Raw genomic sequence first — 144,179 nt, forward strand, 5'->3', positions numbered from 1 at the left:
ATTTAATTGACTGTGAATTTGATTTAATGAATTTAATTAAAATAAATTGAATAATTTATTTAATTAATAGAAGAATGTTTGGAGATGAATTAATTAAATATTAATTTAATTAATTGATGGCTAGTGGATTTTTAATCAAATAAATAGCGAATATTCATTTAATTAAAATGGACAGATTTATGTGACTACATTTGCCCCTCTTTGAGACGGTGCGGTTTATCGCATTGTTTCAAAGAAAGAAAAACTGGTGTGAAGAAATGCCCCATAAAATGTAAATTTAATGGGTGGTATGCCCCCTCGAGAGATGGGCCGAGAAATTTTGAAAAATCGGGCGATCTCTCGAAAAATAATGAAAATTGGTAGGGTTTTTAGAAGAGAAGAAGTTAGAACTAATGATGAAAGAATGGGAGAAAATGGAGTGAATATGAAGAAACAACAAGCCAGCGAGTACCCTGAGGTCATGCAAGAGATACATAGTAGATGTAGTGTGGGGTTTGGATTGATGCTATACAATTGATCAAAATTGGTTGGACAATCTGGTGCAATCGGTTTAATTGCCCCGGTCAAGTCAAAGCGTGATAGTTGATGTCAGTTGGTCGCTTGGACATGATAAAGTCTGAGTAAGTGAATCAAAGTGACCTGATGTGACTTAGACAATTGATGTAATTGCCCGATGAAGTCAAGGTATATGAAGCAAAATACTCGTTGAGACGTAGACAATTAATGTAATTGTCCATTGGATTGTGTTTGATTGGTTGATCAATTGATAGTGTGTGCATGTGATGGATGGTTGTGGGGAATCATGGCAGCCTCGTTGAGACTAGGTCATTATGATAAATGCCTGATGTAGTCTAGGATTACCATGATCGATTACCTGTTGAGACCCGAAGATACTTGATCAGAGTATTTGTTGATAGTCTAGGTGTGTGGGAGTCGATGTATCTGTGTAGACAGAGTAACTTTCTTGACTTATTGGATGACTTAGGATAGGAAACACAATCCCTCCTATTTAGAGATGGATGGTGATGCACGTGGCTTGATTGGGTTGATTGAGAAATGATGTAGGGTATGTGATGCTGATTATCGAGATGGGGAGGGTGAGGGGGGGTTCAATGTTAGATATAAGAAATGGAGGACCTATTACATTCCTAGGGAAGAAGAGGAAAATAGAGTATGCATTATTATGACTATGTATGCATGATATGTAGCTATTATGAATGTATTGATGGGTGGAATGCAACGAAATGCAATATATACAGATGAGATGAGATGACGATCCATAGTGCTCTATTTTCATCATTGAGCTTTTAAAATGTTGGAAGAGAATACAAGCATATTGACATAATGATTCAAGATGACCTGAGTATTCCCTACATGGATTTTATATAGCAAGTTAATACAAACGACTTGATATAAGGGATCAAGTCGACCAAAGTATTGCTTGCGGAACAGACAAGGATTATCTCCTTTCATGCATGACTTGGATCGTCCTCCTTGATCTTAGGCTGATCATATCTTGAGACAAGTGCATACCATACTAAGAGATAAAAACCTTTATCCAGTTTGGATGAGGTAGGAGGAACCAAAGGAAGAGCTTTGTACCTGCAAACAAACAGTATATACATAAAGAATAAAGAATATGGATCCTTGGTAATGGTTCACGCTCATATGGTCGAGGTATACGCTGTAGTCAGCAAGCCGTAGTGATCTATGACTGTATTTTTGCCTGTGATCACATAACTTAGTGAACTTCCCTTGTAGACACCATTAGTACATGCCCTAGAACTTCATCGGAATAATGTGTCGAAGATACACAAACAATGTCGTAGGAACCTGATATAAATTACTAGACCATAAATCAACCAAGTATTTGATAGCGTAAACAGAATTTTCTTGTCAAAGAAAATGTCATCTTGTCTTTGTTTTGGTAAGGAAGGATGCATCCTTGTTGAAGACAGTTTTGAGTGTTGATGTTGATTGTGTGGTTGATTGGTAAGTGGTCATTGTGTGAGTAGTTTGTCAATGTTTATTTTGGTATCTGCATGGATGAGTATGTACAATGTGTTGCCATGTTTTGGTTTTGATTTTCGATGGTTTTTCGATGTTTTTTTGGATTTTGTGAGACATTTTTTCAATGTTTTTGGATTTTGTGAGTCATTTTCCAATGTTTTTGGATTTTGTGAGACGTTTTTGAATGTTTTTGGATTTTGTTGAGACATTTTTCAATGTTTTTTGGTATTTTGATGATTGCTTGAATGAAGAACTGAATGAATCATAAGACAATGTAGAATCCACTTCCATCAACAGTTTAAAGGCATTGCCCCCAGTTTTAGACATGACTTATGAAGAAGCGGGACGCAAGATGCATGAAGTATTTATCATAATTGCAGAGAAATAACAAGCCATGGGTTTTTCGGATGGATTGATGTATGTATGAAGTAGATGTGATCGCAACAAGTCTGAAAGACAATGGAGCCATAGCCTTTACGAGTGGCGCCTGTTTGCCAAGTTTTCACCACCGTACTTACCCAAGGTGCCACCGGAGTGGTTGTTCACCGTTTGGATGCATGATTTTTCTTTGAATGTTTTTGTATTTTCTTCAGGACATTTTCTGAATGTTTTTGGTATTTTCTGATATGTAGGGGAGCCTGATGCTCTGTACACCTTAGGTATAAAACCGTTTGAGGTGCATGCTATTGATTAGATCTGCAAGCGGTTCTCCTTCTGATGTAGCCAATTGATATGCCCCAGACCCGAACACAGCAGTGACAACATATGGGCCCAGCCAGTTTGATTCAAACTTGCCCTGATGTTCTCGGTTTGGTTGGTTGCGAGGATTCTCTCGTAGAACAAGATCACCTACCTCAAATGTACGAGGTCTAACTCGGTGATTGTAGCTTCTGCTCATGTGCTGCTGATAGGCTTTGAGGTGATTATATGCAGCTTGTCATTTCTCATCAAGTAACTCTAAGTCCTGAAGACGTGAGACTCTGTATGCTTCATCATCGATGAGATTGTGCAAGGAAACCCGTAAGGATGGTATCTCGACCTCAATAGGTAAGATAGCTTCAGCACCATAGAGCAATGACTAAGGAGTTGCACCTGTAGGGGTTCGAATGCTAGTTCGATATGCCCATAGCGCTGGATTTAGTTGAACATGCCAATCACGATCGACATCATTGACTGTTTTCTTGAGGATCCTTAATATGTTTTTATTGGATGCTTCGGCCTGACCATTGCCTTGTGGGTAATAGGGGGTGGAAAAGCGGTGTTGGATATGAAATTTTTCACAAAGTTCACGGACATCCTGATTTTTGAAAGGGAGACCGTTATCTGTGACGATGGACATGGGCACACCATACCGGCAGATGATGTAGTTGAGGATGAATGAGGCGATCTGCTTGCTGGTGACTTGGGTAAGTGGAACAACTTCGATCCATTTTGTGAAATATTCGATGGCGGTAATAATGAATTTGTGGCCATTGGATGAAGATGGATGAATCTTACCCACAAGGTCAAGGCCCCATTAACAGAAAGGCCATGGTGTCGTGATTGGTTGCAGTTCCTGGGCTGGTGCATGTATCAGGTCACCGTGAACTTGACATTTCTTACATTTCCTGACAAAGTAGTAGGAATCCTTTTCCATAGATGGCCAATAGTATCCAGCTCGCATGATCTTCTTGGCTAGTGATGGACCACTTGAGTGAGTCCCGCAAATTCCTTCATGTACCTCTTCCAAAACCTTTGTTATCTCACCTTGTTCCAGACATCGAAGGAGAGTACCATCAAGACCGTGTCGGTATAGGGTTTCGGCAATAATGGTATATCGAGCAGTTTGGCGAATGAAGGTTTTTCGTTGGTTATTCGATTGGTTGGGAGGAAGGGTGTGATCGCGAAGATAGGTGTAGAACTCACTGTACCATAGGGATTCAGGACCGACAAGGCGACATATCATCTCGGATTCAGGGATATCATAAGCGGGGATCCAAAGCTGTTCTACCAAGAACTCGTAGCGTGTTGAATTTTGTGGAAGATCTAGGAGAGATGCGATCGTAGCCATAGCGTCAGCAGCTCGATTCTGATCTCTTGGTATCTGCTCAAAAGTGATAGTAGTAAATAATGTCTTTAGAGTGTCCACCATTTGCTTATATGGCATGAGTTTATCATCCTTTGTCTGATATTCATCTGTTGCTTGTCGAATGACCAGTTGTGAGTCACCATATACTTGTAGTTCTTGTAATTTCCATTGTTTTCTAGTTAGGATTCATCTTTTTTTTTGGTGCTTAAAATCAACAACACAAATTTGATTTCCTTGCATCAATTCGGACCTAAAATTTACAATCCACACTTCAATTTTGGGCAAGTAAAAAGAACAATCCACTTGTTTTGATTTTTGCAAGCGATTTTTTTACTTCATGCAAACATGTTTTCCATTAAGTTGACCAGGATTTCAAATTCTAGAATACAAAACACATTGCTTTTTGAAGTTAAAAAGAACACCATGACTGTTGGAGCAACATCTCCAAATAGTTAGATCACATTTGCAAAATGTTGGATTAAAAAGAACAAGTGTTTTACGTGTTTGGCACGCTTGTGCACAAAAGTCAGTCGAGTGGTCCTACCTCTAACACACACTATCCTCTCCCTTGGCTTTCATGGTCCTAGGTGCAAGAGAAAAGTGTTAGTAACGCTCACATTTTATCTTTTTAAGAGAGGCTTGCCAAGGGATCGATACTCTTGGGAACGACCTCGAGCGGTAAATCCTTCAAGCCGCTATAGAAATCAGGTGAGAGCGAAAGCTGTAGCCTTGGGTATAGCTGTTCCTATAGTGTAACTGGTCGAAAGGACAAAAGGGCCCCACCACCAGTTACAAGGCTCTTAAGTGAGTCACTGCAGAATGAACTTATGTCCAAAAACATCGAACATGACTAAACACCTTTAAGTAGTAGCCCACGTGTTCTATTGATTGAGGATATTTGAGATATAATTTAGTGCAAGAGCATAGATGGTTTTTCTCCCAAGATACTCACCATACATATTTCTTTGAGTAGAAACATAGCTTTTTGAAAAGTCACTTGTGGCTTGATAAAAGTGGTGACTCCCCCATCATAGGGATCATCTATTTGTTATGCTCGTGCAAGACTTAGTATATCACATCCTTACCTGCCACGGCGGGATTCATAAGGTATGTAGTACCAAAGTCGAAGAAATATCAAGATGTGGGCTAAATTTATCACAACTGGCCATTTGACCTTAGGGATAAAGAGTGTTTGAAGTGTGTTCGTTTTACAGACCTAGTGCAAATTGAGCCGACTTCAGGCTTTGGAAATACACCTTAAAATACATCTAAAGGAAGGGTCAAAAACAAGTCCAAGGATTGGGTTAATCTAGACCCATACTCATTTGTGCCTTTTTAGGCAACATTCTTGTGTTTGTGTGCTTGCTTTGTTTTCTTGTCAAAGAAAAATAAAAAAAATCAATCCCACAAATAAAGTATTCATCCAACATCTGTCAACACAACCAAAAATATCAAAAACAAAGTGCAAACAACACAGAGTCACAACTTTTATGACCATTCTTCACATCTTGCGAAAGAAGAAGTGTCATCAGAATATCAACTTGAAAAGAAGACCATTGAGCTCAAAGGCTTTAATCAAAAGGAGGAATTTCTTCTATATCAATCGACAAATCTTTGTCTCCCATAGAGTCTTTCTACATCGCATGCGTCTATACCTTCAAGGTAAAAAAACGAGTTTGATTCAGAATCATTGAACCGCAGAGCTTTTATGCAATATAGAGCTCTGAGTTATCACAAAAATCAAGGAGGAAAGATTAATCCCAACCTTTTCCCCAACATCTGCATCACCTACAACACAGCTCGAGAAATACCTACAACACCTGAAAGGGAAGAGGTAGAGTTTGTCCCATTTATAACACAAAGTTTTTATTGAAGTTGAAAACATTTTTCATCCATCATCTCACTCATACATCATCACTTCATCATCAATCCGTCCCAACTCTCAAAACATTAAGAGGTTCTTGTCCCAAGATTCCTTTTTAGATATTGCTTGAAATCAAACACATCACATCACTTTTTAGATTGTTTCTACATCTAGGATAAACTCATCCTAAGAGACACATCTACGCAGGTTAAAACTAGTTCATGAGTGAATCCTCTCATTACTAGGTAGTTAAATCTGTAACACATCTCAGATTTCTCTGCACCTTATCACATCAAATCTTATCAAAAAAAACAAGCAATTCAAAGAAAGAATTTCGGTTACATCTACCTTAAAAGTGCTAGAGATCCACGTGCAACACAATTCACCAAAGCATCAATCTTTCATTTCATCAACAAACTCATCATCATCTTTGATCAACTTCAACAAAAAAACTTGTAAACAAAATGGCTCAAACTCGATCACGGTCAAGGCAACGAGAAATAGAAATTGAGGAAGAAGAAGACGAAAATCTCAATGAATTTCAAGAAGCACTTGGAGGAAATATAAATGATGAAAACCCAAGTACTCCCACTCCTTCAACAATCGAAAGGGTTCAGCATAACCCTCATTTTAACATATTGTTTGATGAAATACTCAGGAGCAACGCAGATGCTCACTTTTTAAAAAACTCGCTCAAGAAGGAGCCAAACTCCCCTCTGACTTTGATCTTGCCCAATTAAGACAAGCATCAGAAAGACAAAGTCGCCATGAGGAGGAAAGAGGTAGAAATCACATCAAATATAACATTCCTCGAGGTAACCCACCACCTCCTCCTCCAAATGAAATGGAGATGTTGCGGCAACAAGTCGAGAATCTCGCCCAACAACTTCATAGTGGTGTCAAGATTAACCAATTTTCACTCAATGAAATCTGTCCCTATCCTTTTGATAGGAATCTTTATATGCCACCCTTTCCACGCGGGTTCGAGACACCAAAATTCAAAAAATATAGAGGAAAGGGGGATCCCCGTGATCATGTCCGAGAATGTCATTCCGCTTGTCTTGAAGTGGCATATGAAGACACATACCTAATGCGCCTTTTTCCCCAAAGCTTGGGAGGAACAACCACATCATGGTTTTCCCGACTACCAGGTGGCATTAGAACATTTGAGGAACTCATCCAGAAGTTCCTATCTCATTACTCTTATAACATTGAACGCGACATCACCATGGCTGATCTGTGCAACACTAAACAAAAACCAGGTGAACTATTCTCAGTATTCCTGCAACGATGGCGCCAAATGTCTAGCAGACGTTCTCTTCAGTTACCTGAACGAGAACTAGTGGATATTTTCATTTCCAACTTAAACAAAGAAATGGAATTTCACCTGGATATCAAAGACACAGACTCTTTTAACGATATGATCACCAAGGGTTTAAAATGTGAAAAGGCACTCATCAAGAAAGGACTCATCAAAATCTTTAATGAACCAAAAGATGGTCCTCGCCCGCGCTTCAATAGTGATAAACCGAACTTCTGGAACAAGAATAAGAATATCGTCAACGATGGGGTTGTGGATGCTCGAACTATCCAAAATGCACAACCTGTGGTTCGGTTTGCAGGACAAAACCCTCCGCCTCAAAACAACACAAATGTTCCTTCTAATCAAGGTTGCATCACATCTCACGATGAACCTAGACCTCGTCAGCAAAAACAGAAACACACATACACTCCCTTAGGGGAACCCATTGGAACAGTATTGCGACAACTCATTTCTCAAAATTTGGTCACTCTGCCTAAGCTATCAAACTATGAGCCTCAGGTCAAACCGGCATGATGGAGAGATACTGAACACTGTGAATTCCATCAAGGAAGAGGACACAAGACAAGTAATTGTCACCGATTGAAAGATCTCATTCAGGATCTTATTGATCGAGGAGAAATTGAAATTGAAGGACATGACCCAAAAACAACCAATAATGATCATCTAATGTTCAAGAATCCACTTCCATCACAAGATCAAAGGGGTCCTTCCACTTCCCGGCGAGGCACTGATACCACTGATTATACGCAGGCTGCGTATAACTACACTGTAAATTACCTGTATGATGCCAGTGAACAAATTGCAACTATCACCTTCAAAAATCCCACCTCAAATTGCAATGTTATTATGTGTCGTGGCAAGGTCACCATCAAGGCAGCTCCACAAGGCACCACCTCCGTCCCAAAGCAGTACAATCTTGTGGAACAATTAGACAAAACCCCTGCACTTATATCCATTTTGGAGCTTTTGCGTCTGTCACCCTCTCATAAAACTATCTTGGATCAAGCACTCCAAGAAGCGTCAGTCCCCGCAAATCTAAATACGGACCAATTTCAAGCCATGGTTGGAAATCTAAAGTCATCACCTTGTCTCACTTTTTCTGAAAGTGACAACTCTTCTTTCCAACAACCTCATAATGCTTCGCTACACATTGAAGGCTTTATCAACCAACACAGGATCAAGCGAGTCTTGATCGATAATGGAGCAGGCCTAAACATTTGCACACTACAGTTGGTCACAGCATTGGGATATGCAATAGAATCAGTGGATTCTCGCAAGAAGATCACCATCAAGGCCTATGATGATGCAGAGCGTTCATCCAAAGGAGCTGTGGTACTACCAATCTGAATCGGTCCTGTGGTAAAGCACATAATTTGTCAGGTTCTGGACCTTCCTCTGCCATATAATCTATTATTAGGGAGACCTCGGATACATGCCATGCAAGCTGTTCCATCTACCTACCATCAATGTATCAAGTTCCCACATAACGGTACCGAGATCACAATCCTGGGCGATGCAAATCCCTTTGCATTTTGCCATAATATCAACCATCAACCAGAGATTACTGTTCCTAATAATAGGGAAGCCATTTCCTCCACATCATATGTAAGTCCCGCCTCTCTTGCCAGTTCGAACACCACTATGCCCAAGCAAGAAAAGCTTAAAATGAAGGTAGCAGAGGAAGGTCCTGGAGAATATAACTTGAGTCAGCTCTTTTTTGTGGGACAAATGCCCACTTCTCCTAGAACACATGGTAAACCACAACAGTTACTCCAACAACCACTAATCACGCCCGCATGTGCCTTAACGCCTTTCATCCTTGGAAAGAGTCAAGAGGAAGAGACACAAGATGAGGACCTAGCGAAATGGATCTATAAAGATCCCATCACCACTGATGAACCGCAAGTTACACTTCCTACGGAACAGTATGGCAAAGGCCTTCTCATTATGCAAAGAATGGGATATGATGGTCAGAGTGCTTTGGGATACTGCAAACAAGGACGACACGAACCTTTGCTGCCAGAATTCAAGCCCAAAGGTAATACAGGCCTTGGCTTTGAAAAAGAGATCCTTCCTAAACTCAGATTCAAAGGAAAACCCAGCAAACCATTTTGCCCACCTACTGCAAAGAGGACACCTTTCATAATCAAAGCACCATCAAGCACTATCCCCACTGCCCCATCGAGGCTCACAACTCCACCATCACCAATGTCACTCATCCCATCAAATGAACTTGTAATTCCATCAGCGACACCATTAGCAGCAGCAACTGTATCAGAACCCGCAGCAACATCTATGGCATCAGTAGTTCCAGCAGAAGTCACTAAGTCAACACTGCCGATACTTCCAGTAACAAATCCTTTCATCCCCATCAAACTTCCTGTAGCACCGATCACTACAAAGATACATAAACCAATCACACCTACCGTGTTTAACTCTAAAGACATCCTAGTATGGTATAACAATCGGATGCTGGAAAGTGATTCAGAGACCGACTCGCATGAGTGGGAATTTGATTCTGTACAGCTTAATACTTCAAATGAGGAAGAAACATCACCACCTCCACCACGCAAAGACATACCTGTTTACGGAGAAGCACAAATATAGACCACTTGGGTTCCTGAGCTGGAAACGTCTTCCACAGACCCTACGTCTCATCCTATGCCTGATTCTGACAGGGAAAGTACCATCAACGACCTTCACCACACTGTCTTAACCCTCACTGATACCTCTAACGAACTTAACCTAATCGATGAAGTAATGCCCATTATCCACCCTGAACTCATCGAATGGAACCAATCAAATCCCCCATGTCTTGACCTCTTTCAGAACGATGAGGCTATCATTGACTTTTTGGAATTACGGGATAATCTACCAAGCGGGGATCACAAAACTGGATTCGCCATTGCACTTAATAGCGCAGCATACTTCGGGGCGGATGCCAAACCTTTCAGCTGTAAAAATATAACAATAAAACATGGATCTTCCAGTGAAAATCACATTGTGGCGCTGTTTGATCCGACAAAAGTAAAAAGAAAGAGCGTATCCAACGGTGAAAACCTCTCTGAGGCGCCTGAGGATGAAGGGTTTGACATTCTCCCTGATAGTACACAACAGGAACGATCAACGATTCTCATCGAGGAAACCAATGAATACAATGTGGGGACTCTTGAAAATCCTCATATCATACATCTGGCATCTCTTCTCACTCTAGAGGAATAGCCTAAATTTATAGAGTTCTTCCAGCAGCGTCATATCAACTTTGCATGGTCATATGCAGACATGCCTTGGCTTGATCCTGATTTAGTCATGCATCACCTCACCATCGCAGAAGGAGCCAAACCTGTGAAGCAGAAGCTTCGTAAGATGCATCCCCAGATTGCAGTGCTAGTCAAAACAGAACTCAAGAAACTCCTGGATGTTGGTTTCATTAGGCCAATTGATTATGCAGAATGGATCTCCAATATTGTGCCTGTCGGCAAACCAAAAGGGGGCATCCGCATTTGTACTAACTTTAGAGATCTGAATAAGGCATGTCCTAAGGATGACTTCCCCCTACCAAATATCGACATCATAGTGGATCTAACAGCGGGACATGCCATGCTTTCACTCATGGATGGCTTTTCAGGATACAATCAGATAAAGATCGCACCAGAAGATCAACATAAGACAGCCTTCACATGTCCATGGGGCACATATTGCTGGAATGTAATGCCTTTTGGTCTCAAGAATGTAGGAGCAACCTATCAAAGGGCAATGACCACCATCATCCATGACATGATGCATACTATGATGGAAGATTATGTGGATGACTTACTAGCAAAATCACTCACTAGAGAAGGGCATCTCCACATCTTAGATAAAATCTTTGATAGACTGGAACAATACCATGTTCGACTCAACCCAAAGAAATGTGTCTTTGGAGTAACCTCCGGGAAACTTCTAGGATACATTGTCTCAAGCAAAGGCATTGAGGTCGATCCAGCAAAGGTTAAGGCAATCATGGACATGCCACCTCCAAAGAATATCAGTCAGCTAAGGACATTACAAGGGCGACTTCAATCCATCCAAAGATTCATTGCACAATTAGCTGATAAGTGTCACCCATTCACACACCTGCTACACAAGAACATCCGCTTTCAGTGGGATGCCCGATGCCAACAAGCATTTCAGACGCTTAAAGACTATCTCATGAATCCACCATTGTTGATGCCACCAGATCCAAGTAGACCATTGTTACTCTATATCTCGGCAACAAGTACAACATTAGGTGTATTACTGGCACAACATAATGCAGGAGGCAAAGAGTGTGCTGTATACTACATCTCTCGCACACTGGTGGGCTATGAACTCAATTACACACCTATTGACCGAGCTTGCATAGCAGTAATCTTAGCAGCTACTAAACTGAGGCACTATCTGTTAACACACAAGGTACAACTCATTGCAAAGATTGATCCACTCAAGTATTTACTCAGCAAAGCAGCATTGACAGGTCGCTTGGCCAAATGGGTGATGATTCTAAGTGAATTTGACATTAAGTACGTGGACCGTAAAGCTATCAAAGGTCAAGTTATTGCAGATCAGTTGGCTGATGCACCCCTCATAGGTGCTCATCCTCTTATTTCCAATTTTCCAGATGAAGAGATATTCATGATCACAATAGCACAACCTTGGAAACTATATTTTGATGGCTCATACACTAGGCATGGCTCGGGGGCAGGCATTCTGTTTATCACACCTCAAGGTGATAGCATCCCGAAGTCTTACAGGCTCACATTTCCATGCACAAACAACATAGCAGAGTATGAGGCCTTGATCACAGGACTCAGGCTAGCCGTACAATGGAAATTACAAGAACTACAAGTATATGGTGACTCACAACTGGTCATTCGACAAGCAACAGATGAATATTAGACAAAGGATGATAAACTCATGCCATATAAGCAAATGGTGGACACTCTAAAGTTTTTTTGTTTTTTTTTTTGTGTTTTTCAAGTTTTTTTTAAAAGCACCAAAATGAAAAATTTATGATTTTTAGGGGTTAGTTTTAACCTGCAAAAACCACAATTTGTTAGTAAAATTTATGTCCAAGGGGGGGCTTCTACAAGCCTAAGATATTCAATTTTTCGGTTACAAGGCGACTTGGACAACACTCTGTTGCAATAGCGCTAGTCTGTGCTTTGACAGAAGCGCTATTTTACACAGTAGTGCTAGTCTGTGTTTAAACATGAGCGCTAATTTAGACAGTAGCGCTGAAAGAACAGAAGAGACAGAAAAACAAAAGCGCTAGAAGTGTTCCAATAGCGCCAGAACAATCACAGAAGCGCTAAAACAATTCCCAAAGCGCCGAAAATTTTACAATAGCGCTATTGTAAAAACAATAGCGCTAAAATAAAAATTGTCGGTAGCACTAGAACGTGTTCAATAGCGCTGAAGCGCGACCTGTGTGGCACTTTCAACAAGCAAATATGTTAGTTACAAAAAAAATAGTATGTTTTTGGTGGTTCGATTCACGTCGGGTTCACCAAATGATGCCCTGCAAAAATGGCACAAGGTTAGCAAATGATAAACAACACCAAAGACACAAAAACCGTTAGTGTTAGTCAATCAAAAACTAATCTATGAAGGCATACCAAGAGAGACACTAAAAGCATGCTAATGTATCTAATAAACGAAACAAAGATTATGAGGCATCTCCAACTGCCTCTTAGCATGGCCTTAGCTCCTTCTCCCTTGTTCCTCTCCTCTCCAAGTTCCAAAATAGTGTAGCTCTCAACAACTTTTTGCACTATGGATGCTTATGGAGGATTGAGATTTAATATTAAGCTTCAAATATGAAATGAAAAGCTAAATACTATGCTATTGATGCTAAAATGATTGATTTTACCAAAAAGACAAGATGTTAGATTGCTTATGCTAAATGCTCTCTAAAATGTCTATAGCCTAAATGCATACAAGTTTTCAGGATCTGGATTATGAAGGAATGAACTCTATTTATAGGGAAAATGGAGCAATGGATGGTTGAGATTGAAAGATTCAATCAAGGGTTGAGTTTGAAAGTTGGGGATCCATGTGCACAATTGGCACCAATGAAATGGTGACAAGTGTCAACACATGATTGGGTTGAGAGAAGAGGTTGGAGGCATTAAAGGCTTGAGAAGACCTCATGGTTATCTAAAGGCTAAGGGTCAAGTCCAAATTAAGATTACCCACTGGATTAAGAGTTAATCCAAGGATAAACCTTTGTGCAAATGTTTAAGAGATAATCATGGTCAAAGCATTAATGGCCTGATGAGACCTTTGGGTTGGATAGAGGTTGAGTCAAAACAAATGTTTTAACCATGTGGGAGGGTTTGAATTAACCATTAATGGTTATTGGAGACTTTGGGGATTAAGTGGTTGAAGGTTGAAAGCTTTCAAAGGTTATCCAAGACTTTGAGACATTTAGTGGTTGAAGATTTGAAGCCTTTAATGGTTATCAAAGACTTTGAGGATTTTGAGAAGTGACTTCCCTTTGCTTAGGAATGTGACAATATTTAGGGGATGGATTAGGCTAATTAGGAAGGGGTTAGAAGAATCTAGAAGGGGATTAGATTTTGCAAGTGGATTTGGTGGGTGAGGGAAAATAGGATTTTATTAAAATAAAATTCATTTATTCCAATAAATCAGTGCAAGTTGCATTTGTAGGAAAATGCAAGTGGGGTGGGGATAATGATTTAAATAAATGTTTTATTTAATTTATTTAAAAGAGGAAAAGGGGATTCTGATTAAATAAATAGATTTTATTTATTTAATTGATTGTGAATTTGATTTAATGAATTTAATTAAAATAAATTGAATAATTTATTTAATTAATAGAAGAATGTTTGGAGATGAATTAATTAAATATTAATTTAATTAATTGATGGCTAGTGGATTTTTAATCAAATAAATAGCGAATATTCATTTAATTAAAATGGATAGATTTATGTGACTACAGTTTGTATTTCTAGGACTTGCTGACAAGATTTTTCATTCCCTAGGATGATAATCTCCTCTTCTTTTTTTCATGTTCTTCTTGCTCTTTTTGTTTACTAGTTACTGTTTCGGCCGCTTGATGTAGCTTTTCTTGCCAATTGTCTCCTTTAGAAACTGATTTCTTTCTCCATTTTTGTTGTTGAGTATTGTGTTGCTTTTGATTAGACTTCAGATATCCTAACCCAGATTTATCTTATGTGGATTGTGAATGCGGACAAATAGGTTCTGAAATACCTTGATGTTGCTTACCAATTGGTCCTTTCCCTTCATATCCCATCTTTTGCATGATTTCATATCCTTTGCCATATTGTTTTATGGGAATATTGACTTCTATTGTTGTTGCTATAGTTTTATCTTCATCCTTGTATAGCCAGTCAAGAATACTTTTGTCTTCATTTTCTTCTTTAAGAGTTCCAGCACTAACAAATGTCCCTTTAAACATATGTTTTGATTTTCCTGATGATTTTGATTGAATATCTGTAGGTTTTCCATATGACTTAGGGGAAAGTGGAAAATTATTCAAAGAATACTTTCCCATTCCTTCATCATTTAACTTGAGCTTTTCTTCAAAAGTTTCCCATAACTTTGCTTGAATTTCCTTGGTAGGATATACTGATTCTCTGTTATGTGGAACTGTGGTATCTTGTGTTGGCTTCAAATTATTGCAATATTGACTGGAATCTGCAATTATAGTGATTTCTTTTCCTTCATGAGGAAATTTTACACATTGATGGTATGTAGAAGGAACTGCTTTCATCTTGTGAATCCATGGTCTTCCTAGAAGAATGTTGTAGGAGAGATTCAAATCTAAAACTTGACACAATGTATCCTTTACCACGGGTCCTATCTTTATTGCTAGCACAACAGTTCCTTTAGAAGAACGTTTTGCTTCATCGTAAGCCTTGATGGTTATTTTCTTTTTTGGGTCTACTGCATTCTCTGAATATCCCAAAGCTTTTATCAAGCTTAAAGCACAAATATTTAAACCAACTCCTCCATCTATGAGTACACGTTTGACACGAGTTTTATTAATGGAGACTTCAACATGTAAAGGAGCATTGTGAGGATGTTGTAAGGATGCATCATCATTTTCAGAAAATGATAAGCAATGAGGAGCTATAAGATGTCCAACCATGTTTTGGAACTGATCTACATCCAAATCTTTTGAAACCGTTATTTCCACTAAAGCTTTCTCCAAAATTTCTTTATGCATAGGTGATACTTTGAGAAGTTCTAGAATTGATATTTGAGTGGGTATTCATTGTAATTGCTCTACTAAGTTGTATTGTTGTGATGTAGATGTTGGGTCTTTTGCTATACCTGGAAAGGTAACCTTTGCTTTGCTTCTTGTGATAACGTCAATTGGTTCTGAAGATTGATTTTCGTTAACAATTATCACATTTACTACATCATCATATGTATAAGTGTAATTTACTTTGGGTTTTCCTTTGTCATTTTCCAATTGGGGTGATTCACCTTTATCATAGTTTGGAAGCGGAGTTTTAAAAGCCAAGTGTAATTCGTTTGTCTTATGGCTATCCACTATGATGGTTCCATTATCAATTAGATCTTGCATAATGTGTTTCAATCTTTGACAATCATTTGTCAGGTGTCCTTTATTTCGATGGTAATTGCAAAAATGTTGTCATTCCACCAATTTGGCTTGGCTGGTGGTTCATAAATTCTTACTTCTGGTAAAATAATCAATTTGTTAGCAAGCAAAGTTTTTAGAGCTGATTCTAAAGATTCTCCAATGTTTGTGAATTTTCTCCGAGGATTAGAGAAAAAGGACTGGGCTTTATTATTTTCTAGATTGTTGTTGCTTGGGATTTGACTTGATAGATTGAAAATTGGTTGTTGTTGTTTCGCAGTATTGTTATCATCATTTCCTTCATTGCTGACATTCCTATTCTTTGACCAGAACTTGGGTTTGTCATTGTTGTTGTTGTTGTAAAGTTTTAGTTCTCCTTTCTTTACCATTGCTTTCTCTATTTTTAGACCATTTTCAATCATTTTGGCAAAAGAGGGAGGACATTGCATCCTTAGTCGATAACTCATTTCACTGATAAGATTATCAATGAATATGTCCATTTTTTCTTGATCAGGTACATCCCAGGGATACCTATTAAACATGCATTTCCATCATTGTAAAAAGATCATAAAGGATTCTCCATTCTTTTGTTTAACATTGCAAAGATCTAGCATTGTTATTTCATTCCTTGTATTGTAAGAATATTGTGAAATAAATCTATTCACAAGTTCTTCAAAGGATTTGATTCGGGATGGCAATCTTGAAAACCACTCCATTGATTGTCCATTTAAACTCCTAGGAAAAAGACACATAAGGTAGGTTTCCTCATGAGCAAATTCCATGCTCATAGTACAAAACTCCATAATGTGGTCTTGAGGATCATATTTTCCATCGTATTTGTCATATTTAGGGATCTCGCAATGTTGCGGAAATGGCATCATATTCAAATTTTTATCACACGGATATGGGCATATATCTTGTAACGAATATTTCTTAGAGCTTGTCCCATTTTGCATGTCTTGTATTTGCTGTTGTAGAGCTTGTATTTGTTGAGTAAGGTTTGATAAGGGATTATCTGCATAGTCTCTCCTTGTTTCGTCATGAGTCTTTTTGTCACTACACTCTTTTCTTTTATCATCCCTTTCTTACCTTGTTTCTTCGTTGTTCATATCTTCGTTATTTTGCTCATCTGTGTTTTGGGTGTTACTTGTCTCCGCGTCTTGTTTTAAGCTTTCTATGTTAAAGTCTTGTGGTAGTTTAGCTCCAGATTTTGCCAACATCAAGAGATATTTTTCTTTTTGTTTTGCCAATAATTTTTCCATTAGCCTATCAAATTTGAAATCTTGTTCAAGGTCTCTAATGGTGCTATTGACGGCTTCTTCATCAACAACGGTAAATCCAAAAGTGGTATCTTCTTCCTCCATTTATTGTTGTTTTCTAAGCTGTTCATATTGGGCTCTAGTCCAAACTGGCATGTGTTTATTTCAAAGTTGTCGAAAGTTCCCAAGGACAAGGTCAATAGGTGATTATTGGTTTAGGAAGATATGCTTTATTGATCTTACCACTATTGTTTGTTTGTTTGTTGGGATAAAGGGTCTCTTTGTTGAAAAGCACGTCTTTGTAGAGTTTCACCGTCAAATTCTGTACTGCAACCACGTAAGTAGTGACGAAAACGGTGTAGGAATGTCCTATGTTTCAGTAAGATCTTGCGATTGATATACAAGAATCTTATTCTCTTCTGAGTAGCTTTGTAACTGGGTTTTCTTTTCTTAAGGTGATATTTAAAAGTCATATAAGCATTTGACAGTTTACAAGTTTGATTCCAATGTTGGTGCAATTTTGGTTTTGATGTAACCTAAGTTCAAAATAGGAAAGATATATCCAAGATTAGGAACCTAGTATAGATTGATCAAGCTTTGTGATAGAGGATTTGATTATCTTAATGAGAGACTTGTCAAGGATGTTGATTTTTGCACTTAAGATGTTTGAATCAATAGCTTGTTGAATGTTGATGTTTATAGAACCTTTTGGGAATAACCTATAGGATTAGCAACCTAGTTGTTTGAGCTAGTTTGAAAATACGTGATGGTTTAGAGACAAAACCTACCTCGAGAATTATTTTGATATTTTGATGTTTTGATACTTTGATTTTGAGTTGGTATTTCAAGTGTTGGAATGCTTTTTGTTTTATCCTTTTGATCACACTTTTCCATAAATTTGTTGATTTTGATCTTTTGTAGATGATAATTTTCTTCAATTTTTGACCATTTGGAACATGTTGCAGACATAGAAGACACAATTTTTAATAAATAAAAAGCACAAGCAAGTACAAATCCTTATGGCAGGGTGAGACAATAGTTGTTGAATCTCACATGGAGTTTCCCCCGAGGCTACGCTTATTCAAAGCGGGTATTTAGATTTTTGACCCCACTGGCTCCACCCTCGACACTCACTTCTTCGAGGCAGCCAAGCACCAGTTTCCATGAAATCTTCTCATGGCAAACTTTATATCTCTACTAGGAACCGTATGTGTGTGAGCCGCTTCAGAGGTCCGACCTCCTGCGCCAACAACTAGAAGGATTTTGGCAACTAGTACAAGTGGTTTTTAGTAAAGGCTTCCGGTCATGTGGCCATACATGCGACACTTTCAGCTCTGTAAATACAGAAGGTTCCCAGCCTATAGAGGTTACGCTCCATAGGGTTTATGGGGAAACATAGTGTCGGTATGAACTTATCAGCACATGTTTTTTGAACTTTCGTCACAAACACGATTTATTTATAGTGGATTGGAATGACTCGGTATTAGCCCGTTTCCACTTTAGGTCGTTCCCCTCTCACTAGCCCCCTCAAGGCAGCTCGGGAAGGCAGGCCCTCTAAAGGGGGCAAGTGCAAGGTAATGAGTCACAAATTCGCTGAAGTCCGTGTGTTAGAAAACACGCTCTTATAAACGGGGGTCCGTTTTCAAAAAACGGGGGCCCGTTTATGCTTTGGGCTACCGAGCCAAAAGGTAACGGGGGTCTGAAGCAAAAATAAACGGGGGCCCGTTTTTTAAAAACGAGCCCCCGTTTCTAAATCGCATTTTTCCTTTTTTTTCCACAAGCCGCCCTTGTTTGAAAACGGGGCCCCATTTTGTGGAAGTTGATTCCACAACCTGCCACTTGGCTTGGGATTAGGCCCGGGATAGGCCTGGGATGACCACACCTGAGACATGGACCTGCAAATTCAAATCTCCATGAATGAAAGCACAAATATGAACTTCTGAAATAGTTTACATGCCTCTAATCAAATTTTTTTTTTACGAAATTAAAACCCATTTCAGATTATACTGTCTAGATTTTAAATATGTAAATTTATTTAAAAATTGATTATTTTAACTATTTTTCATTTAATTTATACTAAATCGGGTCCATAAATTTAAAATATTAACTAATTTTGTTAATTTAATAACTTTTTAATTTTAAAGAATTTTGGAAAAAAAATTATGTCATCAATCTACACAAAATTCTTTTGTATTTAAAAAATAAAATAAAAAAATGTTAAGTTTACATCAAATTATGTGGGTCGTACACGTCATATTTTTAAAAAGATAATTACGGCCATTAAAAAATTAATTAAAAAAAAATATTAGAAAAAAAAATATAGAAAAATATGCTCATCAATCTTTAGTGTGTTACAAACCATTTACCAAAACAGTTTGAGAAAATAATTTTAATTGTGTCAAAAAGTGTGGGTCGTACACATGCATGGTATGGTCCTGAAACAGGCATTTTTAAAACATAGTTTTCGGAACTTCATTTAAAAAGTTATTTTTTATTATGTGGGTATTAAAATAAATTACATATTTGGAAAGTACACTCAGAGGGCTATCTTTTATATTACTGACTTTTTCCAAGATTCAATCTCTAAGTGTTTCAAAATTTAAACTCAAATGAGACAAAATCTGAAAATCAGGGAAAACACTTCCACTTTTTGGCCAAAAAGTGGACTCATCTTCTTGCACTGACCCAACTTGGATTAATTGCTTGAAAGTAAAGAAAGCGTAAAAAGAGTGGGTTTGGCTTTTTGATCACCCAATTAAGGGGAGAGCATATACATACCACTTTCGAGACACGAAATACAAGTGTTCTTTTTAACTTAACATAGCAATGTGATCTATCCTCTACTTGGAGATGTTGCTCCAACAAGCATGGTGTTTATTTTATCCTTTCATAGCAAATGATTGTCTAATCTAGGAATTGGAAATCCTGGTCAACAAAATGAAAATCGTTGCAAAAAGTAACTTGCTTCGTAAGAATGGACAAGTTGATTGTTCTTTTTAACTTGCAAAAAATAAGATTGATTGTGCTTTTTTACCTTTGCAAGAAAATGAAAGATTGTTGTTCTTTTTAGAGCCCAAAATTTGAGGTGTGAATCCTAATTTTGCAAGAAAGTAAATGTTTGATTTGTTTGTTCTTTTTACCTTGCAAATGTGATTATTTTTAGAGCCCAAAAACAAGTGAGGTACTTTTTAGAACACCAAATTGAAAAATGAAGTTCTTTTTACCCAAAAGGAAATATGAGTTCTTTTTAACCAACTTTGAAAAAGCTAGAAAATAAATCACTAAATCCTAAGTTAACTCCTCCAAATTTGCAAGAAATTGTTAGAAACCTGCAAAATAGTAAAAAGTTAGTGAAAAACCTTAGGTGGGCTTCCACAAGCTTAATTTCAAATCACGGTTACAAACTTTTCTGTCAAATGTGTTAACCTACGATGCAAAAGCGCTAACTTGCGTTATAAAAGCGTTAATCTGCGTTACAAAAGTGCTAACTTGCGTTACAAAAGCGCTAATTTTTAGACAAAAACGCTAATATTCTGACAAAAGTGGTAACCTACATGACATATGCGCTAACCTATGATGTAAAAGCGCTAACCTACAATGCAAAAGCGCTATCAAAATTGACATATGAGTGAATCTGCATTACAAATGTGTTAATTTTATTTTTTTCAAGATTTTTAAAGGTATATGTGAGGTCCAGCCCCACGATGGGCGCCAAAATGTGTGAGCTTGAATTTCATCCTTAGAATATTACCCACAGTAAGTTAGTTTCACAAAATACAATGGAAATGCATACAGGAAATCCAAAATCCACCAATGAAACTGCATGAAATAAATATTAAAATAAAACACTATTTCACCTTCATGGCTTATGTCTCATTGTGTCCTAACTCCACTGTTCCTGGTTGCAGATGGTGTGCTCTCAGACAATGCACTGTTGGCCTCCAAGATGACATATGAAGAATGAACTGATAACTTGTAGTTAACTGATAGTATGATATGCAAAGCTACATGATTATGCTAAAATGATTATGCTATATGATTATATTGCTAAAATGATATTTGCTATTTGCTAATTGCTTCAAAAACTCATGGATGCATATGATTTATTGAAAACTATTTTTGAAGACTATTGATTTTCTAACTCTCTCTCAACTAAAGCTCTTGATTTTATAGACCATGAGACGATTAGATGATGTGGCTCAGATCAATGGTCATGATTAGATCTGCAATTTTGAATGGCTATGAACAAAGGTGAAGGTTGAGAGAAAGGGGGAAGGAGAAGACAAGTGTCACTCATCTCACCTTGACTGGGTTGCTGACTGAGAGAATCTAGGGATGGTTGGAGGAAATTTAGGCATGGTAGGACAAGTGGATTTAAGTCCTTCCCAAGATGTAGGGGGTTTTGGAGAGAATATAGGAAATGGTTATGAAATGTGTGTACGCACACAATTTCATTAATTTTGGAAGTTGAGGATAAATGATGAATTAATATTTAAGGAATATTAATTTCCTTAGCCACATGTTTGATGAGTTGGCAAAGGGGAGATGAAGTGGAGATGGAGGGTGAGTTGGATAAAGGGATTAAATAATTTAGGAAATCATTTAATATTTGAGACTATAGGATAGGAGAATAACCATTAAATATTGGATATTTAATTGATTAGAGAAGATAATTAAATATTCGATATTTAATTAAACTTAAGGAATATGATAATAAATATTAGATATTTATTTAATTAGAAGAATAGGATAAATGAATTAATTAATAGAAAGACACGGAATGATTTAAATGAATTAATCTTTTCAAATTAACTATTTAATAGATGAATAATTATTAAATAAATATAAAATATTTATTTAATTGCTCATAGCCAATTTTAGGTGTATACAGACATATGTATGCATATATACATACTTATGTATGCACACACATACACATATATAATATAAAGTTACTCTTCATAGGAAGGAGACTATTGAAATTTAACTGCACTATATAATTACACACAATACATCTGTGTGTACCCACATATATACATATATTTATATATGTATGTATAGATGTATATATTCTTATTATTACCTATTGAGCGGGTGAGGAAAATTACCTTGGCCTCATCAAACTCGCAACAATCATCATAAATTTCTTGTAGTTGGCATCCCTAGGAGGGGTATTAGGTCCCTCCTTTAAACTCTCTTCATCACAACAATCTGAGAAGTAAGGTATGAAATCTAGAAACAAAGTCATCATTAAACCCTTATCCAAATCCTCAATTGTTCTCTTCAAATTCTCTTATTATTATTTTGTTGCATGAAGATGATTGAATAAATAAGTAAAATATACCTCATTTTGATGTTGGTATTCTTCATATCTCAATGAAGCAAATAAAGACCTACAATGGTTGAAAGGATGGACGCAAAACTAAGAGATTACCCCACATCAAACAAGTTCTTATGTCTCCTTACGTGACTTCTATCCAAAAACAAATTAACCATGTTTGCTTGAATTCCAATGCATGGTTCCCTATTGACCTTTTTTATCCACTCCCAAATTTTGAGCACCCTAATCCACAATTCTTGATTTTGAATTTCCTTCTCTAGAGAAGAAACATACTCCCATGTCATCTCCTCTCCAAATGCCCCTAATAATCCTTTGCTTACCCTAATTAATGCAAATATATCTACAATTGCTATCTTGAACCATTTTGTTCATCATTAATCCTACATTCTCACATGCACGCTCATCATGAGCTTAACTCATTGTCTTGTCACAACACATCACCTATTAGTAGATAATCATTAGTTACATTCATCCATAATATTAATTAAATATTATTTATAAATATATTTAAGATTAAAAATAGTATCTAATAAAATATATTAAAATTTTATTATTTAATATTACAAATTTTTAAATTATTAATTATTTTACATCTAATATTATTATAAATTTGAATGCAAATGTTTTGAGGGCACATTTTTATAATTATTGTATTATTAAATTCCATAATCTAGATCATGGGTATATCAAATAAAAAATAGTTTGATAATAGGCAACATAGAATATTCTATACAAGATCCATGTTTATTAACTAGTTTAAAATCAAAATATATTAATTTTAAATTTTAATTAATTAAAATAATAATTAATTTAAAATTAAAATATATTATTTTCTTATTTTTAATTAATTGAAAAATGCATCAATATGCATTCTGATTATTGATGACATATATTGCTCTAACCCATCTTAGACCCATATTAAGATTGTTGACATCGTAGACTATAAAGATCCTTTCCTTTCATTTCTTTTCCTTTTCTGATTCCTGTATAGACATGAATAAAACCTTTAATGTATCTACCTACCTAAGAACATTGAAATAGTCTTTCCATCATTTGACTCTTTGATAGATTTTTAGGATTTATAAAACTTGTTTTTTTTCAAGGTTTTAGTAATTAGTGTAGCAAATGTTGTAGTGAATCTCTTTTTAAGATATTTAGTACATCAACAATTGTATCGCTACGGAAGTTTTATTCAAGTTCTTTGAATATTTATTGGTATTTGATGTATCGCTACGGAAGTTTTATTCAAGTTCTTTGAATATTTATTAGTATTTGATGTGATGGTGTAACATCTGTATTAATTAATTAAATGGTAGGACATAATTATTTTATTTTTCGTATTTTTCTTGGTCAAAATAGCCTGCTTTATCCTTTTTCGCTTCCCCTTTTCAGAGCAGAAACCCCTGCTACTTCTGAAAAATGGCTTCCTTCTAAAGCTAAAAGTGGAGAATTTATCTAGTCAGTTAAGCAATAGGAAGGTATCTGGATTCTCCAATATCACCTGGAATGATAGTGAAGGCGGCTTCACCATGAAAAGCAAGGCAGTAATGATTTCACCAAAGGTATGGAACATCTAATCTCTATGTATCTCGTCTTCTTAATGCATTTCCCACTACCCTTTATAGCTCTGTATAACTGTTAAGAAGGAAAGTAGATTATATTTTCTTTTGGGCTCTGATTAAAAATGAATCTAGTGGGAAAATGTTTAATGGTCGAGTAACAGTTAATTTTGTTAATTTTTAAAAAGGGATTAATGAGTATGCCAAACGTGAAAAAGATCCAGATTTTCATTCTCTGGTGTTTCTGAATTTTACCGGTGGAATCCAGAAACACCATTATACAGCGTGTAAAGTTTTTTTTTCTGGTGTTTCTGAATTTTACCGGTGGAATCCAGAAACACCATTATACAGTGTGTAAAGTTTTTCTTTTCATTTTTATATTATATTATGCACCAAAAATATCTTCTAAACCATCAAAGGGCACACGGATCAAAGGTGATCTGTCAGACCAACAGTAGGGAAAAAGGGACGTGTCTATTCTGGCTCCAAAATGGTAGTAGTCGCGCGTTTTACACCGCCGACATGTCATTATCACGCTGTACGAAAGGTCTGTTGCATAGCAGAAATAGAGAACTGGTTTTTTTGTTAGGGAGTGGAAATATGTTACTTTTATATTAATTTGTTGTATTGTATTAATTAATTTTATTTATTAGTTTATTTTATATTGATTGTTTAATAAGAGTTAATTTTTTTTTTTTTTGATCGGTAAGAGGCTGAGGCCAAGAAGAAGAGTTAATTTTTATTATTTTTTAATTTTAAAATTTAATCTAAAATCATAATAAATTAAAGTATATATATATATATATATATATATATATATATATATATATATATATATATATATATATATATATATATATATATATATATATATATATATATATATATATATATATATATATATATATATATATATATATATATATATATATATATATATATATATATATATATATATATATATATATATATATATGCCCATAATGCAAGAGCAAGATCTGCATCCTTCAACATACATCGCACCATTTCCAATATACCTTATAATTATAATTAATATTAAAACCCATGTATAAGATCTTATAATTATAATTAAACCTTTCACTATGTAAACATCCATGTACAAGAGCTTGAGATTATCACTCTTGAAGAAGCTTGGGCTGAGAAGAAGACCTCTATATCACATTTTAGATTGTTTATATGTAAGCTTACATGCTTGTTCCCAAGGTACAAGTGACAAAATTGGATGCAAGTCTTTGAAATGTGTTTTTCTTGAGTATAGTTTAGATTTGAAGGGCTATCAACTTATGGATGTAGTGACATCGAAAGTCTACATTAGCAACAATTTTCTTATGAAGAAATAGGATGCACCACCTCTTTCTCACCATCACCTTTTAGTTCTCAAAAATTAAAGATTCTCAAACTTGAAGATGAGGAGCTTGATCAAAAGAACAAAAAGAGGCTTTGTTTCCATTGGATCGGTTTCCCCCTCTTTCACTGCCTCCATTATTAAATCTCCTATGCACAAAAAGCTTCCTAAGTGTTACCATGCCATAATGAAATATGCTCAAAATGATGTAGTTATAGATAAATCTCTCATCAAGTTCTGAAAACTTGTAGCAAGTTTCATGAGGAGGTAAATCTTGCTCTTATGCATGTATAGTTATTTGGGATTTAGAACTAGAAATAGTACATTAGGCTCTTGAGGCACCGACTTGGAAAGATACCATGGATGTAGAATATCAATCATTACCGAGGAATAATATACGAGAACTTGTTGATATTCCACTAGAGAAGAAAGCTATAATAGGATGTAAATGACGTTTTATAATACAATATAAGGCAAACAATAGCATTAACATGTACAATGCCCAACTTGTGGCTAAGGGCTATGCACAAAAAGAACTTAGGTACTGATAATAGTTTAATTTTCACCCCCACAACAAAGACTAAGACTATTCATATGATATTGGTATGGAAGCATAGTTTGGCTAGAAAGTTCATCAAATGGACATCAAGAGTGCATTTCTTAATAGAGATCTCAAAAAAGAAGTCTATATGATTCAACTAGAGGGATATGTTGCACTTAGATAGCAACAAAAAGTGTGCAGACTTGTCAAATCTCTTTATAGTCCCAAACAAGCTCCTCAATCTAGGTACATCAAGATCGATGGGAGTCTCCTTCATCATGGATTTGTTAAGAATCCTTATTATCCCAGACTCTACCTCAAAGATCAAGGGAGGGAGATTGTAACTTTAAAAAGAAGGATGAAAAACACACATCACAAATTTTAATATATTTAAAATCATATTTTTAAAGTCTAAAATTATGTGTGAAATTGTAAAGTTAGTATCAATATCTTAAATACATCTATCTAAAAATACCTTTACTAAATTTATGACATAAGTTAGATATGCATCTATAAATTGTATCTCTCCATATTTTTAGATAGATGTATTTGAGATATTATCTACAATTTTAATAAATTATTTACTTCATATTCAAATATATAACTTTTCCAAACAAATTATTTCAATAGTTCTATATTTTATGTTATTTTCTAAATACATTTAAATTTTCAATTAATTTTATTTTGTTGAAGATTATTTTGTTTTACTTTAAAATTATTTTCTTTACTATAGATATATAAATTTTATTGTTTAATTTTTCTTTATTGTAACTATGCTTGTTTCACTTTTGTATGGACATGCAAATTTTAATTATCATTTAAAAAATTATTTTATTTACTTTTTTTTTTTTCAAGAAATATTTTAATTTGAAGAGTTTTTTTTTTTTTTTTTTTCACATTGAAAAGTGTAGTAAAATATATCACTTATATGTTACTTTTTAATAGTTTGTGTTTTTCAATTATTGATCTTTATAACTAAAAAATAAATGTCAACACTAAATAATTTTTCTTAAAGACTTATATGCTTCTCCTTATATTAATCTTTTGATGTAATTGATTTTTAAGCCTTTCTATTATTTCTATCAATTTTTTGGGTGATAATCTTCATACAAATTTACTTGGGAGAGTAATAATTGGAACTAATAAGTCTAATCTTTTTTTTGTTTCTCTTTAAAATTTAGTAATTGTGAAAATTGTATATTTATATTTAAGTCTATATTACTAGAATATATTTTATGTAATAATAAATTTAAAATATTTTACCTAAATTTGATGGTGGGTATAGGAGTTGGACTCAACCACTTGACTATAATGATCTCCCTTTTAGATGCATGTGATGGTTTACCATTGGCCACCTAACTATTGAATGTCCTCTCTTTTGATGTAAGGGCATGACAACAAGGTGGGAGAATACCGATTAAGATCACTTGACTATTCATGCATTTGAGTCCTCGATAGATGGGTCCTCTTAAGATGACGAGTCTTCTCAAGAGAATGAGTCCTTTGCTTCTAATGCAACTCTTAGATGCACCTCTCCTTTTTTTGCTTTGGATCGCATTGGAGAACCTCTGACTTCTGTCTCTTAGCTTGCTTTGCCTTTAGCTCTGGATTAGCTTTAGATTACTCATGTGGTGGAGGGTTGTCATTTGTTGTGGCCTTGTTAATCTATTTCTTTTTTTTCACACTTTGATGGGCTCTCTATAGAGTATTCCCCTCTGCTTCCAGGACTTGGAGGATAATATATCTTAGACTATTGTTAGGAGGAGGAAGAAAGGTCTTTCTAAATATTTATGAGATCAATTAGAGTAGGGTCTAGTATTGTCTAAGTGGGACCCTTGGAATCCATATTGTATCTTTTGATTGCAATTTTTTTTGGTAGTTTAGTTGTAGTTGTATCTCACTCCTCTTTGTCTTGTTGAATGATTTGGTTTATCCCATTGCTCATGATACATATTTCATTTATCTTTTCAATATTTTTTTATACAAAATTTTAAACCCTTTCAATCTTATTCATCAATATCAATTTAAAAAAATAAAATTAATCTCATTTTCTAAATTATTTGAAGAAATTAAGCAGCGGTGAATATTCTCAAGCTATGCGTTCGACTGAGGAGACGACAGAGTTAGGCACAAACGAGTCCTCTCAAGCCAACAAACTGACCGGCGGGTGAGATGCAATTTATTTAAAAGGTTCCTGTATTTATCCGCCAAATGAACCCAAATTCGGAACTCACTAGCTCATTATTCCAATTAACAGTGACCACGCACAAAAGTTTTTAGCCAAAGATGTATTTCTCAGTCACAGTGGTGCGCAGAAAAATTTTGTTAGGCAGCTACACAGAGACCTCACAAATCAAGGTGTGTCCTGCTTCTTTGATGAAGATCCTGAAAGTTTGCCATTGGGGGAAGATTTCCCTCCTTGTATATTTGAAGCCGCTGAGACATGTAGAGTAGCAGTTTTGCTTCTTTCAAAGGAATTCTTGGAAACGAAGTGGCCAATGCAAGAACTCTGTACATTTGTGAAAGCGAGAGACAAAACTCGTACAAACCCCAATCTCAAAATTTTGCCCTTGTTCTTTATGATTCCACCTAAGGCTCTCAAGCAATTTAAGGCAGACAACGAAAAGTGGAAAGAGTTTGAGAAATCCGAGGAAAAGAGGGCCGAATGGGAGCAAGCTTTGAATGCAATACGGAGAATCAATGGGTTGAAGTTTAGTGAAGGTAGTGATGAAGTGGAGTTCAGAGACAAAATAGTGAAAGAAATCTGGCGCAAACTTCCAACACACTCACTAAGGTATCATGTCCCTTGTATGCAAGGAGAAGAACGAATGTGTCAGGTGAAAACGTCTCACTAATTTCTTCTCTAGAGCTCCTCTCTTTGGCTCTTATTTTACCGTTACGCATACATGCATATGCTTATGTACTCATTTTAGTTAGGACTGGTTGCAGGAAGTTGCAGATTTCTTCAACAGTGTTCAACCGAATGAAAAGGGAATCCGTATTGCAGGACTGTATGGAATAGCGGGTCACGGAAAAACGACACTTGGCAAGGCTTTCTGCAACCTGAACTTGGGGGTTCGGAGTGCATTCTATAGGGTTCGGAGAGCATGTACACCACCCCGTGCAATGTCTCTGACAGGAAACTCGCCCAAAGTTTGGCAATTCTGTTTTGAAGGTAAAATATGCCATCTGGAATTTTCTAGAGGCGATTCATTGGAAAGAATAAAACTTGCCCTGCAGTATCTCACTTACTGTCCTCAATCCCATCTCCAAACACTGACAAGCCAAGAGCAGGTGATCAGTTGCATATGTTTTAATTTTGTTTACAGGACGTGCTTCTAGAATTCTCTTTACAACTCCAGTGTATGTAAATGACTCTAAACAAAGATTTGTAAGTATTCTGAATTTATTTTCTCATGTAACTTACAGGCACAAGTTGAGTTGTATAAAAGAGTGAAGGGCCAAACGGTATTGTTGGTTCTCGACAATATAACAGAAGAAAGCGTAGACGAAGTGAGATATTATGTTGAGGCAGACTTCAGGAAAAACAGCTGCATCCTTTTAAGCGCGAGAAGCGTAGATGTTCTAGTAAAGCATTGCAAAATTGACTCGAAGTCATGCATGCGCGTCCCAAGCCTTGAAAAGGACGAGGCCTTAGGCATATTGTTGGAAGGCACATCTCTACAAGAGTCATCTTTGGGAGCAGAGGACAAAGCTTTTGCTTTGAAGTGTGCAAACAGATGTTCGTTCAAAGAGATTAGTAATGACATTGTTAGGAGAGATAGAACATTTCATCCGTTAGCCTTAAAAGCTTTTGGTGGTCACCTCTTCAGTAAATACGGTTCGAATTTAGCAAAATGGGTCACTGAGATAGATGGCTTGGTAGATCAATCCGGTTATGGTTTGGATGATGTGTTCGCTGTGCTGGGCAAAGCTTTTGATGACATCCGTCCCAAATACCGCACAATATTCATGCTTCTCACCGTATATATGCTGCCCAATATGTCTCCAGACAAAGTCACTTTGTGGTTGGCAATAATTTGCAACGAAGAGATCTCATTTGTTGAGAAAGCAGTAAGTTAAATATTTGCTTTAAACCGATCTCTCAAAGTCTCAAACTCAGGAAGCAGAACAAGCCGATTCTCTAAAATCAGGAGGCCCATTGAACTGTGTTTGCTGAGTTTAGAAGTGTTTCTTAATGACTGAGTCCTTTAGGGAACAACAGTCATGTGCCTGTTAAAAATAGAAAGTTATAAAAGTTAAACAAGGAAACGGTGTCTTGTAGGTAGAGATGTTGAAACTTGGAATTATAATCCGAATCATTCTGTTTATTAACCGTCCTGTTTGTTAAAGTTCAGCTGGGTAGAGGTGTTGGAATTATATCCCAAGTCCAACAATTCTGTTTATTAGCTGTCCTTATTTTTATGTGAAGTTTCTCAAAGCTCAGTTGGATAGAGGTATTGGAATTATAATCTCAAGTCCAACCATCTTGTTTATTAACTGTCCTGTTTTATCTGCAGTTTCTTAAAACTCAGTTGGGTGGAAGTGTTGGAATTATAATCCTAAGTCCAACCATCTTGTTTATTAACTGTCCTCTTTTATCTGCAATTTCTTAAAGCTCAGTTGGGTATAAGTGTTGGAATTATAATCTCAAATCCAACCATCTTGTTTATTGACTGTCCTGTTTTATCTGCAGTCTCTTAAAGCTAGGTGTTGAAATTATAATCCCAAGTCCAACCATCTTATTTATTGACTTCCCTGTTTTATCTGAAATTTCTTAAAGCTCAGTTGGGTAGAGGTGTTGGAATTGTAATGCCAGTTCCAACCGTAATCTTTATTAACCTGTCCTGTTTTATCTGCAGTTTCCTAAAGCTCAGTATGGGCAGTACTGAATAGGATTGATTTTCTCCTCTGCTACATTCTATTCTATGTTGCTTTTTGCAGAGTCTATGTCCTTTGGTGTGGGCCTTCTCTTCCTATGCATTGGCTCAGTCAGTTTTTGTTGATTTTTTTTGTTTAAGTAGTCCTGTACAGCTCTATTATTAGACTGTTTTTTATGCAAATCGTAGCTGCTAGGCAGAGTAATTTTACTCTACAGTTGGTTTTTAATTTTTTTTGAGTTTTTTTGCAAGATATGTAGAGCTGAAACTCTTCTCATGTAAGAAGTCTTTTTGAGAAGAAATAGGTCTTTTTGTCTCTATGCAGAACAGAGCTGAAGCTCTTGGGAAAAAAAATTAAAATGCCTTTTAAACTTAATTCTGTTTTGTCTTTCTGCTCTCTTTCTCCCTTCATCTGGTATCAGAGCACAGGTTATCAGGCCAAGTTTATCAGGGGTAAGGTTTTATCCAACTCAGGTTATCAAAGCACAGATCATCACAGCCAACAAGAGGGAGGATATTCAATTGACGATACGCCATAATTTAAATTTTCAGAGTTAGGGAAATGGATTCGGCTGTGCTCGAGTTAAATTGTGACTCTATGTAAAACCCTTGGTAACTGAAAATACTATTGTTGCTGTGTAGTTTCCTACACAATGTGTTACTTACAATGTTTCTTTCCCCTCTACACTGCTTTAGTTGTCAAGGTATATTGATTCGACCGGTGTTTTACTTATGATGTGTTAAATCTGAGGCATTGCATCAGATTTGGGTGTTTTAATTGAAAAACTGTTGAATTCTTAATTTATATGTGGTTTCAGGTTGAGGATCTATGCAAGAAGGCCTTTATTGAAGAATTTGAACCTGAAATTCGCATACATGACCTATATATCGAATTCGCTCAAAGCAAAGCTAAAGAAATGGGGAGATGGCTGTGGTGGAAGGGCGATGGGCGGAGTACCCGTGGGTTAATTTCACAAGAAAATGGAGGTTTTGAATTGGCTAAGTTGGAGCAATGTGTGTATCGAAGCCCAACCCAGATTGCCCCCAAGTACCTTAAAAATCTATTGGTACTTCAGCTCATAGGCGTGCAGAATATGAGAAAGCTTGACTTGGGCCGGATGGACAGTCTCAGAAGTATCACATTACACGATTGTCAAGTCCTTGCAGCACTTGACGGGATGGAAAACTTGCTAGATTTGGCGTGGCTTCAGATAAGAGGGGTAAATCCACTGTTAAAGCTTCCCGAGGTAAGCAGCCTTCTGGGGTTACAATATCTTGAGATTGACATTGCAGTCAGCCAGGTGCTCAATCAGCTGGGTGATCTTACCCCATGTTTTAACCTGAGAGAGATTAATGTTCGCTGTCCATCCCTCTTGGATTTCCCAAAATTAAATGGTTTGCCACATTTGGAGAAAGTGGAATTTAATGTGTGTGATAAAGTAAAGGGACCTCTCGACTGTACAGATTGTGTGGAGCTTCAAAGTATTGTCCTTAACAGTTGCTGCCAGATGGCTGCCTCACCGCTACTCGCTGGATGTAAGAAACCATCCAAAATTGTACTCTGGGAATGTGATGCAGTGACTGCATGTCCAGATATATATTTGCCAAGTGCTTTAAAGATTCTGGAATTGTTCATTTCATCCAAAGCAGCTTCGGTGCCCAAAAGTTTAGAGTATTGTTATGGACTGGAAAATCTTCAACTATGGAATATGGGGGAACTGAAGGAACTTCCAAGTTTCAGATTTTTATCAAATTTGACTGTGCTCAAACTTGGAAAGTGTGGTATAAGGGAGCCCCCGGATCTTACATGTTGTGTCATGTTGGAGGATGTTTACTTTTTCACGCTTAAAAATTTAGAAAGGTTCCCGAATTTCTCATCACTGAGGAAGTTGAAGAAATTAAGTTTATATAATTGCAGGAGGGTTCAAGATCCTCCCGATATTAGTGGCTGCCACCAATTACAGGTATTGCATATAGTCTATAACGACAAAATGGAAGGACTTCCAAACATGGGCCAGTGCTCACGATTAGAGGAAATCAAACTGAGTTGGCCTTCTGAGAACGAAGTCACTTATGAAGGAATTGATCCCGACAGTTGTGAAGTAGATGACGATGACGAATCATGGCTGGAGCACTTTAAAGACGAGAACTTCCCGAGCTTAAGCGATGTAAGCGCGCCAGAAGTATTGAAAGAGTGGCCCTGGCTGAAGGACAAGACAACGCTGGTGAAACGCTACTTCCGTGGAGTGAGGCTCTATTACTCTATCACAGTTCCTTATGAATCGTACGAGCGAAGGCAATATTGGGGGCAAGCAACGCCAGAAGCTATTACTCTCCAAATTGTAGATGGTATGGTCGTCCCTCTACCTACACATCGAATGGTAGCTGGTCCTTGGACAGAAACAGTGCGAAAGTATTTTGCTGGAAAGAAGGATATTGTTCGTGCTAGTGCTCCCTCGGGTAAGATTTTAATCCCCTGTTTTTTATCCTTTATATAGGGAGAGAAATTGGACAGAATAATTTATAAGATTTAATTTTTAATTTTAGAACATAAGATGTTACGGTTGCCAATCTATGACATTTTCTGGGTGGGTTATATAAGTATTGGATGTATGAAATATTTTAAAAACGGATATAATTTCATGATAAATCATAATAAAAATGTACATCATAATATAAGATATACATAGAGAAACTTTTTTGGAAGAACTCTCCACTCAATAGATTCAAAGCTTGTACTAACCTTTCAAATGAGTTACATTGAAGAAAAGGTCTCTATCCAAGATATCCAAAGATTGTGTTAATCTTTCATACGAGTTACACACAATAAAAACTCTAGATCTAAAGATTGTGTTAATTTTGCAAATGAGTTACACACAATAAAAACTCTAGATCTAAAGATTGTGTTAATCTTTCAAATGAGTTACACAAATACAAATTTCGTATTTGAGCTCCACCATACAATTTTCCTCTTTTGAGTTATGCCAATACAATTTATAGACTATAAAACAACTTTTTTCTTTCAACTCAAACACTTAGTATATAGGCATGAGGAAAACCACAAATCATGAATGATTTTTAAAATCATGTCCTAGAAACCACTAACTAATTTCGGCATTATTATCCATGCATAAATTACAATACCCAAATCAAGAGGAGTTAAATTTAAAACCTCCTCATTCAATTAAAGCTCCACTTGTGATCTTCCTTGTTCTCCTCCTCTTTTGTGTCGATCTTTCTTGATTTTCTTGAACTCCACACTTTACTTTCTCTTATTATGCTTTCTCTTTTTTAACATCTCTTACATACTTTTTAAGTTATCATAGTTGTATTTAACAACTACCATGATGATTAAGAGATAATTGCAAATTACTAAATTATAAACCATAAGTGACAACTAATTGCCACTTCAAGTGGATGCAAGCAATTAAATAGATACTTCTAAAATTAGAGTATCATACATCCTAACATTATCCACCTCTTTCAATTTAATGTAAATAATTGAAAGGAATTTATTCTACTAAACTTACCCAATACTTTAACTCAACCTTATTTCTTATAAGAGCACAACTTAACATACCACTTTTAACTATTGATGTTACTGATAAGGGGTGTGATTTAATGGTGATTACAATTAAGTTAGCTATCAACAAAGCATGCATGCTTTGAAATGATGATTAAGTAGTGGCCATCGTGGATTAACATTTTATACTATGAAGTTCTCAATTTCATTTCCAAAGGAAATGGCTCTCTAGTCTCCCTCCAATAGCTCTCCCGCCTCCCTCTTTTTGAACGCCCTAGTTTTGTTGCGGATGTTTGGGGCTCTGCTTCCCCCCCCTTCCTGGCGTGGGGTCCTCGTCTCCTACAATCCATGCTACTGTTGTTTGGCCGGTGACCCCTTTGGTGGTTGTTGATGCGCCTGGTGCTGCATCCACCCCCTCGGTTCCCCGGCTGTGGATCTTGTTGTTGTCGGCCCTCTGGCTTCTGGGGAAACGACCTTGCCGCCTGCCGTTGATGCTGTTGGTCCTTTTCCCAATCCTGCTGGTAAGCGTGGCTTTGCTCATGTGGCCAGATCTTCCGCCCAACCCTCTAAGGGGGTCCGTCCTCTCCCTTGTGCGAAATCCTCCCCTGTCGTGGTTTGCGGATATGATGTTGTGGACAACATTGTGTTTTCCAACACTGTGCTTTGGTGTGCAGATTCTCTAGGCTCTGGCCTTCCATATTGGACCTTCACCGCTGGGTAAGTGATTCCTGGCGGCCTTTGGTTGCTCTCAATATCGAGCTTTTTCCCTGTGCTAAAGGATTTTTTGTTGCTTCCTTCACTTCTTCCGCTGATAGGGATTTGATTTTGAGCAAGCTTTGGGCTTGGGGAGTGCACTCCCTCTCCATCAAGCCTTGGACAACCTCTTTCAACCCTCTCACTGAACCACTTAATGTGCGTCCAATTTGGGTTTGGCTCATCAATCTCCCTCTTCATTTCTGGGAGCACTCTTGCTATGAGGCGATCGGTAACTCTATTGGCAGTTTCCTGAAGGTCGATGATGCTACGTTCTCAATGGAACACACTACCTTTGCCCCGCATTCTTGTTGATATCGACATCTCTGCTCCTCTCCCAGGTGATGTGGTTCTTATGGTGGGGGGTAGGCCTTGGTCACAACTGCTGGATTTTGAAGGCCTTCCCTTTCGTTGCAGAAGATGCTTCTCTACTGGCCATCTTGCTTCGGGTTGCTCTTCTCCGCAACACAAAGGGATTTCTACCTGGTGGAAGAATGCTACTGCTAACCACTTAATAGTACATGCTACGGATTCTGCGTTTATTGGCTCCTCCCATGGGGATGATGTCGTGCCGCCCACGGCTCTTGTTGCTCCTACTAATGTTTTTGTGGCCTTGTCTCCGGAGGCCCCCACTTCCGCTTCTCTTGTCCTACAACCCTCCCCTGCTGCTGAATTTGCTCCTGCTATTGCTGTTCTGTCACAACCTGCTATTGTTGATGTTTTGCAGCCCCCTACGGCCCTCTTCCAACCTTTTGCTGTCTCCAGTGTTGTTGACCTTGTGAGGGCCCTTCCGATGAATCTTAGCATTGCCTGGTCTGTGGTTGCTCGTAGGCGCAAGGGGAAATCTTCTCCCCTGCCCCATACCCCCCCTCGTGGAGGTTTGGGTGGGTCGTCCCCCCCTTGAGTGGGGTTTGTTCCCTTGTTGGTTAGGTTCCTGTGTTTGTTGCTTTTCGCCTTTGGGTTGTGGTTCTCTTCCAACATCATCTCTCTTGATGTTCCTTTTTGTTAAGGGTCAGCGCCCTAGTTAGCATTGTTTTTTTAATAAAAAACATACCACATTTAACATGTTTTTATTAATATAAATAATATTGTTTGCTGGTACAACTGGTGAATTAAGTACAGGAAATAATAATGTACATGACAATGCATACCAGACACGGCAGAAAATATATCTTTATTCGCACATTCAATTATTACAGAGAAGAGACCAAAGATGGTCGGCCAAGGATTACACTAGATCCGACAATCCCATCCCCCTTCCTCGACAGTACACAACATATTTAAAGGATCCGACAGTTGCCGAGAGGTACACAACCATCAACCAACCGACACATAACCACCCGAGACTGACAACCCACTCAATACAATTAATTAATACCTTGTCAGATAACAAATATTATCAAACATAACAACAGGCAATTTATGCCGACATCATCCCCCCCAAAAGAAAAAGTCGTCTTCCAGACGACAAGCAAACATCAAGTAATATTCGGGAAGACTAACGACCAACAACAACTTCAATTGGACAACCCCAACTTGTAGTGTACCTGCCAAATGAATGGGGGTTTGGGGCAACACCCCCAACGGGATCAAGGGGCAGCGCCCCTTGCGGGGGTCTGGGGGCAGCGCTCCCAGCGGGGTCAAGGGGCAGAGCCCCTTGCGGGGTCGAGGGGCACCGCCCCTCGTAGGGTTTACAACCTTCAAACCCACACGGAACTCCATGGCGTGCATCAATACTCTACTTTTTTAAGACGTCAGGAACGAGGCCAATGAAGTCAAAATTCTGATCAAGGTGCATTCTCCTGTACGGGAATTGTGTTTTCTGACTTGTTCTTTCGTACAGACTTGTGCTTCTCTCTTGGTTGTACGATGCATAGGTGTGTGGCTTGAGATTCCCTTCATCAAACTCAAAGCTGATGTCTTCGAGTTTTTGATATATTGCTTCCTTGACCGTACGATATTCCTCTTGTGGTCAGTACGGATTTCTCTTGGTTGCCGTACTTGTAGCGTGGTCGAACGACCTCTCCTTGATTGCATCCCTGTATACCGTACGATGCCTCACGTACGATGTCAGTACGGCTTCTAGGTATGTCGTACGATGCCTCCTGTGCCATGTCCGCCATACAGTTTCACTGTACACCGTACCCTTTTCTCTATGTAGTTTATGCCATACGCCGTACAAGTCAAATGAATGGACTATGCTGTACGGAATGGTTGGATGAGCTACGTCGTATGGGTTGATTGGACTAGGTACGCTGTACGGGTGAGCTACGTCGTACGAAATGATGCTCTGCCGTACGCTGTACGGAATGGTGCTCTGTCGTACGCCGCACGGACTCCTCACCTTGCCGTACGGAATGGTGCTATGCGCATGTGTGTCGACTGTACTTGTTTACCGTACAATGTACGATATTTCTACTCCTTCACTTGCACCGTACGGATTCGACTTCTCTTGTGGCTGGATGGGAATGTTCCTTCCCTCTCTCGATTTTGTCCTGCTGTCAAGTCTGCTTCCCCGGCTCTCCCTTGACCATACGGATTTCCAACACTTGGCCTCTCTAGTTTGTACGGTGTAGTTGGGGCTCTTAGCTTCGTGTGGTAACCTCATCATGTCAACGCAACCTGGACCCTCAGAAGCCAACTTGCTCTTGTCTGCTCTAAACCGTATGGCTGAATTGCTTTCGGCTGATGTGAATCGTTTAGCATATAGTATTAACTTCTTCGGGGCATCTCCACCAGGCTCTACAACATCCAATTTTAGATCCTCGCCCTGTGAATGTTCTTCATACACCTTAGATACTTCCCCATTCCCACTCGGCGGCCTCTATTCATACGGTACAGGCTCACTTGGTAACTATCTGTACAGCCCAGACACACCAACGCCGGATGTGCACAGATGAATATCGTACGACGGGCTTTGTACTTCCTCAATTTGGCCAATTTGTAGCATGTTACATTCGGGGTGGAAAACTTCATAATCCTCCATCTGCCAGTGGAATAATCCATTAAGAGAACTCGTCTCATCTTCAAAGCAATTTTCTAGTTTGAGGGTGCTTGTTTTTCACTCACCGCCTGGTTCCTCAAGTCAATGATGTGCTTTCTCCCGTCACTCTCGATCGAGAGTGTGTTTCGCTTCTAGTTATGATTCACCTTGGCAGTAACCAACCATCCCCTCTCGAGGAGTGCATTGTACGCCTTCTTCTGTAATCGGATAACTACAAAGTCCAAGAAAAATTGTTGTGTCCCAATCATTACTTTTTGTGCCATCAATGTTCCCAACGACTGGATGTCGTGCTGGTTGGCACCTACCAAGTGGAAGGTTGGCGGCCAAAGCTTCGGCTTCCCAAGACATTTCCATGTGTCTTCTGGCAGTACATTTACTCTCGAGCCTCCAACGACAATGGTGTTTGTCAACTTCTTCCCCATTATTTCCATCTCGACGACTGCCGGCTTCCTCCCGATGCTCACCGTCAACAACATTGGATCACTGGACTCATTCCCTTCGGCTGATGGTTTCTCGTCAGTTCCTCCTTGTGTGGCTTACATTGGTTCTGGAAGACCGTGTCGTCACTGACTGTGTTGGCAATTGCCATTCTCAGTTGTGGCATAGTTTGAAGAAGGTCTGCCACCTTGATGGGTATGGTTGTTTGTAGCACCTGCTGGACTATGTTCTTCTTTGACTCCCGCAATGACATACTTGCAATTCCATTGGAAGTTACTCTTTCCTTCGCCAACACTTGTTCTACTTTGGCTTGTTCCTTTTCCGTACTAGAGTTTGAATACATTGCCTTCTTTGTTTGTGCTCTTGTGATTGCCAAAACTACGCCCTCTTGTTCCTCCACGTCCAACATATTAATACCCTTCTGATTTGGGCAGTTGGTGTCTTCATGGTCACCTGGTCCACACTATTTGCACAATAATTGTATGTTGTCTTTCCTGTTATGGTAGTCTCTCGCAAAGTGTCCCCATTCACTACATTGCCGACACAGTATGATAGGACATCCTTTGGAGTCGTACTGTATTTGGTGTCGCCTTCGTTGATTTCCATAACCACTTGGGGATACATTCTGTGATTTCGATGGGCTGGACTCTCTGTGTGTGAAGAGTACTTGTGTACTTCTCATCTTCAAATTGTACGGGCACTCGTCGATTGAATGCCCCAACACTTGGCAAATTTCACAAAACATATTTCTAGGACAATTAGCTTTCATGTGTCCCTCCCTTTTGCACTCAATACACCATAGTTCATTACCTTCATTGCTGGTTCCTTTCTCAGCCTTCAATTCTTTAATCATTCTCAACATATCCCGTTGAAGGGCTCGTACGGTTTTGGATTCTTCGTCACTACTACTACCTTCGGTGCTCTCATCATCATTGGTCTTCCTCTTCTCTCGTAAGGAGGTTTTATTTTCACTCTCGATGTCCATCGCTCGATTGTACGCATCGGCGTATGAGGATGGAGGCACTACTTTCATCTTCTTGCGTAGTGGGGGTATCAATCCCTTCGTGAACCACCTCTTCTTCAACCCGTCGGCTGGCTGGTTTTCCATCTTGTTCAACTGTTCTTTGAGCCTACGGTTGTAAGCACGTACACTCTCATTTTTCCCTTGCTTAGTATTATAGATTTCGGCCATGATCTCATTATCATCCCTCAAGAGTTTGAATTCCTCCTGGAACGCCTTTTTTAGATCACTCCATCTCGTCTTGTGCTGGGCATCGAGGTCTGTGTGCCAGTCAATGGCGATCCCCCGAAGGGTGGCGGGAAATGCCTTCAGCCAGTAGTCCCTGTCATCTTGGCCATTTGCCTCCCAAATGGTTATGCATGTTTTGCAATGCCGTACCGGGTCCTCCGGCCCGTCTCCCGTGAACTTCGGCAGTTTTTGCTTCTCCTGGGTGTTCAACATTATTTTCACTTGGAAGGTACGTGTGTATTCGCCTTGTGTGCCGGACCTGGGTGGATTGTTTCAACTGCTACGTTCCGGTGCTTTCCTTGCACTCTCAGCCACGCAGGCGTCCTCTACACGTCCACCTTCAGCATCCCCAACACTTCGAGTACTTCCAGGTGTGTCGGACTTGAGTGAACTGTTCCGACCGCTACGTTCCGGTGCTTTCCTTGCACTCTCAGACACGCGCGCGTCCTCTACACGTCCACCTCCAACGTCCCAACACTCCGAGTACTTCTAGGCTTCGACTCGTCTTTGTGCTCCCTCTGGCTGAGGGTCGACAGATCACCTAATCGCTTGGTCTTGACCACCCTGTGGCCTCTTCTCACCTTTAATGGCATCTACGAACATGAATCACTCAAGGTTGACCCAATTTCTTTTAAGGCAACAATGCCAAAATGTTTGCTGGTACAACTGGTAAATTAAGTATAGGAAATAATAATGTACATGACAATGCATACCAGACACGGCAGAAAATATATCTTTATTCGCACATTCAATTATTACAGAGAAGAGACCAAAGATGGTCGGCCAAGGATTACACTAGATCCGGCAATCCCACCCCCCTTCCTTGACAGTACACAACATATTTAAAGGACCCGATGGTTGCCGAGAGGTACACAACCGTCAACCAACCAACACATAACCACCCGAGACTGACAACCCACTCAATACAATTAATTAATACCTTGTTGGATGACAAATATTATCAAACATAACAACAAGCAATTTATGCCGACAACAAATATATTCTCTTATTTTTCAAACTATAATATATGCAAAGGAAAAGGATGGTGTGTATAGGTGAGAAGAGTGGGTTTGGTGTGGCCATAGACCCTATGGCCTAGTGAAGCTCCAATCCTACATTTTGGGTCATTTTCCTTCAATTTTTGTTTGTTGAATGCTATGTGTTGTGGGTTGGTGAATCTGAGGTGTGGTTGCCTTTTCTTCTCTCATTTTTTGGCTTTTGGTCATATTTTTGTTGTTGGTGGTATTAGCACAACCAACTCCGAGTGAACAAAGGACCGTTTCACTCCGAGTGAACAGCAAAAAATCTTACTCCAAGTTTCCTTTAGAGTTAGGTTTTGATTGTGTTGGATAACTAAGTGGTCTATGTGTTTAGTTGTACAAGGGGCCTATGTAGGTAGAATAAAGTCTAGATTTATTGGGATTTAAATCCAATTCCCATCATTCACATGTTCTAGTTTGATGAATTACTCTTCATGCATGAAATACATTTAAGAAGATCTAACCTAAAACTTTCTCTTAATGCTTTCAGTTATCCAAATGATTTGATTTTAAACAAGGTACAAAAGAATAGAGTATGGAAATAATGAAATCAATCAAAGCAAATAGACAATGATAAACTTTGTTCTTTCTATCAAATCTAAATGGTTAGGCCAATACAATAAACCAATACTGTGCTGATTAATATTCACACAACCATATAAAGCACTGATTTTCAAGCCTCTTTAAATCAAACTGCCACATATAAATGTACTAGTTTGAGACAAGTCTTTATGGATAGAAATATTAAATAATTGATTTCACCAATTTATTCAATTTAGACAAAGAAAATAAGACATACCATCACCATGATTGAAATGCCATTTGATAACAACAGGAGTAATCCTTTGTTTAAAGTAGTAGCAAGATGTTACAAAATTTAGTAGAACCTCCACATTGAAAATTGTGTCTCTTTTTCTTGTATTATCAAAATAATTTCTAACCCCTTAAATAGTTGTTGGAAATGAAATAAACAAGATTTATAACTTCCACGACTTGTGGACTTAACAAATCCTAACTGGAACTTCAACCTTGGTGACTCAAAACTAAGAGTAACTATTAGTTACAATGCCACCCTTAAAAATATCAACCTTTGTTGACTTATTACATCAATTAAAGAGTGCCCTAAAATAGAATTAAATGCCTAAGACTACCAAGAATCCACAAAGCATGTGAAAAGCTTTAATGACATCATTTAGGTCACTCCTAGGTCTAGACCCTTATGGTATTTAACTTAATCCCTTGGGAAAAGTCAACTTCTCTATCTTTTCTTGCAACTCTTCTTGAGATTAGTCAACTCATCCTAAAATTTTTGTACTATTGCCTTAGTTGAACCATCATCTCATCTATCGAGCCCCTAGTAATAGATTTGTGGAGCTGATTAGAAAATTCCTTGACTATTTTTGTAGGTGAGCTGACCAATGAAGACGTCTCCTAGCATGTACATGAAAGATCTTCACTAAATTTTTCTATCTTGGTCATAGCCTGGTCAACTAGGCTTCTATTCTTGCTAAGATTGTCCTTGCATTTTTTCAACACCTCGACCCTTAGCTGACCAACTTTTATCCATTCATTTGGTTTGTATTGATCATCTTGCTCAAAAACTACTACCTTAAGCAATTCTTCAAAATTAGTGGACTTTATTCTGTGCATAATCTGAATGAAATCTTCCCACATCATCAAATCTTCATCAACCTTGACTCAATTTGATGGGCCAGGCTAGCTTCATCACTAATTAATGTTCTCAATGCTGGGAATCCTTATTTTATGTTTCTTGGAAAATTGAGGAAGGTGAAACAAAATCGATTGGACCAACCAAATGATCTACATACATATTCAATTATATTACTCGAGCTTTCAATTCTTCTTTAGTATTCTTATATTTTTTCATTCTTGCCAAAATTGTAGATACAACTTGTTACAAAGACTACTTCTCCTCACTTTGGGTTGGGTACCTAAATCCACTTCTTGAATTTGATACTCAGGTTGCATATCTCCTTCACGCTTGTCAATTGTAGGGATAGCAACATGCGTTATCTCATGTCCTTATTCGTTTATTGTAACTATTGAGAGTGTTCTTTCTCTTTTCCTCTTGCTATCAAAAGCCTTAAAAGCCTCTATCACGATAAAAAAAAATTTCTTACTCTAATTGTAGATATTTCCTCTTTCTTTTTTGTATGGTATGGTTAAGCCATACTAGGAAGCCAAAAGTGTCACAACTTTATGTTTTTAGAGAGGGAGGAGCTATTCTAACGTATTTAGAGTGTACTACTCGTATTGCTACTTGGGAGGAGATTCTTGTGTAGTAGGGATATTTTTTTTTTCTTTGTAGCATCTTGAGAATTTTTAGGGTCAATATCCTCATGCTTGTGAAATCTCTATATCCTTCACCTTCTCCGTATTTCCTTCTTCCAAATTTGTCTCAATTGAGGCTTCTCCATCATCTTGTATTTCTTCCTACTCTTGATGAGGACATGAAGGGATATGTGGGTCTTTAGGAGGAGATGAAGGATGAGTAGGAACATGAGGTGGAAATGGAGGAGGAGTAGGAACATGAGGTGGAGATGGAGCATGAGTAGGAACATGAAGTGGAGATGGAGGAGGTGGATGCCTTCAAGGATATGGGTATGGAGATGGAAGGGGTGATTCATGAGGAGGGGAAGAAGAGGGAGAATCAGGATGTGGAGAGGGTTGTGGAGAAAGAATAGTCTGAGAATGTGTTAGTTTTCTTCTTTGGAGAGGAACCTCTTCCTCTTCTTCCTCAAAGGTTTTTGTTGAATTATTTTCTTTTATTCTCTCTTTTCTTGGCAATTAACTCCTTGCATGCTAGTTTGTCTGTCACTTTGCTATCTATTATACCTGAAGATTCTCCAACTTTTTTATTTAGTGGTTCCTTAGTTGTAGGGCATGACAAATCCAACATGGGGAAAGGAGATGCCAACCAATGTTTTGAGTGTGCCACCACATGAGGTTTCCTATTGTCCCTGGATAGATCTTCATACAAAGAAAATTTACATTGTGAGTAGGTTGGTTAAATATCCCTTAGGTATTATAGGCTAGATGCAACCTCTTCCCATCATCTTTCACTTGTTTTGGGACCTTCCCTACGTTGCAAGCCCAAATGAGCCCTATTGAAAATCTATAGTAATCCATAAGTCTAATTCATCAATGTAGTTGACCTAATGGTCCTCTAGAGCTAGATCATGTTTGTGGTATGCCCTTACGATTGGGTTGATTTTTTCGATAGGATCAAACTTGTTCCTTATGTTCCCAAACAAATCCATTGATAATGGCTACATCTCAATTTATATAGTCTTGGAATTATAAATATTAGCACAAGAGTAGGCACCTACTCTAATAGGGAAGGGGAAGCCTGCCTTGTGCTTCCCAACTACCATCTTATGCACCTCCAATACTTGTCTGCATAACTCCAACAAAACTAGTTTGTCATTAGGGTACCTTGGCAATTTGTAGGGTGCCTTGTGGAATCTAGCTACTTTGATGTAGGAGAATGTCTTGAATTGAATATACCAACCACCCCAATTCTTCAATTTTGTTGTGGTCTCCATATATAATCCTCTTAGCAAAAATTATGAAAATCCTCTGTCATAGTTTCCAACTCTTTAATTTGTGAATCCCCAATAATTGTAGAACTAGCTTTCTCTCTATTTAGCTTAGGTTTTAAAATGCTAAAAAAATATCAAGATCCTTTGTCCTCTTCATTTAACTAGATAAGCTTAGCTCTAATTTTTGCTCCATTATTTTAATAATTTTGAATAGATCTTAGTGATGCCTTTTTTTAAGAAGATCCTCATAAATTTCCTTATTCTTAATTTCCTTTTGCATCTTATATTCAATATCTAAATATTTATCTTCAAATGCTTTCTTCTTGCCCATAATTTTCAACATGGCTTTCCTACAATCCTACATATTTTCCCATGTTTCAATAGGAAAAATACTCCTAAAAAATTCTTTTGATGTTTCTAATATTCAAAAGTCCATGTAGACTATTTTTGCCTTTGAGCAAGGAGATTGTTGCCGGGAATAATCATTATGTTATGTTGTCATATTATGTTTATGTTGTCGTCGGTAATAATGAGTTACTGCAGTCAGTTAGTTAGTCGTCCCGAAGGGCAGTTGGACGCCACGGTTGGTCGCACCCCTTCGGGTATTTTATATTGCATACCATTCCTTGGTAGTGGCATCATGATAGTCGTATCTGGGTTTAATGTTATAAGCACTTAATGTACATGGACTGTTGAATGAATACAGAGATTGGTTATTTAATATATTTCCATTATGTTCTGTGCATTTACTTTCTGCATTTAATGGTTTACCCGTATGTGGCAAACATTTGGCGCCGTTGCCTAGACATACTCGGGAAAGGAAGGAGCAGATGGCGTACGGACACGACGGGCCTACCCGTCGGTGAGATTAACCTAGATGCCGCCGACACACAAATAGAACAATCGTCGTGGGACACAGAGCGTGATGGCAAGAGGCGAAGGGGAAATTGAACCCCGTAATAATCCCGGTACACTGTTGATATAAATCGTGGCCGAAAGGCAAAATAATAAAAAATTTTTTTTTTGTGTACATGGTGTGTGCTTGCTATGTATGGAAGTGATTTATGCCAAATATACTAAATAAGGACAAAAATAAAAAGATACAAAGTGACGAATGGGAAGTGGCACAAAGAGCGTTGAATCTCAGACAACAAATAGAACGAAGGCGTTGGCTAAGGCAGCTTGTCGAGGGACGACCGACTGAGGGGTTGCTCGAAGGGAACCCAGGAGGTGTCACGGAGGTTGCAGAGGCAGAGATAGACGGAGAGAATTACACTCTCTACACTGTCGTAGGGTTGCCCGAAGGGAACCTAGGAGTCACGGAGGGTGCCGAAGGAGAACTCTACAGTTCGCCAAAATACCAGCGTAGGGTAAGAAGTCGCGAAGAGTTGGTGGAACAAACAAGGCGTAGTCTAAACTTGATTGACACTACCAGAGACCTACTAAAGAACTTGTCCATTTTAGAGAACAACCGGAGGGAGACAACCGAAGGTGACGGTACGGCCAACAAGGGAGCACAAGGGTATAGTATGGGAGGCAATTTGTTCGGTTCGGGGTCAACAACCTTCTCGGGAGGACCCACGAGTGGAGGGTTAGGTGGAGGAGGCGGAGGATCACCAGGTACAAGCACACAAGGCACCAGAGGAGCAAGACTCAGCAGTGGGATGGCAAGTAAGCAGAAGCTGTCGAAGTTCAACGGCGACGGGAAGGGAGATCCCGTCTGCCATTGCCGCATTTGCGAAACCATATGGTCAGCGAACGGTGTTACCGACCAGGACGAGTGGGTAACACAATTTCCAACAACCTTAAGGGGAGTGGCCATCGACTGGTACTCCGATACGGATAAGGCCAAAGTCGGCACATGGCCCTACCTAAAGGAGGAGTTCGGGATAGAGTTTCGTCTCCTTAGAGACGACAATGAAATAGTAGCCGAAATCTATGGCACAAAGCAGAACAAGAACAAGACTGTCCGAGCCTATAGTCGGCGGCTCAAGGAACTGTTGGGGAAAATGGAGAGTCAACCAGCGGATGGGTTGAAAAAGAGATGGTTCGTGGAGGGACTGAAACACTCCATCTGGAAGAAGATGAAAATTGTTCCACCAACCTCGTACGAAGACGCATATAATAGAGCGATGGATCTCGAGAGCGAGACCAAGACATCCAAGAAGAAAAAGAAGAAGGATAGCTTGTCCGAGGATGATGACTATTTTGAGGAAAGCAACAACGACGACGAGTCTAGCAAAAAGGTGCAAGCCCTGCAGAAGGACATGTTGAGGATGATGAAAGAGCTAAAGGTTATGAAAGGAGGTCCGAGCAAGACCGACGAAGGGGAGCTTTGGTGCACGAAATGTAAGACGGATGGCCACACGAAAGGCTCCTGCCCAAAGAAAGCCTATTGTGATATATGCCAATTGATGGGGCATCCCACCAGGGAATGCCCCTACAACATGAAAACACGAAACCAACAAGTATTGCTTACGCAGGAACAACCAACTACATCGGGCAGTACCTACAGCTCCTAGGCGAACAACAATGCAACATCAGGAGGCTACTGAGATAACCGGTGGGGAGGATGAAACAACAATAACAATACAAGGAACCGGATCCAATACGACTGTAAAGGCTGACTGATGGTACAATGTAGAGCGTGCAGCTAGTGGGGGCACTTCGCCCGATACTGCTCGAAGGGAGAGGCCACACAATATTTGTGCAAATGGTGCGGACCGGGAGACCACGAAGACGCCACCTGCCCGAAGTCCGGCGTCAACTTGCTCAATATCGAGGAAACAAAAGAAGAGGAAGTGCTAGCCGTAACCCGCACCCAAGCTAGACAAGCAATGTGCCCAGACTCAGAGACAGAGAAGCGAAGGGTATGGGAAGCACGAGAAGAAATTGAGAAAGAGATACGAGAGGGGGCGAAGGCGAAGGGTAGGACGGGTACTTCCAGCCGATCGGAGGCGGAGGAGGCTATACTACATCAAATTTTAAAACTGGAGGTGCCTGTGAAGGTACACGACCTCCTCTAGACGATGCCTCAGTTACGAACGACATTGTTGAATAATCTCTCTCAACCATGCACCAATACCAACCACTGCACAAATGTTCCTGGGAGGTCTGCAATAGACCCCAGGCTGTTGGCAGTTAACATTGGAAGGAACCCGACCATTGTGGAGATGGGTATCCTTGGCACCATTCTAACCGATACCATCGTCGATGGTGGATCAGGAGTGAATGTTCTTCCAGAAGAAACCTGGCGGAAGTTGGGGAAGTCGACGCTGTGGCCATCTACATTCAATCTGCTGGGAGCAGATCAGCATGGAATCAAACCCATTGGGACACTAATGGGCCAGCAAGTTACCATTGGGACACAACCCTTCATACTGGACTTCGTGGTAATCCCACTAAAGAAAAAAGGGTATGATGCGATCTTAGGGAGAGGGTGGTTGGTGGCAGCCAAGGCCACCCACAATTGGAAGAAGAACACTCTGTCTATGGAGAATGGAGGAAGGAAGTTTATCATAGACCTTGGGACGTAGTTGGTTAGTGAGGAACTGGCATCATCTTCGGAATCGGAGGATGAAGGAGAAGGAGACTTGAGGGACGAAGGACGAGGCTGCAGGGAGCCCAACGACGAAGGGATTCTCAAACTAGGAGAGTGCTCCGAGGATGAGACGGGGTCATTGAACGGGCTCTTCCACTAGCAGATGGAGGATTACGAAATGTTCCAGAGCTACAGGCTCGAAGTAGAGGAACCAGAGCAAGCAACAGAGGAGGTGTACCTGCCGGAATACAGAGAATATTGGAAGGGAGATGCCCCAAACCTCGGTGACGTAGATAATCCCAAGATCATTCGTGTCGGCAACGATTGGAACCCTGTGTGGAAGGCCGCAACCTTCAAAATCTTTATTATTCTTCTTCTTATGTATGGGAAGGAGACCGTGGTTCCTGTAGAATTTATGGTTCCAGGTCTTCGGATGGCCATTGAAAATAGACTTGCCATCAACGGGTCCAAATTGAAACCCTACCACGAGAAGTGCACAGGGGACCCGAGAGGCCGGAAGGACACCCGAGAGTCCGGAGGGGGACCTGAGAGGATGGAAGGGGACCTGAAAGGCCGAGCAGGTGACTTGACCGACACGGGACCAAAGCGGGAGACTCTTGGGCGAGGCAAACCGCGAAAGGGCAATCCCAGAGGCACGGGACCTGAGCCGAAGACTAGATTAGGGATTTAAGAAAAAAAAAAAATCTTTGAAAGTGGCGGTGGAACCACTGTGGTGAGACCACTGTGCGGTGAAACCACCGTACAGTGAGACTATCGTACGTTGGGACCCCGTGCGGTGGAACCACCATACGTTGGACCACTGACGATAGAGGACACCTGCGGTGGAATACCACCGTACGGTTGAACTGCATTGGGTGTGCGGAAGGAGGATCGTATGGTGTGGACGGTTGGTCATGTTGTCCATACGGTGTGATCCGTACGATGGAGGGGTGACCGTACGGTAAGGAGGGTGTTGACCGCACGGGAAGGTGGCCGTACAATTGGAGGTGTCAGTGTTGTTGTTGACCGTACGGGGAGGTTGTATGGCCGGGGTGCCATCAGGGATATAACAGTGGAAAAAAAAAACGACGACCAGATTGAAAAATCATTCGATGACGTTTGGAGCCAGGACGCTGAAAATATTAGAGTGGAGAAGAAGGGTTTTGGCATCTTAAAATATCACAGAAATGATGTGCGCCATGGACTTTCGTATGGTTCTGAGGGTTGTAAATTGGTGTTGGCGGCAGGGGCACTGCCCCTCGACCCCGATGGGGGCACTGCCCCCAAACCCCTTGTTTATTTTTGAGCTACAATACACTTTTTGAGTTGGGCGAAGGCATCAGAGAAGTCACGGTAAGTGTTGGGTTGTCCCGTACTGTGAGAAAGAAGCCTGAAGCTCAGCATTGGCGGGAAGCCATAAGCCATAGAGGGAGACGGATTTGGAGGTTGCGAACAAATAGAGTTTGAGGGAAGGCATTGTAGGCACGCAAAGTCATACGGCACTAGGGAGTTATTCAATTCCGTTATCAACCTTTGGGGAGTGTGATGGAGGATTTGAGGCGTCTCCTAGCCTTTGTGCCAGAGGGTTGTGGCCACTTCCCGGCAGGAATGGTACGCTTTGAGGAACTCGGAGTATGTCTCGGCTGGATGAGAGGTTGCCGTGGTGGATGCACAGAGGGCTCGGGAAGAGCTAACCACCAGGTTGGAGGCAGGAGTAGCGTGAGACTTAGCTCAGCGTACCCAGGAGTTGGATGCTGAGAGGGCAACGCGGGTGGCTATCGAGGACAAGTTGGCTAGGGAGACAGTATCATTTGAGTAGCAGTTGGTGGAGGCTGAGACTGAAAAGCGTGTTTTGTAGACAAGTTTGGTTTAGGCACAGGAGGACTGTGATGTCAAAGGAAGCACTAATGGTGAAATCCGCACTTGAGCATCGGATGGTAGCAGAAAAGGGTTTTCAGGCAAGGACGTAGAAGGTGTATGAGTTCCATGCTCGACTAGCGTTCGCAGTTCCTATAATTCTCTACCTTGGTTTTGTTTAATGTCATCTCTATTTTGTATTAAGTCCTTCGGAGACTACTTCTTTTCTTGGGGGGGATGATGTTGCCAGGAATAATCATTATGTTATGTTGTCATATTATGTTTATGTTGTTGTCGGTAATAATGAGTTACGACAGTTAGTTAGTTAGTCGTCCCGAAGGGTAGTTGGACGCGACGATTGGTCGCACCCCTTCGGGTATTATATATTGCATACCGTTCCTTCGTAGTGGCGTCATGATAGTCGTATTTGGGTTTAATGTTATAAGCACTTGACGTACATGGACTGTTGAATTAATACAGAGACTAGTTATTTAATATATTTCCATTATGTTTTGTGCATTTACTTTCTGCATTTAATCGTTTACCCGTATGTGGCAAACAGAGATGTTAAACTTAAACAAATGGCCTTTCATATAGTTCTTCACTTGAATATTATATTCAAATTTAATACAAGTTTCTATCAGTGAGTTATCTCACATTCTACATAAGATAAATTGCATTGGATTGATCTCCTCATTACTCACAAATGAAAATAACTTTTTTTACATAGAATCTATCCAGTCTTTAATAGACTCTGTTTTGGTGCTTGCTTATTATGCTAGGTATACCTAATCTTCATATTACTAGCTTTTTCTTTTCTTTTCAAGAGTATCCACAACATTAAGAAATCTTTTGAATTTAGACTATAAGTACAATTCGTTCCTTTTCTAAAAGGCTTCTTTACCCCAGATTAATCCTCCTTGTATTTTATTGCATTAAAATCACCTCCTAATATCTTTAAGGAGGGAATGAGTCATCTAGTTTCAATAGGCTGCATTTCTTTTTATATTTATTTGGGTGTAAATTGAGCTTATCCAAATTTTAATCCCCTCTTTATCAATCATCACCCAAACCACCCTATTACAATGAGAGGACCTATTGTCAATAACTAAGGAATCCCTTTTAGGATAAATTAAAATTAAGACCCTTCCTTTTCATTAACATGCTAAGTAGAGAATATTTTTTTACCCTCTCCAAACAAACTTCAAATTAGATTCTAGCTAGAAACAAACAACTTTAGTTTCTTGAAAAAAATCTACTTACAGTTAGAGGAACAATAGGACCTAAGAATATATTTTCTTTCAGGAGTTTCCATCCCTTTAATATTCTAGCCAAAACAATTTTAAATTATTTGATTTTAAGAAGCAAAGAAGCTTGGAACTTGTAATTTTTATACAATCTGTAACATAGCTACTACTGTTGACTTAGATAATAGAAATAAAGAATGATCAAGAACATTTTTTATATGAAACTTTTTTTTAAAAATAAAACTAATTGAAATAGAAATGTTTAACTTTTCTAGTAAATAGTAGTAATAACAATTTGTTATTAGAATGAATAAAAGAGCATATATTATAAATTCAAATTTATGAACATAATGTAAAAGGGCAAGGAGCTTAGAAATTATTACAAATGGTAGACCATCAGGTTTCTTCATTCTTGTGAACTTTCTTACAAGAGGGAAAGTATCATCAAGGCGATTTACCACCCAACCATAGACTTGGCGATCTCCTACTCAACTTTCAATCGAAAGTGACCCTGCCCTTCGCAAGGGTGTATGTAGGGTAATCGGTCTAATGCCATCCGATACTGGTGTTTTTACCTACACAACTCTACACGATCACACACCATAGGAACCTCCTAACTAGCATGATCTCTAACTGGGTGGTGTATCTGGACCATGTGAATTGACAAACACTCACTCTACGAAGTGTCACCTTGGCCAAAGGTTTTTATTTTGCAAATACAATTATACGCGTTGTCTTTGTTCACCACCCTACTCAATTAGAACCAACATAAGGGTTTAGTTTTACTAACCATTAAGAAAGTTTCTTAGGCTAACTGCATACTAACATGACCTTGAGGCTAACACTAAGTTAAATACCATTTTAGGTGTAGATTGGTATTGGCAAGTTTTACGGTCTTCTCCCTTTTATTTTATGGTCTTAACAATTATCTTGGTATCCAATTGTTTAAGCTTAATTGGCTTCATTCTCGTGATCATGAGAGGCTTACTACTTGCCCCCTTATGATTATGGAAATGAATCTCTAGACCATGCTTCACTGCCTTAATCATAGCTTTGAGATAAAATACCCTATCTTACAATAGGTGAGGAAGAATGTATGCATATTTACATCTATCATGGTTCTTTGCATTTATTCTTTTATTGGTCTTTCAAATTCAATCCATTGTTTCTGTTATTTCAATCTTTACTTCTTAATGGACTGTATCAAATAAATATAAATTGTTTCTAGCATTGTTTCTATTTCCAAGTGAGTCTTTGATGCAAAGCCCTACTCACACCTAAGGACAGGTCCAAAAGGCTTGGTTTAGACCCTTCAAAGACAACAAGGATCCTAGACAAAAGGACTCTACACCTTAAGGTTTGAACTACTCACACTCCTCTAGACTAGCACCTACCCAAAATGAGTAAATGGCTTCAACATCTCCAACATGCCTCACCATGACTCTTGCTCTTGGGGGCCTTGGATTTGATCAGTTCATGACACCAAGGAACTATTCCACACATTGATTCTGGACTTTGTCATCAATGCCCTATACCTCCTTTGGAAACCTACCCCCTAGGCTAGTAGCCCTATTTAGTGGGTATTTTGCCTTTAACTCCAAAATCTTGCACACAACCTGACAAACTATTTACCATTCCAAATACCCTTTATGGAGTTACACTCATCCCCAAAAGGGATTGGCAAGGTATGCAATCTAAGGGTCTGAACCCTTTAGAGCCTAGAGACCTAATTAGGGTGATTAGGCCTAATTTACAAAGCAACACCAATTTCAAGACTCTCAACTACAAAACCAACTTCATGAGCATGTGGGGGATCATTAATAACCTCTAATTCCAGGGTTGCACGCCTAGAATCCACCGCTATAAGATTTTAGGATGACTGTCCTAATTTTGTCCAGGGTAGTCACATGGAGATGCCTACCTAGATTTGCATCATACTCTTCACAACGAAGCCTTCCCTGCAAAAACCCATGAAAACCTTAAAGTACACTGGCTAATCTTGCATTCCACCAAAGGAAACACCTTCTAGATGAGTGGGATGCAAGATATGGCCATTTTAAGGCGAAACCCTAGCCAAACCCTTGCTTTTCGGGTTATAGTCAGTAAAACAAGGGGTTCTCACTACTCACAGAAGATCAAGACCTCAAACCACCGCCAAAACAAAGGTGACTCAATCCTCTAACTGCTCCATGAACACATTTGTCAGAATCAATCCGTACAATGACGTACAACAACAAGAAGTTCAGAATTTCAGGGAAAAACTCAGTTTTCTGTCTTATTATGCTTTCAAACTTCAATCACCAATCACACCAACCTTGGGAATCATGTCCACAAGGTGTATAGACTTTCTCCAAACGGTTTCCAACCGAATTTGAAGAGGTTGGAGCCGTTGATTGGCTTACATCAACTGAAATTCAAAATGTTGCACTTTTGCTTGCAAAAGTTGCATTTTCAAAAGTTGCATTTTTGACAAAAGTTGTCAATCAAACCAAATTTGGGATCCACGCAACTTAGATCAACCAAACACCACCTACACACCCTCAAATCCTATAAAACATCAAAACAAACATCATTCTACCCCTATTTACCAAATTGTCCAAATTGGCTTATCAAGATGTCTAATTTGGAACATTGGTTTACATGGTGGGGTCCTTATGGAAAACATGAAAATGCCCAAACAAAAGACACTCAAAATGATCCTAATAACCTAATCATCCTCTAATGCATGAATGGCTTGTTGAAGAGGTGCCCCTGCACCATACTCCTCGGGAGAAGAGATCTCAAGCCCACTTGAGATCAGAGTTTGGAGGTTTGCACCATGATTGGAGATTTGGTTTTCTGTTATCCAAACTGCTTTAGAGTCTGGTTTGCCCTGTCATGTCACCAAATATTCTATGTACTCCCTATTCCTTGTTCTCTTTGTGACTTTAGTGTCCAAAACCTTGCTCAGTTTTGGTGGATCATGCTTTGGAATATCATCCTCTGCTGCAACCTGCATTGGTTCCTCCTCTTCATTACCATTGCCTTTGTAAGGTGTTAGATCACACACATTGAAAATGGGTGGCAATCCAAGATCAGGAGGAAGTTGGATTTCTTAACCATTTTGCCCACACTTCTTCACAATCTGGCATGATCCAATCTTCCTCTGCATGAGCTTTGTGTGTTTGCCTTTTGGGAGTCTCTCCTTCTTCAAATGCACCCATACTAAGTCCCCAACACCAAACTGCACGTCCCTCTTTTTCTTGTCAGCATGAGCCTTGTACTTCTCTGCAGATTGTTGGAGATGAGACTTCACTTGATCATGTACCTCCTTGATGGCCGAGACAAAAGCTTCACCATCTGCACTAATGGATTCTTCTTTAGGTAAATCCCTCAACTCTAACACACCTCTTGGGTGGATGCCACACACAATTTGAAAAGGAGATTTCCCAGTGCTTCTATTTATGGTGTCATTGTATGAGAACTCTGCCTGTGACAGTATGTTGTCCCATTTTTCTCCATGTTGTCTTGTCAAGCATCTTAATAGGCTCCCCAAGGACCTATTGACAACTTTAGTTTGTCCATCCGTTTGGGGATGGTAGGCTGATGAGAAAGCTAGGTTGGTTTCCAACTTCTTCCATAGGGTCCTCCAAAAATGCCCCATGAACTTCACATCCCTATCTGAAACTATGTTTAGAGGCAACCCATGTATCCGGACTATCTCTTTGAAAACAAGTCTGCAACATATGAGGCATCACAAGAGATTTTACAAGGCAAGAAATGAGCCATTTTGTTAAATCTGTACACCACTACAAAGACATTGTCAAACCCCCTCCTTGTCCTAGGCAGACCCAACATAAAATCCATGCTTATGCTTTCCCATGGCCTAGAAGGAATGGGTAAAGGTTGGTACAAACCTGCATTGGTGGATTTCCCTTTGGCTTTTTGACAGATCACACATGTTTCTACAAACCTTCTGACATTTGCCTGCAACTTAGGCCAATAGTAGTGTCTTTTCACAAGGTCAAGTGTCTTGTCAAGGCCAAAATGACCTGCCATTGCTCCACAATGCTTCTCCCTAATAATATTCAGTCTCATTGAACACTTAGGTATGCATAACTGTCCACCCTTGAATAGCAATCCCTCTTGGATCAAAAACTCAGAAAATTCAACACGATACCTCTCACCAAAAGACTCACATACCTTGTAGATCTCTCCAAAATCTTCATTAGCATCATACATGGTCTTCAAGGAGTCAATGCCAACACTTTCCATCTTAATTTGGTTGATGGTTAAGACCCTCCTGCTTAAGGCATTTGCAACTTTGTTTTTGACCCCCTTTTTGTGCTTGAGTTTGAGGTGAAGGCTTGTAGGGTCTCTACCCACTTCATGCGCCTGTGATTTAACTTCTCTTGGCTGTTTATGAAACTTAGAGCCTGGTTATCAGTGAAAACTATGAACTCTTTTGGCAATAAATAGTGCCTCCACTTCTTCAATGATTGGACTAAAGCATACATCTCCAAATCATAGGATGAGTATCTCCTCTTGGCATCATTTAGTTTCTCACTAAAAAAGGCAATTGGCCTTCTCTCCTGACTGAGTACTGCTCCAATAGCCATGTGGCTTGCATCACATTCTACCTGAAATATCTTGTTGAAGTCTGGGAGGGCAAGGACTGGTTGTTCTGCAACTTTCTTTTTCAAAGTCTCAAATGAGTCATCTGCCTCCTTGGTCCAACTGAACCTGCACTTTTGTCCTCCTTTTATGATGTCAAGCATTGGTGACTAAAACCCTTATAAACTTCCTATAAAAAGTTGCTAAGCCATGGAAACTCCGGACATCATTCATGGTTTTAGGTGTTGGCCAAGACAATATAGCACTTACCTTCTCCTAGTCCATTTTCAACTCACCTTGTGAGATTACAAAGCCCAAGTAAATGATCTCCTCCTGCATTAACAAACACTTATCCAAATTTATCATTCGCTGCTCTTCATGTAACCTTTTGAGGACCATATCTACATGTTTGAGGTGCTCTTCCCTTGTGTGACTAAAGATCAAGATATCATCTAGGTATACTATTACAAACTTGCCTATGACCTCCACCAAGACCTCATTCATCAATCTCATAAAGGTACTAGGGGCATTGGACAACCCAAATGGCATGACTTTCCACTCATATAACCCCTCATTGGTTTTCCATTCATCCCCTGGCCTTATTCTAATCTGATGGTATCCACTTTTTAGATCCATTTTGGTGAAATATTTTGCACTCCCCAAGCAATCAAGTAAATCCTCTATCCTAGGGATTGGGAACCTATACCTTATAGTTATCTTGTTGATGGCCCTTGAGTCTGTGCATAGCCTCCAAGTGCCTTCTTTCTTGGGTGCAAGGACAACAGGTACTGCACATGGGCTTAGACTTTTGCCAAATAGTCCTGATTCTAGCAACTCCTCAATTTTTCTTGCCATCTCTGTATTCTGGTCTGGAGTAAGCTTGTATGCTGCTTTATTTGGTAGGGTAGATCCAGGGATCAAATCTATTCAATGATTTATGTCTCTCACCGGTGGCATGGATCTTGGCATTCCATTTGAGATGATGCCTTTGTACCTTTCAAGTAACTGTTTGACTGCCGGGTCTATGTGCCTATGTCCTTCTTCTTTCCTCTTTGCTAACTGCTCCTTCTTTGTCACCTTGGACTTGGCAATGAGGGCATAGCAAACTGCATCCTTCTCTGCTTCATGAACTGCTTTCCCTTTACCAACAACACTTTGGCATCCTTCTCTTTGGTTCCATCTCATTCTCCATCATAGGTAAAAGTTCTATCACCTTACCATCCTTGGTGATTGAATAGGTATTTCTAACCCCATCATGACGAGCCTTCAAGTCAAACTGCCATGGTCTTCCAAACAAGAGATGACATGCATCCATCTTGGCTATATCAAATAGCAATCTATCCTTGTATGATCGAATCTGAAACTCTACCCAAGTTTGCTCTTCTACCACTGCTTGCTGACCTTGGGTGAGCCATGAGACCTTGTAGGGGTAAGGATGTGGCAACCTTCTCAACTTAAGCTTCTCTACCATTTCAAGTGACACAAAATTCTCAGTAGGCCCGGAGTCTATCAGGACCTTGTACATCTTTCCTCCTACCCTGCAAATAGTTTTGAAAAGAGACTTTCTTTGTGGGGGCTCCTTATCAGGTACCTTCATGGTGGTCACTGCTCTCCTCATCATCAGAGCCTCTCCTCTTTCAGGGTAGCCATAGCTATCAGGAGCATTGACACTTTGATAGGTGTTTGCACTTGCCACACTTTTGCAATCAGATTCTTGCACCAAGTTGCTCCTCCTTTCTCCCATGGAGCTTGTAGCCTTCTCCGGACACCTATTGGCCATGTGCCCCTCTTGGTTGCAGTTGTAACATCTAGGAGGTCCTCTGCCTTGGGATCTTCCTCTAGAGAATGGTCTTCTGCCTCTAAAGTTCCCTCTTTGATTGCAGCCTCCTCCTTGGTTGTAACTGCTCTCTCCCCTGGTGCCTTGTTGACTAGACTCACCTTGGTATCCAAAACCATTTCCCTTGCCTCTGAAAGGGCTTCTTCCCCCTCTTTGCTGTCTCCCTTTGCCTCTGCTATTTTGTTCCTGCCTCCTCTTTAGCTTCTCCTCCACCTTAAGTGCCAACTGAAAACATTTTTGAACTATCTCCGGGGTGTGGAGATTCAAGTCTTCTTGGATCGCAAATCTCAGTCCATTGAGATATCTCGCCGCTTTTTCATCCTCACTCCTCTTTACCTTGGTCTTCACACGCAACTTCATGAATTCCTTTGTGTAGGAACTCACATCCATCTCCTTCTGCTTCAAGTTTTGTCTCCTCTTGTGCAATTGGACATTATAGTCCACTGGAACATAGGCTTCCTTCACCAAAGCCATCATCTTCTTCCAGGTAGCAATTCTTCTCTTCCCCTCTTTCACCCTCTCATCTTGGATGAAAGTCCACCAAGTCAGTGCAACCCCTTTCATTTTGGATTGGGCCATTTTCACCCTTTGGTGCTCTGGTATGTCTCCCTCCACTCCCAAAGAAATTGTCTAAGGAGTCTATCCACTCCATCATTGTATCAGGTTCCATCTTACCTGCAAACATTGGCAGATCGAACTTCACATCCATTGTTCTCCTTTCCATGGACTTGAGGACACTTTTTAGGGGTCTTTGGTCTGCAAGAACCTCTAATTCTTCCTGCCTAGGGATCTCCTCTTCATCCCCTTCTTCAACTCCTCCAGAGTCTCTCTCTCCCCTCTCCGCTTTGCCGTTCAGCTGGTCCATTTCATTTCTCAAGGCCTGATTCTCAACCCTGACTGCTCTGCTCTCTGCCATCTGCTTCTTCATCAGGACAGCCAACTCAGCATTGGTCATCCTTGATGGGAGATCTTGGGATCCCTCTTCCTTTGACATCTTATCTTCTTCTTTGGTCCAAAGTACACTCCTAAGCTCTGATACCACTTGATGCAGAGCCCTTCTCACACCTGAGGACAGGTCCAAAAGGCTTGGTTTAGACCCTTCAAAGACAACAAGGATCCTAGACAAAAGGACTCTACACCTTAGGGTTTGAACTACTCACACTCCTCTAGACTAGCACCTACTCAAAATGAGTAAATGGCTTCAACATCTCCAACATGCCCAACCATGACTCTTTCTCTTGGGGGCCTTGGATTTGATTAGTTCATGACACCAAGGAACTATTCCACACATTGATTCTGGACTTTGGCATCAATGCCCTATATCTCCTTTGGAAATCTATCCCCTAGGCTAGTAGCCCTATTTAGTGGGTATTTTGCCTTTAACTCCAAAAACTTGCACACAACTTGACAAACTATTTACCATTCCAGATACCCTTTATGGAGTTACACTCATCCCCAAAAGGGATTGGCAAGGTCTGCAATCTAAGGGTCTGAACCCTTTAGAAGCCTAGAGACCTAATTAGGGCGATTAGGCCTAATTTACAAAGCAACACCAATTTCAAGACTCTCAACTACAAAACCAACTTCATGAGCATGTGGAGAATCATGAATAACCTCTAATTCCAAGGTTGCACGCCTGGAATCCACCGCTATAAGATTTTAGGATGATTGTCCTAATTTTGTCCAGGGTAGTCACATGGAGATGCCTACCTAGATTTGCATCATACTCTTCACAACGAAGCCTTCCCTGCAAAAACCCATGAAAACCTTAAAGTACACTGGCCAATCTTGCATTCCACCAAAGGAAACACCTTTTAGATGAGTGGGATGCAAGATATGGCCATTTTTAGGCGAAACCCTAGCCAAACCCTTGCTTTCCGGGTTACAGTCAGTAAAACAAGGGGTTCTCACTGCTCACAGAAGATCAAGACATCAAACCATCGCCAAAACAAAGGTGACTCAATCCTCTAGCTGCTCCATGAACACATTTGTCAGAATCAATCTGTACAATGATGTACAACAGGAGCAAGTTTAGAATTTCAGGGAAAAACTCAGTTTTCTGTCTTAATTATGCTTTCAAACTTCAATCGCCAATCACACCAGCCTTGGGAATCATGTCCACAAGTTATATAGACCTTCTCCAAACGGTTTCCAACCGAATTTGAAGAGGTTGGAGCCGTTGAGAGGCTTACATCAACTGAAATTCAAAATGTTGCACTTTTGCTTGCAAAAGTTGCATTTTCAAAAGTTGCATTTTTGACAAAAGTTGTCAATCAAACCAAATTTGGGATCTACTCAACTTGGATCAACCAAACACCACCTACACACCCTAAAATCCTATAAAACATCAAAACAAACACCATTCTACTCCTATTTACCGAATTGTCCAAATTGGCTTATCAAGATGCCTAATTTGGGACATTGGTTTACATGGTGGGGTCCTTATGAAAACATGAAAATGCCCAAACAAAAGACACTCAAAATGATCCTAATAACCTACTACTCATCCTCTGATCCATGAATGGCTTGTTGAAGAGGTGCCCCTGCACCAGTCTTTGTTAAGTTTCTCCATTGTCATGGGCCGTGACTACTCATTCAGGCTTAGGGAGGGTTTCCCATATAATAACTGCACAATCTTTCCTCTTAAGGGAAATTTCTAAGTTCATACATATTCATTGCAGTGTTTGAATTATAACTTTATAGTCATTTTCTAATTACTTTAGTTCTTTCTTTCTGCTATATTTCACAGTAGACTCTACAAGATACATTTTTGCTGTTATGACTTAATAAAATTAACAAGATTTTATGATTTTCACAGCTAGTCTTAAACAATTCATAACAAAAGATGCTTTTCAAGCTTTAAGAAGCTAGTGCCTTTCTTATGATAGCTCTTTTTAATTTTAAACAATTGATTCCAAACTATAAACCTCTCAATTTATAAAAACAAAGGAAGAACTATTTGCGTAACCTGGATTAAGTTTGTTCTTCAGACTGACGATGAACTCCGAGTTTCGAATCCTTCCTTTCAGCTGTGTCCAATAATTTCTTGCAAAGTATTCCCTGTGCTTTTCTTTTCTAATTATGTAGAGCAGTTCGTATGTTTTCTATTCCCATATTTCTGAATGAATCAAAACATGGCTTGCTTTCTTTCATTTATCGCATGGACTTCAAATTTCTATCTTTTACTACTTATTTTAAGTATTTATGGGAATTAATTCACTCACGTTGGTGAGTTCAACGAGTTTCCTTCTTAATAGCTTAGTGGTGGTAGCCTCTTATGCTTTACGTGATGAAATGAAGCTCTTATAATGTTCACTTGTTAATGGACAACTTCCCAAGTTTAGGCCCCCAACTTGCAATACTTTTAATATATATAAATCCTGGTTGTTCATTTAAGTCTATCGCCACTTAAAACAAGGGCTGTGCAGCAGCGTAGTTCCTGCCAAAGCTGGCAGGACGGTTTTATTAAGAATGGTTTGTGATTGGTATTTTTTGGGGTTGGATATCAGACCTACAAATTGCAACACACCTTATGCATTCAGTAAGCCTGTACCATGCAGTTTACGTTATAAGCTGCCCTTTAGTTACTATTGTTAATTTGCACTTGCTATATTTTTTAGTTATTTTTTTTTTTCAGAGAACGGTTTTTTATCCACAACTGCCCCAACTTAACCATGTCAATCCATTCCACATGCAAGGGAAAATAAATTTCTGTCTTTGAGGTGGGAATCTTAGATATTGTAAACTCATTTTTGACAGTTGTCTTTCTTAAGTGTAATTTTTTAATAAGAATTTGATACAGTCCCAAAACCAAGACCACAGTTAAGGGTTTTTGGTTCAGGCAACCACCCAAAGAAATAAAGAAAATTTCAATAATATAAGAACAATGAAATTTCAAAATATTCAGATTAAAAAAAAAAATTAACTATTAAACTGCTGATGCAACTTTCATCACATAAACTCTTCGAAAACCTTCCCATAACAAGATAGACAAAAAAAAAATCATGAATATTCATATCATTGACACAAACAAGCAATAAAAATGAAAGAAAAAAAATACATTTACATAAAAATTAAAACATGCTTTACATTGAAATATACTATTTCAATTCATCATTTGTAGGAAAACAATGTATAGCTAAGAGGCTACAGTTACTGAACTAAAATGGCATCCCAAACATTTTATTAGAACATATTTGATTTCGCAAGGTGGATTTTATGTCTTGCAAGTTGTATCTTATACAAGGACATTGGAAGCCCACTACGACGAAGGGCTTTACCCAGTAAAGATACGCCTTGCATAGAGGAGGGTTACCTCTATTTAATAAACTGAAGTATTTTTTTTTATAATAACATTGTTAATATATGGCAATAAAATCATAAATAAAGATAATATTAATAATTTTGTAAATGAATAACATTACACGGTAATAAATATAGAACTAAAATCTAGGTTAAAAAAATTACATAATAAAAATTCCAAAAGCAAACAAAAATATAATGAAAAAATGAGAACATACAGAACATAATCTACCAATGATGTCACTCAAATGCTGCAAGAATGCTCCAGATTATTGAACAAACACTTCCACATAAAAATAGGTCTGCTACATGTAATGCATTTGATGTCTTCTTACAAGGTATGAAATGAGCTATCTTCGAGAATCTATCCACTACCACAAATATAGAATCATTCCCTCTTGGTGTCTTACCGGTACTGTCAAAGGTTTATACAATCCAACATTCTGACTACTACCCTTTGCAACTTGACAAACTCTACAACTTTGCACATATTTCCTAACATACTTATGTATCTAGGGCAAAAGTAATGCTCACTCACCAATGCTACTGTTTTGTCAATACCAAAATGTCTGATTAATCCTCCACTATGTTTCTCCTTTATCAAATTCTCCCTCATAGAACTCTTAGGTATGCACAACTGTATTCCTCTTAATAACATCCCATCCTGAATGAAGTAATCCAACCACTTGCTTCTATCTACCGTAACCGATTCTCTACATGCTCTCCAAGGTTCTGCAAAATCCGGGTCATCATCATACAAGGTCTTCAATTCCTCAAATCCTAATACTGTCACTCTCATCTCTATCAGCAAATTCCTTCTCCTACTCAATGCATCAACAACTTTGTTGGATTTCCCACTTTTATGCTTCAACACAAAGGTGTAACTTTGCAAAAATTTTACTCATCTCATATGTCTCCGATTCAACTTACTCTGACTGTTCAAATACTGCAAGGCTTGATGATCCGTATACAACACAAACTCCTTAGGCAACAGGTAATGTCTCGACTTCTTCAAGGCTTGAACTATGGCATAAAACTCTTGATCATACACTGAATATCTCCTTTGGGCATCATTCAATTTCTCACTGAAATAAGCTACTGCTCTCCCTTCCCGACTCAAGACTGCTCCTATTGTTGTTCCACTTGCATCACAATCCACTTGAAATACTTTATTGAAATCCGGTAAAGATAAGCAGCTCAGTTACTTTCCGTTTCAATAGTTTAAAACTTTTGTTTGCTCCGGTGGTCCACTTGACCGTTCTCCCCATATGGTTTCAGTCAAAGGGTTACAAACTGAACTAAATTTTTTGAACTTTCGATTGAAACTAGCCAATCCATGAAGATCTTACCTCTCCAATGCTTTCCGGTGTAGGCCACTCAACAATTGTTGTTACTTTCTCAGGGTCCATCTTCAAACCATCCTCAGATATCACAAATCCCAAATAGACTAATTCATCTTTCATGAAAGTACACTTCTTTAAATTTATCAACAACTTTTCTTCCCTCAACCTCTGCAAAACTTGTTTCAAATGCAACAAATGCTCCTCTTCCATCTTATTGAAAATCAGAATATCATCCAAATATACAATAACAAACTTACCCAAGAATTTCTTCAATACCTCATTCAATTGCCTCATGAAAGTACTCGATGCATTAGTTAACCCAAAAGGCATCACCAACCATTCATACAGTCCTTCATTTGTCTTGAATGTTGTCTTCCATTCATCTCCTTCTCTGATCTTGATCTGATGATATCCACTCTTCAAGTCTATCTTTGTAAAGTATTTAGCTCCGTTCAAACAGTCCATTATGTCATCCATCCTAGGCAAAGGAAACCGGTATTTCATTGTGATCTTGTTTATTGCTTTGGAATCGGTGCACATTTTCCACTCTCCATTCTTCTTAGGTGCTAATACTGTTGGTACTGCACAAGGGCTCAGACTTTTTTTGATCAAACCATTCTTCAACAGCTCCTGCACTTGTCTATTTAGCTCTTCATTCTCTGTCGGTGTCATCTGGTGTGCAGCTTTGTTAGGCAAACTAGCTCCAGGAACCAAGTCTATGCAATGACTGATACTTCTCATAGGTGGCAATCCATCAGGCACATTATCTGAAATGATGTCTTCATATTCTGTCAACAAATCTTTTATCTCTTCTGGTTGTTCCTCTTTATGCTCCGGATTCTCAGTCTTCTTAGGAATTAAGACAAAACACACATTCTCATGTCTCAATCCATCCAAGAATTTCCTTCCATCCACCAAACAGACTCTAGCATTCGTACAAACTTCACTCTTCAAAGGTTCCTCCAAGGGCAACAAGGTTTGTTTCATCCCATTGGCCACAATAGTGTATGTATTCTTCCTCCCATCATGTATTGTCTGTCTATCAAATTGCCAAGGTCTACCCAACAAAAGATGACAAATATCCATGGGCATAATTGTTAGGATAACCGGTGAACAACTGAGAGGGGTGGGGGTGAATCAGTTGTTAACAGATTATAACTTTTAATCCACAATACAACCTTAAACAAATTAAGTACCAGTAAAGCACATACAGATGCCGGTAGGAACATATATCAGTAAACAATATAACTTAACAATTAACCAGATAATCTATGCAAAGCAACCATACCACATAACACCATGATTTGTACGTGGAAAACCTGGAAAGGGAAAAACCACGGTGGGAAGCCTACCCACAGTCAAATGATACTTTTGTAGAAAGTATGTGTTACAATGAGGGGCCTGCACTTGCAGGAAGGCACACTGTCTAGAGCATACTGGTCATTACAAAAGAGTCTCATTGACTACAGAGAGGCTACAACCATCTCAAGATAAATGGACAACAATCCAATAGAGTGAATTGCTAGAAATAGCATCTACCATACCTGATTATAGTCCCGGTTGAGCTCAGTGTTGGAGGACTAAATCCTCTTCTGAATCCAATTCGATCACCAATGATCGACCAACTCCTCTGCCTGAATGATATTACAATATTCGCACATTGCATTCCTTGATTATGACATTTCCAATAATCATGATACTTTACAAAGAGTTTCTACCTCTTATTTATACAAACCCTAAGGCCTAAACCGATTAGGTTGGCCACCTAAAGATATTACAATAAGATCGTTACATAATTCCATATTACAAACATATGCCATGTCTTAATACCAAAACAATAATAACAAATCCATAAATCATCTCGAGTCATCTCGGTAACAATAATATCACACAAGACTTCATCATGATAATTCCCAATTTTTAATTTCACTAATCAGTTGCTCACTTACTAACAACTTATGTTCATCTTGAATCCATGCTATTTGATAAGGCTTAGGGTGCTTCAATCTTTCCAAATTCAACTTATTCACCATCTCTTTTGAAACAAGATTATCTGAACTACCACTATCAATAACAACTTTACAACACTTACTGAATACCTTACATCTGGTCTTGAACAAATTCTTTCTCTGCAAGGGCTCTTCATCTCTCTCGGTATGACACAAAGCTCTCCTCATCATCAACAGTTCTCCTTCCGGTTTATTATTTGATCTGGTGGGGTTTTCTTCCACCACTGTTGTTCTTCCGGTATTCTCTGTCTTCTTATACTCGAAAGCACGATGTCCTTCTCCTCCACATTTATAGCAAGTTCCTCTAAATACCCTTTTGTCTTGTCTTCTGTCATCTCTTCCAAAATTCTCATTCCAGTAGCCATTCGGTTCTCTCCTTCGGTAGAAATTTCTATCATCTTTCCAGTATGAATTGCCTTCTTTGCTCACTTCTTTGTCCTTGTTCTGATCCGTATAGGTTCGTCTACTTCCGGTATATCCTCTTCCTCCTTGAAACATTCCTCCGGAAAACCTTCCACCTCTGCCTTTCTGCCTCTGCTCATGTCTTTTGTTTAGCTTCTCTTCTGCCTTTAGGGAATACTGGTAAGCCTCTTCAACACTCTGTAATTTGATCAAACTGAGTTCATCTTGTATAGACACCCGCAAACCATTCAAATATCTTGCAATTTGTTCAACTTCATCATCAACATGTTCGGATCTGATATTCAACTTGTAAAATGCTTCGGTGTATTCCTTCACACTAGATTTCTTCTGTCTCAAGTTCTGCAACTTCCGGAACAGATTTACTTGATAATCAGCTGGCATAAATTTTGATTTCAACTTAGCAACCATGTGGTCTTATGTCTTGATCTTCTCTTTACCTCTTCTTTGTCTATCAACCTGCAAATGCTCCCACCAAAGAGATGCATGACCTTTAAACCAAGTACAAGCATATTTCACCTTCCTTTCTTCTGCAGTGTTTTCAAAATCAAAATATTTCTCCATCTCCGAGATCCAATCCATCAATTCATCCGAATCCAACTTTCCATCATATTCCGGTGGAGTAAAATGAGGTTTAGTATTCGACCTACTCAAAACCCTCAAAAACCTTTCTTCATTCGGATCAACTGCCGGTGGATTTACTTGTTCTGCTGGGGCTTCTTCTCCTTCATCTTCACTTACATCTTCAATGTGTCGTCCTCTTCTATGGGTTGTCTCCATAGCTTCCAAACGGGCTGCTATTTCTCGCAACATTTCCATCACAGTAGGATTTGCATTCCCACGCGCTCCTCCATTCCTAGTTCCTCTTCGCGCCATCTTTACGCCAGTCCTCTGCAGCTACAGGTCGGATCCACAGTTTGCCACCCTACAACAAAATTCTCAAGACAATGCAATCTCCGGAACGAAAGCTCGCTCTGATACCACTTGAAGCAGTCATCGGCTAGGAGGGACCTCAAAGAGATCAGTCTAGACCAATCAGAAAGAGTAAACACAACGGAAATATAGGAACATGATGGAGGCAATGCAAAACAGATTGAATTAAATCATGAAAACTGTTTACAACCAACCAATAACAACCGGGTTATAGAAACCGGCTCACTGGCCTGCTAAAACATGCTCAAAATACAGAATAGGTCACAATCGGGACCTCAAATCTTAAGATCTATCTTCTATACTTAGTCTAACTTCTTCGTTCCATTCTAATGCTCTATTACAATGATTTATACGATCCAAGGGGATCCGGTCAGCCCAAAAAGGGATTAAAACCCGAAGAACAAGACCTAACGTGCAAAACCAACAAGGTCGGCCTCCGCCAAGGAAATTCCTCCGAAAAATCCAAAGGATGAAGTGTAGATCATAGGAAAAGGTTGGCCACATGCCAAGGAACATCAGAATCAACGTTCAGGGCTCCACAAGCTATGGAAGGGATCCGGTAGATCACCAATGCAAAATAGGTGTAACAGAAAACTGTCTTGGAAATCGATAGCGATAACTAGCCGAAAAATGATCCAAATGCTCCACGGTTTGGAAATAAGGAAGGTGATCAGGTCTTCAAGCAAAAATCCAACTCCATAGGTTCCGGTGAGCCAAATCCGGGACACACAGAAAGAAATGCTGAAACTGCAAACAAAAAGGAAATATTTTTGGTTGATGCAAGATTGCTATGAATCGAGGACACTCCTGCATCAATTATCCTATCTTCCAGCTTATCCCAGCTGATAGGAGTTCTACACCTCCTTCTATATAGTGCCTTTAATGGTGTCATCTTTATGGATGACTAGTAGGAATTGTTGTAAGCAAACTCAACGAAGGGAAGGTAATCTTCCCATTTGTACTGTTGGTCCATGTAGTACATTCTCAGTAGATCTTCAAGAATCTGATTGACCCTTTCTGTCTGGCCATCTATTTTTTATGATAGGTTGAACTAATGTTCAGTTGAGTACGTAAGGCTACAAGTGGGGTTTGCCAGAATCTAGATGTCATTCCAGCATCCCTATCTGATATTATCTTTTTCGGTACTCTATGTAGTCTAAATATTTCTTGAACAAATTTATTGGCTATAGTGGGTGCTCCATCTGTTAGGTTTCCTAGTATAAAGTGGGCTACCTTATTAAGCCTATCAACCACTAAAAGTATAACACTATGTTTGTTTCTGGACATGGGCAATCCTTGGACGAAGTCCATACTAATTATTTGTCACTTCTTTCCTGACATGAAATTAGGTTGTAACAAACCTGCTAGGTGTTGGTGCTTTGCCTTAACCCTTTGACATTCAAAACAACTGGCTACAAATCTTGTAGCATCCTTTTTCATACCCTTCCAAAAATATAGGGGTTTAATGTCGGCTAAGAGTTTAGTAACTCCTAGGTATCCTAAGTATGGTGCAAAGTGCACCTCCCTCCATACTAGGTTTCTTAGTTCTAGGGATTCAAGCATGTACATTTTGCCTTAGTACCTTAGTAATCCATCAAATTCAATTCTGAAACCCTCATATTTGGGTCTTGAGGATTAACTTGAAGGGCTTCTTTTACCTGTTGGTAATATCTATCACCATCTAATTGCTGAAGCAATCGGTTCTTGAAATTTGTATTAATTGTAGCCATAAAATCTATATGACGTCAACGACTCAAAGCATCCGCCATTCTATGCTCCTTTCTTTTGATACAACTAATCTCAAAATCATAGTCAAAAATTAATTCCAACCATCTCCTCTGTCGAGCATTAAGATTTGGCTGAGTGAAAATGTATTTTAACACCTTATGATCAAATTTTTAGTTCAAAAGATTTCCCTAAAAGGTAGTGACGCCACATCTATAAAGAGTGCACAGTTGCAGCGAGTTATAAGTCATGTGGCACATAATTCCACTCTTAGTTCTTAAGTTTCCAGGACTCGTAAGCTATCACTTGCCCATTCTGCGTTAGGACTCCACCCAGTCCTTCTTCGGATGCATCAGTTACCAACATTAAATGTCCTTTTGGATTTGGCAAAACTTCTTATTTCTTGCACGTTTCTAGGGGTTAGCCATTCTGAAATAGCCTTTATCTTAGCTAGATCCACAACTATACCCTTAGCAGAGATGATATGCCCTAGATATTGCACCTCTTTCTAAAAGAAAGTGCATTTGGACAACTTTTTGTACAACTTGTGCTCTCACAAGCATTGTAGGACTGTTTGCAAGTGTTGTAGGTGTTCTTCCTCATTCCTAGAGTATATCAAAATATCATCTAAGAACACTAGCACAAATTTGTTGAGGCAATCATGGAACACGCTATTCATCAAGTTCATGAATGTGGTTGGGGTGTTGGTAAGCCCAAAAGGTAACATTGTGAACTCGTAATATCCATAGGGAGTTCTAAAGGCCGTTTTGTGAATATCCTTGTCTTCAAGCCTTAACTAATGATACCTTGATCACAGATCTATTTTGGAAAACATTGTGGCTCCGTGCATTTGATCAAATAGATCATCAATGCGTGGCAAGGGGTACTTGTTTTTTATGGTTACTTTATTCAACATCCTATAGTCAATGCATAGGTGAAGGGTATCATCCTCCTTCTTAGCAAATATTATTGGTGGACCCCATGGTGATACACTCACGGGGGCTTCACTTAGTGAACCTAGGTTATAGCACGTGCGTTCATGGCATATTAAAGAATCCCCCTATTTTCAAAAAATATTGCCCTAAACTCTTTTTTTGTCACCCCCTCCCATTGCACAACCCAAATAAAAAGCCTCCTTATTGTCACCAAATATTGTATTTTTTCATAGACGGAATTAAAAACCCCCCTATTTTCATTGTTGGACAATATATGGCACCCTCATTTTTGGGATATTAAACCCCCCAATATGAATGCACGTGATATAATATTGCCTAGCCAGTGAAGCCCCCGTGGATGCATTGGGTCTAATCAACCCCTTATTTAACAATTATTGTAACTAAGCTTTCAACTCCATGAGTTTAACAGTTGTCATTTTGTAAGGAGCTTTTGATACAGGCGTTGCTCCTAGCACGAATTCTATAGAGATTTCAAATACCCTCTTGGGTGGTAATCCGGGTAATTCTTCAGGAAACACATTGTGCATTGTTATGGTTGCTATTGAGATAAGAGGATGGATGATAAGTAAGTACTTGGATAGTCGATTATGGGGTCATGTAGCATGGTGTATTTCCTTGGTTTGGAGATCTTGGTTTCACTTGGTGTGATTAGAAGTAGTCTTGTATGTATGTGGACTTGGAAGATTTTTAGATTTGGGAGATGGTGTGTGATGATGCTTAGAGAGCTCGATACCATGGTTCAGTGGGTGTTTCGATAGTGAATATGTATTCATCATGTAGTGGTGGATGATCCTTTTTAGTGATGCAGATGGTTTGGATGGATTCTTAGATCCTATTGTTGTAGAAGGATTCTTTCGCCTTTGCATGTACACTATTTGAGGATGGATAAGATCTTGAGGCCACAGAGGACTCTCAGAGTTTCTGGTTGAGGTGTTGGGGGTGCTTGATAGGTGATGATGATTTAGAGTATGTTGGTATTATGTCATGGTATCTTGTTGATTTTTCATTAGAGTTTTGACATGATACATTGCTCTTGAGACCGTGGTATGTTCACATGGAGCATACAGTGATCTCCCACGAGGGGATGGTTAGATCACAATGTCATTATGAGTTCCTGATTCAACTAATTGGAGCTTTGACAACACGGTCTAGTGAGTTCTTTTTGTATTGGGTGCTTTTGGTCATATGCTTGAGAGATTCATGGGAGTACACTGTTGCATTTTGGATCTTAGCATGGATTGATCATTTGCAAGTACGCATGGATACATGGAGACTTAGGTGAGACTATAGTTATCTTGAGATGAGAGACACGTGCTTAGATGGTTACTCTTTATGAGATTTTAGCTGAAAGTTTGAGGAGCCTACACCTTAGTTGGACGTGAGTTCAATATAGACCTATGAGGAGATTGTTCTTGGATGAGTCATTTTGACTTGGATATCTTGGAGGAGCACTCTCATTCCCCTCCCTTGGTCTACTTGATAGTTTATCACTTGAGAGGTGTTGGTGTTTGTTTTATCATCTACCAAACATTAGGATAGGATACCTGAAGGTATTCTATCCTCTCCTGAAAAATCACTACTGATTCCAAGGTCTATATGTGCGAACAAGCAACTTTAGTGGAATAGCTTCTTGGGTAGTGTATGCTGAAATTTCAAGGGGGACTTACGTTGACAAGTATCTTGAACTGCTGAACTTAGATGGATTTGGCAATTTTAGGCTCTTCTTTTTTTTTTGGAATTTTTTGGGATTTAGGCTTTCAAAAGAAATGGAAAAAGGGATAGGGTTAAGAAGGCTAATCTAATCCTACGAACTCTAGAGACGGTATCAACTGGGTGCTCTTGAGAAACCAAATCTTGCTTCGCCACACTAGGGACAACTACACAAGGCCGGTGCAATCTTCAATGGGTTGTTCTTATGATCGAGATGTTGGGATGCACAGGGGATGGGCTCATACTAACTTTGCACGGTAGAATGGAAATCATCCATTTACCAAAAGTATGAGCGGAGATGCACCATCAATTGACACTTATCAAATCCTTCATTCAAATTAACAACACTTAAAGCAAATCTAAATTAAGTCTAACTAAGTGTTGAGGCAATTGAAACCATTCAAATAATAGAGATTACAAAGCAGCGCACATGCAATATATTATCTGGAAATGACCTTAAGCAACAATACATCAAAACCTCACACTCTCCAAATGAGAGGAGGCAACCTTATATAGTTTTTCAAAATGAATGAATGGCCGAGATCAAACAGCGATCAAGGACCAAGATTGAAAGTCTTAAACCCTAATTAGGGTTTCCTGAAATACTATCAGCTCAAACAAATGAAAGAATGACACGTGGCGCAACTGCTAATTTCACTGAGATGAGTGGCCACTTTCTTCTTTCAGAGATTCAACGTATCTGGACACAATGAGCTTGACCTCCTCCATGGTGACACTTGACAAACTGCCAATCTGGAAGTCGATGAGGTCCACATCATCGGTACATGTGGCAAGGATGCCTTCCCACTCAATTGCTTGGGTGAGGAAGTTATCATCGATGGAGAGGAAGTTTGCAATCTTTGAAAGATCGCCTTTGTCAATCATCCTTGAATCCCTAAAGAAGCTTGCCTGAATCCTGGCTCTCAGGTTCTTTGCTTGTAAATGCTTCTCTTTTAGGCTTTCCTTCTTCCAGATCTCTGACGCCACACGAAATACCTTGCCCAGGATCTCTCTAACACTTGCCTCTGTCTCAAAGCACTTGGTCTCGGATTTCTTCAGAACCTCAATCCAAGTGACCAGAGTATAGTACCATGTGCCAAAGTCGTACCTGTCTCCTGTCTGTATGATGCCTGAATCCACTAAGCTTCTCTTCAACATGCCTCGGATAACCTTCAGGTGAGGGAGTATTTCATTCTGAATTTCATCCACCTCTTACCAATTGGAGGCTAGATCCTGGATACGATCAATCAATAAAGAAGTTGTCTCATGTGCCGATACTAAGTTTTCTACCAATGCGTCAACATGCACCGAAGCGTCTAAAATCCATTCCTTTTCTTGAGTGTACGAGCCCTTCATATCATCATAGTCCTTCATTGATCCCTGCTGAAGAGGCTGTGGCGGAGTAGCTGGGACTTCACGGTTGAGTGGGCTGGTAAGATGGAGAACATACTTCTTCCATTGTTGGTTCTCTTCTTCAACCTTCTTCCTCTTTTCCTTTTCATGAGCCAGCCTCGTCTTTAGAACGTTGGAGGAGTCATCAAAATATTGGATCTCTTGGTCCTGGGTGGGCTTACCCAGCTCTATGGTGGTAACCTTGTAATCATCTGCGGTGACATTGTCTCTAGTCTTCCCTTCTTTGGGCACCGCTATCTGGACTGTCCTGAATCCTGCACCGTCTCTCTGAATTAGGGAAAACTTCCTGGTGGGTTTGGGTGGTTTAGCTATAGCGGGTTCATTCACCTTCTTCAGGAATGCTGCGGTGACCTCCTCGGTTGAGTGGGCCTCCTTGGGAACCTTGGCCTTTATCCTTGCTCTCAGCCAATCCGGAATGGTTGATTGTTCTACAGTGTTCCGATCAAACTCATCATCTGCCTCTCCTGGGTTTGCTGGTATGCCATCCAAGAAGATTGTAGGTGCTTCAATTTGCTCTCTATCTGGACTTTGGAAGACCTTTTCCACTACTTCCTCAACTGGCTGGGAAAGCACTCTTACTTATCATCAATCACACAGATGTTCATCTCTTGCTCCCCAGTTGCACTCTGATCGAGCGCAATGGAAGCGACACTTAGGATGGAGTGACTCTCGCTGGATTCTCTTCTCTCACCTACAACCCTTTTCCCTGTGACCTTTGTGGAGCTTCCAACCAACTCCTTCCTCTTTCGAGACCCAACACTTTCTAGATTTCGAGCATCACCGGTGGAGGTACAAGGATTGATGGACAGAGTATCATCTACTCCCATTAATTCATAAGTCAAGGTCACACCTTTGGCCTTCAACTATTTTGTCTTTTCAGATGCCCACCACCTTGAATACTCAACCACCGACCTCATGAGATCTGTTAGATCTGATTTCTCTCCCTTTGTCCAATCTATTAAGACTAAGGGTTCATTTTTCATCTTCTCAAAGCCCGGCTGCTGAAGTTATAGGCTTTCTTCTACCTGATCGGCAACTCTGAATACTTTTGTTGCTCTCACCATACCCAACGGGATTCTTGACCAGAATCTCTTCCTGATCTCGAAGCTATCGGCTGCATTAGCCCAGTAGTCTTCTAGATCCAGTTTGTGCTCAAACGTTGTTCCTTCGATCTTCTTTATCCTATGGAATGGATCGAAATCTTTTCTTGCCTTGTATTGATAGAAGGGATACCAAGCCAACTCCTTCTCAGCGGTTGCAACAGCCTGTGATGATGGACATGTTTCCAGCCCATTACCAAATGTAAGTGAGGACGTCCCTGCCTTCTTCTGCTTATCCCTTTGAATCACTATATACTCCTCCACTTGTCTCACAACCTCGAGCAACACCACTCGGTTGGTAGGGTAAGCTGGAAGCTTGTATGGAGGCCCGGAGAATCCTTGAATTCGGAGGTAAGTGAATTTTGGATATTGGATGTACCAACACCCGAACCGACCGATGAAGTCCATAGACTCTTGAGAGAGCCTCTGGTGCAGGCCACCTTGAAGTGTCTGGGTAATGTGCATCAGGAAGGTATCATTCACCCTTTTGAAATGGAATTTCTCCTCCATGTGGAGCTGGGGATAGCAATCGTATACTGGAAACTGGTTCTCCTTGTTCCCAACTTCTCCTCTACAAGTGAGACCTCTGTACCTGTAGGTCTTGGCCAAAGAATTAAACAAGTAAGAACTCATGAAGAAAGTCCTATTCGTCTCCAGGTTCCTTAGCTGGCTGTCTAGGTTGTCGTTGATCATCCGGGCCCAGTCTATCATTTTTACTCCATTGATTATCTCATTAATAATACATCCAGGGTTCGAATGGAGCTCCGTGAGGATTTCCTATTATTCTATTGAGCAGGACAATCATGTTCCCAATGTCCTCCTTGAAGTATGCTTGCACTAGGCTCTTTCTCTGGAGTTTAGAGGGCCCTTCCTCGGCTTATCTAGCCAGGAATGGTTAACTATGGCATCATATTCCTCTAGGTGGTCATGGTACAGACTGTCAACTTCGTCCTTTGTCATATACACTGTGTTGTGGTACTCTGGGATCCTGAAGGCCTCTCTGATGGCCTCATCGCTGACATTCGCCAACACTCTTCCATTAGGTGCAACAATGTCCTTACTGATGGGGTGTCCTTACTGATGGGGTTGTAGTGTTTGGCACATTCGACTACTAGTTCATTGCACTGCATGGTGGGGAGGAAGCCAGCAACATGCACGATACCACTCTTCATCATCTTTCGCGCCAGACCAAACATTCACTTCTTAAATTCCCTCAGGTCGATGTGTTCGAGGTTGGTGTCGCTGATGTTCTTCCACTTTGAAGTCATTCTCGACTTTGGAGGAGCATCTTTGTCTACCTGGAATTTCATAATGTCTGGGGCTTTCAAGCAAATAATGAAATTTTAAAGTTAGAAAATGATTTGCAAAGTTTTAAAAATAACGGGGCTGCGAAATGGCTAAGTGTTGGAAAATTTTCCATTTTTATTCTCATACTTAGCCATAAAAATCGAATTTCCACCTAAAAATCCTCAGTCTTAAGGCTGGTTGTGGTTACCACCAAGTGTCAAAACTTTCAAAAAAATTTCATACTTAGCCAAAAAAAAATGATTTTCTTCCTCCAAAATTTTCGAAAAAAATCATTTATAAAATTCTGGAAAATATTCAGAAAATTCATAATTTTAATTTCACCTTTGACTTGGATAGAAGTAAGGCTAGAATTTTCGCCAGAATACTCAGAAAATTCAGAAAAGTTTAGATAATTCTTCCTCGTGCTAGTTGCCTTTCTCCAAAAATCTGTAAAACTTTTGCCCAAAAAGTTATCCAACTTCCAACAATATCCAGAATTTTCTCCGGATGATCTTCAAACTGAAATACTTTACTAAGCTCTCCTTAGTAACTTTGAACTTCTTGGTGTAATAATGAAGTTGATAATGAAGTATTTGTAGACAAGGTTAAATCTTCAAGTAGAAACCCTTACAGTCATCCAACTCATACTTCTAATTTTAACTTCATGTTTCCCAATTTTAAGTCTATATCTCAAAAAAACTTTCCATTTTGATTTCAGTTTGAAGATATTTATCAATTCTCCAATATTCCCTTTTAAAAAAAACAAAAACTTTCCATTTAGATTTAATATCTCAATAATCTTTCAATATTCTTTTCCTCCAAAAAAAACTTTCCATTTTGGATTTATTTTGAAGATATTTAATAATCCTTAGATATTTTCTTCATTTTGGATTTAATTTTGAAATCTCTGTGGATTTTTGTGACATCATGTTGACTTTGTTTGACCTTCCATGTGTAGGCGGACTTTTGGAAGTTTATCTTCATCTTCTCCAAGTTTTGGCGGAATTTGCCTACCTCTCCAAGGTATGGCGGAGTTTAGAGGGCCTTCCCATGTGTATGGTGGACTTTGGAAGGTGCTCCTGGGCGGACTTTGGTGGCTTCTCCATCATTTGAAGACCTTGGGCGGAGTTTTGAAGGTCTTCCATATGTTTTGCTAGGGACACCAAGGGCTACTAAGACATGGCGGAGTTTGAAGAGGGCTCAAGGCATGGCTCCCACCTTGGGCGGACTTTGGAGACACCTCCTAGGGCGGACTTCTAGCAACATCCTCTAGAGCGGACTTTAGGCAAGGCTCCCACCTTGGGCGGACTTTGATGGCTTCTCCAACTTATGGCGGACTTTGGGGGGTTGCTCCATCATGGCCTCTTCAACACATGGCGGACTTCAGACTTGGCTTCTCCATCACTTGGCATGCTTGGGCGGACTTTAGGCTATATCCCTATGCACCCTACACATACATGGCGGACTTTGGTGGTGTCTCCCCAATGCACCCTACGCATACATGGCGAACTTTGGTGGTGTCTCCCCAACTCACCCTACACATAATGGCGGACTTTGGAGTGTTGGTCTTCATGGCCTCCCAACCTTGGTAGACTTTGGAGAGTGCTCCCACATGGCCTCCCAACCTTGGCGGACTTTGGAGAGTGCTCCCACATGGCCTCCCAACCTTGGCGGACTTTGGAGAGTGCTCCCACATGGCCTCCCAATCTATGGCGGACTTTGGAGAGTCTTCAACACATGGTCTCCCGCATCGTGGTGGAGTTTGAACCTGCAACAATACTTCAAAACCCTTGTTAGCCAAACTTAGAAGAATTTTCAGAGAAATTTCAAAATTTCACAGCTTAATCAAATTTAACCGGATTAACTTGAAATTTGAAATCCATGCTTAGGTGGATCGTCCGAAGCAACAAAAAAGCCTAAAATCTAGGGATTTAGCTTTTTAGGTCGAAACTTGGAGTTTTCAAGTTCCGGTCGAAGCTGGTCAATGGTGCAAGTGTAAACCCTAGGTTTGCATCTCGAAAAAGCAAAAAAGCCTAAAATCTAGGGATTTAGCTTTTTAGGTCAAAACTTGGAATTTTCGAGTTCCGGTCGAAGCTGGTCAGTGGTGCAAGTGTAAACCCTAGGTTTGCATCCCGAAAAAGCAAAAAAGCCTAAAATCTAGGGATTTAGCTTTTTAGGTCGAAACTTGGAGTTTTCGAGTTCCGGTCGAAGTTGGTTAGTGGTGCAAGTGTAAACCCTACTTTGCATCCTGAAAAAGCAAAAAAGCAGACATCCCTAAAAAATAGGGAAAACTTTCTAAAAATAGCTATACCAGGGATTGGGCTAAAAATGCCAAAAATGAAACTTCCTAAAAAATAGGAAAAAAGCAAAAAAGCAAACTTTCTAAAAATAGAAAGTTGTCCAAATTCGTCCAAATCAATTGCGATCTTCGTCCTTTGGCCTTTCTAAGCACTCTGGTGGTGTTCGCATTCCAGAATCACATAATTTGCAAAAACTAACTTTCTATTGTCAGGGCCTGAAATGCTCTGAACTGGACAAGGCTTGGGGAAACTGCAGCAAAAGGTCATAGGACACTAACAAAACCCTAGAAAGCAGGAAAAGAGAGGGTCCCCATTTGTAATGGGGCGATGTGTGAAAAAGGTCACAACAAGAGGTATTTCCCATTGTTCCTCTTAGGTGCTTTATGGTTTTCTTTCATATTCATGGATTTTGAACTATGGTCAGATGGTTTTGGAGGATTCATTGTGAGAGATGGACATCATGGTTATCTCCTTGGTATGTGTTTTCTTTTATGATGATCATAGTGGATATTAGTGGGCTGATTTCTTAAAATGGGAAATTGAGCAGTTTGACCTTCTTTGAGAGGCTTACATCCATGTAGATACATTGTGCATATGTTATGTTTGATCTCTTGAGGTTCAACAAGTTTGGATGTTGTTATGACTTTTCTCTTGTGGTTGTGAAGGAGATCATACTTGACACAGTTTGCATTCAGAGGTGTATGTATAAGGACATGCTACATGCTTATTATTTGCAAGTTCTTTCTTTGGTCTTGGTTAACTTCCTAGATGTTTGGGTTCACATAACATTGTTTTTGAGATCTTAGGTGGAGCTATGGTGATCACTAGTTCGTAGTCATATGTTGTCACTTGTACTTTATTATTTTTTGGTGTTGACATGGAGGTTCCTTTAGCTTTTTGCTTTGTTGGATGTGGAGAACTTGGGAGAGTTGTGGAGACTTGTTGGGAGAGATGTTTTTTGTAGCAATTTTGTTTGTGGGATGTACGTATCTTTGTGGATGGTCCTTGGTACTACATGGTTACATTTTCTATGTGTTGTGATTGGTAGACTTAGTATGCCTTTGATCTTTTTAGATTTGGCATTACCCATGCAATGAGAGTTCTTGGATGTGTTTGGTCTTCATCGACTGGTTTGCACATGGAGCTTGTGGTTGCATTTTATGGGTTAGTTATGCTAGTGACATGAGTTTACTGATCTTGGATACCTTTGAGGTATGTGTGATTGGATGAGTCAACACTTGTTGTGGGTGCTATTTTTGGTCTCGTGGGAGTAGTTATTTTGGTTGTTGTTCTAGCTGATGTTCTATCTTGTTTTTTGGAGAATTACTTCGTAATTGTGTTCTAGTTACGAGCTTTGAAGTTGATGTTGTTGATGCTTCTGTATAGCTTGTGAGCACAGTGGAGTGGTGGTAATGTCATATAGCCTTTGATATTATTGGGATCTCATGCTTGTGTCTTTGGACTGGTGCATATTCACCTTGGCTTGTTCATTTCTTCCATAGTTGGCACGTTGGAGGATGATGGGGATTGTTGCCTAAGGTGGTGGACATCATGAATGCTATTGCAAATTATGTCTTAATCTTAGAGCATGAGAGCAAGTTTGGGATTTATTTGATTTCATGGATGACAGTGATGATGTGGTTTCATCATTTTAGCTCCTAAGAAGTTGATGTTGTAGACTCTTGATAGGTCTTCGACAAGTGGGAGAATGTTGGGATTAAGGTGTCTCAACCTTAGAGTCCTAATATGTTGAATTATTTAATTACTTGTTGAATAATTGATTTACCTTAAAGTTATTAACTTCCTAAGTTGTCATTCACTTTGTTGGACCTCTTGGTGAGGTGGCATCCTAGATGGCAGGTGATGAGATGGCATATTCGCTATTTTTAGGAAGTTGGCACCCACTTGGAAGATGCTATGTTTTGGGAAGATATTGTATTTTCATTTTGGAGTTGAAATTGATTTGGAAATTTCCTATGTTGACTAAAGAGTCTTGGTTTTCGACTTCTATTATGTATTGGAGTTGTATTTTAGTTATTCGCATTTATGGTGGATTTCACTTTTGACAAGTGGTGTGAAGTAAGAAAGGTGCCTATTCTTGGTCATAGTAATTTTTATGTTGCACTTGCATTGTATTTGGCAAGATGGTCGTACTGTATGAGATAGGTGTTGTTGCCTTGGAAGTTGCTATGAGCAATGTGTCATGGGATTAGCAAGATGTTGTTTATGACACAACTTAAGACCTCTTAGATGTTGAAGATGGTTTTCGAAACCATGGGGACCTACCTCTTTGTGTTGAGCTCTATATGTATGTTGATGCCTTAGCTGATTTAAGGAGGAGAGGAGTTCATTTCACAGGGGTTACACTGTTGGATTTTCTTCAAGATGGAACAAGATCTAAATCTCCATGTAATGGCTTAGAGCCTGAAAACGTATTGTAACTTGTTGCTGAATAATACATTGGCTCGATGTTTTGGAGTGTGGGGTTTTTCACCAGAAAGGGTTTTCCCCACATATATCTATGTTCTCTCTTCTATCTCATTCTTCTTGTTTCACGATTTTGATGTATTAAAATTTGTATGCCATAATGCTTCTGAAAAAAATTTAGATTTGTAAATTGCATCATCTTTCCTTTAAGGTTTAATGTATGGGAAATCAACTATGTCTATTTCCGTTTTTATGGCATAGTAGTATGTGCTTGTATCGGCATGTTGTAATCTGTTTTGAAGAAACACATGATACTATAGGTGCATACTGATCTCAGAGGTTTTATTGGTATGCTCCATTTCCCTTAAACATTCAAAACATTTATCCTTCAAATTAATACTCAACACTGAAATGCAATAATGTTGGGACTCAATAAAATCAAGACCCTAGCATTTAGATGTGAGAGAGTTATTATAGTATTCTTTGTTTGTAGCACCTTCCCTATAGGTTTTAGAATTTATGGAATAAACTTTCACAATTGTGGAGCTTTTAATATCTACCCATAGGAGGTGAACTTAACAGCATAATTTCAGACTTGACTTCAATTGACCAGAGAATAGCTTTAATATAAAGCCATGAATATTCCAAAATTCCTTTTTAACAACTTTGTCTTTGATGGATTTGGAAAAAATAACTAACCCTTTTTGGATTATTCTACAAAAATTCACTTGAATCTGTTGACATATAACCATGAAATTTAACACAAGAAATTTCATGAGTGGAAAACTCTTTCAGGGAATAAAAACCACTCATAAATGCTTCACTGGCTTAATCTGAAATCTTTATGTTTACAATGCCAGTGTCTCACTGACAATACTATCTCATTGATAGATTCTTGAATGTCTTACTGACTATACATCACAATTTTCAACAACTGTTCTGAATCAATATACAAAGTATTATCTCTGTTTCATTTCACAGCATCTCCTAAACTCATATTACTTGAGATTCAGAAGCATTTGTTCACATACAATATATCATTGTGCATATAAGAAATATACACAGTGATACATAATATAATGAATCTGTTTTACATTGTATTACAAATCTGTTCACAAGACTGTCTCATTGAGATACAACTCATACATTAAGCAATGTTGACTTTTTCAATACCGAGAACAATTTCTCTATACAAAGTACACAAAGATTTTGCTTTCTGCTCAACAACATTTTTTTTCGAATGCCTTCAACATAGTATATAAACTGTACATCATTTTTAACTGAAAAGAAACTGTTTGCTCCATATTTGTTATAAGTGCTTAACAAATAACAGAATGATAATTATGTCCTTGTAGTGAACTGAAAATATCATTTCTTCATCACACTTAAACTAGGGTTAGAATAGATTCTTAACCCAAAGACACAGAGTTAGGGTAACAGTTTCAAACTCTAGGATTACAATAAAACAACCCCTTCCTTGTTACAACATTAACCCTATAACACAAAGTAATCATAGACTCTAGGGTTTCAAATATATTTTGTTTGCTTCAAAATCTCTCAATCATTGTGATATACTATCAAAGCAAACTAGGTTCGAACAAAACCAAAATCCTTTATGCAGAACCAATTTGAGAGAACAAAAAGAGTTTGTGACAGAAAACCAACCCGAACTAGGGTTATAGGCTAAACCCTTAACCAGACAGAAGTTCCACACACAGTAAACAACACTTGCCTTCTTACAAAAACCCGACTAGGGTTACTGAGCAAACAAAGACTAAAGTATAGGCACTTTGAGTCAGTTTATACAAACAGTTAACAACACAAATATCTTCAACAAAAACACGCAAAAGCTTTAAAACAAAATACCCTTTTCCAAACACTAAGATTCGAATCACAATTGATCAAAGAACATAACCAGACTGAGTAAAAAGAACTGTTAGTTAACTGAATGCTTTTCGTTTAAAAAGAGATTAAGGATTTGAAACACCTGGAAGATGCTAGTTATCTCATTTCTGTTACTCTGTCCTTGATTCTCTGTAACCACCACAGTCTCTTCCTCAGTTCGATTCGACCTTGCTCAAGATACCCTCCAAACTGTCATAATACTCACTGTTTCTTAGCTGAATATGCTGTGCCCTAGCTCTAGGGTTTGAAGACTGATGGCTGTTCAAAATGAACACAAAACAAATGAAATGCCTTTGTCCCGAGTATCATACCAAGTTCAAATAACCGCTTTATCATCCAAATGACTTTCGATGGGATGATTAAAAAAAACTTAAGCATAATATATCCCCATTTCTTAGTCACTTAAAGTGACTTAATAACATATTACCTTTCGAAACTTTCAATGCCTTTAGGACAATAACACCACCTTAGGCTTTAGATATTATGGTCAAACTCCATAACTATACCTTATACATTTTGCATTTAGGTATTATCACATAGCTTTTGCAAACAATTATGATCAAATGCAAATACCTTTACAAACATAATTACAATCTTTCCAATGTATAATGAGAAAGTCTTTCAACAATGTATACCAAACATATCACATGGAAACCAATGTGATGGTGAAATGTATCAAGAAAAAGGTGCACCATATTACCTTAGGATTTTGACATTAATGCCAATCAATGACCACGAGGGGCAACATAATCCCCATTTTCCTATTCCAAAATTTCCCAATCAATTATAAAAAAAACTTCCTGGATGACATTAAATTACTATCAAAGCAAACAAGAAACATAGCAACATTACTTAATCTAGATTCTTCACCACTAACAACACAAAGCACGTCCAGGTTGGGGGCGATGAAAAGGACAGAGGAAAGGTGACATCTAACTCCTGTTTCCTCAGATTTCGTTTGATTCAAGGTGGTTGTCACTTCCCAGTAATTTCCTTCTCAAAGTTTGCTACTGCCATTACTGAGAACTAAAAACACTGCAAAATTAGGAATAGAGAAATCTTTACCACCCAAAATTTTCTTACAAGAGAGCTTGCTGACAAATTCTCCATTTCTGACAAACTATATTTCCCTTCATTACCACCTTTCTCAGTTGAATTTCATAACTTTGACACTGCCAAAACTTCCATCTGCATCTCCCATACTGCCAGTTACACTAGCTAACTCGAGGAAAAAAAAAATAGAGTCTCTAACTTAAAAATAGGAAATCAAACATACACCAACCATCTACTGGGTAATTAAAGTCTAATCCAGAAAACCAGAAAATCCAGAAAATTTTGAACTAACAAGAAGGGAGGTGTTGGAAATAATGTTTATTTGGATAGTATTCAAAAGCTTTTTATTAGTGATAACAATGTTTATAAGACAAGTATTCAAATCATTGTACCACAAAAAACTTCTACTAGTTTTAGAAGTTTTCTTTTAAGGGCTTTTTTTAGCCTTCCAACAACTTCTAGAAATATCTATGAAGCTTATATATTCAAGAAATACATTGTTGATGAAAGAAATAATAATATACAGATTGCCAATGTTGCAAGTGTTATCCATTTGTTCTGTTATTTTTACTTTGTTTGTCAATATGGTATCAAAGCAGAAGATGAGAGAAAAATAATTCAAGTTGCAAAAATGATTGTGTCAAGATTTGTAGATCATGGAATCTGCAGTGAAGAAGATTGAAAAGTGGAAGACTGCTAAAATATAGGAAGATATTCATTGGAGGAAGACGAGTGAAAGAAAAATCAAACAAATTTTCTATGATAGTAGGTGTTAAGTGTGAAGAGTTTGTGAGGTGAAAACAAATTGTGAAGCTATTAACAATTATGGTTTCAGGTATTTTTGTGTGTAAAGAAACTGTTTCTTTATTTAAATGGGAAAAGTTGGAAAAAGAGTAAAGAAATAAAATGATAGCTTAGTGGTTGAAAATGATTTATTAAAAGGAGAATTAATGAGACTTCAAAAAGAATTAGTGAAAGTTAAAAAAAATCATAATAAAAAGATAGAAAGCTTGAAAAACTCAGCAATGAAAGTTTATACAATTTCATGTGAAAATAGTAATGAATTAGAGAAGGTTAAAAATAAGAATGAAGATCTCGAATAAAAATTGAAATGGTTTGTAAAAGAAAAGATAAAAAAAAATGGAAGAGCTGGAAAATAGTTTACAAAAAGATGAAATATCAAAGTTGAAAGAAGAACCACTTGCAAAAAGTAATGAATGTTTGAAGTCAAAGCTTTTGGTTTGTGATACAGAGGATTTATGTTCTCCACTTCGTACGTGTGATTTTGCTGAAATTGTTTGTGATGAAGATGAACATGTTAATAAGTGTGGAAAACTCTTGTTAAATGTGATAATAATGAAAAGAATGTTGGTTTAAAAATCATGAAAAAAAATGGGTTATAAAAGTCAAGGATTAGGAAAGCATGAACAAGGAATGAAAAAGTCTATTGAGCCAACAATGAGGCCAAAATATGAAGGCCTTGTGCGGAAAACTCTTGTTAAATGTGATAATAATGAAAAGAATGCTGGTTTAAAAATCATGAAAAAAAATGGGTTATAAAAAGTCAAGGATTAGGAAAGCATGAACACGGAATGAAAAAGTCTATTGAACCAAAAATGAGGCCAAAATATGAAGGCCTTGTGCATATCACAGGTAGAGGAAAGAATGATACAAGTTTTCCAAGTACAAGCAAATTAGTTCAAGGAATGTAGAGTATGCAGTGTTCACATTGTAACAGGAAAGAACACACAAAGGATGTAATGTCCCCTTCTCGTTGATGACCTTCCAGTGGTCCATTAGCCTATTCCTGAGACCCATAGGCTAGGTGGAATGAAGAATGAGGGTCCAGTATTGATGAGGCGAGAACTTACTATTTTTAGTAAGTTGGGGAATGGCTATTTTGGTGATATTGTCCTACTTAGCTCTCCATGCTCTGTCTCTGGGCGCGAAGATCATGCTTTTCGGAGCATTAGTTCATGACTTACTATTTTTAGTAAGTGGCAGTATGGCATAATTCTATTTCTGGCAATGGACAGGGTCCTGATCTTGCAGCAGTTCAGTGGTCTTCCTGGCTCAGTTTCATCTTGGTGTTGACAGTAATCAGTACGGGAGTCATATGTGACACAATTAAATATTATTTCCTTATCCTAAGGTTTAATATTTAATTAATTTATTACTATTGATTTATTGAATTTGGGATTAATGCCTAATATCTCCTAAGTGCTAGGCGAAATTTATGACTAAGAAGGTGGCGTCAAAATTATTAAGGGAGATATTATTTTATTTTCATCTCTAATGTTTGCCAAGTGAAATATCGTGGTCCTTGCTTTTTGGCGTGAGGATTGACTTGTGGGATGGCGCCACTCTTGGGGTCCACGTGAGATGAAATGAAATGCAAATGGAGAAAGTTGAGTTTGAAGCAATTTGCATTTGGATTTGGTGGTGTGAAGTTATAAATAAGAGCCTTGGGCTCCCATTCTGTTATCTTGAAAATTTGCAATGTTATGCTATCGGTTTGGCGACAGAACTTTTGAGGTTTCGGAGTGCGTCTCCCTAGTGCTTCCCGGTTTCGTACGTGAAACATAGTACCTAGCTGTGTGCTATAATCTACTATATTCTCAGAGCATGTCTTAGTATTTTTGGTGTTGGAATGATTTTGGGAACTTGCTGGTCTACTTGTGGCTGAAGTGCATTTTCGATCACACCTATCTGCTGAAGCGATTGACGGTTATGGGTATTGGCTCTTTCATCCTTCTCGGTACTGGCGATATACACTGTAAGTTTGTGGCATCTTTAGTTAAGCTTTGAATTTGCTAGACCAAATCGAAAATCCTAAGCTAGGCGTGGGTTTCTAAATTGCATTGGGATGTGTGCAAAATTAATAAGGGAGTGATGGTATCATATCTTTGGTTGGTTGTCATTGCAGTTAGTCTAGTGTGGGTTTGGGACTGATTTTGGGTGATTTGGATGTGTATTGAGAGAGTTGTGAGCTTTTTAGAGTTTTCTTACGCTGCTGGTTTTGCAATTCCAGCCTGCAGTTGTGATTTTAGTAGAAATTCATGTTCTTATTGGGATAATCAGCATTACTCTCTTCTCATATCTTCTATTTTTGTAAGGTTCAGTAGTAGTACTACTAACCAGTTCTATTTTGTAATTCTCATCCCGCTGAAAAGTGGAAGAGGCCGGCTTGCCGCCTATTATCAAGCAAATTGTAATTTCAGTCCTCCCACTGCATAAGTGGTCGAGTGATATCTAAGTGTAAAGGTCCTCCCGCTGCATAAGCAGTCGAGTTGAGATTGTTATGTAATTGCAATCCTCTCGTTGAAATATTGCGGTTGAGTGATTTGTATTTTTGTGTATCTCACTTGGCTGGTTAACCGCCAAGTTTTCTTGCTTTTCCGCTGGATAAGCGGAAGGGGCTGGCTTGCCGCCCAAGCATTGCATTGTTTTCAGTTAATGAAGCTAATGATCCCCTCAACACTGTATGCTCTCACCTTCCCACATTGGGCACTTGATGATCAGAAAGTGGAAGGGTTACTTTCCCAGCATGTTTTAGTTTATGATTTCTAACCTTAACGGGTTATCTTCTTGTTGATGACTATTGTTGGCCTTAAAAATAAAAAAAATAAAATAACTAGGATATTACAAAGGATAGGTGTTGGGATCTACATCCTTGCAGTATTTGTGGTTTGAGGAATCAATCTGCAAAAGACATGTTGGAACAAAATGTCAAAGAATATGTTTATGACAGGGTGCATGAAAATGGAATGTGGATGGAGTTATAGATCAAACTAGAAAAATATTACAAGTAAGATTAGAAGGTTTTTCAAGCGTAAGTGTCCATATGTGAAAAATGATGCTAATCGTGAATAATTTGAAAGTTCAAAAGGGATAAAAAATAACCATTATCTTATATGACTTCTACATACAGTGAACTTGCAAGAAGAATACATTTAAATTTCAAGTGTTCCGAACATCAATAGGAGGTGAAGGTGCATGAAGACACCGGATTGATTTTTTGAAAAAGTGAAGATAGAAAATGTTGAATTATTTGTGATCAAAAGGGAGTGTTGGAGCTACAATTTTTTTTTTAAGCATTGGTCAATGTAAAATTTGTCAATCTTAGGGACTTGTTACATCTCAAAGAAATTGCTAGTCTCTCCACAATCCCAAAACAAGGGAAATTCATATCAAAAGAAATATATGGTTTGATGAAGATATTGAAAATGTCAATTCTCCTACAATATCCTACTTTCCAATTTTTTATCGAAGAAGATAAATCTACTTATACTAATGATTCAAATCAAAGTGTGCCAATTTTTGAAAGAGGTGGAAAATGCAAGTTGAAATATAAGGTGAAAGTGATGATGTTAATGCAAGAAAGATTAGAAACATTAAAAAGGCCCTAAATCTTTTGCTAATTATGCTCTCATGACTAAAGTGATGTAAGCCGACACTTCGAGTACATATGAGGAAGTTGCTATATGATTTTTTGTTGGAATTATCAGGTCCCCAAATAAACATTACAAGGGGGTGTTGGTAATAATGTTTATTTGGAAAGTATTCAAAAGCTTTCCATTAGTGATAAAATATTTAACTAATGGAAATATTTATATGACAAGTATTCAAATCATTGTACCACAGAGAAACTTCTACTAGTTTTAGAAGCTTTCTTTTAGGGGCTTTTTTAGCTACTCCTATAAGTATCTATGAAGCTTATACATTCAACAATGTATTTATCATTATTGATGAAAGAAATAATAATATACAGATTGCATTGTACCTCAGAGAAACTTCTACTAGTTTTAGAAGCTTTCTTTTAGGGGTTTTCTTAGCCATTCCAACAACTTCTATAAATATCTATGAAGCTTATATATTCAACAATGTATTTGTCATTATTGATGAAAGAAATAATAATATACAGATTTGCAAATATTGCAAAGTGTTTTCATTTGCTCTATTTCTTTTATTTTGTTTTTTCAATATAAGGAACCTTGTAAACTCAACAAAAATTCAAACTCAAAACCAAATGTTTTGAATTAAAAGTAAACAAAATATCCCACCCCCTAACACAAAAATAGAACTAGAAAGTCAGAGTTGAGAATCTATTCAAGTTTCTTGATATTGGCATTATATGATGGTTAAGTTGTGGTATTGTTGTTCTTGCTATCAAGGTTCAAACTCCATTAGGATGTTATTGTTGAATGTTTAAATAGAGATGAGGTCTCCTATTTGTGACTAATTGATTCATAACTCCTAATCAGAAACATTTACCCCTATGCAAACTTGACGAGAGCCATAAAACTGAACCAGCAAGCACAAAATCAGAAAAATCTGAGAGAAAGCAATGGAGAATGACTATTTCCCTTCCTCACTTCTCCCACAGCTTCTTCCACCAATCCTATTTAATTCTTAAATAGTTATGTTAATTTGTATAGTTATATGTGTTTAAATTCGAATTGCCATGGGGCAAGATATCATGTCATTTATCAAATTTTTGTGTTAATTTTATTTTCTCAGTATTTGCTTGGTATCCTGTCGAAGAGGATTACAGCTATAACTAATAAAGCTTTTTAAAAATATCCATTTTAATAGTTGTTTCTTGAAATTTAATCCCCAAATAACATCTATATAAATGATAGAGGGGCGGAAATGGCCTACGTTCAGGTTTAGCATGATGGAGAGTTTTTTATTCCTAGCTTTAGTTTTGAATTCAGTTTCCGTATAAACGTTAGAATAGAGGAAAACTCTGACTATTAAGCTTTATCAATGTTAAAGAAATGTTTACTAACTTGGCTTCACTAGTGTCTTATGTAGCAATCTTGCGCCTGCTTGCACCGCCATCACCAAGGTATCGCCTTCCTGTTATGCATGGAGAAGCACGCATGTGCCAGGTAAAACTCTCTCACTTCTTTTCTGTAACTCATTTCTTTTGTTGTATATATATACACACACGCCTACATAATAACATACTCAGTATCCTTATTGGTTGCAGGAGGTTGCAGATTTCTTCACTATTGTTCCTCCCAATGACAAGGGAATTCGCATTGCGGGATTATATGGAATGCTGGGCATGGGAAAAACTACACTTGGCAAGGCTTTCTGCAATCTTAGTTTAGGGAATTTTGATGGCAAAGTATGCTATCTGGAATTTTGTGGAGGTAAGACACTGGATAGGCAAAAGCTTGCCTTGCAGTATCTCACTGATTGCCATAAGTCACAACTCGAATCGCTGACAAGTGAAGATGAGGTGAATAATTTCGTATGTTCTCATCTCATTTGAAGGTGTTCTTCCTTTCCAAGTGGAATTCTCTTCGATTTTTTGAAAACATATTATTACACAAGATGTCTAACTATCTTGCATTTTCTAATATAAAGGCACAAAAAGAATTTTATAAGAGAGTGAGGGGCCAAAGGGTGTTGTTGGTTCTGGACAATATCGAAACCGAAGAAATCATAGACGAAGTGATAGATTATCTTCAGGCAGAACTGGGGAAGAACAGCTGCATCCTTTTGAGCACACGAAGCGTGTATCTTCTAAGGATTATCCGACATTCATGCATGCACGTCCCAAGCCTTACAGAGGGAGAGGCCATAGCCATCTTGTTGGAAAGAACCACTCTACAAGAGTCCACGTTGGGGGCAGAGGATAGAGGTTTTGCTTTGAAGTGTGCAAACAGATGTTCGTTCCAAGAGGATACACGTTATTCTCCAAAATTTCATCCGTTAGCCTTGAAAGTTTTCGGCCGTCACCTCTTTGGTAAATATGGCTCAAATTTGTCAAAGTGGATTGATGAAATAGATGATTCTGTTGATACATTAGAAGAACATGCACAACCAGCATATTGGAAATTATATTGGAATCAAAACTTCCAGTATTATTGGAATCAAGACTTACAAGATATACAACCAGTATATTGGAATCAAGACTCTTTGTTTGTGGGAGTAAGTCCTAGAGTAAATAACGGGTACATTGATTCCAACAACACACCCGCTATTCAAAGTAGGTATGATGTGTTCAGTGTGTTGGGTAGAGCTTTTGATGGCATGGAGCCCACATACCGCACTATATTTATGCTTCTCATTGTATATGCACTGCCCAATATATCTCCCCATGAAGTTACTGAGTGGCTTGCAATAAATTGCAATGAAGAGATCAAGTATATTAAGAAAGCAGTGAGTTGAATGTTTGTGTCTAAGCTTTTTTAGTTTGTGAGTGGTTTCTTCAAAAACTGATACTCTTAATTTATTTGTTGCTTCAGGTTGAGGATCTGTGTGAGAACGCTTTTATTGAAGAAATGCATGTATCTGAAATTCGCATACACGACCTTATCAAGGAGTTCGCTAAATGCAAAGCAGAGACCGACGACGAAGCAGGTAAGGATTTAAAAGTAGCTTTAAATATTCAATCTCAAAAGAGAAGTGGGCACAATGTTTTTTAAAATTATATATAGATAAGTTGTCTAATGACATAGAAAAATTCAAATAAAAACTTCATTGTTTTGACGTCAGATAAATTTTACACTTACTAATTTTTATCATTTTTTAATATTGTAAAAAAAATAAAGTATGAAGATTTGAATTATTTATTTGTTTCTCTTGAATAGATGGACACCTCAAACTTTATGTTTAGCATGTGTTTTGTTTGGAGTCAAGTCCAATAATTTAGTTTAGTTTGCACTCACAAATTCATCTTTTGGGTTTAAACTTCCTTGCTTAGTGTGCAATTTTATTTCACTCATTGGATTGACCTTTGTATGCTTTACTTGTTTCATTGACATGAAGACCAACAATAGTTAAAAATGCCTTGAAAGGGCTATTGTTATTTCATTAAGAGTTGTGTTCTAGTTTAATCCAATGCCTAGCATGTGTTTTGTTTGGAGTCTAAGTCCAATAATTTAGTTTAGTTTGCACCCACAAATTCATCTTTTGGGTTTAAACTTGACCTTGCTTAGTGTGCAATTTTATTTCACTCGTTGGATTGACCTTTGTATGCTTTACTTGTTTCATTGACATGAAGACCAACAATAGTTAAAAATGCCTTGAAAGGGCTATCGTTATTTCATTAAGAGTTGTGTTCTAGTTTAATCCAATGCCTTTGGACTCTTTCGCTCTATTCACCAAGGCATGCTATACCTTGGCCTCGACTCTCTATGTTCTTGTTGTTGAAGGTTTTAGCTACCTTTTGGCCCACTTTGTATCTCAGGGGTTGGTCAAAGGTATTGCCTTGCTCGATTCATCAACAAGCAACTTGATAATGACCACTTTTTAGATGAATTGTTCCTTGCTCTCATTGAAGATGAGCAAAATATCAAACAAGCATTGAAATGGTTGGATACTTTCTTTCAAGCTTCTAGCTTGGCCATTCAATAACGTGACATTTAGTATTATAGACAATCATTTTTATTTGCACCCCCTTAGCTAAATACTTTTGGATGAAAGTGGATTGGTCATGGAGAAATTTTTGAATTTTTGGGATTTCCCTTTGCCTTCTGGTCTTAGCAAATGTCCTAATGGCAAGCAATTCTCCTCATAATAATAAAAATGTTGTGTATTGGATCACAAAATCCCTTTCTCTTGTAGAAAATTTCAAGTCTACACCAAGATTCTTGCGACTAACCATTTGTACTACTCTTCATGTTGGGATCCTTCTTAAGCCTCTTATGTGAAGGTAGAAAAGCTTCTCATGATTTTCTTTGGGCTTCCATAGAGAACCACAAGGGTTTTCATAGGGTTTCCTAGGAATTTTGTTGTCTCCCTCATGATTCTAGGGGATTGGGGCTATTATCTACACAACAAAAAGGTTTGGCACTTTGTGCTAAATGTATTATCCATGCCCTTATTGGAGATGAGGCCTAAAAAATTTTGGTTCAGCATTGTGTCTCCTCTAGATATCTAGTTGGGTGACTTGCTTGGAAGGGGATTAGTTTTTGAACCCTTCTCACCATGAATAATGTGGTTCACATTGGAGGAACTTTTGTTGTTCAGAAAATTTGGAAAGTTTGCAAAGCCATAAAACCATAGAATTTTTTGGAATCATTCCAACTTCTATGGTGGCATTTTTATAAATTGGTAGAATATTTGGTGGTCTTCCATTCTATAGGATCAAGGTTTCCCTCTAACTAGATTGCCTTGGGCACAAGCCTTGATATTTCACAAGAAAGGGATTTAATGTCTACAAGATTTAGTTTCCAAAACTTATATGAATCTCATGCTATGGAATGAAAGTAAAGCTGAGTTTCTCCTTTCTAACTAGGATTATAAACATTTGATGTCATAGGCGTAATTTTGTTTGATATGTTTCACAAAATTAGAAGCACTTCTTTGAAGCCTTGGTGGAAAGATTGGAAGTGGGGTCCAAACATTGCCTTATGCAATTATAAGCTCTAACTCGGTTATCGTTGACTTGCTCCTCATATGCCTGTGGTGTTGATTTTAAACTAGAGATGGCATTTGCACTCGCCCATTTTTGCATGGCAATGCCAATTCCATACTATTTGGTTGGTTGTTTTAGAGCCGAATTTGACCCACTTTGCTAGGTGTGTTATTTTCCAAGGTCTTCATGTGGGTTCTAGTCTTTCTTATTTAGGTGCCCTTGATCCTCATTGCCCTTGTTATGGACAATTGGAGTTTTTTAAGCATCTCTTCTTGTTTTGGACTTGGATTCATGACTTCTTCAAGCCTTTTCAATCAAATCCTTTCTTCTAGAATATGATTCTTTTGAGGCATTGGCCTCATATTCATCACAAATTCAACTAGAGTTGACATTCTTCCACTCCTGGTTAAGATTCTACTCTACATACGAAAAAAAAATAAAATTCTAATTGCTCTGTTGATCAATGTATCCCACTTTTTTCTGAAGTAATTATTTGTTCTAATGTTTTATTACAAATCCAGATGCAAACTAATAAAGTTGCATTGAAATCTACATAGCTACAGACTATGAAGAAGATAAAGACAAGGATGACGAGGGTTGGGACCTCCTGGATACTTTGAACCCCATTGATGTATGGGGTAAACTGAATGATCAAAACCACTCTCCTCTCCTCTCTAATACTATAGTTGCTGCTTAACTTCTTGATTTTTTATATTTTACGAATTGGATGTATGCCTTGTACAGATTGTTGGGGTATGATAATATTTTTTTCTATAACTCAAAATGCTGACACTTATTCATCAAAAAAATCAAATTGAATAAATAATGAATTTGCAAACATAAAAAAACAAAAAAAAACAAGGTTGATTGAAAATGATGAGGCGAATGAAAAGGGGAAAGAAAGAAAGAACAATTCTTTTATAGTCTACGATGTCGGTTGGTCTATATATGGGTCTTCAGATGGCTTATAGCAATATGGGACGACCCCATACTCATTGCGGGAGGCACCTAACTACGCTACAAACAAGGCATACATACCTTACCCCTTGCGAGACTTCAACTTGTAACCTCTCTTTCAAGAGCATAAATTCTTCACCACTAAGCCAACTCAAACTGTATGACATACATAAAAAAATAAGTAAAAATAGTTACAAAATAAAATTAAAAAGAATAAAAATCATTCCCTACATTTCAATATTTTGGAAAACAAATTTAGATTTGTAAATGGCAATTTTGACCTGAAGGATTTTTGTATGGAAGACCATAAATTGTAAAATTATTTTTAAAGACGAAATTAATAAAACAATTCTATGTAGAAGTTTTTATGAAAAATTTGAGATTATAATAGTAAGTGAATTGTTTAAGTTCGTTGAATTTTTTTCGTGGAATTTTTTTAAAGGTGGAGTGAAGTTTAGAGATGAAATTATAAGAGCCATCTTTCGCTTGCTTCCTGCACCATCACAAAGGTATCATGTCTCTGCTATGCAAGGAGAAGCACGAATGTGCCAGGTTAGACCCCCTCGCTGACTTCTTATCTATTACTTATTTCTCCTCTTGTATTATCACACATATATATGTATTTATTATATTTCTGGGTTGCAGGAGATTGCGGATTTCTTCAAACATGTTCAACCCAATGAAAAGGGAATCCGCATTGCAGGATTGTATGGAATGGAGGGTATGGGCAAAACTACACTCTGCAAGGCTTTCTGCAATCTGAAATTGGAGGATTTTGATGGCAAGGTATACCATATAGAGTTTTGTCGAGGTAATTCATTGGACAGAGAAAACCCTGCCCTTACAAACCTTCAATCGGAGCTCCAAGAACTAGCAAGCGAGTATCAGGTGAACCTTTTCCATATAAAATTTTCTTTATTTGATTTACATCTTTAGAAATATGTGAGTGAGATCTACTTATTGGATATAGATATTTTGGGTTAAGGAATATAGTCTAAGTTTTAATTTGTTTAGTGGTTCATTTGAAATAGATAAATGCTATTGTAGAAATTAATATGATTTAAGATAAAAATGCTGCTTAAGCTTGCTCTATATAGACTCATGCCTAAATGTTCGGTATTTTCTAATACAATTTACAGGGCCAAAGAGTATTGTTGGTTCTGGACAACATCGAAACCGAAGAGAGCACAGACGATGTGAGATATTGTCTTCAGGCAGACTTGGGTGAAAACAGCTGCATCCTTTTGAGCGCACGAAGCGTAGATGTTCTAATAAAGAATTTCAATATTGACTCTGAGTCATGCATGAGTATCCCAGGCCTTGAAGAGGAAGAGGCGATATCCATCTTGTTGGAAAGGACCTCTCCAGCGGAGTCAGCGATGGCAGCAGAGAACAGAGGTTTTGCTTTGCAGTGTGCAAACATATGCTCGTTCAAAGAGACCAGTCGTGGCATTATTGGGGGGGCTCATACATTTCATCCCTTGGCCTTAAAAACTTTTGGCCGGTACCTCTTCAGCAAATACCGTTCCGATTTGTCAAAATGGGTTGCTGAGATAGATGGCTTGGTTGTTGGATCTAGTGATGGCTTGGATGATGTGTTCACTGTGCTGGACAGAGTTTTTGATGATATGAATCCCAAATACTGTACTATATTCATGCTTCTCACTGTATATATGCTGCCTAAAATGTCTCTGCACAAAGTTACTGAGTGGCTTGCAATAAATTGCAATGAAGAGATTGAATATATTGAGAAAGCAGTGAGCTGAACATTTACTTCTACTCTTGTTTAGTTTGTGATTAAGGTTTATTTTGTTGTTGAAAAACAATTGAGCGCCTAATTTTTGTTTGTGGCACCAGGTTGAGGATCTCTGGCAGAAGGCCTTTATTGAAGAAATTAAACCTGAAATTCGCATACACGATCTCTTTATGGAGTTTGGTCAAAGCAAAGCGAGAAAGATGGGGAGATGGCTGTGGTGTAAGGATGACCTCATTACTTCAGAATCTAAGTTGTTTTCAAAAGATGAAGCAGGATTTGAATTGGCAAAGCTAGAACACTGCCGGCAGCGAGATCTGTCCCAGATCGGCGATAAGTACGTTGAAAATCTATGGGCTCTTCAGGTTGTAGATGGGGAAATGAACCATCTTCGATTCAGCTCGATGAAAAACATAAGGAGCCTCATTTTACACAATTGCGAATTTCTGGAAGTCCTTCAAGGGATGGAAAATTTGCCTGGCCTGGCGTGGCTTCAGATAAGGCAGGTACCAATGCTAAAATTCGTGAAGTTAAACAGCCTCACTGCCTTACAACATCTTGAGATAGACATTGGATACAGCGGCGGACCCACTGAGCTTGGAGATCTTGCCGGCTGTGTTTCTCTGAGAGAGATTTATGTTCGCTGTCCATTCCTCTTGAAGTTCCCACGAATAAATGGTTTGCCATATTTGGAGAAAGCGAAGTTTCAAGAATTATCTGTGATCGGCCCACTCGACTGTGCAGCATGCGTAAAGCTTCAAAGTATTGACTTCGAGTATTGCTGGCAAATGGTTCACATACCGTTGATCGATGGTTGTTCCAACCTATCCAAAATTGTTCTGAATATGTGTGATCAAGTGACAGAATGTTCAGATAAAGAAGAGTCAAGTGCTTTAGAGATAAAAGAGTTATGCATTTCATCAGAAGATCCTTGGGCGCCAAGGCATTCATTTTGTTGCGATGGACTGAATAATCTTCCCTTATGGAATATCGTCATAATGGATGTTCCGAGCTTGAGACGTCTTTCAAATTTGACTGTGCTCAAACTATACGATTGTGATATAAGTGAACCACCGGATGTTACGTGTTGTAGCATGCTGGAGGATGTTTGTTTTTTTACATTGCAATATCTAAAAAGCTTTCCCAACTTCTCTTCACTGAGGAAGTTGAAGAACTTGTGTTTATGTAATTGTGGGAGTGTCCGAGCTCCTCCCGATATCGGGGGATGCCATGAATTACGGGTGTTCCATCTACTCTACAATGATAATATGAAGGGTCTGCCAATGATGGATGGCTGCCCACTACTCGACGAAATCAAGCTGAGTTGGCTTTCGTCGGAGGAGATCCTCTATTACTCTGACAGCTATGAAGATGACGATCTTGAATTTTGCCTGGATTACCAGAAAGATGAGATCTTCCCCAACTTAAATGATGTATTTATGCCAGTGGAATTGAAGGAGTGGCAGTGGATGCAGGGCAAGAGAGTGCGGGTGAAGCAGTATTTCCGTAGAGAGAAGGTGTATTATTCTATCGCAGCTACATGTGAATCGTACGATCGAAACGGGACGCGGGACTCTCTTGAGCAAGTTATTATTCACAGGGCAAGTACCATTTCAGGTAAGGTTTTAATACCAAAATTAAAAAGAGAAGTTGACAGGATATTCTAAGAGTTTTAATTTAAAATTTCTAGTATATGATTTTGATTTTTTTCAGTTATTCCAATAATCTTAGCAGTAGACAATAAAAATCATGTGTTTTAATTGTATGTTTAGAAACCAATGAATTTGATGCTTGTATGATGCTTTATGTGAGTTAAAAAAGGATTTTTATTTGGGCCTCACATAAAATCTCGAAATTTGCTTGGTCACACATGAATATTTGTTCTATTTGAGTATGTACCTAATGTAGAAATGAATTCATTACTCGATATAGAAGTTATACCTTGATGTGTTATATAAGTTTGCACTAAGTTTCATCAACAAAGGAATCTGGGGCATGATGATTGATTACAAACATATTTTTTCAAATATATATAGGTGTCCTTTTGTTTAACAACAAAGAAATCTGGGGCATGATGATTGATTACAAACATATTTTTTCAAATACATATAGGTGTCCTTTTGTTTAACATATTCTTAAGTATTATATGTTATAGGTATAGGCTTGTAGAGACCGCTCCACGACCTAGATGTCTCCATGTTTAACTAAGATATTTCAAGCACTATTGAGTATGCCTTTAAAGTCACATTTATTGATTTGTACCATTAGTTTTTTAGTGACTTAACCTTTAGATATAGTTATATGATTGTTTCTTTTGTTTTTGATATCTATGTTTTTTGATATCTATGTTGTACTTCAGATTATGAAATTTGTTACCAATGAAGAGTGGTTGAAAATAAAATTTTGAATTTGCAAAGAGTTGTGAATTTTGATTGGGCGAGAAATGCATTGGAGACCTACTATTGGATATGTACAATCTTTTTGGAGGACCAATAAGATGGATGGGCAAAAGGCAAGCAATGGTTGCATTATCTACAACAAAGTTAGAGTACATGCCAACTACTCATGCATGCAGGGAAATACTTCGGATACGAAGATTGTGCTCATGGATATATGCACTATTTATATTGTATAGATTTAATGGCTTTCTTTTCCCTACAATTACTATTGAAGGGATACTAAGATTTGACAACATTAAAGTGTAGATAAATTAGGGTCCCCCAGTTAGGAAGTAAAGTTAATTATTTTAAATTTTATAGCACTTCTATGATATTTATCCAATATAACTTGTCATATAATAACTATTAATAACTATTTCGATTTCCATCTTCTCATATTGGATATCTTATTTTCAATTATTTTTCACCCAATTTTAAAATAGCTAAAGTTGTCTTTAATGTCATAGCCCAAAATTATTATATTAAAGCCATTATAATGAAGGGCATTACATCTATTAAAGGTCATGAGCATGAACCGAGGTTCAATAACATGAGTTCAAGCTCAGAAGTGTGAATTACATGCTTACAAATAATTTTCAAGCTAAGGACTTTAGTTTTTCTATATAGTTGCTAGTGTAATCTTTGAGGTCATGTCCATGAATTTATGGCCAAGATCATCCAATGTTGTTCCATTTTTTCTTAATTTTTTTTTAGAATTCATACCATGATTCCTTTCTCTGATATTCTATTATTTCTTATAGTGATCTACCTTGACCAATTACATAATAAAAAATAGTTGCTCAACCCTAAATTCTATTTTAGCAGTAGTTAGACTTTAATTCTTAGATAGTTTTATTTAATTTATTTAGCATACAGACTTGGAATTCTCTTCATATTAGTAATGAATAAAACCCACTAATAAACCCATAGCATTATAGAGAGTTCTTTATTTTCCTTTCATATTCATATTATCATATATTATTCTAATGTGTATATGACCTAGGATACTCTATTTAAATAAACTATTTAAACACGTGAAAATTTTAAATTTTAGTGTTCACATGGACATGGATTATGTAGAATTTTAGATTTTAAAATAAGGCAATAAAAATGCATAAGTAATCTTGTTTGGGGAAGGAACACAAATCATTGATTACCCATAGGAAAATAATAACTTGTGTATATAGTCATTAGTGTTGGGATTAAGGTGTCTCAACAATAGAGTCCTAACATGTTTATTGTTTAATTATTTATTGCACCCACTTTGGAAGTCCTAAAAATTAGGGGGCTAGTGTCATAGGTTGCTATGTTGGGATTTTGATAGTTTCTTTTATTTATTATGACGATTACTAGTCTAGTGAAATAGCCATGGAGAGTTATTATTTGGCAGTTAGTATATATGGTGGAGTTCACTTTTAACAAGTGGTGTGAGGTAGATGTTGCATATGACAAGATGAGTGTTACAGGTGAGTCATGAGTTAGTGCTTTTGAAAGTCGTTATGTGCAACGTGTTATGGAAATGGTAACTTGTTGTTTTTGACACCACGTATCTTTTAAGTGTATGAGTTGGTTTTGGAAACCATTGGCACTTTCCACATGTGTTGAACTCTATAAATATGTGGCTTCTTAGTGTATTTTGTATGATAGGCCAGATATTTTTCAAGTTGTGTTGGAATTTTCTGTAGAATTCTCTTTTTCTAGATATTTACTCGTAAAGAGCATTGGCTCTATACATTCTATTTTAACTCTTGTTGTTGATAATACAATCGAGATCTGGGTTTTGGATTGTGGGCTTTTTCCTGAAAGGGTTTTCACATGTAAATTTGATGTTATGAGTTTATTTGTTTAAATATGAATTTGTATGTGGTTATCTAGTCTACAACAGTCAAATAGTTTGTAAGAAGTTTTTGCATTTTCTCTCCTATTAGATTTAGCATTTGGAAGACATTATCCCACACTTTTCTTCCTTCAAATAGGGGCACGAATAGATTGATTAGGGATGTTAAAGAGTGGTGTATCAAATCTTGGGTATATGAGAACTTGTCAAAATCTAAAATGACTTTAAATTAGAACTTGAAAAGTATCAAGGTACACAATTTTCTACTCTCAAAACGGATAGGTGGCCTCATTCTCCAATTTTCTACTCTCAAAATGGATAGGTGGCTTCATTCTCCTTGAGAGAAGCCATCTAAGTGAGTTAATTCTCACACTAAAACTATCAACCACCTCATTCTTCTAATATAACTATTTACACTTAATTGATAATAATTTTGAACCTATCTATATATATACTTCGAAAATACTTTGTTTAATTATTTTTATATGCTTCAGAAATACTTTTAATAAAATTTCCAAAATTTAACTCATTTAGTTTAATGATTGTAAACCATAATAAAAGTTTATGTAGTAGATGATGTCATCAATACTCTAATCCTTCAATTAGTACACAGTTATTTATAAAATGGGTTGTACTTCCTCTTCGACACATTGAAGTTGTATTTTAACACTTCTACGACATTTCAATACCACCACAGTGGATGAAACAATGCCGCCAATAATTTATGGTCAATTTATTATTTAAAAAAAAAAAGAATTTTCTAAGGTCGCGTACAATCTTTCATTTTCTAAGGTGTTTGAATGACAGATGAAGATGAAGTAAGATTTATAGATAAAGTTACGAGAGCCATCTCTCGGTTAATTCCACCCAAAATAAGGTTTCCTTATTCTTCCATGCAAGAAGAGGAAGCAACACTTATCTGGCCGGTAAAGCCACCTCTCCTCGTTATTTTGAAATTATGTCTACTTGTATTCTCATGCATATGTAGACTTATGCATTTCTATTATATCGGTGGCAGGCGAAAGCAGTACGGTTCAAGCCACTTTCTCCCACTGTCACAGGCATCCACATTGCAGGATTGTATCAAACAGAAGACAACCAGAAAACTATACTTCGAGAGTCTTTTTTCAAATTCATCTTGAAGGGATTTGAAGGCGGTGTCTCTTCGCTCGAATTTTCAGCAGGCAATTCAATGGAAAGATTAGATAACGCACTCAAGTATCTCACCCATTCACCTGGCTTGAAAATGAGACTACCAACAAGCGAATTCTTAGTAAGCACTTTTGTATATTTAAAATTCGTTTAGACGACGCTCTTCCTTCCCATATAGAAATTTATTCGAGACTTAAGTACTATTGTTTAGTTTATATATGGCAGTAAAAGTATCCTATTCCCAATCTATAACTATTCTGCAATATTCATTAAAATCTACAGGATCAAGATGCATTCTCTAAAGGACCAACGTTCAATATTATGATGTTGCTGATTAGGTACCCAATCCCTGATAAATTCATGGATGATAATTTGATGGACATAGCTAGAGATTTCCATATAAATTGGGCAGGGAACACTCGCATCGTTTTCCACTCTCAAAGGTATACAATTATTGAGTTCTCGAGACATTAGGGCAAGAAAGGCTCAGCATGCTCCGTGAAACTTTGAACAACATGCAACCCAACCTTTTCATTTCCAAGATGCATTGTCAATAGGCACTGGCAAACTAAATGTACGTTAATACTTGAATACTTTGACTCCGATGCAACGTATCACTTAGCGCATCCAAATTCTTTCAACGGTGATGCAATATTTACGTGTAGTTATAAGAGATTTGTTACCATATTTGTACTTTATTCTTTAATTCCGATTTCTTTCAGTTGGGATGTTGTATTTAGGTGTATTTACGAGATTGATTACTCTATATGTACTTCATTCTTCAATTTCAATTTCTTTCAGTTGTGATGTAATTTCTACGTGTATTTAAGAGTTTGATTACTTTATCGGTATTTTATTCTTCAATTCCAATTTCTTTCTGTTGTGATTTAATATCTACATGTATGTAAGAGATTGACTATCCTATCTATACTTCCTTCTTCATTTCCAATTTAGTTTAGAGATTAACTACCCTATCTGTTCTTTCTTCTTCAAATACTTGATCTTCCAATTTCTTTCAGTTGTGATGCAATATCTGCATGTAATTAAGAGTTGCTTACCCTATTTGTACATTCTTTTTCAAATATTTGTTTATTTACAAAACATACTAAAATATAGATTATATTGAATTTTATTTTTTAAGTATGTAGTATATTAAATATAGTTGTCATGTAAAGATGTTTATTTATACATTTTATTTATTTAATTTTTTTTAGATTTCTAAATTATATATAAAACAAATTTATTTAAAGTTCTTCAATTTCAACAATTGATATCCGAATCAAAGTGTGAACCACAAAAATCATTATTAAATCTAAAGGATTGTCAAAATTTATTTTTTAAACAAGATTTTTTACTTAAAATAAGCAACATTAATATAAGCTTATAATTGAAGAAAACAAATTCTTGATTCTAAATAAAGAGAAGGATTTATTATTAATAAATTATGGGTAAGTGCACTATAAGATGGGAGACCAATTGGGGGTCTTCAGATGCCACTTTTTTTTTTTGAAATCCAAAAAGTTTGAACTTCGACAAGGAAATGAAGATAGCTACACTCAAAATTTGAATATGAAACAAGAACAAGAGTTGTAATGCTCTAATTCTACTTTCTAAACTACTAATTTATTTTGAGAAACTTGACATAGCACCTAGTGTGCTCCCCTTAAAAATGTCAACTTTTTTTAGAATTTAAAAAATCACTTTGTTGAAAAACTAGCTAATACTGTTGAGACATGGACCAGTTAAGACTTGAATCTAGGACCTTCCATACGCTGCTGGAGTGCTCTACCATTGAGCTATTGGCCCTTCTTGGACCAATCCATCGTCAGTCCGAGTGGCTTATTTTAAAAACCAACACCCCCCCCCTTAAGCCACACCTCTCGTGTGCTTGGGGCTCCTAGCCTGGACTTGGCTCTGATACCATGTTGAGACATGGACCAATTAAGACTCGAACCTAGGACCTTCCATATGCTGCTCGAGTGCTCTACCACTGAGCTACTGGCCCTCCTTGGACCATTCCATCGGCGGTCCGAGTGTGGCTTATTTTCAACACCAACAAATACCATGTAGTTTATGTTATATTTTTTGATTAAATTTGTGATGAATATATAATTTTTTACTAATTTTCAAAGTGGACACATCTTGAAAAATAAAAAATTGAGTGTGCTCACCCTTAATTTTTGAAAATCAATTAAAAATAAATAAAATCTAATATGTGTAAAATTGAGTCTAGTTTCTAAAAATGTAATTTGTTTCAAAATGTGATGAACGAGTAAAAATGTATGCCTGAAATAATTGTGAAAATAAGAGACTCGCTAGTAAATTTGTTGTGTCTATTAACTAAGAAAAGATTACAATATATAGGAAAATACAAAACAATGTAAATATTAATGAAATCACCTACTTCTAACTACCTACAATAGTAGACATTTAAGAACCTCAACCTACTAACCTGACAATTAACAATGTAGAGAAATTAGAGATTCATTCGTAAATTTGCTTTGTCTATTAACTGAGAAAAGAATACAATATAATGGAAACACAAAACACTGTACATATTAATGAAATCGCTTACTTCTAACTACCTACAACTATAGACATTTAAGAACTTCTATCTACTAGCTTGACCATTAACGATATAGAGATATATTATTCTAACACCCTCCCTTAATGGTAAATCTATCAACAACACCAAGTTGCCCCCTGAATTTGACAAATTTATCTGGGTTCAGAGACTTGGTGAGAATATCCGTTGTCGGAATATAGTGCAATTGAACTGATTCGTCTTCTACTATCTTGCGAATGTAGTGACAATGAAGCTCGACATGCTTGGTGCATTCATGAAAGATTGGATTTTTGACTAGTTTGAGCACCCCTTGATTATCAGCGTACAAGGGAGAAGGTCCTGCTTGTGACATTTGCATGTCAGAAAGCATCCTACAAAGCCAAACTGTCTCACATGCTACCTTAATTGTTCCTCAATACTTTGCTTCAGTCGAGGAAAGAGCCACTGCCTATTGCTTCTTGTTGGTCCATGTTACAACACTTGTACCCAAACTGAATACATACCTAGAAGTGGATTTGTGGTCATCCATGGAACTTGCCTAATCTTATTCGGTATAACCAATCAACTTTAGATCCTTGCATCTGCCATAAAGAATGTCAAAATGTGAAGTGTCCTTCACATATCACAGCACTCGCTTCACTGCAACCTAATGATTAACTTTTGGAACTGTCATGAAGCGAGAAATGTAGCTCATTGCAAAACTGAGATCAAATCTAGTGGCAGTGAGATAGATGAGGTTGCCCACTAGTTGCTTGAATGTTGTTTCATCGACTGTAGGTGAATCAGAGTTGGTTGACAACTTTAGCCCCTTCTCCATAGGTTGGAGGTAGGTTTACAATCCTACATCCAAAATTTGTCACACAGACTTTGAGCATTTTTATATTGAGAGATAAAAATACTATCAGTTGTCTATCAAACCTCAATACTCGAACAGTAATGGAGAAGCCCCAAATCGGTCATGTCAAAAGCTTGACACAAATCTTGTTTGATTGCAGCAATCAAATGTGTTGAATTTATAGTAATGATCAAGTCATCAACATAGACAACAAGAAAGAGAATATCATCACCAGAGGGTTTGACATACAGATTACTGTCAAAGGGGCTGCACTGAAAACCATGATCAACCATGTACTGATCAATTTTGAAGTACCATGCATGAGGATCCTATTTCAGTCCATAGAGGGCTTTCACAAGCCTGCATACCCGATGCTCTTTGTCGGGAACTTTGAAACCAGGAGGTTGCGTCATGTAGACTTCTTCTTGCAACTCACCATTGAGAAAGACACTCTTGACATCCATCTGATGGACTTTCCATCCAAATTGAGCTGCAATAGCGAGAAGAAGATGAATGGTACTCATATTGGCAGTAGGAGCAAAAGTATCCTTATAATCAATGCCCTCCCACTGTGTGAATCCCCGAGCAACTAATTTGGTCTTGTATTTATCCGAAGTACCATCTGCATGATACTCGACCTTATACACCCATTTGCAGCTAATAGATTTCTTCCTAGGAGGAAAAATTAGAAAGAACCCAAGTGTGATTCTTTAGAAGACTATGGTATTCTGTCTCCATAGTCTTTTCCCACTCTGGAATTCCTTTAGCCTTTGAATATGTCTGAGGCTCATAGATGCTGTGGATGTTGGCCATAAGAGAAAAATTGACTATTTTGCTGCTTGCTCTTCCTACGAGCTGATCTACCATTAATGAGTTCATCATCATGGAGATCTCTGATAGTCTTGGCCCACCACTTAGGTCAGAGAGTAGAACTACCAATATCTGGAATAGGAGAAACAACATCTCCTAGGATTCCTAGAACAAAGTCATCTGGATGTGAGTCCTGAGGAAAATCAGGTGGTGTTATCATGACCGATATACTCCTCATCTTTAGAGTTAGAATTCTCTAAAGCCCTCCCATTAGGGGAACCAAGAGGAAGACAAACACCCTCATCAAAAGCCTTCATAGGCTGATCTGCAGGACTGGTAGTAGGAAGAAATGGACTAGTAGCCTCATCAATCATAACATCACGACTGAATATGAGATGATCTGGCTCCACATCGATCAATTTGTATGCCTTGTGATTGTCAATGTGACCAGTAAACATAAGTTGTTGGCTCTTGGAGTCCATCTTGGCACACTTGGCTTTTGGAATCCGTACATGAGCTGTAGAACCAAAGACTTTCAATTGGCGCATCTTAGGCTTACGTCTTGATTAGGCTTCTTTCGAAGTCATCTTCTTAACAACTTGTGTAGGTGATCAATTCAGGAGGTAGACTGCAATATAAACTACTTTAGCCTAGTATTTCTTGGGGATATTTCTATACTCCATCATAGATCGAGCCATTTTAGTAATGGTGTGATTACTATGTTCAACGACACCATTCTACTGAGGGGTGTATGGTGTGGTGAGTTGGAGCTTAATGCCATATGTAGCACAAAATGTAAAGAAGTCAATGGAATAAAACTCCCCCCCATTATTTGACCTTAGAGTGACAATCTGAGAACCAGATTCTTTCTCAACTACGGCCTTACACTGCTGAAATGTACTGAATACATCTATTTTTTTTTTAATTCCAGATCGTTTACAAATATGTTGCTCATAGGAGCATCAATGTGAGACCATTACGTGACACTAATATTTGCTCATATCGAGCAACCACATTGATGGACTTGAAAAGAACTAAGAGGGGGGGTGAATCAGTGACACCAAAAATAAAACTACTTCAAACACTAATCGGTAGATGAAATTAACAAAACTTTTAAGCACAATGCATGTAATCTAAAATGATATAACATCCACAATAAGTAGAACATCCACCATAACACAAATATTTATACGTGGAAAACCCAAATAGGTAAAAACCATGGTGAGATGGAACTCACAAGTTAACTATCTATAGTAATAGATAACTATCCGGTTAGGGTCTACAAAGTGCTTTGCTAGGAGCAAATCTTGTTAGAGATCTCAAATCTTGATTAGAAGCTTATACCCTGTGAAAGGTAGTACCTTGTTAGGAGTAACCTCGGTGGAGGATTTCTGAATCCAAACTAATGGATCACCCTGTTAGAGGATTTGTACATTGAAGCTTGTTAGAGCTTACCCGGTTAGGGGATTTGAATTCTGTTGTGATTGTTAGAAAACAATAGGATTGGTTTGAACTTTGCTTGATCAGATCCTTCTAAACATATTCAACACTACTCTTCTGCATACTCTGCAACTTAACTCTTTTTGAGTTTCGCACACAACATATCACCTTCACTCATATGAAATAATTCATTGTGATGTCAATATATAGACATTGAGATTTCATGTCGGCCCAAAGAAATCATAACACAATTTCCTAGGTGCAGTGTATTTGGTCAAGTGATCATAACTAATCACAAAAATACTGCCAAAAATTGTCGGTGGGATAACTCATCATGATTTGTGATAACTCATCACACAATCAACGAATACCGGTTAGAGTTAAGTTTAAGAACTGTTATCCTTGAATGTCCTGATATAATCTCCACTTGATCTTTATGTTGATGTTGATTAAAGTGTATCCATTAGTTGTCTTCTATGCATATATCGGTTATCACAAAGTACCGGTTAGAGATAAACCTCTTAGTATAACCTCTAGCATACCAGTTGTAGTATAAACAACTTGAAGTTATATCGGTAGACAATATAAACATATGTGTGTGTATGTGTTTCATCAATGACAACATATGATGAATTCATTATAATCATCATCAAGCCAACAATCTCCCCCTTTGGCATTGATGGCAACACTTAGAAATTTTTACAGTAATACCGGTAAGTGTGCATACAAAACAAAGTTACACATATACATACTCCCCCTTAATGCATACATTATACAAAATTTTCAAAAACACACATACATATTTCTACTCCCCCTTTGACAACAATGCCAAATTGAAAAAGTAAAATATATAGATATATAGAAAATTTGTATCAGTGTTCAGCATATACAACAACTTAAAAAAAATTGAATCAAGATTCATGCTTAAGCTAGTCTCATGAAAATAACATTAAAGTTCGTCTTCAACTATGATATGGAATTTGTCCATGCCGCTAGCACGTTCTTAATGTACTCTTTTGTAGATATCGGCTATGTATGAAATTCTTTCATCGAATCTAGTGTACAGGTTTCTGGAGTTGCTAAGATAGCTTTTGCATTGGAGTAGACTCTTTATAGTATGTCCACTTGCGATGTGAGTAGACTCTTGAGTTCCTTTAGAGATCGAAGTCTCTTTGCCTAATGCATAATGGGTCTATTGTTGTTATGAGAAAAGAAGATCATCATTCTAGATTATATCAATTTTCTCATTTTGTTCCTGACTCTCCTTTGACATTCTTACTCATTCACGCAGATGGGGTGAGTTGTTTGTGGCATCAACAGTTTGGTCACTTGAACTACCATTACTTGCAACAGTTGAGTCAACAGGACATGGTTTCAGGGTTTTCTTCTATTCAATTTTCTGATGGAGTTTGTCAAGGATACATTCTTGGTAACCATCCTAACCTTGGAGAAGTATGATAAAGGCAAAGCATCAAGAGCTACACAACAGTTGGAGTTGGTACATAGTGAATTGGCACAAACATATCTATAACCATCTTTCACCAGGGCTAGATATATCTTGGCATTTATTGATGATGGTTCTAGATATACATAGGTTTACTTTCTCAAAAAAAAGTTTGAGGTCTTTGATCTTTTTCTATATTTTAAAACTTCTGCTGAGAAACAATCTAGGAAGTTCATCAAGATTTTGTGTATAGATAATGGGGGTGAATATTTTAACAAACAATTTGAATAGTTTTGAGCTTCAAAAGGTATCAACATGCAACACACGGTTCTATAAAATCCTCAATAAAATGGCGTCGTAGAATGCAAGAATATGTCCTTGAAGGAGATGGCCAACTATATGATTCACTCTAAATATTTGGTACCTCAGTACTAGGTAGACGTCATCAACTATGCATGTTACATCCAAAACTAAGTTCCTCACAAAGCTATGAAGGGGGTAACTCCTTTTCAAGATTGGACTGGTTGGAAACCCACAATTAAGCACTTTATAATGTTTGGTTCTCTTGCATGGGCACATATTCTAGCAAAGAAATGTAAGGCTATGGATTCACAGAGAAAGCCTTGTATATTTGTTGGATATCCAAATGATGTCAAAGGGTATAGACTTCTCCATCTAACCACTCATGAGTTTTTCATTGAGAGGAGTGCTCGTTTTGAGGAGAGTTTTTCTAGTTCGTTTTGTACCACTTCTCTATCCACCATCACATTGGAGACATTGCATTATGATGATAGTTCTTCAAAGGATCTAAATCCTCTTAATCTTGATGAGGATTCTTCTTCCTCCACTTCAGATAGTGATAGTGATGATGAGGATTCACATTCCTCTTGCAGTCATCATTTAGAGGTTGATGATTCTCCCCCAAACTCTCCAGCCTCACTAAATCTTTGGGCTTGACAAATATTTGAGTCAAAAGGTGATTGGTTGGGTTATCCATCAGACACAAGAAGAACAAGGTCACAATTTCAGCAAGCTCTACATCCCTTCATTACTTCAGCTTCTAATTCACAGTTTTTTCTAGAAGCTTCAAGTGTTCCCAAGTGGGATGATGCAATGCACCAATTGCTAAGATGAATTTATAAGCTCACTTGGTAAAAGTATTCTCCCATGTTCTCCTGATTGGCTACCCTAAGACTTTTGGACCGGTTGCTAAGATGAATTCTATTCAACTTGTCTTTGCTATAGCTACTACCCATTATTGGGAAGTTCATCAGATAGATATGAAGAGTTTCTTTCTTCATGGCAACGTTCAGGAGAGAATCTACATGGAGTAGCCATAGGGGGTTTGTTTAGGATCCCTCACTTGTGTGTCAACTTTGAAAGTCTCTATAGAGCCTCAAACATGCTCCTTGAGCTTGGTATGCCAAGATAGACTCATTCCTTCTAAAATTTGGTTTCATTTGGTGCCATTTTGATTTGAACGTATACATTTTGCAGCATGATGAAACTCTCACATTTCTAGTTCTATGTTGATGAATTATTGATCATAGGGAGTCACTCACCCACCATAAAGGTTGTGAAAACTACTCTACATGATAGATTTTTTATATCAGACTTGGGTCTTTTACATTACTTCTTAGGGATTGAGATCACCTAGTCATCTTCAGGTATCTTCCTTGGACAACCCAAGTATGCACTTGATATGCTCTCCATATTTTACATGGTTGACTGTAAGCCTACACGGACTCCATTTTTATCAAGGGTCAAACTTGACGCTAAGTGCTCTTCACCCTTAGTTGATGGCACTTTATACTAACAACTTGTTGGGAGTCTCGTCTACTTGACTCATATGAGACTTAACATGTCATATGTTGTGGGCATGGTCTCTCGATTCATGTAAGAGCCACATGAGTTGCATTGGAAAGTAACTAAGTGAATCCTCTACTACATTTCTAAGGGTACTCATAATTATGGAATTCAATATGCAGCAAGTGTGGATATTAACTTGGTGGGGCATACAGATTTAGATTGGGTAGTTGATCCTTGGGATCACAAGTCTACTTTAGGATATAATTGCTTTTCACTTGGTTTTGGTCGAATTTGTTGGTCAAGCAAGAAGCAATCTGCAATTTCTCTTTCATCAACAGAGGCTGAGTATCGAGGGGCAGTCAATGCCACCATTGAGGCTATTTGGCTTCAAAATATTCACATTGAGTTTTGTATTTCAGTAAAAAAGCCTATGGTCATCTTTTGTGATAATCAGAGTGTTATATAGATCTCAAGAAATCTAGTTCATCACCAAAGGACGAAACACATTGAGATACATATGCACTACATTTAGAAGTTGATTCAGGAACACATCATTGATCTTAAGTATTCTTCTACACCGACAGACTACAAACATCTTCACCAAACCCTTCACCAAAAGCAAGTTCCTTCATTTGCAAGCTTTACTTGGGATGTGATAGGTGTTTACTTCAAGAGGGGTTGCTTCATCCTTCATTTTCTCTCTAATTTGGGGGGACATTTTCTCTCTCTATTTAGGCCTGGGCTATTTCTCTTATTGGAGGGCTTCTTCTCTTAGGAGGAATCTCTAGATGTACATGGGTACCTAACATGGCCTCATTTATCGGGACCCATCTTTTCACCCGCCTAAGCTACGATTAAGGTGGGTGTTAGTGTAGGTTATTTATTTTTCATTATGTTAGGCGGTATTTGTTTTCCTACACGTATTATTTAAGCTTTCTTAGGTTATTATGAGTGATTAATGAGGAAACATGGAAAAATACTTCAGCTTCATGTGTAACTCTCTCCTTCACATGGGTAGTTGAGTTACACACCCTCTTTTGGCTTGTTATGACACCTCACATAACCACTATTTTGTCATTTCCTAAGTGGGTTATGGGGTAGTTGGGTTTTGCACCCTCTTTTGGCTTTATGTGCCACCTTTATAACTCCTCTTTTTGTTTTCATGTAAAGAGGTTATGCCACATGTTTTGGCATTTACCAAGTAGGTAAAACCTCCCACTTTTATGAGGAGTGGGAGTTAATGCACCTCTTGGATGTATATGCTATTATTTTTCTATATAATATGGATTATACTCTCACCTTCACTATTTCAATGATAGCTTGGTGAGAGTCCTCAAAATTATATTCTTTGTCTCTATTTTCTCTCATTTTAAATTTATCTTCATTCGACTATTTTGATCTTTGATCATTTGTTGCATGGAGTTGCTTGTGATCTACAAACGAAATTAGATCCTGGCTCGATTCTCACCTCTCATTTCTCACAAAATCTAACATGTTCAAGATAATGAACAAAAAAGATTGTACAAACTAATGAAGTAATGCACTATCTCTGACGGTCCAAGGAGGGCATAATTAGGATATTTCAAATTATTCATCAACATCATGACAAATAGAATCAAAACATTAACAACTCCTATGTAGATAAGGATTTGTGCAGCAACTACAAAATTGTGTTGAATATAATATGGAAAAGGGATATCAAAATAAGAACTAGCCTGCCCCAACGAAAGAGTGGAATAAATTATATTAGTAAGTAATAGTACTCCTATACCTCCTAATATAAGACTTAGCGTTAGAGGAGCCAAAAGACTATCATATATCAATTCAAGTCAATTCATTATGTGTACAATGTGTTTGAATATTACTTCCTCCCATTCACTAAATAAAGAGTTATCCCATTTACCTAAACGTTATAATGGATTCGTAATCATTTGATATGGGCATTGATTAATTAATCTCTTGATCAATAATACATTTTGATCGATCACACATGTGACATTATTAATGGAATATTATTAATTCCCAATTTGTCAAAAAAAATATTTTATTTATCAGATACTCTTTTATCGAAGCTCAATTTGAATAATTGTAGAAGTGATTGAATCATAGAATTTCTCTACAGTTTCTCCATACATACTAAGTTAATATGTTGAGCTAAGAATAGTTTGAATTGTTAAATATTTAACAACCAATATTGGTAAACGTCCTAAAGCAATATGACCATAATTTAATTCATGACGATCATAGGTCGAAAGTTCATATTCTTTAGTCATTGCCAAACAATTTGTGGCACAATATTCAACAGAATTTCCACCAAAAATACAAATTCCAAAATAAATACTATAATTTTCAATTATTTTTTTCCAATATCTATTTTGACTTTCCAATCTACAACAGGTGGATTGATTAGGCACACACAATTTCCATTGAGGAACAAGATAAAAGCTAGAGAATGTCTATAGTGTCAATGGCATAAATGGAATAAGGGAGTACATCTACCATACAAAAAAAAAAAAATCATGTTAGGCTACCTATCTTGTTTTCTATATTCTTAATGGGTTTGGTTTGAAATATAAAAAGGAAACTAAGAATGGTTACCATTTCTTGTAATTCCTACTTTAATAGGCATAGGAGACAAATAAAGGAATACGTGATAGTGTTCATAGAATAAAGATTAATAGTACATTACTCTTCAGACAATTTAGCAACCTAATTAGGAAGAGCATTGTTGTAGAGATTATATAGAAGGAAAGACCATGTATAACTATATAGCTTACTTTGTTCAATTCAATATCTCTTTTTTAATATTATACAGCTATTTGTATACGTTTCTAGGTCTTTATATATTAATTAATAATATAACATTAGTAATAAGTCTAATAATAATAATACATTCTCTAATTATCTGTTTATATCTCTCCCACGATATTAGATAGTAATAATAAATAACACACACACACATATATGTATGTATGTATGTATGTGTGTGTGTGTGTGTGTGTGTATGTATATATAGGTAAGTGCAAGGTAATGAGTCACAAATTGGCAGAAGTCCGCACGTTGGAAAACGTGCTCTTAGAAACGGGGGCCCGTTTTTGCTTCGGGCCTCCGAAGAAAAAAGTAACGGGGGCCCGAGGTTAAACTAAATGAGCCCCCGCTTGAAAACGAAACGGGGCTCCGTTTTGAAATCCGATTTTACCCAATTTTTTTCAGGCACATTTTGTCATTTTTACCTGCAACTGTAGTGAGAAAAGGAGATCAAAAATGGGCCCCCTTGCTGTGGACTCCATTTCAAGCCTCCACCACTATCCCAAGTACACATTCAATCATCCATTTTCACATTTTTTGATTTTCTTGTATATTTTTCCTGTTTTTTAAGTATTATTTAAGTTTTTTTTAAAAGTAGCCTATAAGTAAATTTGTTTTTACATTTGTAAATTCTCAATTTTGATCTGAAATATTCTTCAACGGTTAACCCTAAACCCTAAACCAAAATCAACAAATTTACAAATCAAAACCAAATCTAGATAGTTAACAAAACAAAATATCAAATTTACAAGATACAAGATATCTCACAAACATCAAAACCAAAACCAAATCGAAACAAAACCAAAACTAAATGGAAATCAAAACCAAGACCAAACCAAAACTAAATGGAAATCAAAACCAAGACCAAACCAAAACTAAATGGATGTATCAAAACCAAAACCAAAATGAAATATCATGGCATGTGTCATGGCATAATAGGCCCTGGCATAATAGGACCTATTATGGACCTATTAGGACATATCATGTCATCATGGCATAATATGTCCTATTATACCATGATATGGCATAATAAAGTCAAACTATGACCTCTCAAATGTGTTGAATAAAGAAAATGAACTATATGTTATTGAGCATAGATAATGTTAACTAACGTATGCGTAATCATGTCTATGAAAGATTATGAAAGAGACGCTAGTGTATGAGTTATCATAAAGTTTTTGTCTCAGTCTCAATAGTTTTTTTTCCTTTTTTTCTTTCACTTTATAATGATTATCAACTTGTTTGACCAAGTGCTCTTCCTCTATGTTAAAATTCCTAACATTGTAACTTCATTCACCCTAATGGTGTGAACTCAACATTAACACATATATTCTTACACATGGAAGTGGTGGGCTACCAAGGTCAAGGTCATCCATAGCTCTAAATGTAAACCTCAAGGGTCCTCATTCATGATGACCCTACTTAGATATTCCATTTGGTAAATCAAAGGCTTCATAGTTTATACACCAATATTAGAGGGATTTAATTCTCTCCTCTTGTATAATATCTCTAATTTCTTAATTAGACCTTCAAAACATGAATATTCATTAAGAATTAGCCATTGACATGGTCAAATTATTATAGATTTAATAACTATTTTCCTATGATTCCATGAAATGACATAATAGGACCAATTATGGACCTATTATGGCATGTCATGGCATAATAGGAATATAGTAGGTCCTATTATGCCATGACATGGCATATTAGGACACATCATGCCATGATGGCAAATTATGTTCCTATTATGTCATTTCATGGTATGATAGGACCAACTATGGACCTATTATGCCATGACATGGCATAATAGAACACATTATGTCATGATGGCATAATATGTCCTATTATGCCATGAAATTGCATAATAGGTCCATAGTTGGCCATGTCATACCATGACATGGCATAATAGGTCCTATTATGCCATGATGGCATAATAGGTCCATAGTTGAAATGGCACAATAGGACCGTTTATGCCATGTCATGGCATAAAGGTCCTATTATGGTCCTATTATGCCATGTCATGGTATGATAGGACCAATTATGGACCTATTATGCCATTATCAAAAATATTGCATGTTGCACCATGTTGTCTCGAAAATGCAATCCTGACATCAAAAACCATACTAGAACTATCAAGGTATTTCCATTAAGATATGTTAGCTTTCTCACCAATCGCATCACCATCTACATGCAAGATAGTCAATGAATTCATGAAATCCATAGTGAAAACTACCAAGACATCAAGAGACTTTACTTGTAGTAAGATTTGATCCACTATAGTAAATTTCAAATGGACTTTGAATCTTTCAATATTGAATTTGTGAGACTTGGGTTAAAATGTTTCTAGGAATTATTTTTTTAGGTATTGGGCCTTTCAACCAATAAATGAAAAAATTTAACCACTTCTAGCAAGCCACCATTCCAATTCCTTAAATCACATATGTACCAAAATTGTTCTTAATCCTCATTAGGCAATACAAAAGTTACCACTATTAGTTATTGGTACCTTTCTAGTGCCTTGGATCATTTTTTAGGTGACCATGTGGCTTTTTGGGCTATTCTAGTTGGTTATGGGAAGTCAAAAAAATAGGCAAGATGTTTTAAATTTCATGGATTAGACAAAATCCATAATTAAAACCACAATTTGAGCTACTGGACATTGGGGTAACTAAAAATTCATTTTAGAAGAGGGAAATCCAAATGTATAACCTTAAGTAATTAACATTACTCTTCAAATTTTAGATATCAAAGTTTAGGCTTGATTCATACTTAGTACCATTTCGAAGGAAATTCTAATTCTCAAACTTTGATGGGAAATATTTAGCAAGTTATCAGGTGAAAATATTTAGAAGGAATCAAGGAAAGAGAAATATGGTGGGAGGATGGATGAAAGTTTGGCTTAAAAAAATAAGGAAAGAATCAATAGAGCTAGAGAATTAAGCATAACTTGAATAAGTGTTAGATGAAGAGAAGTTTGACAACTCAAAAAAGAAGCAAGGATGACAATTTTTAGAAGGTGGGTTATTGAAATGACAAGGATGATAAGGAACAAGTAGCTAGGTTAAGGGATGATTATGGCATAATTGGTCCTATTGTGGCATGTCATGGCATGATAGGACAAATTATGGACCTATTATGCCATGTCATGGCATAATATGACCTATTATATCATGTCATGGCATAATAGGACCTATTATGCCATGACGACATAATAAGTCCTATTATGCCATGATTATCTATTAAGTCATGAGATGACATGATTTTCTCGAATTGCCAACTTCATCATCTAATTCATCTCTAACACTAAAGTACTAATTCAACATGTTTACTTAGTAAATGACCACTTAGAGAGGTTATCATCTAATATATTAGTACTATTCCAACACAAAGTACTAATTCAACATGTTTACTAGAATTGTGACTAATTATTTATTATATATTACTTTATATATGTTGATCTTATTTTACTTTTTTTTACAAGTTCATGTATGGAATATTTTATATTGATTTTAATAGTTGATGCATTTTACAAGAAATGAATGCATTAAATTGAATATATAATAGATTTATGAAGTTTCAATGAAAGTTTTTATTAAGTTTTGTGCGCAAATTTTATATTTAAAGATTCAATAGTATGTACATGTATGTTTTTTAAAGTTCAATATGATATTATATTTCATATGTATCTCATTCAATAACATAGAAATGTTACTATTTATAAATGTTTTTTTTATAAACTAAAATAGATTCTTCTTTGACATAGAGTTGTATATAATTTATGTATATCTTTATATATGCAGTAGCTCTTTGTTATAATGGATGTGTTTGACATAGATGAATTGTTAGGTGAAAATCCCCCACTGCAACCCCCTCCTCCTCCTCCTCCTCCTCCTCCACCACCTCCACCCCCTAGATTAGATTAAATTCATTTAAGAGAAAGAATTAATGAAAACCTACAAGTTATTGAACAAAATATTACTTCAATCCAAAATGAGCCAATCACCCCCCCCCCCATCTTCTAGAGTTTGCAAAATCAATGCAAATTGTCGAGTCAGTTAGATCAGTTTATTCTCAATTAGATCAATTTCATAGACAACGACAAGAGTTGCGTGATCTTTATGCTAATGGATTAACTTATAGGCAGATCACTGATATTAGAATAACCAAATCTCATTTATGTCCATATTTTACTAACCCAAAAACAAAAGAACCAATGCAACCTACCCAGAAAATAATTTCAATTAGGTGGTGTGATCATCTAGAAATGGCTAGACACTTCTGGGATAGATGGTGGATGGTTTTTGATTATCCACCACATCGTAATTATGAGGTCCCTTTATATTTTTTGAAGAAATTATACTGTGAGTTTGTATTGCACAAAGAACCAAATTATTTTGATATTAAGTCATTCTAGGGTGTTGGTGGTGGAATGCCATAGCATAGATTAGGGGCACACACTAATAATCCCCTACCAAATCCACCCATGGTTCCACCCGTTGCACTAATAATTGATAGCACTAGCAACAATAGATACAACTTGCTTATATGATTAATCTTTCCTTTTTGGTTTTGCATAAATACCTATTTTTTCACGACTTTACGCATTTTTAACATTTTTATTAATTGTAGCATTAATTGACATTGAAATCCTAACTTTTTATTATAGAGAAATTGTTTATATAATTTGTTCGCATGTGTTCTGATTTGTTTCCAAGAAACTAACCCATTAAGATTATTTAGCACATTGCTATCACTAGTAACCAAATTACATTCATTTTCTTTCAGAGAGGGTGGTGTAATATTTTCAATTTTTATTTCTTTTCGTATTGGTGTATTAACTTTATATCCAGCTTCATTTAAATCAGCAATTTGATTGGCATCATAGTCTTGGAGATTTAAAAACATACCAGGATTCGCATCCACATGAACATTTGCATCAATAGTCATACTCGTGTTTGGTTCTACATTGCTTGCATCCATCATGATCTCTTCAATGGTCTCATCTACAATGGGCATTGAACTAGATGCTTCAGTATTCTTCAATTGTCATCGTTGTGATCTTTGATCTCTTTGGCGTTTTGCCTCCTTCTCTCTTTGTGTTTGAATTTCGTCCGTTGTCATTGTCTTCCTTTGTTTCTTTTGATGTTGTTTTGAACCCATCTTTACAAACTCCTCTTCAAAAAAAAATATTTCTTTTTATCGAGTTCTTCTGAAATTTGTGTAAAAAAAATTAAAAAGTAGTGCCAAATGTTGTAAAAAATGTGTCATTACGGATTTCAATGATAATCTGGTAAATTGATGCAATCGGTCCTTTTTTTGGATAGTAACAGTAATTTTAGGAACGGGCCCCCATTTTCAAAACGGGAGTCGTTTATTTATATAACGGGCCCTTGTTTTAAATGGGGGCCCGTTCCGAAAACCAATGGTTAAAAAAGGAACGGGCCCCTGTTTCATAAATGGGACCCTGTTTTCAAAATGGGGGGCCCGTTCTGTGGAAGTTGATTCCACAACCCCCCACTTGCCTCGGGATTAGGTTCAGGATAGGCATGGGATGGCCACACCTAAGACATGGACCTACAAATTCAAATCTCCATGAACGAAAACACAAATACGAATTTCTGAAATAGTTTACATGCCTCTAATTAGAGAATTTTTATACGAAATTAAAACCCATTTCAGATTATACTGTCTAGATTCTAAATATGTTTAAAAAAAAAATTAAAATTGATTATTTAAACTATTTTTCATTTAATTTATGCTAAATCAGGTCCATAAACTTGAAATATTAGCTAATTTTGTTAATTTAATAACTTTTTTTATTTTAATGAATTTTGAAAAAAAAAAATTATGTCATCAATCTACACAAAATTCTTTTCTATTTAAAAAAAAACAAAAAAATGTTAAGTTTAAGTCAAATTGCATGGGTCGTACACGTCAAATTTTTAAAAAGATAATTACGATCATTAAAAAATTAATTAAAAAAACATTTAAAAAACAAATACAGAAAATAATGTTCATCAATCTTCAGTGTTTTACAAACAATTTCTCAAAACGGTTTGAGAAAATAATTTTAATTGTGTCAAAAAGTGTGGGTCGTACACATGCATGTTATGGTCTTGAAACAGACATTTTTAAAACATAGTTTTTAGAACTCTATTCAAAAAGTTATTTTTATTATGTGGGTATTAAAATAAATTACATATTTGGAAACTAGACTCAGAGGGCTATCTTTTATATTACTGACTTTTTCCAAGATTCAATCTCCAAGTGTTTCAAAATTTAAGCTCGGATGAGACAAAACCTAAAAAATCAGGGAAAACACTTCCACTTTTTGACCAAAAAGTGGACTCAGCTTCTTGCATTGACCCATATATATATATATATATATATATATATTTGTGTGTGTGTATATATCTACACACACACGTATGTATGTATGTGTATATATACATATACACGTGTATGTGCACGTATATACATACATATACATATACATATATTTGTATATATGTGTGTGTGTGTGTGTGTGTGTGTGTGTGTGTGTGTGTGTGCATATATGTATGTATGTATGTATATGTGTGTGTGTGTGTGTGTGTGTGTGTGTGTGTGTGTACATATACATATATATACATATATATAGGGTATGTGCAAGCTCATGGGGGCCAAAAAGTGGCAAAGGAGAAAAAAACATATTTTAAACTTTTTCAAACACGTCAAAATCCGCTTTGACTTTTTGTTTGGGTCGGTCAAAATTTGAATTTGGTTTGGTAAATTGAATATCCGATATTAACAAATATCCAATTTGTGATGTCACTATTGTGATATCATGCTTTTTCAAATCGGATATCCATTTTTCTCAACATAAAAACGTATAGTTTAGTAAAATGGGCATAATTTTTGTGTTTCTTATCAAAATTTTGATATTTTACAGGCATTGGAAAGGTAATTCAGAGACCTATCAAATGGATAAGATAATTTTATGATATTATAGAAAAAAATTAATTATAATCATTTGAAGTTAATCCTTCAATTTTAAAACTTTAAATACTCGCAAATTTTGCATACAAAGTCTCATTTTTTTCCTATCACCTCCTTTATCTATCACTTGTCTATCTATACTTATATAAATATATTTTATATCTTTTTCTTCTCTACTTATGTCACTTTTTTCTCATCCCATCTAGATAAATAAATTCCCAAGTTACATGCATCTCTGCACATATCTCCATCTTTCTATTCCTATGTCCCCCTCTCCCACTCCATCATTGTCACTCCTTATTTCTATATTTCTCTCTAATAATCTCTCTTTTCGCTATTTATCTCCCTCCTCTACCTTATCCTACCTATACTTATATATACTTGTCTCTATCACCTCCTTTCTCTCCCTATCTTGTCCCCTCTATCTCTATATCCCTATAGATCTATCTTCATGTATATTTATATCTCATTATCTCTAAATATCACTTATTCACTCCATCTCTCCCTCCATTTGTCTCACTCTCTATCACTTTCTATCCATATCTATCTCTATCTCCATCTTCACGTCTCCATCTCTTTCCCTATCAATCTCTCTTTCTATATGCTCCTCTATCTTTATATATCTTCCTCTGTACATGATTAATCTACTTCTTCGTCTCTTCCTCTATCACCCTCTTGAAGTATCTTTCCCTTTCTCTACCTTTACCTCTTTATTTACTCCCTCTTTATATATCTTTGGCTCTCCCCCCCCATCCTTCTCTATAGTGTCTTTATCTCTATATCTCCCTCTTTCTCTCTCTCCCTCTCTATCTATCCCTGTCTATAATATCTATCTCTCTTTCTCACTCTCTTGCACTATCTATATCTCTCTATCTATAGATATTTATCTTCCTTTTTTTATCTCACTCTCTTTACCCCTCTCTATCGATTTTTCTCCATCTCTTTATATATTTTTCTTTGTCTTTACCTCTCTCTTTCTTTATATCTATTCATCTCCCTCTCCCTTTATCTTCATTTTTTATCTCTATCTTCCTCTCTCCTTTTTAATATCTAGATTTGTCTACCTCTTTCTATCCATCCTTGTCCTTTAGTTTTTCTCCCTCTCAATTCATACTCCTTAATATCTATATCTCTATTTATGTCCTTGTCCTTTAGTTCTTCTCCCTCTCTTTATCTCTTCATCTCTCTTCACCCTTATATCTCTCCTTATTTGAAACTTAGTACATATGGTCTCCTAAGGGGTTATATGGTGTCCTAAGAGGTCATAGAACACCATATGACCCCTTAGGACACAATATGATCCCTAACGACACCATATGGTCTCCTAAGGGGTCATATGGTGTCCTAAGGGGTCGTAAAACACCATATGACCCCTTAAGACACAATAAGACCCCTAATGACACCATATGGTGTTGTAAGGGGTCATAAGACACCATATGACCCCTTAAGACACCATACGACCCTTAATGACACAATGTCGCATCCTAAAGGGTCATATGGTGTCCTAAGGGGTCATAGGACACCATATGACCCCTTAGGACACCATACAACCCATAGCACCATATAGTGTCCCAAAGGGTCATATGATGTCCTAAGGGGTCATAGGACACCATATGACCCATTAGGACACAATACGACCCCTGACGACACCTAAGGGGTCATATGGTGTCCTAAGGGGTCATAGGACACCATATGACCCCTTAGGACACCATACGACCCCTTACAACACCATATGGTGTCCTAAGAGATCATATGGTATCTTAAAGGGTCATATAACACCGTATGACCCCTTAAAACACAATAAGACCCATAACGACATGATATGGTGTCCTAAGGGGTCATATGGTGTCACGAGACACCATATGACCCCTAACGATACCTAAGAGGTCATATGATGTCCTAAGGGGTTATATGATGTCCTAGGAATCTTTAGGACACAATATGACACCTTAGCACACCATACAACCCCTAACGACACCATATGGTGTCCGAAGGTGTTGTAGGACACTGTATGATCCGTTGAGACACAATATGACCCCTAACAACACCTAAGGGGTCATAGGACACCATATGACCCCTAACGACACAAAATGACACCTAACGATACCTAAGGGGTCAAATGGTGTTCTAAGGGGCCATAGGACACCATATGACCCTTTAGCACACCTTATGACCCCTAATGACACCATATGGTGTCCTAAGGGGTCATAAAACACCATATGACCCCTTAGGACACCATACGATGCAAAATGACAGCATATGGTGTCCTAAGGGATCATAGGACATCATATGACCCCTTAGGAGACCATACAACCCATAACAACATAATATGGTGTCCTAAGGGGTCATAGAACACCATACGACCCATAACGACACCATGTGGTGTCCTAATGGGTCATAAGACACCATATGACCTCTTAGGACATAATATGACCCCTAACAACGTCATATAGTGTCTTAAGGGGTCATAGGACACCATATGACCCCTTAGCACACAAAATAAACCCTAACGATACCTAAGGGGTCATAGGACACCATATGACTCCTTAGCACACCATATGACCCCTAATGACACCATATGGTGTCCTAAGGGGTCATAGAACACCATATGACCTCTTATGACACCATACAACACATAACAACACCAAATGGTGTCCTAAGGGGTCATAGGACACCATATGACCCCTTAGGAGACCCTATGACCCATAACAACACCATATGGTGTCGTAAGGGGTCATAGAACACCATATGACCCATAAGGACACTGTATGGTGTCCTAAGGGATCATAAGACACCATATGACCCCTTAAAATACAATATGACCCCTAACGACAACATACAGTGTCCTAAGGGGTCAAAGGACACCATATGACCCCTTATGACACAATATGACCCCTAACAGTGTCATATAGTGTCCTAAGGGGTCATATGGTGTCCTAATGGGTTATAGAATACCAAATGATCCCTTAGGACACTATAAGACCCATAACAACACCATATGATGTCCTAAGGGGACATATGGTGTCCTAAAGGGTCACGAGACACCATATGACCTCTTAGGACATAGTATGACCCCTAACAAAACCTAATAGATCATATGGTGTCTAGGGGGTCATACAATGTTTTGTGACCCCTTAGGACATAATATGACCCCTTAGCACACCATACAACCCCCAACGACACCATATGGTCTCCTAAGGGGTCATAGGACACCATATGACCCCTTAACACACCATACGACCCCTAACGACCCCATATGGTGTCCTAAAGGCTCATAGAACACCATATGACCCCTTAGGACACCATTAGACCTATAACAACATCATATGGTGTCATAAGGTGTCATATGGTGTCCTAAAGGTTCATGAGACACCATATGACCCTTTAGGACACAATATGACCCCTAACAACACTTGAGGGGTCATATGGTGTCCTAATGAGTCACATGATGTCCTATGACCCCTTAGCACATCATATAACGATGCCATATGGTATCCTAAGGGGTTATAGGACGCCATATGGTGTCCTAAGGTGTTATAAGACACCATATGACCTGTTAGGACACAATATGACCCCTAACAACACCTAAGGGGTCATAGGACACCATATGAATTCTTAGAACACAATATAACCCCTAAAGACACCTAATGGGTCATATGGTGTCTTATGACCCCTTAAGACACAATATGACCCCTTAGCACACCATACAACCCCTAACAACACCATATGGTGTCCTAAGGGGTCATAGGACACCATATGACCCATTAGAACACAATATGGCCCCAAACAACACCTAAGGGATCATATATTGTCTTGAGGGGTCATAGGACACCATATGACCCCTTAGGACACCATATGGTGTCCTAAGGGGTCAGAGGACACCATATAACCCCTTAGGACACCATACAATCCATGATGACACCATATGGTGTCCTAAGGGGTCATAGGACACCATATGACCCCTAACGACACCTTACGGGTCATATGGTGTCCTTAGTGGTCATATGATATCTTATGACCCCTTAGAACACCATACGAACCCTAACGACACCATATGGTGTCCTAAGGGGTCATAGGATACCATATGACCCCTTAGGACACCATACGACCCATAACGACATCATACCATGTTTTAAGGGGTCATATAGTGTCCTAAGAGGTCATAGGACACCATATGACCCTTTAAGACACAATATGACCCCTTAATACACCATATGACCCCTATCGACATTATATGGTGTCCTAAGGGTTCATAGGACACCATATGACCCATTAGGACATAATATGACCCCTAACGACACCTAAGCGTTCATATGGTAAAGTTAGAGGTGAGGTTAGGTATGACAAAGAGATGGTATTTGGGGAAGAGAGAATTAGAGAGAGTTGGGGGTAATTAAGGGTTGGGAGGAGAGGGGGGATGGGAAAGTATCAACAAAGGGAGAGGGAGAGATGAGGAGAGAGGTTCAAAGAGAGAGGTCTAGAGAGAAGGTAGTTAGGGGAAGGGGAGGAGGGATAGAGAGGGAGGGAGTATCAACAAAGGAAGAGGGGGGAGATATGGGGAGAGAGCCCCCTAATTAGCCTCTCTCTAGTCCATCTATTTGTTAATACTTCCCTCTTCCCCTCCACTCCCCCTAATTATCCTCTCTATCACTCTCTTCACCTCTCTCCACATCTCTCCCTCACTCCTTTTGTTGATACTTACACTTCTCCTTCTCTTCTTATTCGCTAATTACACCCAACTCTCTCACATTATTTATTTCCCTCAATTACCCTCGTTCACCTCTCTCCTTCTATGGGTTTATAGATACTTCCCTCTTCCCCTCTCCCCACCCCCTAATTACTCTCTATGTATCTCTTCACCTCTATCCCCATCTCTCTGATGAATACTAAGAGGGGGGGGTGAATTAGTATACCAAAAAATGCTGAACACAAACTCTTAAACATTTTAGCAGATAACCGGTACAATAGATTTACTAATAAACCGGTTAAGATAAATGCAAACCAAATAGAAAACAAGGCATTCACCCACAAGAGCACAATCACCATAACACAAGATGTTTTGACGTGGAAACCCAAATGAGAAAAACCATGGTGAGCAAAAACTCACAAGTAACTATTTGTAGAATAGAAACCAGACTGATTAAGGTCATACAGTGTTCTTCACCAGAACAGATCCTGTTAGGAATCTAGATCTCTGTTAGGAGATAAGTCCTGTTAAAGACTACCTTGTGAGAGGATTTCAGATTCACATTTGTGAACCACCTTGTTAGAGGATTTACAAAGGCTTTGCTAGGCCCACCCGATTAAGGGTTTCAGACTTGTTGAAGATGTGAGTAATCAACAAGTGAGTGATCTAGCTACTAGCATAGTATTCTTGGTTAGATCCTTGGTAGCTCATTGTTAATGCACTTTAGCATTACTTCAGTCTTCAGTATCTCAACACTCTACACAGACCGAATCTTCTCTTGCAAAGATCATACATAACCTTGTTTATCTCACATACACATATATCTCTCATACATACAAACCCTAGACATGATGTCCTTATAAAGGAGTCTGATTTCATGTCGGTCCAATATAATTAGATTACAAGTTCCTAGGTTCAATGCATCTAGACACATTTGGTAACACGATACAAAATCACCACCAAAGTGTCGGTGGATGATAACTCATCACAAAAACACCGATTGGTAACTCATCACAGAGTAATATCGGTTCATACAATTTACCGATTATCGGTTGTCAAAATGAAGACTAGAAAAATGTTAACTACCGTTGTTCCTTCGTACCGCTTGAGATCCTCGCATCGCTTGAGGTCTTCATACCACTTTGGGTCTTTAGTCAATTTCTGACCGGTAACATCTTCTGCAAAACACCGATAGTCTAAAGACTATAATACATAATACCGGTTGGAACAATTACCGGTTGGAACAATTACCAGTTGAGCATAACTCATACATCAAGAAAGTGTACACAAAGCAAGTGTGTGTCCATCAATGACAATCACAACATCATCAAAATGCCAACAATCTCCCCCTTTGGCATTGATGGCAACACTTAGGAAAATTTTGACATCTAAGTGTTTTTACAACAAAAATATGCCATAAGCAAAATTACTCCCCCTAAGCATATACACTATCCCTTTTTGTAGAAATTACAATGTATACTATTCCCTTAAAGAGGTAACATGAAAGTATACATAACATTCACCAAAATTTTAAATACCACAACTCCCCCTTTGCCAACAATGACAAAGTAATGCAGAATAACCCCTGTTTCACATTATCATTAAAAAGTGAGTAAATGTTTATGACAATAAGGAATGAAACTAATAAAAAACAGATTTAAAATCCTGCATAAAAATTTTCATGGCTAATGACCATGACTCAAGTAATGAGGTAGAAACCTCACTTTGAGTCTGCATCTGAGATACCTATTCTTCCATGGCATCAATGGTACTCATCTCTTGAGTTACCGTTAAGGCTTCCAGATTGAGAAAGCACTTCTGAAGAATTTGCAGTCTGGGTAATAAGACCAGTTGAAGCTCCTACAAATCTCTTGACCGGTTGCTGATCTCCAATTCTATCCTGGCAGACTGAAGCTGATAACGATGAACTATTTGCCCATATGTAGTGAAGGAATCATATGGCGTCTTGAAGTTGCTTATGTATGCCTGCAAATCTGATTGGAGTTTATCTTTTTGTGTGAGCACATCATCGCAAAATAGATGGTGTTGGCTAATTTTGCTCAACAGTAGTTTGCCCTCATCCATAGCAACACTTATATCCTTCTGTTGTTTCTGAAGTTGAGACCCGAGCTCATTCAGTTTCTTGACTAAGGCAGTATTGAGTGCCTTTTCATGCTTCTTCTTTGCATTTTCTTCAACAACTTCTTCCAGGAATTGTACCTGGTTCTCTACAACGGTACATTGAAGTTTCAGTTTAGACAGAGAGGAATTTTTATTGGGGAGGTTAGTACCGGGAATCAAGCTGGTAAGGGTGTCAACCGCAGTTTGAATGACATCTTGTTCCTTCTTCCTCCTTAATGCTTCCAATCTTTCCTGTGCAAGCTTTATGCTTTGAAGCAGCTCCAATTCAGCTGCAGATTGGAGATCAATAGGACTGGCGATGTCAACCGGTTTGGCTTGACCACCGGTTGCCTTGGAAGTCTCCGTTTGTTTGGCTTTCTCTGTTTCCTTCTCTTCTGCTGCTCTTTTCTTTTCTTCTTCTTTCTTCTTTTGGTCCTCTTCTTGTTTCTTCTTCAGTTCTTCCTTCTTCTTATCTTCTTCCTGCTTCTTCTTTTCTTCCTCCTTTTTTTCCTCTTCTTTCTTTTTGTCCCCTTCTTTCTTTTTCTCCTCTTCTTTCCTCTTCTCCTCTTCTTTTCTCTTCTCTTCTTCTTGTTTCCTCTTGTCTCCCTCTTTCTTTTTCTCTTCCTCTCTCTCTTTCTCTTCCTCTTTCTTCGCTTTCTCTTTATCAACCTTTTCTTTGTCATGTTTCTCCTTCTCTACTTTTTCTTTATCCTGTTTCTCCTTCCTTGTGTCCGAAGTGACATTTTCAACATCCAATGCATCCACATCAATAGTGTCAACCTGTTCTGTAACTCTTTCTCCTTCACCATCAAATACCTCATCCAGTTTGGTTGAGAATAAGTTAGGTTCTTGTTCAGCCTTCATATTAGCCTCAGACACTTGATGTAACCTAACAACAGCTTTTGCATGTAGATGAGTGTCCTTATCTACTTCAGAAGTTTTGCCTTCTAGCAGTCTGAGTCTTCTTCTTCTCATGAAGAAGAGACCTTTATTCTTGTCCATTATCTCAAACAATTCAGAATTGGAGGCATCGGGAAAGTATTGAGCAAAGACTTTTTCCCTCATTTCCTGTTCTTTCTCAATGGCAATGTGTCATTTATTATCCAAAGAATTGTATAAAGAATCAAGTGTGACCGATCTGATTTCATATGGCGACCGGTCATTGACACATAAGTATCTAATAACCTCTTGTTCAACTTCTTCTTTTTCATTATCAGAAAAATCATCAAAATATTCTTTTAAGTCATCAAACACCTTTCTCTTAATATTCTTTAAAGTCCTTTGACAATGTGTCATAGGCTTATAAGAAGAGATGTCTATATTTACCAGTGTTGACGATGCAGGTGCATTACCGGTAGATTTTGCCTTCTTGCTTGATTTCTTGGTTTTCTTAGGTTGTACATCTGGTTCAGTATCCTCTGACTCCGGTGAGTTGTTTTTGGTCTTCCGCTTCCTTTCAAATACTTTAGCGGGAGAAACTTTCGGTTTCTTCTTGGCAGGTGACCGTTTGGTCACTTTTGGACTTACTGAGGTAACCGGTGCTGATACCGATGGCATTGCCTTGCCCTTTTTCACTGTAGGATCTTCAACCTATGTTACCCTCTCTAAGTAAGTGTCGGTTCGCTTTTTCTTTGCATCTAAAGGTGAGGCAAGCAGGTAGAGGCATACCCATCCAACATGTCATACATCACTTCATACCCCATAGATTCTACTGCTTCCTTTCTTGGCTCTACCGCTTCCATTATGCATTCATCTACCTTTATAATAAAGCATATGTCATCTTCATATTTCTTTACAATATCTCCAGAAATCCTCATCCTCTGGCTCATTTTTTGCTTGAATTCATCAAAATATTTATTCAGAACCTTAGGATATCTGGTTCCCACCGCTTGGAGACTTTCCCTAATTTTCTTAGTGACTGGTTGGTCAACAGACCATTGAATATCACCTACTCCTAGAAAATAACCTTGAAAGTAGAAAAATAGGCCGACCAAAGTTGTCCAAATCTGAACCTTAGAGCACTGTCCTATTTAATGGACTTCAGATTCAATAGTAGTTGTTTCTGTATACAGGTACATAAATCAAAAGAGGCATCTTCCTTAATTATTCTGTAGGTGGCATTCACCGCAGCAGCAGGGACAGAGTTTATTCTGCTGGCATAAAACACTCGGTAGCCAATCACCATGCAAGCATACTTAACCAAATCATCTTTGATGGTGTTGACAACCATTCCCCGTTGGTCGCTCAGAGAACCGGTGAGTTGTCATTTCAGCCTTGATGACCTTCCTTAGAGCTGGCACCTCTCCACTGTTATAGAAACCGGTGACGGCATGAATTGCTTCCAGTGTAATATCATATGACCTCTCGAGATACATTTTATCACCGTCCACTCTGCTCAAGATGATGTGGATGTGATCTTCAGTGAACTCTTCTAGAAAATAAATAGCATTGTGCAGTTTCTTCCTCTCAAGGATGCTATATTCAGGTTTGATTCTCTTGTCATCCCCACAGAACAGACCTAGCTGGGAATGGATCACTGGGGATCCTAGCTCTGATACCAATTTACAATCAATATATTCTGAAATATCTTCCTTAACTATGACTTCAGCGGGTATCTGGGATAGGGCATTGTATTTCATCTTCTTTTGAATAAATCCGTTGAGTCTACATGTGCACTAGAACTGGAGTGCGATGCAGAAGCCATGATAAATTGATAGACAAAAATCAAGAGAATACCTTCACATTTCAAAATTTAGGGTTTTGCAATGTCACTCACAACACATCACTTCGGTTGTTGGATTACCGCTTGGTGTTCTTCACTTGATTGATTGAAAAATGATCTCTGGATTCTTCTACAAGATTTTGAATTTACCTTGAATCACTCGATGAATCGCTCTTGTCGCTCTGCACTTGAAATTTTTTTTCTCGAAACAGATAAGTGAAAATGGCATAAAAAATCCCTTTTAAGCAATCTTTCACCTACCATAATAAATGCTCCACCGCTAGGGTACAAACCCTAATTTTGCCTTTTACCGCTTCAAAATCTTCTGCCAATTGACAAGTAACATATACCGGTTAAGGTCTTTACCGATATAAACCGGGGGTTCAAATATTTCACTGATATGCTCCCGCTAAGCTTTTCTAAAGCTCAGTTTGCCGGTTTAGAGACTTCCACACTAGGTGCAGAAACCGGTTCATCTTGTGATGCTTCTTCAGATTTCTTCTTCCATGTATTATTCATTCCCGCTTGAACGGTTTCAACATCAATCTTCCCTTCTGGAGTGATCGGTATATCATCCGATAGGTTATTTCTCATTCTGCGGGTTCTGACAATGTGTCGTGGTTTGTTGCAATGATAGCATACCATCCCAAGTGTTCTCCATGGTCCATTATTCATACTACCATTCTTCCTTTTGCATGTTTCAGCAGTGTGACCACTACCATGGTAGTTTAAATAGGTTGCTCTCCAACCATTTGCCACTTGATACCCACCTGACCGATGGTCATAGGTATTATACCGGTTGGGATTCCGGTTCACAGAGGGTTCTAGAACAACTCCTTGAGTCCTTGGAGGGCATCTCCCAGTGTTGTGCAAAACAGACCTGCATTCAAATGCTCTATGCCCAAACTTGTTGCATGCATAACAGTTTCCATTGAATCTATTGTATCTAGGCTTATTGTTTAGAAAATAAGGAAAATTATTGTAGGCCTTATTTCTACACGCATTAGCAGTATGTCCTTCTTTGAGACAATTAAAGAAACGGATTTAAACTTTTGCTTACCTTTATCCTTTGATGTTGGTTGCTTCTTTGATGCTATATCTTTTGTTCCAGAGGTCTCACCTTCCTCATACCCAGAGAAACCAAGTCCAGTGGTATTATTTACCGGTTTTGCTGATTCAAGCTTTTGCTCTAGCTTAGCAGTACTCTGATTGAATTTGGCAAGTATCTCCTTTGTCTCAATAAGTTCTTTGAAAATAGAAGTATTGGTTTCCTTTAAGGTTGCATTCTCAGAAATAGCAATGTTTAGTTCACCTTGCATTTCTTCTTTTTCCACTTTACACTCTTGGAGATGAGCGGTAAGGGCACTGATTTATTGCTTCAGCTTGGAGATCTCATGATCTTTGTCTATTACCAGATCTCCAGCTTTCCTTTGGTTCTCAAGCTCTTGACACATTATGATAGTCAGTCCTTCCAGTTCCCTTCTCAGGTTGGCATTAGATTCATTCAGTTTTTCAACTTCTTCAACTAGGGCATCCATGTCTGCTTCATCAGAAGAACTATTTTCTGTAAGCTCCATTAGTTTCTCAGCATGCTCTCTTCTTTTGGCCAGAGAGGCTTTATACTTGACTTTGAGTTCATCATAGGCTCTCTCAGTCTAAGTGAGACGGTGAGTAAGTTCCCTCACATTGTATTCCCCCATATCTCCTTCCAAGTGGTTAGACTTATAGAAAGGTTGGCTCTGATACCAATTGATGAATACTAAGAGGGGGGGGGGTGAATTAGTATACCAAAAAATGTTGAACACAAACTCTTAAATAGTTTAGCAGATAATCGGTACAACATATCTACTAATAAACCGGTTAAGATAAATGCAAACCAAATAGCAAACAAGACATTCACCCACAAGAGCACAATCACCATAACACAAGATGTTTTGACATGGAAACCCAAATGGGAAAAACCACGGTGAGCAGAAACTCACAAGTAACTATCTGTAGAATAGAAACCAGACCGGTTAACGTCATACAATGTTCTTCACCAGAACAGATCCTGTTAGGAATCTAGATCTTTGTTAGGAGATAAGTCTTGTTAAAGACTACCTTGTGAGAGGATTTCAAATTCACAGTTGTGAACCACCTTTTTAGAGGATTTACAAAGGCTTTGCTAGGCCCACTCGGTTAAGGGTTTCAGACTTGTCGAAGATGTGAGTAATAAACAAGTGAGTGATCTAGCTACTAGCACAGTATGCTTGGTTAGATCCTTGATAGCTCATTGTTGATGCACTTTAGCATTACTTCAGTCTTCAGTATCTCAACACTCTACACAGACCTAATCTTCTCTTGCAAAGATCGTACATAACCTTTTTTATCTCACAGACACATATATCTCTCATACATACAAACCCTAGACATGATTTCCTTATAAAGGAATCTGATTTCATGTCGGTCCAATAGAATTAGATTACAAGTTCCTAGGTTTAGTGCATCTAGACACATTTGGTAACACAACACAAAATCACCGCCAAAGTATCAGTGGATGATAACTCATCACAAAAATACCGGTTGGTAACTCATCACAGAGTAATACCGGTTCATACAATTTACCGATTACCAGTTGTCAAAATGAAGACCGGAAAAATGTTAACTATCGCTTTCTTCCTTTGTACCGCTTGAGATCCTCGAATCACTTGAGGTCTTCATACCACTTTGGGTCTTCAGTCAATTTGTGACCGGTAACATCTTCTACAAAACACCGATAGTCTAAAGATTATAATACATAATACCGGTTGGAACAATTACCAGTTAAGCATAACTCATACATCAAGAAAGTGTACACAAAGAAAGTGTGTGTCCATCAATGACAATCACAACATCATCAAAATGTCAACACTCTCTTCTATTTTTGTTGATACTTTCCCCTCTCCCCCTCTCCTCCTACCTCCTAATAATCTCAAACTCTCCCTCTCATTCTCTCTTCACCCCAATCACCCTCTCCCTCTCTCTCTTCGCCTACCACCTAATTACCTCTAGCTCTCTCTCTCACACTCTCTCTTCCCCCCAATTACTCTCTCATTCTCACCTCTCTCCCCCTCTCCTTTTTTTGATACTTCCCTATGCCTCTCCTTGTCCCCTCTGAATTTTGTTGCTAGAGATGAGAAGGAAATCCAAAGAGACTAGTCTAGATCTTAGGGAAGAGAGAGTGACATAGAGGAGGAAATTATGAAGAGGTAGAAATATAAGCACCTAGTAGATCTTGAGAGAATGAATGAGGTATTCAATGACAGTCAAAGATATAGGTCTAGAGAGAGATGTATAAATATGGACAAAAGAGAGGGAGGAAGAAACAAATAGGTGGAGTGATAGGTTTAGGAGAGAGAGGTGGAGAAAGGAACAAACATAGATAACATGGTTTATCAAAATTTATTGAACTCAATAAAATTCCTAAATTTTCTATTATTAATTACTTATTTAGTTTATTTTGAGATGATTGTTACAAATCTCATGCAATAGGGAAATCATATGAAAAAGTCATGAGCTTTTTATGTTTTAAAAATGAAGGATGAATTTAAATGAATTATAATTATTTTTTAAAACAAATAATTGAAAATATAACTATTCCATATTGTAGAGCTTTGAATTACCTTCCCAACGCCTGTAAAAAATCAAAATTTTGATATAAAACGCAAAAGTTATGTCCAATTTACTAAAATATATTTTTTTATTTTTTCAAAACGGATATCCGATTTTAAAACATAAATTTTTCCCTCCATTTTTTCATTCGGGTTTTCTTTGGGATTTGGCTTGAAAGTGACAAGCCTGAAAAGTCAACTAAAAAAACATGTTTTTCAGTATTCCTTTATTTTTTAGACTTTACACTAGTGTTTGGTGACTTTTTTTATAGCCAAAATTGTTAAAATGAAAAGGGTTTTTTAAAGATGTTCTCATCTTTCCAACAATATAAGGCTTGTCTTATTTTTATTTTAATAAATAATTATTATTTATTTTCTAATTGAATTCTGACAAAAGTTTTGATTGATAGATTGATTGAAAAACACTCATAACTTTCAAACGGTATAACATTTTTTGAATCCAAAACATGCGTCATATCCTATGCTTCATCTACTATAGAAAAAAAAAATTTTAAAAAGAATTTCATAAGGTTTTGACCAAGTTAAGGTGGTCAGACGTAGGAGTTTTTGAATTTCTGAAAAGCTATAGTAAAAAATTCATAAATAATTATTTATTTTATAAAAAATTATTAAAAAATATGTCACATCCGGACATGAGTTTAATACTTATATTATAAATCTTATAAAAAAATATTATGATTTTATTATGATTAGGGTGGTAGACATACTCCTACTTCTTATCTTTTTCCTGAAATTTTAGTACCACTGCATTGAAATTTGAAATTTTCATCAAATAAGACTTTTTTTCCAAAAAACAACTAGTAGCTTAGAAACTACATTCAATTTTCTATAGATTTTCTTCTTACATATTTTAAAAATAATGTTCATAACTTATTCAATTTTTCACGTCAAGTTGCATAACTCTAATTTTTTTAAATTTCATTTTGGCACACCATGATCCTGCACATACCCTACACACACACACACACAGATATATATATATATATATATATAGACACACATGTGCATATACACATATACATATGTATATATACAGATACGTATACATACACACATACATATATACATATGTGTGTGTGTGTGCGCACATATATATATATATATATATATATATATATATGCACTATATGTGTGTGTGTGTGCACGCGCACACACAGATGTGTGTGTGTGTGTGTATATATATATATATATATATATATATATTCACATACATATATATACACATACATATACACACACATATATACATACATACATACATACACAGATATATGTATGTGTGTATATATGTATGTGTATATGTATACATATGTATATATATACATACATATACATATATGTATATATGTGTATATATATGTACGTATGTATATGTATATACATACATACATATATATGTATATATGTATGTATATATGTGTATATATATGTACGTATGTATATGTATATACATACATACATATATATGTATATATGTGTGTATATATGTGTATATATATGTACGTATGTATATGTACATACATACACACACATATATAGACATATGTGTGTGTGTATCTATATATGTGTGTGTGTGTGTGTGTGTGTGTGTGTCTCTATGTGTGTGTGTGTATATATGTGTGTATATATATATATAGAGAGAGAGAGAGAGAGATAGAGAGAGAGAGATTACATTATATTAAATTTCACTATGGTATAGCTAATAATAGATGTATAGTAAATGGATCTCTCTATATATGAATCACCTCTCTATATATCACTTTGTACACCTTTATCTTTTTATCTCTCCATCTCCCTCTTTCTATCTCTATTTCTACCTTTCCCTCTCCCTCCCCTTCTCTCTTTCCATCTCTCCCTCTATATATTTATTTCACTATCAATATCTCTATCTCTCCCTCTTTCTATCCATATCTTTATCCCTCTCCCTATCACTCCCTGCAATGATACACACCAATTTTCACCACCACAAGTAGCCAACCAAATTCTCAAACTATCCTACTAAAATACTCCTCTCCCTCTCTCTCCCCCTCTTTATCTCTGTAATATTTATCTCTCTCCCCTATCTATATCTCTCTCTCCTCTTTCTATATCCTTACCTCTCCTTACCTCTCCTTGCATCTCTCTCTTCCCCCTCTATATTTTCCATTATATATATCTCTATGTATCTCCATCTTTCTATCATCATCTCTCCCTCTCTCTATGTGTTGCTCTCTTGTTATTTATAGTTTAATAGATCAATCATTGAATTCGAATAAATATTATTTCAAATAAGATATTCAAAATTGGCATGACTATTACAAATAGAAAATTCAAGTTGATCTTCCTACGAAGGTTGGGAGAAGCCTCGACCAAGGTTCAGGAGTAGCTAGCATGGATTTTCATCCCCAATAGAAATTAGTTTTGTGAGGTAATTTTTCACTTTAACTTGCTAAATATTAATATTGTTGTTTACAAAAAAAGACAAGTGCACAAAATAGGTAAAGACTTGATGATATTTTATGAATTTTGAGAGTCACAAATCTAAGAATTGATAATTCCAATGATTTTAGTTTTCATATTCTTTAATGAAAAACCTAAAATATCATTTATCTAAAAAATTTATAAATATAATATTTAATTTTTTGTGCTATGTTCACATAAACTAAGAACTATCCTAGAAAGCAACATTTGTTTAAAAAAATAAATTATAATTTAAACATTAAAACTAACCCTAATTAGTGTTTTATGTAATGCCCTGCCAGGAAACCCCGAAGGGATAAAACTAAAACACAAGAATAGAGTGCAAATATTTATTTTTTCTAAAGTTAAAACAAAATAATGATACATTGAGCTAACATTAAGTTCAGATTACACAATGGAAGACTTAACTAACACCTAAAGGGTTTCCCAATGTGATTACTTGGTGCAACACTAACTCAACTCACGCTAATTAATCCAATTAAGTTGATTAACTTAATGATGTGATTATACTTAAACAATGGTTAAATTTATTCGATGGGTTAAAAATATAGATAACATGATTAAGTTCATTCATGCAATTTAACCATACATTATATTCATTCTTAAATTAAAAGATATGCCATACATTTAATTTCCATACATACTTTATTGCATTAAAGGATGATAAATACTTAGCATTTCACTAAACCTACAATATTCATGATCCATAGTACTGCATTTAATAAATTCTTGCATGCATTTAAGATTAATATCATCTAATCTACATTATACATTTTAACCATAATTTGCCATTCATACATCCAAAATAAAAAGGAACCAGATGAACACAACACCACATAACACCAAATTGATATCAAAGTTCACCCCTATTGGGCTACATATTCGGGTCTGCTCAACTGCAGGGCCCTCTAATAAAATAATAGGGTGATGAATACATAAGGTTCACATCAATTACATCTGGCCAATAAGGCGTACATAAACAAATAATGCATATGACCACATTGGTCCAAAAGATACATGAATGATCCAAGAAGAAGAAAAAGGATACATCTGGAACATGATATGGAGCAAATACAAAAGAACAATTGGAGCACCAACAAGACTAAGTCCTTGCAATCCACCATAAGCAACCCATGGTCTAACATGAATATCAAGTACTTTCAAGGGCATAAACAGACATATATGACTCCACAATAGTGCTCCTAGCAAGGATAATGCAACCCGCACACTAGAGAACATAAGGGACGAGTGTCATCACATATTTTGGTATGGTTACCCCGGTAGGCCTCTATAGGTCCTGACCTCATCTACTGGGTTACCCTGGAAACCTCTCCCGAACCTCTGGCCCATCCAAGTCTAATGTGGACCCAACACATCTTTTCGTGAAGACAAGGTTGTTGGTTTTCCATTTCACGCCTTCTCACTGCACCCTGAGTCTATACTAGCACTCATCCCATGCATGAGGCACAATTATCTTACTTAGTGTTTTCATCTACTAAACTCCATAATATACTATTAAGTTACTTATTTAGACACACTTTCGATGGGTTACCCTGCTACCACTTTGGGCGCAGCCCCCACTCGAAAGCCACTCTCCTGTATGACACTAAACCACAAAACAGACGAACTCTTGAAACCAAGGTATACACAAGGACTAGCACATGGAGTTCAATACGGTAGGAAAACCTACTTGGCCAAACAGGTCCTCACACGAGGTGTACTAACTGATGATTCTCTGACTAGAGACGTGACCAACTACAGTCAACCACATAACAACATTCAACATTGGCATTTAAGGACATGACCAGCTACAAATCAATCACATGAAAACAGTCAATACTCGAGATCAAGGACATAACCAATTGCAAATTAACCGCATGACAAAATCCAACACTCGCAATCAAGGACTTGCCATTTTTTTGAAATCAAATGCGAATACAGAAAATTAAACATGCATTAACATTAATCTATAATGACAATCATTTTTCCATATCGCTAAAAATACAAATTGATCAAAGTTTTCTAATTGATCTAAATTGATTACAATTTGCCTACCTTGTTAAGATACATGCCGCCCATGGTTTTCTAATTCAACTATAATTCAATTTACATCATAAAATAAATATAATTACTTCACAATGAAATTCAACCCAAAATCTCATTAATACAATTATATGTATATACGATACATATAAAAATATAATTTAATTTATATATTAATTAACTAAAATTGATATTCATTTTTCAAAATAAAATAATCAATTTCCATTCTCTTTCAACATAACAAAAAAAAAACATTTCTATTTTCCTCATAATGAAATATCTAATTTATCCTTTTTCAAAATCAGGTTATGTCCTTGCATAGATATATAAAAAAAATACAAATTAAATATTAATTAATATATATATTAATTAATAATTAATAATATATACATTAATTAATAATTAATAATTAAAATTTACCATTTAAATAATTTTCTCTTTTAAAAATAAATTAAGAAAACAAACCCCCAACCAACAAGATAAACTCGGAAATGGCAGAGAATATGAAAGATAATGCCATTTTATTTTTTTTTTGGATTTGAAAATAACAGTCCCAAAAGACTTAAAACTGGGAAAATTTCACCTACATAATCCCATATTTGGAAAAATTACACACATTCATCCCACCAATTTACCAAACACAAACTAATTTTACAATTTAAAACTTCAATTTGAATGCATTCATATGGAATTTTAACAAAATTTTACTGTGAACAGCCACCCCCAAATTTTGATTTTGAAGTCAATTTGAGCCAATAAGAATTTGATTTGGAGGTAGGAAATGAAAAGCAAGAAGGATTTAAATTCAAAATTTTACTAAACTCATCCTATTCCACAAGTTTATGAGATTTTTCAAACAAAATACACATACAAATTTTCTTTCAATTTCAAGATGAAATTTCTTAAAACCCAAGAAATTAATACAATAATCCAACCTCTTAAAGCAATCTTGGAAGAGATTTGAAGGAGAGCCTAACCTGTAACTGCAAGATTTCTTCCAACAAAAATGCCCCAAAAATTTCCCATTCCCAAAAATACAACTCCCTAAATTTCTATGAGAAAAATAAGGAAAAAAGAAATTTTGACCTAATATCTATTTTTAGGTTAAAATTATTTTCAACCAAATAAAAATCATTTCCAAATAATTTAATATCCAAAAATTGCTTTTCTTCCCAAAATTGATTTTCTCAAATAAATTAAAACTAGCATTTCTATTCAAAATGCCAAATGAGGGTAAGATATTAATTTTTCAATTCTATTTAACCTTTCTTGCAACAATGCATATAAATCATTTAATTCACAATTTGAAAATACAATAAATCAAATTTGCTAGTAATATGCATCAAACAATTTGATTTATTGATTAATCACACAAAGGGGTCCTATTTAATTTAGTCCCTTTGATTTACGAATGCGTAAAAACACAATTAATCTAATAAAATACTTAGGATTTAATAATCAATTTTAGCAAACATACAACACGCAACTCAAGGAAACCGAACAAATACACGATCCGCATACCCAACCAAAGGGGAAACTAACGAATGACTGACGACGCTCACTTGAGCACAACTAGGGTAAAACATAGAGTCTTACGACTATCTAATCCACTTCCATCGGACCAATAAGGCACACTCAGACTTGTGAAGCCAGGTGGAGACGATACCCCGTACCTACACGGTACTTGTACCTACAATCTCCTGCAATAACAAACCATATATATATATATATATATATATTCAATGAAAGTGTTACCCTGGGGTTAATAACACAAATCAAAAGAACACCTAATCATATATAAGTATCAACGCATAATCAACATTTACTGGTACACACATCAAGCATAATACCTGACTATAACATCACAACATGGTAAGTCAACCATCCCAAAAAGCCACTTAAAAATTCAACCAAGGTCAAATCGGGTTTAAACAATCTAATTAGGGCAGGAGTACTACATTTTATTTCAAAATTATTTTAAAAATAATTGTATTTCATTTATATTTTGTAAACTAACTATTTATTAAATATTAATATATGTCTTAAAATTATTTTGAATAAATTAAAACGTAAAAATTATGCATAAATAAGAGTTCTTGAGTAAACAACATAAACAAGATAAAATCATTCTTATCATCATAATTGTAAAGTAAAACAAAATATTTCAAAAAAAAAAAAAAATTGTACATAGTCTTAAAAATTAAACTAAAATACTTCTATTCATATTATATTTTTTGTATCAATTATTGAAATTGCATTGAACAATATATACCAATAAAATTAATTTTAAATAGATTTAAATTGAAATGAAATACATCTATCCATAATATATTTTTGTATTAATGTTTGAATTATATAAAATAATTATTTTATAGGATGATTAATACAATGTACCAAAGTTATAGTTTTCATTTCAAACTTTGAACTATATAAAATATAAAAAAAAAATTATTGCACATTGATTAATAGAATGTATCAAAATTAAAACTTTCATTTCAAGTTTTGAATTATATAGAAGATTTATTTTATTGCATGATTAATATGATGTACCAAAGTTATAGTAACATGGAAGGATCATAAGCGACACAGAAGGAACCCAAAATCTTTTCAAGAATTTAGTGCTTTATCCATTGGGACAACAAAAGAGACTAAGTGAAGAGACCAAATACAAACCAAAAATGGAACGACACAACAAAACTTCAACCTAAAATATGTACATGGTAGGTACCCCTACTTCAAATTGCTCCAAGATGGTCATACAAGGTCATTTACAAGTTGAGAGAAATAAACACAAGTGCGAAAAAGAAAAGTGTATTTGTGTATCACCTATGAGCTCAGTATGTTGACCAAGATGACATATATGAGATGTGAAATATTTTTTAACAATCGAATGAACAAGAATATCTCATCATTAACCTACGTGCTCTTTTGAATAACATTTGTACGACTATGCATATTGTTTGTCATAACATTTGGTAAATTTTGTCGAGTATACCAATATCTTCTTTCTAAAGATCCTTATGATTGTTGGAGTGGAAGAAATCAAACCATGAATTGGACAACCTCTATATAATTTCTAATGTGAAGAAACCTATGTTGGTACAAATGTCAAATTTTGTTTTTGAATATCACCTTCAATAGCATAGGATCATCCTTTATCAGAGTATTTTCTTCTTCTTTTATCTTGAGAATTTCAATAAATTCTTTCTTCATTTGATAGAAAAATGAAGAAGAATATGTCATATTTGTATTATAGGAATCACCTATAAAAATGCATTCATTTGAAAACAAAGCATTGAGATATATGTCTTCACCACAGAGGAAATCATCATTTGAATCTTTTGAACACCAATCTTGCACATGAGTATTATGAGGGTTAACTTCATTGGATTCTTTCATTAGATCTTCTATTACCTCGTCCCTTATTTTATTGATGGTACAATACCCAAAAACATCCTCTGATATAGGGTTGTGTACTTGATCAAAAGATTCAAAAAGAGAATTGCTTTGAACATTGAATGCTTCACTGATCATAGATTGTGCATGCATTGGGACGAGTTCACCCATTTGTATATCTTCATAGATTTTGTCTTCAAGTTGTTCATCTATATCTATATGGTTCACTATTTTTTCTCCATGATACTCTTCATTAAATTTCAAAGCTTCATATTTTGTTTGCATGATTTAGGATGCAAAAGGTTGCTCGATGATTCATCATCTTTTCCTTGGAGCTAATCCTTAATTTTCATGTCAACTGTACTACTGATTGAAAGTCTATCAATATTGTCAAATGTCAACATCTCCATTTTTTAAGGAAAAGAAGATATCTACAAAGGTTCACTTGTGGTTGGGTTTGTATTAGTCATGGTAGTAAGATAGTGCCCAACAATTACTAAAAATTTGACATCATTATTGTGACTATTATCTCTGGTGATTGGTGATGGATGAATAGGAATGTCTTCTCCACAAAGAAATACGTCATTTGAAGCATTGTGACACCAACTAAGAATAAAAACTACATGAGATTCATCTTGATGAATTATTTCTTCATCATTCTATTCAAGCTTGGTTTGTATGTATGTATGAAAAGAATTTGATATGTCTTCTTTAGGCTCTTTGTTTTTAGTTTGATGAAATATTTCTTCTTTCCTATCATAATCTTCATAATGCTCGTGGCATGCTCCAATGCAATCTTCTTTCTCTATTTCTCTCACTTCTTTTTCATCTTTCTCTTGGCATGCATCTATGTGAGTGGATAAAGCTTCATCTTCCTCAACACATGCACGTGCTAATGAATTTCTTTCATTTCTTTTCTCACAAGACATCCTGTCAACAAGAAAATGATTTTCATTCTCATATTTTTGTTCAATCGTTTGTAATTTTTGAAGAAAGGAAGGATGCACTTTGTCAAGATCAAGTTGCCTATTGCCATGGAAGCTTTTCAAAAATTGAATTTGTTTGAGATTATCAAGCACCTGATTTCTTTGAGCAACAAACATAAGAGAAGGATCATTTTCCTCATCACTATTATTATGCATTTTTTATTCAAGTGAACAATACATCTCAGTAAAATATTCTTTATCTTTGAATATAGGACCCTTTTCTGATAAAGGTTCTTGATCATGAGATAGAAAAACAATCCTCTTTCCATCCTTTTCATTAATGTTTTGTGAAGTCAAAAGTAAAGAAACGTGCACTCTTTTAGGATCTAATTGCATGCCACCATAAAATTTCCTTAAGAATTCAACTTGCTTGGGATCATCACGAATCTGATTTTTCTTAGTAGAGTAAGTTGGAAAAGATAGATTTTCATCATCACTGTCACTTTCACTTTCCAATTCAATTCCTTTGTACCAAGCTATTGTTCAGGATTTGATATTTTAAATAGAGTCACCAATCTTAATTTGAAAGATGGTACCTTTGAATTTCTAAGGAATAAAAAATACTAGCATTTTGAATCCCCAGTAGAGTCACCAAGAATTTGTTGGTAAACAAATTTGTCACTACAATTGATTCTCCAAATCTGACCCTCTTTCCTTGAACAGTAGTGACAATCATTCAAACAATTAGAGAGATTGGAGCAAAACTGCAATCTTCCTCTGTGTTTGAGAGGGGCAGCTCCCTCGTATGATGAGTATATTTGTAGTTTTTGTGTATATTTAACCTGAAAATACATAAAGGAGAAAAATACATAACTAAAGAAGGTTGAACAATGGAAACCCCAATGGCAAACATACGAATACTAAATAAGATTCCACAAATAACAATAGATTATAAAGAGGGTTTTAGCACAAAATATGTTTGATATGCAATGACAAAACAAGGATAACAAATCTCAACATATGAGGAAATAGGTTGTCTTATCACATTCAAATCAAGATAACAAGTTATGATTGTGTTTCATCAATTACATATATCTTTGAACTAAAATCCAATAGATCACACAAATACATAAAGAGATTATCAATTTAACATATAAGAAATCAACAACAATAACTTAGAAACGCATTCAAGACATACATGTTGAATGCCTTCTTTATTATAATTTTGAAAATATACAAGTTCAAAAGCCCTTAAATACATCTAAGTTCTCAAAAAGTATCTACAAAATTCTCCAAAATTCCCCTCTATCAAAGTCTCCCCCTTTACAAATGAAATAGTCTTGTATTTATAGACTTTGGAGGATAACTACTTCATAACCACTTAGAATAACCAACTTAAATTAACTGCCTAAGATAATCACTTAAGGTAACTAGACAAGTGATTACTTCTAATAACTACTTTTAGAAGCAAGTTACGATTTGCAAACTTTTACAGAAATAAGACCCAAAATCTAACTTTAGTTACAATGGATGACATAAATCACTTTCACAAAATACATATTTATAATTTGTAACTTTTGTGAAAGAACAAGTTATCATCTTAGTTGAGGTGAGCACCATGTCTTATCCCAATCCATGAGGTACCATCTCAATAATAATTTGGCCTTTGAGAATACACACTTCAACTGCATCTGCTAAGTACCTTTTTCCTCCTGTGAGCTCTTGGCGTTCCTCAATAGCCTAATCTTTGCCATAATCTTATACAAGTAACACCTTCTCGCATGTTCGATGCATATGCTAATGTCTCTTTTCTCCTTGCAAGAGATGAAAGAATACCACCCCTATTTGTACAAAATATTTTCAAAAGATTCATTTCCATTCTGTGAGGGATTCCATTATCATATGGCTGGAAGTTTTAGACAAAAGACTCAATAAGAGTGATTTATATAATTGATCCCTGACATTATTATCAAGTCTGATAACCTTACTGTTAGGAAGACCAAAATCTTCTCTCTTACAAAACTATCCTATCCTTTGTTGGTTTTTGATGGTACTTGATTTGTGCTTCATATGCTTACTAATGACCATTTCTACTATTCATTATCAAACAATCTTCTAAAGTCACATTACAATGTTTGCAGTTATTTGAGTTTCAAAAATGTTAAATCGTACATCATATTATTGACATGTTAGTCAAAAGCAACCATTGTTTGCAAAATCTATGATGTAAAACAGATTGACAACACGCGATGTGCCACATCCCCATTGGTATCCTTTGATGGATGTCCGCGCAGAAAAGAACTGGCAAAGATTGTGAAATTTGACTTAACATCTGCTCATTGCATTTGCTTGAAAGTTTCCAAGCTGTTTTAAAGCAAATCTTTTTCGTGCCCATTCCTTGATCATTGCATTCCATGTGGTGAAATTTCTTAATAGCATTCTGTCAAACAGTTCACGCCTTGTCTCTGCTCTTTGTAATGCCGCGCAAGAAAGAAACATCAGTTAATTGCATTCTTCTTAAATTCAGCAATTTGTCCAAGCACATAAACTTGCCAATGATATCTGAACAGCCGATAACAAAACCAAGCAATCAATTCACTAGTTTTTATAACTGCAAGCGTTTATTTGTAGGCATTTTGATTTAGTATTAAAGTTGGTAATCTAATTGGATTGACCGACACAATTTCTTCGCCCTTATGGATGCTTCAACAACTTTATGATATGGCCGATACGTTGTCAGCTTCGACATTATCAAATGGTTTTATTCACTTAAAACATTCCAAAGCCTCACTAACAAATCCATTTTGGATATCTCTCTTTCACGCATTTTGTTGGATATTTCACATACCTCATCTGCCAAGTCGATTTCTCCAACTTTATGCAGATCTCCTGTGTGTGGCTTTCCACATTCACCCATTTCCTAGTTGTGGCATAGATGTTTAGCAGTAGAGTTCAAGTCTAACAGATGTCTAATAAACGGTTTAAATTACATACATTAAGTTTATATGTCTAGGCCTGAAAATGTCAAAACACTCAGAGTTGACTGACATTTTTTAGGTTTAATATGTTGCTTAATGTGTGTGGCCACATTAAGAATACACTTCTAGACTTCAAAGTGTTAAATACTTAAAGTTGACTAACATTCTCTAGAATTAATATGTGACTTAGTGTGTGTCGTTTAAGACTAGCCTCTAACAAAATATTTTCCGAGCACAATATACAATATTACAGTACCAGTCCTCTTGTACTATACCTACTGCTATGTTGCAAATATTACATCAATTTGTTCATCAATTGACACCATCTTGTAACACCTTTCAATTTGAAATATTTTGTAACATTATTGCAGCAAGTTGTAGCACTGCTCTTAAGGACTTCGATTGAGACCAAAAACAAATATTCTCTGAAACACATGAACATATGATTACATATGTCTTTGATTTGGGAGGCTCTGACATGGCTTTACATGCAGAAGTTTAAAATTTGCCAAAGTTGAAAAATGGGGCTAACATGCTTGTACTTTTATCTGCTATAAATTGGTTCACTTTCAATGATTATATGATTACAAAATTTCTTATAGGTAATGAATGACTTATAGGTAATGAATGATGATTGGAGG

General features: G+C 37.3%; 1 protein-coding gene across 5 annotated transcripts; it reads left to right on the plus strand.

Annotated features, from left to right (window-relative positions):
* Positions 1-23,833: 23,833 nt before the first annotated feature.
* LOC131034411 (uncharacterized) lies at positions 23,834-100,600 on the plus strand. 5 transcript variants are annotated; one of them, XM_057965881.2, is made up of 17 exons: positions 23,834-24,039; positions 28,010-28,110; positions 28,201-28,780; positions 28,893-29,237; positions 29,373-30,017; positions 31,642-33,283; positions 88,158-88,246; positions 88,348-88,602; positions 88,731-89,528; positions 89,615-89,729; positions 93,128-93,237; positions 93,331-93,573; positions 93,825-94,442; positions 94,543-96,055; positions 99,521-99,639; positions 99,732-99,986; positions 100,148-100,600. In XM_057965881.2, the coding sequence occupies exons 1-17, from the start codon at positions 24,007-24,009 to the stop codon at positions 100,337-100,339; spliced, it is 7,653 nt and encodes a 2,550-aa protein (XP_057821864.2). In that variant the 5' UTR covers positions 23,834-24,006; the 3' UTR covers positions 100,340-100,600. The 5 variants fall into 5 exon arrangements, with proteins under 5 accessions (XP_057821864.2, XP_057821863.2, XP_057821865.2 ...); XM_057965880.2 differs by having other exon boundaries at positions 88,170-88,246; positions 88,330-88,602; XM_057965882.2 differs by having other exon boundaries at positions 88,170-88,246.
* Positions 100,601-144,179: the final 43,579 nt, after the last annotated feature.

The sequence above is a fragment of the Cryptomeria japonica genome, chromosome 8 (assembly GCF_030272615.1).
Source record: "Cryptomeria japonica chromosome 8, Sugi_1.0, whole genome shotgun sequence".
Taxonomy (NCBI): domain Eukaryota; kingdom Viridiplantae; phylum Streptophyta; class Pinopsida; order Cupressales; family Cupressaceae; genus Cryptomeria; species Cryptomeria japonica.

Bases quoted from the DNA above. Each gene is read 5' to 3' on its own strand.
- LOC131034411 (XM_057965880.2), top strand. From the start codon at position 24,007: ATGAAAAGCAAGGCAGTAATGATTTCACCAAAG. The intron at 24,040-28,009 runs GTATGGAACATC...AATTATTTGAAG, and splicing joins CAGTAATGATTTCACCAAAG to AAATTAAGCAGCGGTGAATA. The intron at 30,018-31,641 runs GTAAGTTAAATA...ATGTGGTTTCAG, and splicing joins TCTCATTTGTTGAGAAAGCA to GTTGAGGATCTATGCAAGAA.